Source organism: Papio anubis, chromosome 9, assembly GCF_008728515.1.
Source record: "Papio anubis isolate 15944 chromosome 9, Panubis1.0, whole genome shotgun sequence".
Taxonomy (NCBI): Eukaryota; Metazoa; Chordata; class Mammalia; order Primates; family Cercopithecidae; genus Papio; species Papio anubis.
Window position 1 is genome coordinate 96,959,734 of NC_044984.1, and position 128,731 is coordinate 97,088,464.

The 128,731-nt window shown below is 39.2% G+C and overlaps 2 long non-coding RNA genes across 2 annotated transcripts; both read left to right on the forward strand.

Annotated features, from left to right (window-relative positions):
- The first annotated feature begins 29,832 nt into the window (after positions 1–29,832).
- Positions 29,833–91,999, forward strand: LOC103876015. Its single transcript, XR_002515815.2, has 3 exons — positions 29,833–29,906; positions 89,507–89,650; positions 90,077–91,999. It is a non-coding gene; the product is annotated as an uncharacterized LOC103876015 (long non-coding RNA).
- On the forward strand, positions 31,367–33,844 carry LOC110740749. The gene is made up of 3 exons (XR_002515814.2): positions 31,367–31,884; positions 32,259–32,369; positions 32,998–33,844. It is a non-coding gene; the product is annotated as an uncharacterized LOC110740749 (long non-coding RNA).
- Positions 92,000–128,731: the final 36,732 nt, after the last annotated feature.

Consider the following 128,731-nt stretch of genomic DNA (forward strand, 5'->3'; position numbering starts at 1 on the left):
GTTACTATTATCTCTGTCTCTTAAAAATTACATATATAGAGAGAGATCGAATCCTTAGCTGTGAATCAGACTGCCTGGGTTCAAATCTCACATCCTAGGCCTGAGGGTGGGACAACTCTCTAGAGGATGTTGGTGGGGGAGCTTGAGTGTACCCGGGAGGCCCCTTGCCCTGCTGGATAGAGGTGGGCCCACCCTATGCTCCATTTTCTGGGAACCAATTGAAGTCCAACTGCCGTTGCTTTCCCTGGTTGGCTTAGTTAATTCATCCCACATGTTTCCTCTGCTGACTGGTGAAAGAAAACTCCAGTGTCAGGTTGCGCCTGAGATCAAGTCAGAGCGGCTTCCCCCTGACATCTCTGTGATCCTGGGCAGATGTGCTCCCAGGGCAGGGCAGCATGACCACCGGCCACGGAAAGTCTGTGTGTGTGTCAGGGTGAAGCGTGGTCTGGGGTGAGGGGCCCGGCAAGGGTGGGCAGAGGAGCAAGCACCCCTTGAAGGGCACTCCAGGCACTAAGCCTTCCAGCGTTTGAGGCTGGAGCAGCCCTGTTGTCAGCTACCTGAGGGGGCGCAGGCCTTCCCTCCAGGTTCTGCCTCGCCACTACAAAGGTGGGCTGTGTGATAAGACCTGTCAAGTGCAGCTTTGCATGCTCTCTGCTCTGTTCACACCATCTTGCAAAGTGGGTAATATCCTCACTTTCGTTTCCCCAGTGAGGAAACTGGGATTCAGAGAAGTCAGGTAGCTTGCTTAAAGTCACCAGCAAGGAAGTGGCCGAGTCTGAACTTGAACTCCCTTGTGGTGCCGCCAGTGCCCTTTCCTCCTCCTGAGATGTGGGTTGATTCTGCAGCGCCCATGAGTAGGATGCGGGAGGTGAGGGCCGCAGTGATGTAGGAAGGGCGCCTTGAGCCGGTTCTAATGCCTGCTCTTAGGTAATCCCTTTCTCATCTGGAAAACAAAGGGCTTGGGGGCCCCTTTAAAAACTCTCTGCTACTCTGATCCCTTTTATTTATTTATTTTCCTTGATTATTTTCTCTCCAGTGTAAAGCCATATCTGTTTTGTGTTTCCTTAGGAGATTTCAATCCTCCAAGGGCATTTGTCTCCCTCTCAGCACCAGGCCTAGGCAGGGCTGCCCTTATGACAAGGTGAACAAATGTAGTAGAGCTGAAGGACCCAGGATGACAGTGTAGGATCTTTTCCCAGGCTCTCGCCTTTGCCTAGCATATCAGTACTTAACTGACCATGTACCAAGCACCAAACTTCCATGTAACCTTCAAAGTGATGTCACCATCACTAAGAAGCCTTCCTTACCATAACCCTGTGTGCTAGCCATACCTAAGTAAAATTCATATGGCTGCTACTGTAAATCATACCTCCTTTCATAGCTGGGATGTTTCCGGCGTAGTGCTTGTTTACACATCTATCTTTTCTACAGGCATTGGGTTTCCTGAGTGCAGGAGAATATGTCTTTATCACTTTTGGTTTAATAGTGCCTAGTACCTGTTATACAACAGAAACTCTACCAAGATTTATGGGAGTAAGGAAGGAAGGAAAGAACAAAGAAAGCAATCCAATCTATTTGACTCTTTTCTGTAGTTACAAATTTATAGGAAGTCTGCAAAGTGCATGAGTCAGTCCACAGAACTTCTCCACTGTGTGATTGGGTTTTGCTTGGGTCATCAATCTGCCATTTCCTGACTCTTCCATCACGCATACACACACACACACACACACACACACACACACACACACACACACACAGAGCCACAGCGTCATCTTTGAGCAATGCAGTCAATTTTAATAGGCTTTATTTCCCTTCTCTTTAAAACCTAGAGAAATAGAACAAAGTTCCCTTTAATTTTCTTTCACGAAACTCATGGGTAACATTTTAATTATTCAAGTTCATTTATATGCCTATAACCACCTCTTCTCTCTTTGTTTCCTCTGGAAAGCTTTCCTTTTCATGCACACACACATAGACACAGATGTGTATGTGTATAACATCAAGCAATAATACATTTTTCGAAGCTACTTTTTTTCAACTTTTGGATTCAGAGAGGACATGTACAGGTTGGTTACATGGGTATATTGTGTGATGCTGAGGTTTGGGGTACAGATGATCCCATCACCCAGATAATAAGCGTAGTACCCAATAAGTAGCTTTTCCATCCATGCTCTTCTCCCCCTCTAGTAATCCCAGTGTCCATTGTTCTCATCTTTACATCCATGTATAATCAATGTTTAGCTCCCATTTATAAGTGAGAACACCTGGTATTTGGTTTTCTGTTCTTCTGTTAATTCGCTTAGGATAATGGCCTCCAGCTGCATCCATGTTGCTGCAAAGGATATGACTTTGTGCTTTTTAATGGCTTCATAGTATTCCATGATGTATATGTACCATATTTTCATTGTCCAATCCACCATTGATGAGCACCTAGGTTGATCCCATGTTTTTGCGTTTGTGAATAGTGCTGTGATTAACATACAAGTGCATGTGTCTTTTTGGTAGAATGATTTATTTTCCTTTGTGTATATACCCAGTAATAGAATTGCTGGGTTGAATGCATCTTTGAAACCTATTCTCTGTTACTTGTTTTTCTAAAAATGGAAGCTGTGTCAAAATTACAAAAGAAATAAAATTCATGGATTTAGAAAGTGTTAGCTGTAGGCATAAGTGGTCCTTCCTATAGGTCAGGTCTACACACTTAGATTCCTCAAATGTTTATAGCAATTCTCATGTTGGCATTTGAATCTGTCTCCCCTGAACTAGATAGAGAACATTGCTTAGTCCAAAATCACACAGATTCAACAGTTATTTGACAAATATATATTTAACATCTATTATGTTCTGGGCATTGCTTTTAAGTTCTACTGCTGTGATAAGACAGACATGATCACTGGCTGCATGAAATTTTCATTATGTAGAGGGAGAAAAGAGCAAGAAAAATAAGCAAATAAACAAATATATACAATAATTAGAAAAGGTAGTCTGGGTGTGGTGGCTCACACCTATAATTCCAGCACTTTAGAAAGCTAAGGTGGAAGGATCGCCTGAGCCCAAGAGTTCAAGACCAGCCTGGGCAACATAGTGACACTCCATCTTAATGTTTTTTTTAAAGCTGGGCATGGTGGCATGCTCCTATAGTTCCAACTACTGAGGAGGCTGAGGTGGGAGGATTGTGTGAGTCTGGGAGGTCGAAACTTGAGTGAGCTATGGTTGAACAGACCACAGCCTGGGCAACAGAGTCCATGGAGACCCTGTCTCAAACAAAAAAGAAAAAGAAAAGAAAATGTGGTAAGTCCTGTTGAGGAAATAACTTGGGAGGCAAGACAGAAAATCACTGATGTGGGTGATCTATCTCAGTTAAAGTAGACAGGGAAGGCTGCTCTGATCTGAGACAAGAGGATGAAGAACAAAGAGAAGAGGGTTTAACAGCAGGAACAGCAGGTGTACAGGGCCTAGGGTATAAAAGGGTTTGATGTGTTTTACAACCTGGCAGAACACCAGTAAGGCTGTAACCAAATGAGCAAACCTGAGGAGGTATAAAGTGAGGTGGGAGAAGGAGAGGGGCCAGATCACGACCTTGTGGGCCTTGTGGGCCTTATGGACCAGGTCACAGTGTTCAGGAAACTGAATTTCATTCAAACTTCAGCGAAAAGCCACTGAGGGTTCTAAGTCAAGGAGTGACGTGGCCCACTTTATATGTTAAGAAAGTCTATTACAAGTGGCCCATAGAGGGGTGATCATTGAAGGAGAAGGCTGATTGGAAGGGTGGCATTTGTCTAGGTGAGAAGTGGTGGGCTGGACTAGAATAGTGGCTTGCAGAGAAGAAGAGAATCAGATGCATTTGGATATATTTGGGAGGCAAAAAGAATAGGACTTGCTTATGGTTCAGATGAAGTGGCAAGAATGAAGCAAGCATAAAAAATGCTGCCTGGGTTTCTGGCTCCTGTGGACTGTGAGAACATTCACTGCAAAGGTACCATGCTGGAGGATGAATTAAGAGGTTAGGTGCAGATGCCGGGAGTCATCTCTTCTGCAGCTTTCTAAACACCTCTGCTCGGTGCAATCAGAGCTGGTGCACCAAAGTCAACAGATATGTCCAGCGTTTGGAAAATTCCAATGTTAATGTTGATTGGGATTTCTCAGTTGGTCTTTAGGGCATGATGCATGTGGTAGAGGCAAGAAAAAAAATAAAAATAGTCTAGAACTGAGTCTTTGAGCAACTACTATGTGCCTTGTGTGGTACTAAGTGCTGAGGTGGAGAGGAAGTTTCAAAAATTTTATTAATGAAGGTATGTCAGGTGTCTATGGAGCTTTGGGGGTGGAAACTACTTTCTGCCAGTAAGTGACTGAGGACTCCATAGAGATAGTGACATTTAAATTGAGGCTTGAAATTTGGGTAGAGTTTTTCCAAGTAAAAGCAGAGGGAATTCAATTTTCAGCAGCAGCAGGGGCAGAATATAGCAAGTCAGGGATGTGTGCAAGGATTTATCATGTCTAAGGAGGGACAGTTGTAGTTCAATATGGCTGGGGGTAGAGTGTGGTGGGGAGAGGGCACGTGTGAGGATGGCACAGCCTGTGTGACCTGCTAAGGGGTCAAATCTGTACATTTTGTGGGATGGGAATCAATGAAGGCCTTAACAGGGAATATGCCACAGTCAGATTTGTATATTAGAAAGACAGCTCTGGCTGGGGATGGAGAATGGATTGGAGGGGGAAGTCAGGATAGAAGTTAGGGGGTCTAGTTAGGAGGCTAGAACAATAATTCAGAGGAAAGTTAACAAGAACCTAGAAACACTCATGATAATAATTACAGCTCACAGCTCCATGGTACATCCTCTGTTCTGAATATATTATATACACTGATAAATTCAGTCCTCAAAACACTCCTACAAGGTCAGTTCTATCTACTACTTATTTACAGATTAGAAAACTGTGCTGTAGAGAAGTAAAATAATTTGCCAAGGTCACACTCCACTTAGAAAGTGGTAGAGCAGGGATTTGAACTCAGACAGTCTGATTCACAGCTAAATTATGAAGAGTGACCCAAGAGAGGAGATGATGATAAGCTGCAGGGAGAATCAACCCTATTTGTTGACTCAATATAGAGGTAGGTGGATGATGGTAAAGGAGAGAGAAGAATCAGAGAGACCCTGAAGGCTGTGATTTAGGCGCTGGGGTAGGTGGTGCTGGAGACAGCATCATTTCATCTTTCGTCTGTGCTGCATAAAGGGCAGCAACTTGGAAGAGCCTGCCTTGCCACTTGTGTGGCATTAAGAGAACCCCTGTAATCCTGTTTTTCAGTTTGATCTGGGCAGATGGGAGTTTGCTAGCCAGGGTTGGCATGCATATGAGTAACATGAAGACTTCGCTGGAATGTCACAGGGATTACGATCCTGCCCTTCTGACCTCCCAGGGATACTGTGAGCAACAAATGAGATAATGAGAGGCAGCCCGGCAGAGTGGGAAGCCAGAGGCTTGAGCTCAAGTGCCCTTCCTGTTTCTGAACCCTTGTGGGAATTCAGCTAATGTCACTGAGCCTCAGTTTCCCCACTGGTGAAATAAAAGTCATTCCTCTCCTGATGACCACAGAGGGCTGCTGTGAAAGGAGTTTAGGATGTCATTGGGTGGATGCAGTTTGGAAATGATTGGATACTTCACAAGCAAGCACGGGAGTGGTTACCGTGCTCATAACTACATGCCAGTGGAAAAATGAGCTGTACTGGGAGTGCATGACATCTAGGCAAATCGTTTTCATTGGTAAAACATATCTATAATTATCAAACGAAAGCAATATATTGACCTACATTTTCAAATAATGCTCTGGAATCAGTGAACTTTAAAAAACTTTTGTTTTTTATTGATACGTAGTAGATACACATATTTTTAGGGTACATATGATAATTTAATATGTTCATATAATTTGTAAAGATCAAATCAGTGTAATTGGGCTATCCATCACCTTAAATATTTATCTTTTCTTTACACTACAAACATTCAAATTATTCTCTTCTAGCTGTTTTGAAATACACAATAGATTATCATAAACTATAGTCACCCTACTGACTTATGAAACATCAGGTCTTATTTCTTCTATAAAACATCATTGAACTTTTTACATCCTTGAAGAGACAGGATGTATTAAATGTCTTTAATGTAGTAAATTCATAAAGTATCCTTAATCTACTAAATCTCTTTGTGGTATCCCTAGCCAGGAATCCATTGATTTCACAAGTAAGTTTTAACTCTTGGTGGGGACACAGAAATGAGTAATTCAGAAACACTCCCAAGCTTAATGAGGTTGCATTTCAGTGAGAGAAGTGAGGCAAGAAATGAACAAATAATCAAATATATAAGGTATCTAATTTCAGATTATGTTAAGTACTATGAAGGAAATAGGATGATGAGAAAAAAGCAGCAGCTACTTTACATGGGTGGCCAGAGCAAGAAACTGGAAGCTACGAAGAGAAGCTATGCTCAGTAAGAAAACATTCTGGGCATAGAGATGGCTCGTGCCAAGACCCTTTGCTAGGAACCAAAGTGCCCTATTCAAGAAACAAGAAGGCCAGTGTTGCTGTAGTGCTGTGAGTGAGAGGAGCAGTGACAATAAATGAGTCTTAACGGGGCAGGGGCCAGATCATTTAGGATGTGGTAGAGTTTGATTTATTCTAGGTGCAATAGGAAAGTCATTGGAGGGTTTGAAGCAGGACAGCATCATATGAGTGAAGCTTCTTAAAGCCTCCTTCTGCTACTGGATGGAGACAGGACAGAATGGGGCAAGAGTGAGCAGGGTAGGACCACTTATGAGATGATCATCTGGGACAAAGGAGACAAGAGTGGAGAGAAGTTTGAAATATGTCTGGGGATAGAGCCAAAAGGACTTGCTGATGGATTAGATGTGGGTAATGAGTGAGGGACTGAGAATGGCTCCTGGATTTTGACCACATGAAAGGAAACTCTTGGATCAATTGTACACTCCAGATTCTCATAGGTCAGTGCTCTCTTATGAGACTGAAATCAACAGGGACCTTATATTTGTCCACACTCAGGATAGTTCTGTCATCAAAGGAAGCAAGATCTGCTCAGACCAAGAGTTTTTAAAACATTACAAGCTAGAGATGGACCAAAGAAGTAAGAAAAGTTAAGAAGTAGAAGTAGGAAGAATGTTCTTATTTCTTTCCCACTTGTCTTTTCATTGAGACTACTTAATGCTCTAGTAATTCCTCTTCCTGTTAAAACCAGAAGTTTAAAAAAGCCCTAGAACATTGATTCTTACATCCATTTAAATACTGGCTGTTACGTCTCTTCCCATGTCTTTTCTAAGGCTGTCCAGCTATGCTGGGCCATGGAGGAATCGCGAATGGAAGGAGGGTGAAGAGCCACTTATGGAGATGGGAGAGAAGCCAGGATTTACATTAAAGACTTGGCTTCATCGGCCCCTCTTCCAATCTCATCTCTTGGGGTTGAAGTCCCCTTTATATCCACCATGTGTAACTGACTTGAAAGGCAGAAGTATGCCCAGAAGAAAAGCTTCTATAAGAAGATCGCAGCATTTCATCTCGACAGTCTTCAGCTCTGCCCCAAGTTAATCCTGAAACAAGAAATCAGACTTAGGGGAGCATTTATTTCAAGGTTTCATAATCTCATGACAGCAGCTGGTGGTACAAAGTGTGGAGTCTACTGGATCTGATTATATACCAGATGGTTCTGTTTTCAAATTTACTCCAAATGTTCAGATGCTTTTTCACTAAATTCATATTTCCCATCTGATGTTACCCCCTGGGGCTGAACTTTAATCTGGGTTGTAGTTTGTAAGGTTTTTGTTACTCTTTTTGATCTTCCAATAGAAAGAGAATTCCCAAACACCACCATGCATCCACAGGGTCTGAACAATGACTATACATGAATGAATACAGCAGGATTGTTCTCTGAGGCAGGTCTTGCCTCCATCGTACCTCCTGCCAGAAGTGGACTCGGATATGCCCTATTTGGAGAAGCCTCGAAACCCAGCTCCAATGACCTTGAGATCTGAACAACGTGTTCCTTTCCCCAGGCAGCATATGTTAGCACATCAAAATTCTTAGTAGCAAATTAAAACGTCTTTAGTGGAGAATAAAGGCACTAAGTAACTGTGTTACTGGCCTATTATGTGTCTCTAATTGTGTCACCTCGCTCCTCAGTAGGGTTTTCCGTTCATTATTTCCAGGTCCTTTTCCCACTGCTGAGCACTAATGGTCTTCCTATTCTTCCTCTGCACTCCAGCTGCCTACAGCTGTCAGCCACCCACTCCAGCCTTGCCTTTCTAGTGTTTTCATCTTCCTGCCAGCATTACGAAATTTAACTTATAACAAAAAATGTTCTCTGAGTCTCCTTTTCTTTATGAATTTCTGGTTTCTTTCACCATTTAGAAACGTCTAGTTCTTCAAGCACCTGTTCTGGTTACTTCTTTTGACAATATGGCCTTTTCTGTCCCTAAGTGCGTGATTCTAGTGGGCCCAGGAAAGAAAAGAAAGGCCTGGGCAGGGAGAATGTACCCTGGAGGTTGGCTGGTGCTAGGGGGAGAGGGTGCTTATTTGGCGACCTAGTGCTGAGCCATCATGTGGGTACCTCCAGCCACCATTCACATAGAAAATAAGGTGGGTGGTAACCTGTGAAGCTACAAGACAATGAGGGTGGTGCCCTCTGCAGTTGTACAAAGCAATGGCTCTCCCACCAATGAGCTGTGAGACTGGCATTCACTTCACATCTCTGGAATTCCGTTTTCTCATCTGTTGAAGAAAGTTTGTATGTAACGAATACTAAGATCATTTCTCTAGCTGTTTCTAAGGCCATTATGATGAAAAGACCCATCCCTGTTCTCTGCATGTGTTCCTGTTTTGTAAATACAAGGTACATACACATAGAGCTATGTAATTTGTGGGTGCCAGTGCAAAATGGAAATGTGGGGCAGGGCCCCTTACTCAATGATGATTGGGAATTTTAAGATGTTGACTGCAGAGCATCAAACCAATTATGAGGCCCTTCTGGGCCTGGGACCTTGTGTGACTGCACAGGTTGCACACCCATGAACCTGGCTCTGATGCTGCGGCTGCTATGTAACCATATATAGCCTCCTGAGTAAGGTCATGCCCACATGGGAAGGTATGGTTTTCTCAGAAAGGAGAAGCCATTTCCTGAGTCAACCAAATGATTAATAGATAGGTCCTCAGATAGTAAAAAATAGGTCTTAAGTTTCTTTGTCCTAGTTTCAGGCCCTCGGGTCTAGACATGGAGGAACCTGTGTCTCTGGATAGTTCTGGTTTCAATACGATGCCTAGCATTTGTGAGCAGGCCTGAAACTTGGATAGATTGAGGTCTGTGACCATGGAAGGCAGGTAATATTTGTAAAGTAGGTTCTATAATGTTATATTATTTTCTGGGTTTATTTCTATGCAAAAACAGAAAAGGTATTATTCAGTAGAATTATTCATAGAAATACACTGTACCTAGGTGAAAGAAATTCTTTAGCAAATTTCCGGTGGAGGAGGCTGAGATGCCAAGGGCACATTTAAATAGCAGAAGATGTTTGCTAAACTGCTATGCATGAGGCAAGGAAAGGAGCTTGTATGGATCCAGAAGGTGAGAGGACTGGAAGGACAGAGAGATGAGAGAGAGCTGGGGATCCAGAACATTGGCATTTCTTGGAGAAGGGCAAAAGGAAGAGATGCCCCATGGCCCAAAATGAGAAGAGGATTTTGGGATAACAGATGTTCAAGAAGAGATTTTTCATTTGTTTGATATATGTGATATAAATCCTCACTTCCTCTGGATTCCCATATTAAATTTTTAGTAGAGTCTAGATTATGTGGTACTGTGTTGTGTGTGTGTGTGTGTGTGTGTATGTATGAGCCTTTTTTGGAAGTGTGAATAGATGCTGATTTCTTGTGTACTGTTAGAGTCAACGCAGAAGCAAAGACTGCATCTGTGAACAGGATACTAGGCAGGAGGAACCCAAGGCTGTAGGATCCTGACAAATTTCTGGCTTCCACGGGGGGCCATGGTAATAGTAATTGGTGATGGAGGGGGCAGAACAGGTGGTTTAAATGAATTTTTTTCTAGAACACAGGGATAGGGAGGATTCCCACTTACATCAGCACTTTCTTTCCTTTTGTTATTTCTGAGCGTTTAGAAAGGTCTTGTTTAAACATTTCAGCTTAGTCTCAAGCTGTAGTGCAGACTATTTAGGGAAGGTTCATGTGTCCATACTTGGACCAGAAAGTGAAAGTGGTGGGGGGAAAGGGAGGAATGCCCTCTGGTCTAGCCTAGGCTATCATAGCAGTGGTAGTTGTTCTTAGTGAAAGATGTTCGCGGGATGGTAAATGTGAATTTTTGGAATAAGCACCACGGTTGTAAGATTCAATATCCCTACCCCCACTCCAATAGGAAGATTCTCTCTACATTGCTATTCTTGAAACCTCTAGGGTTTTATGTTATTTTTTTAAAAAGACATATAATGTCCTTTGATCCATCTGTTTTGTATTCATCTATTTCACATGTTTGGAGTTTGGGAACCATAATAAAGGCTATAATTTTGGACAGATATATTTCTGAGCATTCCAAAATTTTATAAATCTTAAATCATACTATGATACATGTCTGTGGAAGCTTCCCCCTAAAATAGAAATGCTGTTATAGATCCTACAGTGTTAATATTTTAAAAAGTTGATAAATGAGTAAAAATGCAATTTAGTCATTAAAATTTTAAAAATTCTGTTCATGCTTCTTATCTCCCCAGTTACATTCCCAGAGCTCATTTTCCTACTGTACTGAACATGCGCTTTATTGATAGCTTCTTCAATCTGTGGAAGATGACATTTCAGGGAACCAAATGAATGGGATCTGTGGTATACAGAAAAGTGCCATCCCTGATAAGTAATTTCTTAAGAATAATGTTTCAGTCAAGGTTCCATGGCTGCAGAGAACAGAAACTCGTTGAAATATAAGGAAAAACGTTATGGACTTCCAAGGGCAGAAAATGAGTAGTTGTCTTACCTGGATATGGGAAGTGGACAGTTAGAAGCTAAGACAAGACCCTCTGAGACAATGTCTTCCATCTCTCACTGGTTTGGGTGAAAAGAACTACCTCTCAAGTTCCTATCTTGATTCATTGATGTTTTTCTCTCAACCTTCTTCTCTCAGATAATATCATGTCCCCATGGTGGTCTGTGGTTGATAACAGCACTGTAGGTCTGAATTATCTGCTGGATGTGTTCTGAGGAGGTCACTGAACTGTGTAGTAATAGCTAGAGTGCACAGATTTGCCTGTGGTGGTTTGATATGGGGAGGGTGTTGGCTGAAGCCCTGTACTTTAGGAGGTAGGGGAACTTTATTGGTTCCTGAGGAAGATAGGCCAGGATTTGCTGAAAGAACCCATATGTCATCTGTCTGAGATTGAGCAGATAAAGAAATTGAAGAGAAAGGAGGTTTTTTTTCCTTCTTCTTTTTTCTTTTTTTTTTTTTGAGACGGAGTCTCTCTGTTGCCCAGGCTGGAGTGCAGTGGCGCGATCTCGGCTCACTGCAAGCTCCGCCTCCCGGGTTCACGCTATTCTCCTGCCTCAGCCTCCTGAGTAGCTGGGACTACAGGCGCCCGCCACCACGCCCGGCTAATTTTTTTTTGTATTTTTAGTGGAGACGGGGTTTCACCGTGTTAGCCAGGATGGTCTCAATCTCCTGACCTCATGATCCGCCGGTCTCGGCCTCCCAAAGTGCTGGGATTACAGGCGTGAGCCACCACACCCAGCCAGAAAGGAGGTTTTTTATTTTATGTATCTAGATTTTTGTACTTTGAGCTTTACAAGGGAACCTTGGGGTTTAACATTTGGGCTTTCATATCACTGGGCATTGATAATTAGAGGGAATTTACATTCCATAACTTCGGGACAGTTTTCATTGTATTAGTTGGTTTCATTGTTATAACCTCTGGCAAGCTCTACTGGATCATGTGACTGGATCTGGTTAGAGATGGGGAATAGAATTGGGAGTGATTCTTTGGCTTATGAGGAAATTGGCCCCGGAACAAAGAAATTCCCCTTTCCAACCCAGATAACTCTAGGGGTAACAGGTGAATGGCTCACTCCAGAGATCCAGGAGAGGATAGCGACAGTGGTAGGTATCCTGAAAGGAGGGTGGGCACCAGTCCCAGATTGCCCAGGACTGAGGGGTTCCAGGGATGTGGGGCTTGCAGTGCTAAAATTGCGAATATTCCAGGTACATCCCTGGCAAATAGGGTGACAATTGGTCACCTTACCCAAAAATGGGGGCAGACTGGCTCTGAAACATGACTGGGCTTTTTCCCCTGAGTGGTGGTGATGAGGAAGAGGAGGGAGAGATGGCCTCCTCTGGTTGTCTACAGGCCCCTGGTTGTTAAGGCTCTTACTTTCTTGTAACCTGGGTCTCAGTGTGGTTGGATTTCTTATATGGTGGCTGATTTTTTTAAAGGGAGAAAACAGAAGTGGCCAGTTCTCCAAGGGTTCCAACATGTGACTTCCACCACATTCTTTTGGTCAAAGCAGACACAAGGCCAGTCTGAATTCAAGGGGGAAAGAAACCGTCCCCTGTTTCTTGCTAGATGGAGCAGCATGCACGTACAGTGAGAGAAGGTCTTGGTGATGGCCATCTTTGGAGACTTTCTGCTACAGATATTGTTTTGTAAATTATGAGGCACATAAGAATGTAAAATATTAATGTCAGAAGAGCCCATTTTGTGGCAAGTTCTCTCTACCCTGAGCTAAGTCAGATAGTTTCTGTTTCTAAGAACTTACATTCTAGAAGAAGAGACAGATGGGCAAGTATCTGCATACTGCAATACAGCATGAAGTATGTGTCTGTGTATACACACATATGTATATATAACATGTAAGTTATATGAATTATTATGAAAGTTAATAGAAAATAGTGATTTTTTTTTTCTCTTTGGGGTTACTAGAAAATGATCAGACTTCACAGATGATCTAAGGGATTTGAGGGATGTATATGAGTTTATGTGGTATACAAGAAGGGTAATAGTATACCAGGAACAGAGAAATTGTGTGTGGAGTTCCAGGAATTTACAAGTACATGATTTGCACTATATGACTGGAATGCGAATTTCAGTACCATATGACTGGAGCTTGAATTTCAGTGGAGTGTGAGTGGAGTGTGAGATTGAATTGAAGGAGCAGGCTGGGAACATAACGAGGAGACCTTGTCTGTCATGTTGTAGACTTGGTTGATTTTAAAATGAGAGAGTGATTTATTATATTTATTTTTTAATATTTGGCAGCAGTAAATAATAATAAAAATACTTAACGAAAATTTACTATTTACTAGGCACTATTGTACATACTGTAAAGCCATTTGATATTATAAAAACCCTATGAGGAAGATTACTGTTGTTATCACCCCCATTTTACAGCCCAGGAAACTGAGGTATAGAGAAGACAAGTCACTTGCTTAATATCACTTGATTGATAAAGACTTGTGCCTTAATTTGAACCCAGGCAGTCTGTCCCCTTAACTACTATGCTATACTGTCGTCTACTTACTTTATGGCAGATTGGTGTAAGAAGAGGCTGAAGATGTTCCTAACACTTAGGAGACCACTGAAATAATTCAGATGGGTGTGGTGATATCCTGAAAACAGGCAGCAGTAGTAGAAAGAAGAGATGCGGGTGAATCCCAAAGCTGTTAAAGGAATATAGATAATAGGATTCAGTGAACAATTACATATGGACGGTAGAGAAAGACAAATTGAGAATGACTTCAAAGTTTCTGGCTTAGATGAGCTGGTGAATGTCAGTACCCTCATCTTGAATAAGAAATAGAAGAGGATAGTTTGATTTGGATGGAAAGACAAAGTTCATTTTGACAGTTTGAAGTGCTCATTGGGCATCTGAGCAGTGGTGTGTGGGAGACAGTTGGAAAGAAGGATAGATTCGATAGAACAGGGAGTTTCAAGGAAGCAGTGGGCCCTAGTGCCAAATGGATTGGGAAGGTCGAGTAAGGTAAGGCGTGTGGAGCTACCACTGGATCTGTAAATGCAGGGTCAGCGTGACCCTGACAAGAACAGAAGAGTCAGTGGAAGGGTGGCTGGCAGCCAGACTGCTGTGGGTGAGGAAAGGAGGAAGTAGAATCAGCAAGGGGTGGCCTGGATTTCCAAGAATTTGCCTGGGAAGGGAGGGAGAGTGGTGGAGCAGGAGCTGCACGGAGATGGAGGACAGAGAGGGGACATTTGTTGATTTATTTGCTTTTTTTTTTTTTTCCTAAGGAATGTGTGGAGGGTTTTGTTTTGTTTTGTTTTGTTTTTTTGTGAGGTGAGAGAATCAGAGAGAGGGAGGCTCAAGATTTAAAAAGAAGGGAAGCACTATTAATGGATCTAAGTGCCTAAGGGCAGCTAAAGAAAGGACAAGTGGAAGGATTGACTTCAGAGGACATTTATTCTTTGAAAATAGCAGGGAAGAAGAAAACAATTTTTAGAAAAATGGGCATATTTGTAGTCATGTATGTGGGGTAGGAAACTGAGAAAATTTCCTAATTATCTCAAAGAAGCACTAGCAAAAATCATTTGCCCAAGGAGAAGAGGGCTAGGAACCTGGAGTGAGATGGTGGAGGTTGGAATACCACTTTGGTAAACAGGGGGTAGAAGGGAAATTACATTCATGGAGAATTCATTACGTGTTAAGCACTGTGCTAGATCCTCATGCATAATAGTACCGGTAATAATAAATGATAGCTGAGGTTAGATCCCTTTGAATTGTTTATAAAAAGTTGGTGCTCCATAAACACTTATTGAGTGATTGCAGTTTGCTTTGTGCACCCAGTTTGCAGGTAGGTCCCTCCTCTGATTCAATCAGAGAATATTAACTGAAAGTCTACTGTGAAAAAAATCCTGATTCTAGAAGCAGGGAGGAGGAATTGTGTATCTTGGGAAGCTTAAGACAGTCCCTGCTCTCTAGGAACTTCCAGGCTAAGTGCTGAGACATCAGTTGCTTTTATCCTTCCTTCTCCAGTGTCTCAAGACCCTGTGGGATATCCAGCATCTAGAACAGAATCTCAGATGACTTTGACCCCAGTTGTACACAGTTCATATAGTAGCTCTGGGTTCTATTACTATGACACCACCTCCCAGCAGTGGCTGTGAAGTTGTTTCAAGAAACATTCCTAATCCTAGACCACTGATTCTCACTGTGCAGCCCCCAACCCAGAGCATCAGTATCTTGTCTGAAATGCAAATTCTCAGGACTCACTCAGGAACTCTGGGGGGTATAGCCGAGCAGTGCGTGTTTTCACAAGCCTTCCCGGTGACTGATGCTCACTCAAGTTTGAGAATCACTTCCATTGACCAGGGCTGTCATGGTCTTGGCTGATCTCACCTCATTATAGGGACCTTTCTTGTGTGTTTGATCCCAGCGCTTAGCATAGACATATAATAAATGTGTCTTGAAATCACTGACCTTGATCAGGGCTGTGCATGTGTGTGTACGGGTGTGAGGAAAGGGTGCAAAGGAGAAGACCAGAGAGGGGAGGGGCATGCAGTTTTTGTCTTCTCCTTTTTCTCAGTGGGAAGGACATTGTGCTGAGAGCAGGTTGGTAACTTGGGGTAGAAAGATAGACAGACTTCTAGAACTCGCATGGAGCTTGGCAATGACCCAGACCAGTGATTCATAACTTCTTTTGGAGTCAAAGATCTTTTGGGGAATAATAGTATTGATAATATTATTATGATTATAGTTATTTATTGAGTGATTGCTATGTACCAGCACCATGTGTTACGAATGTTATCACATTTAATTCTCATCAATAGGCTGTAGTTTATCTTCATTTGCCAATAAAAAAGAAGATGAGCTTAAATAGCTTTCCCAGAGTCACACAACTGGTAAGTGGTAGAGCTGGGATTCAGATTTGAGATTTCTTTGTCTCTAGGCACTGAAACCACCAAGTCAGAATGTCTAATATATAAGGAAGGCTTTAGACTCTCTCTCTCTCTCACACACACAGACACATTTTTTTTTTCCAGAAATTTAAGCATTGACTTAATCAATGTTGATAATCAATGTATCTTACCCATTACCTGTTACCCAAGGTAATTAATGTCTGTTGGCCTTCCTAACTAGAGATTCCTGTCTCTCAGTTCATCTTCCCCTTAAGAAGAAACTCTTTAGTGCAGAAAGCCTGTTTCCCAGAACCCATTCTTCCTACAGCTACTTTCCTCATTTCCAGCAAAGTCATAGGGATCACTGGGAAGCACACGGTGTTCTAAGACAGGGCACAGCGTTCCAGTCACCTCCAATAGGTGTGAGTGTTTTGAACTCTCTCTCCACTTCCCTCCCTCCTTCCTTCCCTTTTTCTCTGCCTCCCTTTCCCTCTTCTTTCCCTTCTGTCTTTGTAAAAAGTTGTCTTACTCAGTTTCTTAAATTAGCCCATCGTGTTTTCTCCTCCATATAGTTACTTTTGCAAGAAGCAAATTACTGAGTATGTAGTATACTGGATAAGTACTGAAGTACTTTCTTTTCCGTAAAGAAAGTGTGCATGTATCAGCTCTGTGACTATATTCTACATCGGCCCTGCTGGAGGGAAGATACTTTCTGGAAAAATCAGTCAACTTATCCCACTCTGGCAGCCTTCCTTTCTCATCAGAGCTGTGGTTGGCTCAGCAAAGCCCAAGGGCTGCTGTTAGCCCTCTCTGCATCTGCGGCCATCGAGGTAACAGAGGAGGCTGAAGTCTGTGGTCAACACCCGAGGCCCACAAACCGATGCTCTGAAGCTACTCTGAAAAGGTGACTGCTGGGGTCACTGGCTGCCTAGAGCTTTCCAGGGCTTTCAGTTCTCTGTTGGGCTGGAAATATATTCAGGGCAAAGGGCTTGGGCATTTTTTCCCCTTGTGGTATTTGGCTATGGTGAGCTCAAATCCTAGCTCAGCCCTGGCAGGGCTGAGGACTGTATAAGTGAAAAATAGTGGAATGAAACCTCAGAACACATATGACCTTCAAGAAGGTTTGGTTTGGATTGGGTTCTAGAAATGGTCTGAGTTTTTTGGTTGTAGGCTTTTTTTTTTTTTTTCAGAATGCATTTTGAACTTCTCCAGAATGCTGTTCATGGCCTGTGGGAGGCATGTGAGGCCCTAGTGGGCCTCACTTGGCCCCTCTCTATGCCCCTACCCCAAACAGTATCACTAGGGATAAAAGAAAGGTATGTTAGAAATTATCATTAGATGAGTGTCACCTAGCAGGAGCTGGACTAAAGAGCTTCAGTACTATCCTTGCATGTAATTTTTACAAGATTCCTGCAAGGAAAGTATTGTTATACTCATTGTAGGATGAGAAAGCAGAAGTTCAGAGTGTCTGCTGCTTGTCCATGATTGCAAGATAGTAGTGTGGGATTTGAACATCCGAAACTTTGGAATATGGGCTCTGAAACACCATGTTGTACTCCCTTTCTTCCTCCTTTCCTATTGTTTTTTTCTTTTCCTATTTCTTCCTACTCTTTTTCTCCTCTCTCCTGAATTTACAAGGGCAATTTAGCTGATGTTTCAAAGTGCTCGCTGTAGGCAAATTGCTGTGCTGGGCCCTCTAGGAGATACAAAGATGAAGAAGACATATCAGTGTCAATTGAGAAGGTCTTGAAAGATTCCTTGAGGAAGTATTGGAGGTGGATCAGTGAGCTGGTTCTTCATTAAGTGGGTCCTTAAACCTAGTCTTGTTTAAGAATATTCCCTCTCTCCTTTGATTTCCAAATAAGATGCTAAAAAACTTCTGATCCTTAGTTAATCAGAGAAAGGAGTGAGGATACCTATTGCAAATTGTTTTTTGTTTTCTTTTTGTGTATGTGTGTAACTTCATGTTTGTGACTGCCACTGTATGTTTAAGTTACATATGGGACGGAAATTGGTCCCATAATTTATTCAGGGATAATTGTATGACCTAAGCCAGACCAATCAGAGGTCTCCCATGGACTTCTATTGGAATTATTAGTAAAGATGCTTTCTGAATTACAGGCACTCTAAGGACACATAGTGGGCCTAGGGCTGCTTATAACCATTTTGCCACCATATGGAGAATATCTGTCTGAAAATGAAGCTGAAGAAGAGGTACCCAGCACTGAGAGGGAGAAAGAGAAGGTTCCTGAAGAAAAACCGGAAGGCTGGATCTAGCCATGCCAGAAGCCACATATTAATTATATCAACCAATAAATTCCCAATTTTGCTTAGGATAGTTTGAATCAGGTTTCAGTCATACACAAGTGAAAGAGTATAAACACATACATGTAGAAGAAGATGCAGAGGGTTGGCCATGCAGGTTGCCTGGTGAAAGATAACAGGAGAGAAGGGTCTGGGCAGTCCAGGAACTGTTCCTGTCTTGCTGGTTGATTAATATTCAGTACCTGAAACAGCACTTGGCACCTAGTAGGCAATCAATAATTATTGACTGAATGAATGAACGATAGAATTAGGGTTGGATCAGGCAACTTGCACATCATATTTTGGTATTTTAAGCTTGGAAAGCTATAGTGATATGTTTAGCCATTTGCTACATTTCTGTATATTTTCTTCTGTTTCCCCTTGGTTCTTAGTAAAGTCCTTTAAAAAAAATTCAAGCTTGTCTCTTAGGCCAAAGGGGCTAAGGAGATATTTATCCAGGCCTAGGCTGGAAGGGGGAAACATAATGCTTCTGGAGGTTGAGTATGGTAGATGAAGTAAGAAAAGGATTTGCATGATGCCACAGTGTGCACAGTAGGATGTAGGAAGAGAGGACCTGAGAGCAAAGGAATGGCTCTTCCTCTCTCTCTCTTCCAAGCTGTTTCTTATCTCTTTAATGGAAGATTTTGTGTTATTTGTAGGGAGTAATTATCTCCCTTAGTCACTGGTACAGTCATCGCTTTCTTTCTCCTCCTCTTTCTTCTTTTCTGCTTCCCTTTTTTCTTTATGCTGTCCCTGCTTTTAATCCAGTAGTTTTTTTTTTCTTTCTCTCTGTTCTCTTTTTAATTTTCTTTCATTTTGCCCAACCATTGTTCACCAGTCATTGTTCTCAAATCCATGTGACTTTCAAAGGCCAGTCCTCCTGGCCACCCCTCCCCGAGTTCATCCCAAGGTGTACACTCCCGCTGTGCCCCACCATTATTCCACACCTTGGGCATGTTATAGAAAACATAGACATGGAGGCACGTGCCAAAGACTAAAAGGACAGAGCTCCTAGAGAGGGGACCAGCATTTGCCAACTCTCCCATGCTACTTAGTTTAGAGCCAAAATGACTCAATCAATCATGGCCAAAGTATTCTGCACAATTTGCCACCAGCTGCCCCAATAAAGGTCACCACTGTCTACTCATTGGGTGATTAGCTGGGGTAATGTGGGAGAACACAAAAGAAGATGCAGTGGATCTCACAGTCTAGGGAAGGGTTGAGACACAGAGAAAGAATGGAGTCCTTGAAGTCCCAGTTTCACACCTCAGTTCTCATCTAAAGAAGACTGGATCTTGGCCAGGTTAACCTTTTTGATTTCTAGTTTATTTGTAAAATATAAGTAATTGTGATATTCACTGCTCAGGTGTTTTGTGAGAATGAGAAGATATACTACATTTAAAGTCCTTACTTAATCATTAATGACTGATCATTTTTGGCCTCCTTTGCTAGCTAGAGAAACAAAGCATAACTTCACAACCCAGATGTTAGCTGGGGTCTCTTGCCTCTTGTCTTCAAAAAGAAGAAATTGTTTGCAACCACAGTCCCCACCACCAACAAATCTATGATTGTTTCTCAGCCTTATGGTAGGGGTAACAAACTTAGAAGCCTATTGGAGCCAGATAGATAATGTAAATGAGGGAAACTAGGTAAGTTCACTCACTTACATAGGGTTATATGGGGTGGTGGGGACTGGCAAATTGGACACTGTGTGCTTCATCTAATATAGCAGTCTTATCCAACTCCTGCCAATTATTTTCTTGTGGACTATGGTCCCAGATTTCCCAGATACTTTACTCTGTTTCAAGAAAAGCTGAATTTCTGGATTTTAAAAAGTGAGACCAGCTGAATTGTACAATGTTGTCAATGTATTCAGAGTGAAAACAACGACAATGACAATAGCAATACAACATGTTGATGGATCAAATTGGTACCTCTGTAGATCAAACAAATTCTGCCTCTAGGCTTTCTCTTTGGCTTATTTTTCAGTAGCTTCTGCATATAGAAACTTCTCCTTCACCAGGTTTCACAAAAAGTCCTGAGCATTTAATCTTACCGAGCATTTAGTGTGACAAGAGGCTTTTCAGGGAAGTTGAAGGTCACAGAAAAGTCATATCACATCATATGTTTCTCTGATCTACACTTTCTTTAAGTTCCTTCTCCCTTTCCCCCTCCATTGTCTCAGGAGCAACTAAATTCTCTTTGTCTTACATGAATTTACTAAGTTTCCTTCTTTGAAGCTTTGATACCAGTTTACATTTATGCCCCATGGGGACTTATCTATCCTAAGATGGCTTCTCAAGACATTTTCTTATCAAGGATGATCCTTTTTCTGAAAAGAATCCTCTGACACCAGCTGTTAAGAGGAGAAAAATAAATTTTCCATCTCATTATGAATGAGCCAATTAGCAAGGGAGGCATGGTTATTAAAGTAGCAAAGGATGTGATCTGTACATTGAATGCTTCACATTATGGAAGAGAAGGGTGCTGAGCCTGCAGGAAAGGTTCTGTCTGCAAGAATCCTTGATGCCCTGTGGCCACCCACAGCAATCCTGAACACTAGCTGAGACAAACTATAGCATGTGGTTTGCCAGGTCTCTGTGTGCAAAGGGGATTGTCTATAAAAGTTCTACAGAAATCAGAATGGCAGACCCAGGAAACAAGATTCAGGGGGATATAGCAAATATGATAGACTACAGTGGTTATGGGCAAAAACTTGGAATCTCATGTCTGTCATGTGCAAGTTTATTGAAGTTATTTAATCTCTTTAAGCCTCAGTTTCCTCATCTACAAATAGGGGCTCATAATACTTATTCCTTGGGGTGTTAAAAGATTTCATGGGAAACCATGTGTGAAGCACCTGTGCATTGTAGACATTGAAAAATGCAAGTCCTTCCTGCCTAATCCCTACTCCTTCTTCAAGGTTCAGTGCTGGCATCACCCCCTCAGGATGCTTTCCTTGCACTTCCCTTAATTCCATCTATGATGGGTTAGGTACTCCACTCTTCTCTGCATCTTAGACTTCCCAGTACACTGTTTGCATCACTCATATTGGGAGTATTGAATGACTTGTTTTTATTTCTGCGTCTTCTTGAAAACTAGGACCATCTCACATTGACCTTTGTCTCTCCAACTCCTGGCATGGTGCTGCATGCATGACAGGAACTCAGTAAATGTCAAACGAGGGGCTCTGAAATGAAGAGGATATTTTCTTACCTAACTTCATAAATGTACAATTTAGAAAAGAAGATTATAAAATATATATTCCTGAAAAGGTTTTATACACACACACACAATTTATTATCACCCATCCTTGGTGCTTGGCCCTGCTGCAGCACTTATGGGGGTTATTAACAAAGACAAGGCCTAGATTTTAACCTAATATCAACCTGAAAGCTGGGTCAAGATCTCAGAGAGAGAGAAAATTGAGCGGGAAGGAGAAAGTCTCTTTTTCTTGTGGAAAGTCTTTGAGGAGTAGCAATTAAAGACCTAGTGTAGTTGCAAGTATCTCTTCCAATCTGAAAATAAATTGAACTTCCTGAACTGCTTTTGCAAAACCAAAGCTTGGAAGATTTTTTGACTTTCATCCTTCCTGCGTCAGCATTTGGAAGAGAAACAGGGAACAATTAACAATTAAAAGAAACCCACTGCATTAACAATCAGTAGATTGGGGGTGGGGGAGACAGAAAGGCTAATGATTCTAACTTTTTAATTGTGTGAAGCCTAAAGAATTATGGAATTACCTAGAACTTAAGCTTCTCATCTTTTTCATTTGATCTCTAGCCAAGTAACTACTGTAGAGTAATTTAATATTCTCTGAGTCGTCAATAATAAGGCTTGCAATGTGATAGTTAAATGCACTTAAAATTTTGATGAGATCATTAATAATATCTCTTGTCAGTGACTTAACTCTAGTTAATAACTTCCTTGTGACTTTCGTCAAATAGATTTTCCTGGGGATATTAATTTCCAAAGGTTTATGGATGTCCTTCAATTGTTAGCCAGTGACAGAAATAGCTTTTCTGCTGTGGCATGTTTTGAGGTTTTGCTCTTACTTCTAAGAAAAAGGCGATAATTGTGTAAACCAACTACTCATCTGCGTTTGGCATCAAGTTTTAACCTAAAACCTGAAGTAATATTTTTTAAAAAGAATAGTTTCATGTAATTTTCACGATAACATCATGCCAACACCAACTATTCTAAAATGGCAGCCTGTTATTTTACAAGTTATATAAGTCTAATAGAGGAGAAAAAATCCTCTTACCGCCTCACTTTGGGAACAATTTCTTAGAATTTTCCTGACTAATATGGGTTCACGTCAGTATGCTCATTCCTCATCTTCTGCAGCTCACGCCACACAACCAATCCAAACCCACTTCTAACCCAGAGCCAACCCGAGTCTTCAAAGTGGGTTGTGTCTTCTCTGCGGTGGGGAGAAAAACTTGGGATGGGGTCAGCAGAGAGTTGCTCATTGTGTTCTAGAACTGCTGAGCAGTTGAGCACCCTTTGGAGTTGGAAGGAGGCATTTGAGGGCAAATAAAGATAATTGCTTTATATATTAACTACGTTCATTCAGAATTTGTCAATCCGCAGAGGGCCCTAGACACCCAGGGCTTGGCACAAGGAGGGGGCTGCACACATATTTTCTGAAAGAATAAATGCTACCAATAAGGTCAAGCAGGGTTTAGATAACCTCACAGATGTTTGATATGTAACTGACTAGGAAGGGGAATTCAATTTCCTTTCAGTTTTAGACCAACTACTTCCTCCTCCTCTTCCTCTTCTAATTGTGTGACTTGCTGGAATGAGAAATTCTTATCCCTGGAATCAGGAGAATCTCTTTTACTATTATGAAAAACATGAACATATGTCTTTGAAATATCTTTTTCTTTTTTAAAGAGAGAATTTTCTACATGATTTCTAAGGTGCCTTAACCCAAAACAAGGCCTCCTCATATATGGAGCAAAAGGCTGAGTTAAAAGATAAATATTTTCTGGGCTTTACAGTCCTGTTGAAAGACAGGACATGTTCAGATGGAGAAATAATGGTATAAATGAGCATATGCTGAAGTCCAAACAATTAGTATGTCTGTGTGCTGCAGTCCCAGGAGACAGGATATCCTTCTACCCATTCAAGGAACACCCTGGCCCTCAGATCAGGCTCTACCGTCTTCTGTGTTTCCAGGCCGTCTTCCACCAACCATCCTTTCTTTATTAACTTCCATACCTTCATCTGTCTTGGACATTTCTCCTTGGCTCAGAAGAGTGCTCCAACCTCTCCTATTCCAAAAAAACAGTAACACTCTCATTTGGGCAAGGTCTTACTCCAGCTATTTTTCTATTTTTCCTCGTTCCATCTCATACAAATATCTACAGTCATTACTTCAACTTTCTCATCTCCCTTTCATTCGTCAGCTCCCTCAACTCTCAGGTTTACGACTTCCTGTCCCTGGAGATGCTCTCTGTAAGATCATCTGTGGCCCTTCACTAGCTGAGATAACCTGCCCAATTTTCTAGGGACTTTCAGTCCTTGTTTTTATTAGATGGACGACTCCTCTTCATTTGACACCACTTTGATGATCAATCGTAATCTTTTTTATATACTTAGCTCTCTTGGTTCTCTGACCTCATTTTCTTCATGCTTTTCTCTTCAGTCTTATCTTCTCCTTTGAAAAATCCTCCTTCCACCAACTTTGTCGTATGTTGGAACTCTTCCCTTCTTTATTCTTTAGTTCTTTTCTCAATTTTTGTTTTCTTGGGGTGTTTAAATTCACTCTTATGGTCTTACCCAGAACTGATCTACTTTTGCTTTGTAAAAATCTACTTTTCCTGATTGTCTATTCAAGTGTCTGTTCACAAGGCCATTTTATGTTAGTCACAATGGGCTAGCTGCCCATATCCTTGAGCTTTTCAAGGGCCTACCAATAACTGTGAGACCTAAATCAAAGAACAATGGACTCCAAAATCAAAAACACCCTGTGACGGCAAACCGAATGCCTATTTAAAACACAATATTATGTCAATTTCATGACAAAAATATATTTGTTATTTTAAAAAGTTCAATCTCCACACAATTGGAAAAACCATAATCAATCAAAAGTTAAATGAATTGTAAAAAAATTTCAAAAATCAAAACTGCAAAAATCTTCTCAAATTTTTATTGCAAAAGTTATATTTAATGAGACGTGGATAAATTTCAATATGTTTGCTATGATGTGGGATGGGGCTTCCAGAAATAAGTGCTGGGCCTTTGAAGGTCCTACAAACAGCCCCGCCTCCTGTATTATCTCCATCTGGATATTCCACAGGCATTTAATTCATCTTCTTCCCTCTCTGGTATTCTCTATTTTAGTTGGCATCACCCAATCACCCAAGCTGGAAGTCATCTTTGGCTACTTTATCTCATCCAAGACTCCTCATATTCCCCCATTCAATCAATTGCTACATCCTATTGGTTTTTCTCCTAATTGTGTATTAAATTTACTAATTTCTTCCCTTTCTGTCACACTGATGTAGCTGATGTCTTAGTCAACCCTCACCTTGATCCTGTAATATTTGTATAAGTGGTCTCCCTGTAGCTGCTCTGTTTGCTGTCTCCTTATTGTTGACTTCAAATTCAAGTAGGACCAGTCACTCCTGCTTAAAATGCTTTGGGGGCTTGCTAGTGATTATGAAAGAAATCTGAGTTTCTTAGCATGACACACAAAGCCCTGACAACCTGCTCTTACCTGTTTCTCCAACCTTATCTCTCATCTCTCCCTGCCTGGCGCTTGGCCATTCATTACACCTGATCCTTGTGCAACACACATGTGTGGGTCCACTTATATACTGATTTTTTTTTCAACCAAACTCAAATTGTATTTGCAGGATGTGAAACCCACATATTACGGAGGGCTGACTTTTCATATATATGGGTTCTGTAGGGCCAACTGTGGAATTTAAGTATGTGCAGATTTGAGTACATCAGAGGGCTGGGGGAAGGCCCTGGAACCTATCCCTGGCATATACCAAGTGATGACTGTACTTCTAGGTGGCACTGTGGCTCTCTTGGCCTCTGATTTGTGTGTAATGACCTCCCTGCATAGAGTGCACTTTGCCCTTTTCTCACTCACCTTCTATTTATGCTTTAAGACTCAGCTCAGGTGTTACCTATTTAAGTAAGCCGTCCAAGAACATATCAAACCTGGACAGAATTCTCACCCCTGTAGGATCCAGCAACTACCTCTATCACAGATTTACCACACTGTATTGTAACCATCCATTCACATGTCCTTTTCTGCCACTCATCAGTGGGTCACTGGATAGCAGGGGTGCCCATTTGTATTTTCAAGTTCCCATTTGTGATGGTTAATATTCAATGTCAACTTGATTGGATTGAAGGATGCAAAGTATTGTTCCTGGGTATGTCTTTGAAGGTGTCACCAAAGGAGATTAACATTTGAGTCAGTGGACCGGGAGAGGCAGACTCACCCTCAGTCCAGGTGGGCACCATCTAGTCAGCTGCCAGCCTGACTAGGATAAAAGCAGGCAGAGGCACGTGGAAAAACTAGACTGGCTGTGTCTTCTGGCCTCCATCTTTCTCCCGTGCTGAAGGCTTCCTGTTCTCAAACTTTGGACTCCCAAGTTCTTTAGCTTTTTTATTCTTGAACTTTTGACCACAGACTGAAGGCTGTACTGTTGGCTTCCCTACTTTTGAGGTTTTGGGTCTCGTACTGGCTTCCTTGCTCCTCAGCTTGCAGATAGCCTATTGTGGCACTTCACCTTGTGATCATGTGAGTTAATACTCCTTAATAAACTCCCCTTCATATATACCTAACCTATTGGTTCTGTCCCTCTAAAGAACCCTGACTAATACCCCATTTCATACTGTAAGACAAGAATCAGGTTCTTAATCAGCCATCTGTTTCCAAATATTCCAAACCTATGCCTTTCCAAATATTAACTGCTCTGAGAACCCAAGTCATGACTGCAGTATTCAGGTAGAACTCAGGCACACACAGCCCAGAAATCTATCTAAAACAGTTCCTGTGAATGGTTCCAATTCTTTAACGAAGATTTAATTGAGAATGAGTGGAATGGAGATCAAAACTAGTTTAAATAATGATTACAGAAACACAATCATATGTGACCTGGGAAACTATACGGCACATAGTAATGTCTAATTGCTTCTCACTAAGCATTTGCTAAAACCCCTTGACCAGTTGTGGTTAGGGAATTATCTTTGTTCAGGTCTGGTTTCGATTAAAAAAAAAATATGTCCACTGAGATCTTATGTTCTTAAAATCTCTGAATATATATATATATTTTTTTGACAGTCTTGTTCTGTTGCCCAGGCTGGAGTGCAATGGCATGACTTCGACTCACTGCAACCTCCATTTCCTGAGTTCAAGCGATTCTCCTGCCTCAGCCTCCCGAGTAGCTGGAATTACAGCTACCTGCCATCATGCCTGGCTAATTTTTGTAGAGACGGGGTTTCACCATGTTGGCCAGGCTGATCTTGAACTCCTGACCCCAGGTGATCTGCCCACCTCGGCCTCCCAAAGTGCTGGGATTACAGGCATGAGCCACTGCACCTGGCCAAATCTCTGATATTTTCACACAAAAGTCTTCTCTCTGAGTGCTAAGATCCTTATTAAAAAGAAGCTTCATTCTCTTTGTACTTGCTTAAGGTCCATATTTAGATTTGAAATGCAGCCTTCGCTGTCTACATTTAAAGGTTGCAGTTCTGAATTCTCTAGAGCCTGTGCTTCTACCTTCCCTGTACCACCGTAGCAGGAAGTAGGCATGGCAGGTAAAGAAAATGAGCAAGGAGACAGATTTGATTTCCAACAGCCTCTCCAGTAAGATGGCTAGATTTAGGAGGGGAAAAAAAGTACAAAATTTCCAGTTAAATTTAAATTTTGGAGAAACAATGATTTTTTAAACTAAAAGTATATTGCCTGTGTAATAATTTGGGACATATTCCCACTAAAAAATCCATTGTTTATTTGAAATTCAAATTCAACTGTATCCCGTATTTTATCTGGCAACTCTACTCTGAAGTTGTATTCTCAGACCCAGACACACTTCGCACCCATACTAAACATGCGCAAATATTTTTGCTTCCACAAGGAAATGCCCTCACTCCCACTTTTCCTAAAGCAAAATGCCCTCTTGGCTCTTGGTCTTCCTTTAATTTCTCTACATTAAACATAGGTCCACAAAATAGTCATTTTCCTCTGAACTGTAGGGTTAGAAAACAGTATCCCAATAAGATGATACCTGGCATCTGGCACCAGACCTGGATTTTAGGGAGTTAGGAGCGATGGGTTCTGTAGGAAACCAGGGAACACGCACTCCATCTGAAGAAGGGCAAGGTTCACTACTCAGATCCACTGTCGCCATTTGGGAGTGCAGGTTCGGTACTTTGGAAGAATCCAAAAAAAAGCCAAGATGTGTGAAAACTGCAGAAATTTAATCATTGATAACTGTTAATTGAAACAAATGCAAGCATACTAAAACAAGCAAACATGCACACACTATGTCTGAGGGCCTCTTCTCAGGGTATCCGACTTGCTGTTGCTGGAGTCCTGCACTTTGGGGCAGAAAGGGAAAGAGAGACCTCTGAAAGAGGCAAATTTGGAAGTTTCTGACAAAAATGACTCCCTAGGTGGACAGAAAGACAGGTGCCATTGTTGTAGCAAGATAATTATTTCTCATTTCATTCCTTCCTCCTGGGTTTCCTCCTCTGCAGTTCCCCAACTGAGCAGGCAGCAGGAGCCTGCTTCCTTGTCTCAGGCAGCTATGTGGCAGGGAACAAAGGATATAAACAATTGTCTTTCCTGGCTTTTGTTTTCAAAATTCCATGCCACTGAGGGTATTTTCTAGGTGCTCTAGTCTAGAGAGTTTGAGGAAAGAGAGGATAGCCCTGAGGAAAAGGTAAAAAGTGGGAGGAAGATTCTCCCAAGCTAAAAAAAGAAAAACAATTCTCAGACAGTAGGAAGGGGACAGAGGTTTGTGGTTTCTGGGAGCAGTGGACAAGGTTCCTACACCATCACTCCCTGGCAGTGCTCCAAGAAGGCGGCCAATCTCAGAGGGGACAGTGGCAGAGGCCACGAATAAACACTGGGCTCCCCAGAGTCATTTTGCAGTCCCACGATCTGAAGGGACCACCCGAAGAGAAAACAGAACTAATGGATCTCTACAGTGCTTGGTGGATAAGGGGGACTCCCTACTTCAGGGTCCTACAGAAGACCCCGGATCTATCTAATGCCAGCCATGAGGGGAGACCCCAAATGACCATTGTAGAACACATGAACTGCACAGTGTAAGGGGGACTTAGATTTGAAATTCACTGATTTTTGAAACACAAAGGAATAGGCACAAACTGTTGGGGCTCAAAATATAATACCTCAAAATGAAGGCCTCAGCAGCAGCCTCAGAAGCAAACATTTCTCTGTCACTTTCTCCTGCCCTCCTGCCCCTCACTCTACCCTGAGGCTTGCTATAGAAATTAGAATCCTTCTTCCCCAAAGTGGGTTGTAGAAAGCAGAACCCCTTTTCCCCAAAGCCGGCCATAAAACCTGAAAATAGTACTCTAACCCCTTTCCCACCTTTCTGTGTAAAAACTAGACTTAAATAAATTATCTGACCTACTCTGCTTGATTGCAGGTCATAAGGTCCTCATTCCAGAGAAGGTCCTGCCCCACATCCAGAAGGAAGGAACGCTGCTCAGAGAGGCCAAGAAGAATCTAGACAGACAGGCCTTGTTGGTTTTCCCCACTTAGTCAGTCTAGTAGCATTAGATCATAGCCTTTCTGTTCCATCATATTTCTACACAGCTGTCCATACTACCTTAACCTTAACACATAAAATGGATAGTTTCCCCTATATCCTTGAGTCTTCATGCTGAAGTTCCACATGTCATACCAAACTATGATTTAATAGACCTGTATGCTTTTCCCCTTATTAATCTGCCTTTGGTCAGTTGATTTTCAGCAAACCCTCAGTGAAGCAGAAGTTTTTCCTTTGGGTCTACATAAAAGAAAAAAAAAAAGGGAACGTCCACCTGACTATATATATTGAAGTTCATTGTTGCCACCCCTTGAGAATTCCTGTACAATTGTGTAATGCACAAATAACATGATTTATTCCTACTCTTATGGCAGCAGCAAAAAGATGGACTAGTTAGACATTACCCCTCATTCCATGGATCAAGCATACTTGGCCAAACCTGGGGTTTTTCACAGACTAAGAGACAGAAACAGAAACTCTTGAATTACTTACAATAATAAAAGCCTGTGTCTTTGCCTAGAAAATCCTAAGTAACTACTACTAGACAACTCCTCACCTAGATGACTACTTGTTAAAATTCTGACCTGAGATGGATGTTCCCCATATCCCTAGGCAGTGTTAGCTATAGTCAGTATGTGCCTGTAGTATAGTATTTACAATTGGTACCTATAACAAAGGTACTAATGATATCATAATTGTAGTTATTACTATATTATATAATAATGATGATTATTCCACAAACAAGGGACTAAGACGTAAAGAGGTTAAATGACTCCTCCAAGGTCTCACAGTTAGTAAGTTCTAGAGCTAAGACTCAAACCTTCTTCAGTCTTCTAGAGGAAGTCTGGCTCCAGGATGTGAGCTTCCAACCAGCTCCCCCATCTGCATCCAGGCCTTTCCATGGGCTCTTCCTGCTGCCTGGATATTCCAGCCTTGACCTGGTCAGTCAGTCCTCCCATTCTATGTTCTTATGGACCATATACCTTTCCTTTATGACATTTACTATTATTTGTAGGGATTTGATTATTTTGTCTCCCTAGATAGATTGTGGATGCATACAGGCAGAGATACTGTGAAGGCTTTTTATGCGGGGCCAAGACAACTAGCCGTCTCTGAAAGCCCATTCTCCTCTTTGTGGGGAGACACAAGGTGGCGGAATTATGCCAGACACATGCTGCCTAGCTACCTCCACTTCTTAGCCTCCCTTGCAGCTATGTGTGGCCACGTGATTAAATTTTGGCATATCAAATGTGGCACAAATGCTGGGTGCCACTTCTATTTCTCCTTTCTATTGTTGACAGCTGGAGCCAACTATGACTCAGTGCCCCCCATACAGAGGCTGGATGACAAAGCCACAGGAGATGGCAGAGGGTGAGGGATGCAGGCCCAAAGGACCAAGTGAAGTAGAGCTACCCACCAACCTGAACACTTACCTCAAATTATTACATGAGGAAGTAATTTACTTCAGTCTTTAAACCACTGGATTATTTTGGTTCTCTTTGTTACAGCAGCCTAACCTCACCCAAACTCACCACTACACTTCTGGAACCTAACAGAGTGTCTAGTATAGACCAGGGGCTTGATATATATTTGCTAAGTAACCAACTGAACAGTTACTTACAGATATGTCTTCCCAACTAGTGTGTGCACAGAACTCCTTATAAGTTGGGACTGTATCTTCTACCTGTTTTCTTCTGCATCAAGCACAGCATTGAACACATAGCAGGAGGCCAAAGGATGAATGAAGAAATGGTAAAAAGAGAAACATTGGGCATGTACATGGCCACGTTTGTACGTCTTTTTACATTTTGCCCGCTACAGAAATGCTTTTCAAATAGTTATAATACAATCTTATATAAACAGCAATTCAGCTGGAAGTTCAGTTATGAGGTATTTGTATGTAAGTTAATTATTATATCAAAATAATTGGAGAAAAGGTAGAGCAATGTATGATGTTTAATAGACTTGTAGTTAGGGAACCTGGCTTCTAGTTTCAGTTCTAGTTCTAGTCATGTCTGTGATCTTGGACAAATCACCTAAATTCTCCTGGTACCAGTTTACACATCTGTTAAATAAAAGGAATAAAAATGTTTCCTATAAGATGGTTTCTTAGCCAGGTGTGGTGGCTCATGCCTGTAATCCCAGCACTTTGGGAGGCTGAGGTGGGCGGATCACAAGGTCAAGAGATTGAGACCATCCTGGACAACATGGTGAAACCACATCTCTACTAAAAATACAAAAATTAGTCGGGCATGGTGACACATGCCTGTAGTCCCAGCTACTCTGGAGGCTGAAGCAGGAGAATCCCTTGAACCCGAGAGATGGAGGTTGCAGTGAGCCGAGATTGCACCACTGCGCTCCAGCCTGGTGACAGAGTGAGATTCCATCTTAAAAAAAAAAAAAAAAAAAAAGTTTCCTTCAAGTTCTAAAACTTAATAATTCTACATACTATACTTTTTTTTCTGGCAACGTATTTATATTCCTTATAGTTCCTCACTCCTTTTCTTAAAGATGACTATCCTCTTCCTGTGTCTTCACATAGCCTTTTCCGTGTGTGTGTGTGTGTGTGCACCTCTCGTATATCTGTTTGTGTGTCCAAATTTTCTCTTCTTATAAGGACACCGGTCAGATTAGATTAGATCCCATCCTAATGGCCTCACTTTAATTTTAATCACTTATTTAAAGGCCAAAATACAGTTACATTGGGAGGAATTAGGGGTTAGGGCTTCAACATATAAATTTTGGGAAGACACAATTTAGCTCATAACATTCAGGTCATAATGGCAATCTAGGAAGGTGGAGTTCTAAAGCTCAGTCATTGGCTGGAAGCTGGTGTGCTCATCTTATTAGAATTTGTAGCCCAGGAAGGCCAAGGTCAACGATTTCAAGTCTCCTCTTTGGATTGGCAGGAAGTGGGATGTGAGCACAGGATGGGGCTCCAATGTGGTTTCTGGGGGTGGGTGGTGGGGATGGGGCACCAGGGCACTGTGTAAGAGAGATGGGACCCTGACCAGACTCCTTGCTGTAATTGCCTGTTTCTGTGTCTGCATCCCCTCTAGACTGTTATTTTCTGGAGGGCAGGGACCACTTCTATCTTGTTGATCTTCAAATTCCCCAGTGCCTGGTGCATAGTTGGCATATTTGTGGAATGAATGATTCACTTCTGCAGCCTCTTCCCTGTGTGAAAGTTATTTTGTGTATCAGGAAAGCAAATTCTTTTTGCATCTAGAAATTTTCAGCCTCCTCTCATCTTGATCTTAAAGAGTTTTTGTCTTATTTTTTCCCTTTGGAAGTGCTTGATGCTCACAGATATAAGGACCATTTACGGAAGGTTTACCACACACCAGGCACAGTGCTCAGAGCCTCATGAGTCTCTCACTTAATCCTCATGACAGCCCTGCCAGGTGGGTGTTCCTTGATTCATTTTATAGGTGCAAAATCCACTATTCAGAGAGGTGAGCTCCCTGGCCCAGGTCACCCAGCTGGTAAGGGATTACCGAACTGGGTTTGAAACACAGGTCTGTCTGGTTCTAAAACACAGGCCCTTAACTACCTACACTTACAGTTTCACAAATGGCATTCCTGCCTCAGATTTGACAATGCCTATAGTTCTTCAGAATCATTTCCAAGAACAGCCAGGTCTCCTAACTACTCGGATCAAGTGACCCTGGAAAAATTGAAGACTTGACTCGTGAATGAACCAAGAGATAATATGCATACCAAAGCTAGATAATAGTAACAGTTTTAATTTTTTATAAAAATCTTTGCGAAGAACCCATGATGCTAGGGAGGAAATCTTCAAATTGCCCCAGGCTTGGTCTTCCCTTCTATTTCTTTCAGCATGTGGTACTCTATGGGGATTGGACAGAGTGTCTAGGCCCACATATTGAGACGAAAAAAAAATCACAAAAGGAGACTGGTTTATATTTTGTCAACTCAACTTGAGTTATGATATTTTTTCTCTTTCTTTTTCTTTTCTTTCTTTTTTTCCTTTTTAAAGCCAATTTGACTTATTATCTTACTATTGTGTAGACACAGCCCTGGTGATACCCTGTGATGAGTTGGAGATTCTTCAAGATCTAAACACAATGAGGGTGACTTAAGGACAGAGTTTCAGCTTTGCTTCTGACTCTTCTTGGTTTTGTGGGTTTAAGTTAATGTTATTTGAAAGTTTTTGTATGTGTGTGGTTGAATATATACTATAACTTGTTCTTTTGTGACAACAAGATTTATACTGGCGGTGTCTCTCATACCACTGGAAACTGGAAGGGAACCTACAATGTGAACCTCCGAGAGTTTTAAAAAGACAGCGGCCATTATTCAGCAGTGATGGCTTCAAGCTGCCCTTGAGCCTAGTTACAGCCTGGTGCTCCATCCTGGCCCACATGTGAAGTCAGCATGCAAATGGCCTGTCAGATATTTAATACTTCACATATGCATTTAGACAAAATCTCTGCCTTCTTCTTAATTAAGATTTCTTCAGTGAGTAGGACTGCAGGGAGAAAGAAAATGATCTGATGGAATTTTATTAAATACCAATTTCCTTCCCAAGTTTCTAACAGATTTTTTTTCACTTAACATGACTTGGCCTGAAAGGCGAAGGCATTTGAACAAGGTATGGAGGCTGGCATTTCATTTTGTATATCATTTTGGCTCCAGTGAACTGCTCCCAGTAAAAATGAGCCTGCGAGATGTAACTGTTTTATGCAAAGGCTAACAATGCTAGTCTTTTATAAATCATAAATCCTCTTAACCTCAAACAATTTGGAGCCACCAACTGTAACTGTAATCTATAAGGTCTCAACTCACAGGGATTTTGTTTCTTCTTGGTGCCTTTCAAGCCATTAGGCAATTTTTTTTTTTTTGAGATGGAGGCTCGCTCTGTTGCCCAGGCTGGAGTGCAGTGGTGCTATCTCGGCTCACAACCTCCACCTCCTGGGTTCAAGCCATCCTCTTGCCTCAGCCTCTTGAGTAGCTGGGACTATAGGTGCACACCATCACACCCAGCTAATTTTTTGTATTTTTTTTTTTTTAGTAGAGACGGGATTTCACCGTGTTAGCCAGGATGGTCTTGATCTCTTGACCTCGGGATCTGCCGGCCTTAGCCTCCCAAAGTGCTGGGATTACAGGTGTGAGCCACTGCGCCCGGCTGCAAATATTTATAAAAGTTCTCACCTATTAAGAGATTCAAAATCATTTTTTTTGTGGAATAGAAACTTTTAGTCTATACCTCCTCAGTTAAATTTTTGATATAGGTTTTATGAATTTCCTTTTGTTGAATACTTTCTATAATACTGACAGCCATTTGATTTAATTTCTTTCAGACCTCATTCTTATTAGACAAACCCAAGATAGGTGATAATTTTGTTTTGATGGAGGAATGGTGAGGTGGACAAATTATCATTGTGTAATTCTTACTTTTGGTGGTATTTTTCTGTGTCATGTGTGTTTATTTTCTTGAAAATAAAAAAGGATCAATGACAATTATTACTTGGTACTCTGTGCACTTAGGATCCTATACCACAAGTAATAGTAAACAGCTCTAGAAAACTTGAGCAGCAAAGGAATTTGCTAGAAGGAGATAGGGTACTTACAATATGTAAGAGATAGCTAGCGAGTTGGAGACTGATAGGTACTGGAATCCGGGCAGGTCAAGGGGGCAAGGCAGCAGGAAATATTGAACTACCCAAACAGGTTGCTACTGTGAAATGAGAAAACCAGTGACTACCAACTGTTGATTCCCCGCCTCATGCCTGTTGCTATCAGTCTGATCAAGATTCACAGTAGTCCTAGAAGCAAAGTTTGATTGGCATAGGTTGATCACACACTCTGTCACTGACTGGTGGAAGATGAGGCTGGTTTTTTAGGATACCCACATTCTCCCAACAATCCATTATAATAGAATCTCCCTGAACAGAAATAAGACACCACTGGGAAGGAAAATCGGATGCTGGACAGACAAAACCAAATGTCCACGCCTTGCTTAATATCACACTTAGGGATATAAGCAAAAAAATGCCCATTTTATTCTCAAATAGAATGCAGGGATTCCAAGAGCTTCAATAAGTCTCCTTGTAAATTAATTGTTACCTTGGTGAGAAGAATCTGATCATCTTAGATTCAATTCAATGAAGCCATTGTGAAATTCTCTGGCTTCAAAGTGGAGTCCTGGGAACAATACCCTTGATTCAATTCCACACTGCAAGTTGGGCAGTTTAGAAGGATGGAATGAATTTTCCTCCAAGCTTTGATGAAAGTTAATGATCCAGAGCTAGGATGCATGTTTTTATATGGTTGCTTATTATGAGCTATTTAACTTTTATAGCTTTATTAAATGTTTTATGGAAATGTGTATTTCATGTTTTATTACAGCTTTGTAGGATGGCCATATTTGGCTGAAAAGCCTGACAAATGAGAACAAATGTTTGCAAATATTGCTGGTAAGCAGTTTCTGTGTAAAGTTGTTTCATTTTAACAATTTGTGGGGGTGGAGTGGGAGGGGTTCTCTTTAGTGAAGTGGAGCAGAGCTGAGTGCTTATGAGGGGAGGTAAGAGGAATGGAGAGAAGAGAAGAAAGGAGAGCATGTCCAACATTCTAACTTTTTAGAAGTAAAGAGTAAAATTAGATACAAAATTTTATGGAGATTCCCTTTTAGTGAACCCTTGAGTTAGGAACAAAAGTGAACATTTAAGTTAGAAACACTCCCACCCTCAAAATACATCTGACTGATATTAAATATATATTATATATAAAGCTAAAAATAATATTTTGCAGTTAGTTATGTCATCCTTATAATAAACCTACGAAATGGGCAAAAATACCACTACTAGGTGTTCTAAGCATTGCTCCAAGCACTTTACATGCAGAGCTCATTTAATCTTTATAATAAGACTACTAGATGGATACTAATATTAAGTTCATTCCATAGATAGGGAAACTGAAGCTTCAATAGGTATCCCAAGCATCTGACTTCAAGTCCAATTTATTTCTCACTGTATCGCAGAGACCTCTGCTTGATAGTCTGATATGGAGGTTATTCAGGTTATTAATTGATCTTTGAGACACTTTTGTTCTCATTTTTCTATAGGCAATTTAAAACTATTGAGGGCAAATATTCTGAACTTATAGTCACACCAGCTAGTTGTTGGCACTCTCAAATTTGCCTTGTCAATACTCATTTCACCTGTGTCTCACTTTAGGTCACTGTCTGGTTAGAAAAGAGCTCAAATCTCCAGATTCCTTGTTCTCATATCTTTTCTGGAAATCAGTTTTTGTTTTTGTTTTTCCTCAAAACTTATACGGTTAAGTAAAAGCATGCAAAGCAGAAATCCCTTCCAGGTACTGAGAAATCAAAGCGTCATACAAAACATTCCTAAATCCTTGACTAGCTTTTTATCAACAATCCAAATTTTGTTTTTGTTTTTTCCTCCCTATGTTGTTAATGTTGTAATGAGGAATTCAACTGAAATATCTATTTTGTAAAAAGTATGCCTTAGACAATTTGGCTTTGTGTAACATCTCCTGTTTAGAGTATAACATAACATGAGTCCTATCATTCATTGAGAGCTTGCTGTGTATCAGAAACTGTGATTGGTAATATATATATGTCATCACATTTCATTTAATCCTCACTATGATATTAAGTCATGAAGATTATCATCTCATTTTTAACACATGAGGAAACTGAGGCTCAGAAAGTTTAAGAAGCTGTTAGTTTGGAAGTGATTTGTCTCTGCCAAAACCCATGATGAAGTTTAATTGCCAACGCAGCAGTTTTGGGAGGTGGGGCCTAGTGGGAGGTGTTTGGGTCATGGGGGTGGATTCCTCAAGAATAGATTAATGCTGTCTCACAGGCCGATGAGTGAGCTCTTCTTCTCTTGGGAATGGATTAGTTCCCAAGAGAGTGGGTTGTTATAAAGCCTGCCCCCACAAATTGCCAAAATGAAATATGGTTTTACCCAGAAACTGCTTACCAGTGATATTTGCAAAGCATTTGTGCTCATTTGTGAGGCTTCTTGGCCTCCTGTTTGGTCCCTTTTTGTACACACCCACTTCTTCCATTTTCTGTTATGAGCAGCCTGAGGCTCTTACCAGATGGGCTGCCTGATTTTGAACTTCCCAGTCTGCAGCATTCTGAGCAAAATAAACTTATTTTCTCTATACATTATCCAGTCTCAGGTATTTCATTATAGCAACAGAAAATGGGCTATGACAGAGGGAGAACTGGGTGTCAAGCTTAGGTCTCTGTCTCCAGTGTCCAGTGGTGTTTCTACTCCTTCATGAGGACTTTTTCTGGGGTGAAGGATTACCTGAGAGTATCCAAGCTCAGCTCACTGGCGAAGGTTTTTGTGAAATATTATGACATCAGAGTGGGGGAGACATTTGTGGATAGGGGCCTTCAACTGGAATGACTTCCTGGCCGTTGACTTTATTAATAGAAAAGTCTCCCATCTGGCATTCCTGCTGTGCTTCCCTCTCCTCCTTACTTCAGAATCTGAAAATCCTCCCTCGGCAGTCTCAATCCCACATGTGAAGCTCAAATTATTCTCCAGGCATATTCAGGACCCAAAAGTTGACATAACTCTTAATCATTGTGAAACTTGACATTTTGAGTGTGAGTACGTGTGTATGTGTATGTTTAGTAAAAAGAGCATGAGGCAGCACAGGGGCAGGAGGTGAGACATTATCCAAATGGATATGCATATGTCTTATATGTCTACATATCTTGCCATTGGAGAAGGGGAATATAATCAAAAGATGTATGTGTATGTGTGTGTTTCAAGTATGTGTGTGTGTAAGGGTGATCATGCAATGCATGTGCATATTTGTGTGTGGTCTGTGTGCTTGTGCAAACACAGATGTGAACGTGTATATTGGGAAGTGCTTGTGCTCAGGTGCAAGGGAAGGAATATGTAAATTCCAGGCTTAACTTTCAATAGAGAGAAATGTACAAATTCAAATAGCTTGAAATACATTTCCTAAAAGATGAACGGTTTAAATTTTCTCTAGACTGATAGTATATGATTTTCCATTTGAATTAGAAACACACCTCCCACTCAACAATAAGCTACTCTGAACAAAACACAACCAGGGATATGGCAGATCCATTTAGACCCTCCCTTAAGAAATCCAAACAAAAGGAATGGCATCATCAGGATGACTGCCACTGAGACAACTCTAGACTGTCTAGACATGAGTTAATTACTTCTATTTATCTTTCCAACTTCCTCCAGAATTAGCTAACACTCTAAGATTTGGTGAACCTTTTAATTATCTCCAAATTCTGACTAACTAGGGGGAATGGATAGAGCAAATAATCAGGAATTAGGTTTGTCACTGACCAACTTCATTTCACCTGAAGAGAATCTCCTAGTCTCAGTGGACCTCAGACTTTTCATCCACTAAATAGGTATAAGAATATTTGTCCAATCTACTTTACAAGGCTGTGGTATGAAGCAAATGAAAGAATGTGAAACCTTCTGTACAGCATATACATTATAAACCAAAATAAATTGTTACTGATATTGTAGTCTTGGAACTAAGCTGTTGAATGTATATGTTACCTGGGTTTTTCTGCTAACTGGTTAAATGAAATGAGTACTTAAGCACTGGAGGTGGAAGATTTGAGTTTGGGGGCTACTTTTTTTACCTTTTGGCAGAATAATCTTTGGGCATATAATTTTACCTTTTGATCCTTACGGTGTCCATATCTGTGAAATAGGTTTATAATTCTCATTCTAATTAACTCACAGGACTGTTTTAAGGATTACATGGGATGTGAGAGTACTTTGTAAGCTTCAAAATAGTATATGAAAGAAGAGAGTATTCATTAGTATTTCCCTTGTGAGCTACCATGAGCTACCACAATGATCCATTCTTCTCTTGGCTCATGTGACAAAAGAGAAAGCTGAAGAACTTTGCCAATAAATACACATTTTATTTACCTCCCGGCTTCTGAGCACATAATTTAAAATGACGTGTTCATGGATGCAGATGTGTTATTAAGAATAAAGACTAAGAGGCTCTATAACTACTCATGCTTCTTGAAAATGAATTCAACATACAATAGTGAACAGTTTGTTAGTTAATGAATCTATATTAATGACTGTGGGTTGTATTACAAACCTGGGTGTTTTTGTTCTTACATTTGCACTTTTAATATTGAAACATTAATTGGTTCATTTATTAAATATTTAAGGAGTTCTCACCTGGTTCCAGGTAGAAGCTAGACATACAGAGATAAAAAATATGTGGTCTCTGTCTCCAAAGAGCATTCAGTGTAGTTAGGAAACAGACAAGTTTAAAAAAAAAAAAAGTGATTCCAACTAGATGCATCAGGTGCATTAATCTCTATTAATATACAGAGATTAATTAATAACACCTGCATATACAGGTGTTAGTACTGTGGGAGCAGAGAGGACTGAAAGTCTGTGTCCAAGTGTCAGAAAGGGTTGCCCCAGATGTTTTATTTATGACAGAGCTGAGGCTGGTAGACTCAGTGAGAGTTTACCTTGCAGAAAGAGGGATAGGGGGACAGAGGACTGAGGCAGAGAGAATGACATAGGCAATACAATGTGGAAGTGTGAGAGTGCATTGTAGATAGCTGAATCGCAAGCAGATGGTTAGAATGCATGTGAGGATATCGCTAGTACTTCTCTCCTTGGGTTGGGAGAACTAGGGGCCAATTTATTAAGGGCTTGAAATTCCAGACAAAGAAACTTGAATTCTTTCTTGCATTCAAGGACATGTTAAAGAATTATAGGCAGGTGGATGAGATGATCAAATTCGCATTTTAGAAAAAAAAATATTCAAACCACTACTAAACATCTACCACATACTGTGTGTGAAACTCTGACAGATTAAAAATAAAATATCTGGCTGGGTGTGGTGGCTCATGCCTGTAATTCCAGCACTCTGGGCGGCCAAGGCAGGGGAATCACTTGAATCCAGGAGTTTGAGACCAGCCTGGGCAACAAAACGAGACCCTATCTCTACAAAAAAATAAAAATAAGAAAGGAGCCGGGCATGGTGGCACGTGCCTGTGGTCCCAGCTATTCTGGAGGCTGAGGTGGGAGAACCTGGAGAACAAGAGGTTGAGGCTGCAGTGAGCCATGATTGTGCCACTGCACTCCAGCCTGGACAACAAAGCAAGACTCTGTCAAAAAAAAAAAAAAAAAAAAGCTAAAATATCTTGAGGATCCAGACATTTATGCATGTTGGGAACCATAGCTTTTTGTCTTTGATTGCTTTAGAGAATAAGAGGGGAGGGAAAATTACTCTCTCACTGTATTAGAGCAGCACCAGATGCAGACCTGGAACATGATGGTATTTGGGCAAGAACTTGTTCACATCAACTCATCCTTCCTCATCCTAGTACTTTAATGGGGGTATTTTTCATAGGTTGGGACAAAGTCACACATCCTATTACCAGCAAACACTTATTACAGATCTCTCCCCCGATATGGCTTAACTGTGTCTCCATTCAAATCTCAACTTGAATTTGTATCTCCCAGAATTCCCACGTGTTGTGGGAGAGACCCGGGGTAGGTAACTGAATCATGGGAGCCAGTCTTTCCTGTGCTATTCTTGTGATAGCAAGTCTTGTGAGATCTAATGGGTTTATCAGGGTTTCCAGTTTTGCTTCCTCCTCATTCTCTCTTGCTGCGGTCATGTAAGAAGTGCCTTTTCCCCTCTGCCATGATTCTGAGGCCTCTCCAGCCATGTGGAACTATGATTCCAATTTAATCTCTTTTTCTTCCCAGTCTCTGGTATGTCTTTATCAGCAGTGTGAATACTAATACACCCCGTTTTTGAAGAATAAAAGGGAAACCTATGGGAGGGATAAAAATACTCTCTGTAAAAGAGAAATTCTCTAGATCTATGAAAAGTTATAGCAGAAAAGAGGAATAAATGTCTTAGGCTTAGAACATGAAGATTATTATCTCCAAAATGATTTTTTAATGGGGACCAGAAGAATTTTTAATAAGTTACAAGCAGACACAGGCTTTTAAAAGATAAGTACAGAGAATCTTGAGAAGAGGACATTCTGAAATGAAAATACACAAGATGAAATGTGAAGACAGCAAGTTGAGCAGAAAAATGAACTTGATGGGATCAAGAAGATGCAGCAGTCAGTTTAGTTAATTTCCCTGCCCACGCTTCTTTGTCAGAGTCAGTTCTCATTTCCCCAATAAGGAAAGGACACATGATTTGCTCTGCTCACAATGAGTAGGACCCAGAATGGACACATGATCTAAACTTGGTCAATCAATTCTTTTTTCTAGAATATGGGACACAGAAGAAAGAATTCTTTCTTCTAGAATATGCAGGCTTAGGTAGGGCTGAAAGAGAGAAGATATGTAGAGATGTCTTGGGGGCTATTTTATTTTCTGTTTATGGGGAAATAGAGATCTGGATTGCAGAGACCGGCAGATCAGAAGATGAAGAAAGAAAAACAGAGACAAGAGACCACAGGATTTGGAAAGAGACACAGAAAGAAAGTAGCTATCCTGGTCCCTGACAACTTTCCAGTTCCTCATTCCAGTCTCTTATGAGGCCTCACTAGACTTCCTGACTTTGGGTTCTATGAATTTACACTTGTATTATTTTAAAAACATTCCACTTTCGCCTTACCCTAATTTGAATGGGATACTATTATTTGCAACCAAATGGTCTTTGACCAATAAAGGAGGATTGCAAGAATACTAAAAACAAAACAAAACAACAAAAACCTCAGTAGTAGTATAGACTTCTGTTTTGCAAGTCAGCTGGAGAACAGCTTCACTGCAGCATTTCTTGATTTCCCACAAAAATACATATAAATTAAAGGATTTAGAAACAACTCACAATAACATTGAAAATTGAGTCGGGTAGTCAATCTAATTCTACAATCAAGAGAGCTGATTTTCAGAACTTATTTGGCTTAACCTCTAAATGGCATTTGTCCCTGTGGAATATTCTCTTTCTTGAGGCATTTTCTTTCTTTGGCTCCCATGACTACATTCTGATAGTTTTCATTCCTCCGTAGCTTTGCCTTTATCTGTTTTTCTTTCCCACTTCTTTCCCACTTGATCTTTTAAATAGTTCCTTAGCATTCATCTAAGCTACCTCCTCTTCCATTCTATTCAAGCAGTTCCACTCATGCCCATGGCTTCTGTTCTTACTCACATACTGATAGTTTTTAAATCTATGTACTCAGTCCATACCTCTTGACTGTATAAACGTCCTTCTACTAGAAATTTCTACTGAGATATTGCAACAGTAGCTCATAAGAAACCAAAATCATCCTCATTCCAGCCAAATCTGTCCCTCTTTAAGGAAATACTATACTTTCTATCTGCCCAGTCATTCAAACTAAAAACTTCGTAATTCTCCTAGCATGCTCCCTCTCTCTCCTCTTTCATATCCAATCAGTTAGCAAGTCGTGTTGTGAAAACTACAGAACAAAAAAACCTAGGACCCCCATTGACGTTTGATTTAGTGTGAGAAATCTCTAAACTTTATCTCCCTCCTGTGTTCCTCACCTCCTGCACAATTCTGATAGGTTCCTACTCCTTCCCAGCACACAGGTCCTGGCAAAGTGTAAAGCCCTTTGTGCATGGGTATGTGCGTGAGTGTGTGTGCGTGCTTGTGCACCTATGGTGGGAAGAGACAGATGCTTACATAAAGAACTCAACAGTGGATAATAGGAAATGAGCTTTAAATAAATACCCAGAGCTCAGAATATCAGAGAACAAGGCAGTGAATGTAGAAGAGGTGTGTTAAGTGAAATTGTGATACAATCTGGAGATTGGGCTGGAATGAAGTGCACTGACCCAACCTCACCTTGCACATCCCACCTCCACAAATTTTATAGTTGAAAAGGGGATTTTTCCATCACATGACATAGAATAAGCCCAACCCACATACTTTCTCTGTGGACAAATTCTATTTGAAAACAGTTTTTCATGCTTAAGAATGATTAAAGATGAAATAAAATCAATATGAGTTGCATAAAAAATTATAGAATAAAGGAAAGTATTGGAATACTCAAAGGAAGACCCTTTTTCTGAAAATGACCTATTATAGTGTATTAATGAAGGTATAAGCAAAATTTCTCAAAAATAAAAGAAAAAAGAAAAAAAAAGATAACCAGCTGGATGTGGTGGTTTACACCTGTAATCCCAACACTTTGGTAGGCTGAGGTGGGTGACTCACCTGAGGTCAGGAGTTTGAGACCAGCCTGGCCAATGTGGTGAAGCCCATCTGTACTAAAGACACAAAAATTCACCAGGTGTAGTGGCATGTGCCTGTAAGCCCAGCTACTTGGGAGGTAGGAGAATCACTTGAATGGGGGAGGCGGAGGTTGCAGTGAGCCGAGATCGAACCACTGCACTCCAGCATGGGCAACAAGAGTGAGACTCTGTCTCAAAAAAAAAAGAAAAAAAAAAGAAAGAAGGAAGGAAAGAAAGAAGGAAAGAAAGAAAGAAAGAAAGGAAGGAAGGAAGGAAGGAAGGAAGGAAAGAAGGAAGGAAGGAGAAAGAAAGAAAGAAAAGAAAGAAAGAAAAAGAAAAGAAAAGAAAAAAAGATAATCAAAAATAAAGTGTTTCAGTAGTTTATTCCTCTTTCATATAATGGTCTAGAGAGAGGGTCATTGGGGCAAAGGGCAAAGATATAAAGGATCTGTTTCCCTTCTATCTTGTTTTTCTGTAATCATCTAGAGCAGTAGTACTCAAATGTGGTCCAGACCAGTGCTGGTCTTGGGACTTCTTGCCACTAATCAGCATGCTCCCTCTCCCTCCTTTAAAGGTGAGACATGTACAGAAATTGAGAGTGTTTATCTGGCCCCATTGTGCACTGATACAGTTTAGAAGTAAGCGTGCTTATCATTGACCAGTAACAAGTAGTTTAAGGATAGTACCTATCTATAGACCACATTTTGAGTAGCACTGCCCTAGGGGGTCATCCTCATCTTTATTCTTTCAACTGGCTGTCACCATACAAAGGGAAATGACAGAAAATTCTTTAGAAAGAGCAGGTAGCAATTAAAATGAACCAATGTGAAATTAACAAAATAGAATGAAATAGAATATGATAAAAAAATTTAAAAAGAAAATAGAATGAGATGAAAAAGGAAATAATAGGATAAAGATGTTGAAATTCACCTTGGAGGCAGTAGAGAGCATGATCAGTGCTGCACAAAACCCCGGAAGTGGAGTAAAAGATAAATCTGAGCTGCTCTAGAATGCAGGGAGGAAAAAAATCAAAGAATTGTAAAAATAGAAAGAGAAAATGACAGATATGGAGGCTAACAACAGAGAACCAAAAAAACAAATAAATCATTCTCCTTAAAAAGGAAAAAGAGGCCGGGCGCGGTGGCTCAAGCCTGTAATCCCAGCACTTTGGGAGGCCGCGACGGGTGGATCACAAGGTCAGGCCATCGAGACCATCCTGGCTAACACGGTGAAACCCTGTCTCTACTAAAAAATACAAAAAAGTAGCCGGGCGAGGTGGCGGGCGCCTGTAGTCCCAGCTACTCGGGAGGCTGAGGCAGGAGAACGGCGTTGAACCCGGGAGGCGGAGCTTGCAGTGAGCTGAGATCCGGCCACTGCACTCAGCCTGGGCAACAAGAGTAAAACTCCGTTTCAAAAAAAAAAAAAAAAAAAAAAAAAAGGAAAAAGAAAACAGCACAAATAGAATCAAATTATTAGTTAAAAATATAAGACAAAACAATCTTAACTGACATGAAGTGAGAGCTATTTAAAGATATAAAGGGCTAACCCCATTCCAGGAGAAAATCAGTGAAAAGAGAATTAAATTTATATTCATCCAGGCATGATTTCTGGAGTAAGAGGATAAAGAAAAATTTAATAAAAATACAGACAGAAAAAACAATAATAAGAAAAATCTAGGCTCAGTCTTCTTCATATTGATAAATTCAATGCTTACAGAGTTTTGAGGTAGAAAAAATAACTAGGAAGCAAGAATTTTATGTGCAACCAAGTTATCTTAGTCTTTCGTGTGGGTGCAGTGGCTCACACCTATAATCCAAGTACTTTGGTAGGCCAAGGTGGGTGGATCACCTGAGGTCAGGAGTTTGACCTCAAATTCCTGGGAAAGTACTAAAACATTATTGAACTGAGTTTTTTTTCTACAAATATAACCATACTTACTCGGTGTCAGGCACTTTAGATACAGTGATAACCAAAACAGACACATATAAACTGAGAAAATAGGTTAATCATGTACCCTTCTTGAAAATTTTTATTTGAAGCCATTCTTTAACCTACTGAAAAATGAAACAAAACAAAATGATCAAGCCTAGTAAAGTAACAGTATAAAAGTTTTGGGTGTAAGAATTGAAGCCAGTGAAAGTAGAAAGTAGAAAAGACCAAATTATCATAAGTATGGTTATAGGTTTTCAATATTTTTCTCAGTTGAAAACAAAATAAACAGTATTATTATAAATTATTTGGATTTAAAATCCAGGATTATATCAACAAAGACCATAAGGAAGGATGGGAGAAAACTAGGGAATTAAGAAGATACTTTCTGATACCTAATCAAGATAAAAGTCACCGAGGTTTAAAAATAATTTTGAAAATCTTATGAGTAGCAATTTATATAATTAGCAACAGGAAAGCTCCAAAACGATATAGTTATAATATAGTACAAGATAACAGATGTTAGTTTTAACTAAAAGCATCCATGGAATCCATTAACATACCTTGAAAGTTTAAAAGCAAAATTATGAACAGTGGTAGATGTTGTGAATTCAATGAGAAAACAGATATGTTAATGTTAACATCAAAGCAATTTTTTCCCTTTAAAAAAAAACTTTTAAGTTTTGAGGTACATGTGCAGGTTTATTATATAGGTAAACTTGTGTAATGAGAGTTTGTTGTGCAGATTATTTCGTCACTCAGGTATTAAGCCTAGTACCCATTAATTACGTTTCCTCATCCTCTGCCTCCTCCCACCCTCTCGCCTTCACTAGGCTTCAGCATGTGTTGTTTTCCTCTATGTGTCCGTGTGTTCTCATCGTTTTAGCTCCCACTTATAAATGAGAATGTGTGGCATTTGGCTTTCTGTTCCTGCGTTAGTTTGCTAAGGATAGTGGCTTCTAGCTCCATCTACGTTCCTGCAAAGGAAATGATCTTGTTCTTTTTTATGGCTGCATAGTATACCATGGTGTATATGTACCACATTTTCTTTATCCAGTCCACCGCTGATAGGCACTTAGGTTGATTCCATGTCTTTGCTTTTGTGAGTAGTTTTGTGATTAATTATGCATGTGTGTATATTTATAATAGAATGACTTATATTCCTGTGAGTATACACCCAGTAATGGGATTGCTGGGTCGAATGGTATTTCTGTCTGTAGGTCTTTGAGGAATCACCACACTGTCTTCCACAGTGGTTAAACTGATTTACACTCCCACCAACAGTGTAAAAGCATTCCATTTTCTCCACAACTTCGCCAGCATCTGTTATTTTTTTGACTTAATAATAGCCAGTCTGACTGGTGTGAGATGGTATCTCATTGTGGTTTTGATTTGCATTTCTTTAATGATCAGTGATGTCGAGCTTTTTTCACATGATTCTTGGCTGCATTTATGTATTCTTTTGCAAAGTGTCTTTTCATGTCCATTGCCCACTTTTGAATGAGGTTGTTTGCTTTTTCTTGTAAATTTGTTTAAGTTCCGTATACATGCTGAATATTAGACCTTTGTCAGATGCATAGTTGGCGACAAATTTCTACCATTTTGTAGGTTGTCTCTTTACTGTGTTGATAGTTTCTTTTGCTGTGCAGAAGCTCTTTAGTTTAATTAGATCGTGTTTGTCAATTTTTGCTTTTGTTGAAATTGCTTTTGGCATCTTTGTCATAAAATCGTTGCCTGTGCCTATGTCCTGAATGGTATTGGCCTAGGTTGTCTCCCAGGTCAGCATCATCCTGATGCCAAAACCTGGCAGAGATGTAACAAGAAAAGAAAACTTGAGGCCAACATCCATGATGCATGGTGATGCAAAAATCCTCAACAAAATACTGGCAAACTGAATCCATCAGCAAGTCAAAAAGCTTGTCCACCATGATCAAACAGGCTTTAAAATTGGTTTAACATATGCAAATCAATAAATGTGATTTATCACATAAACATAATTAATGATAAAAAACACAGGATTATCTCAATAGATGCAGAAAGAAAAGGCTTTTGATAAAATTCAACATCCATTCGTGTTAAAAATTCTCAATAAACTAGGTATTGAAGAAACATACCTCAAGTAATAAGAGCCATACATGACAAAGCCACAGTTAACATCATACTGAATGGGCAAAAGCTGGAAGCATTCCCTTGAAAACCCAGAATGCCCTCTCTCACCACTCCTATTCAACATAGTATTGGAAGTCCTAGCCAGGGCACTCAGGCAAGAGAAAGAAATAGAGCATCCAAATAGGAAGAGAGGAAATCAAACTCTCCCTGGCTGCAGATGACATGACCCTATGTTTAGAAAACCCCATATAGTCTCAGTCCAAAGCTTCTTAAGCTGATAAACACCTTCAGCAAAGTCTCAGGATACAAAATCAATGTACAAAAATTACTAGCGTTCCCATACACCAAAAACAGTAAAGCCCAGAGCTAAATCAGGAACCAACTCCCATTCACTATAGCCACAAAAAAATATAATACATAGGAATACATCTAATTAGGGAGGTGAAAGATCTCTACAAGGAGAACTACAAACCACTGCTCAAAGAAATCAGAGATGACACAAATGCAAAACCATTCCATGCTCATGGATAGAAAGAATCAGTATCATTAAAATGGCCATACTGCCCAAAGCAATTTATAGATTCAATGCTATTTTTATTAAACTACCATTGAGATTCTTCACAGAACTAGAAAAAACTATTTTAAAATTCATATGGAACAAAAAAAGTGCTTGAATAGCCAAGACAATCCTAAGCAAAAAGAACAAAGCAAGTCACACTACCCAACTTCAAACTATACTACAGGGCACAGTAACTAAACCAGCATGGTACTGGTACAAAAACAGACACACAGACCAATGGAACAGAAAAGAGAAATAAGACCACACACCTTCAACCATCTGATCTTGGACAAACCTGACAAATACAAGCAATGGGGAAAGGATTCCCTATTCAATAAATGGTGCTGGGAAGCCAGTTATCTGGATAGCCATATGCAGAAGGTTGAAACTGGACCCCTTCCTTACATCATATACAAAAGTTAACTCAAGATGGATTAAAGACTTAAATGTAAAACTAAAGCAAAATTTAAGAAAAAACATTCAATATAACAAATTATTTTTGAAGCATAATAAAGATACATCTACTGTGAACCTTGTCTTGCTGAATACTATCATATTGAACTAGATAAGGCAATGACAATTAGAAGTACAAGTAAAATTGAATGAGCATATACTGAAATCTTTCCTTCTTGCCCAGGCCCAGGAAAATAAGATAAATGACATATTTAAATACTGAAGTAATAACAATTACATTTTGAAAAAGGAAGATAATTTTTCTTTATTCAAAGGCCAATCCATAGACAAAAATGGAGAGTGGAAATCCCAGAAATAAATCAGGACTGTTTCACAATAAGTCACATAGAGGCAGGGACCTAAAATGGAAAGCCATAAGCCATAAGAAAGACACTATAGCTCAAGACACAGGGATCAGCATTCTGTTGCAGAAGATAAACTCACAAGCAAACATCAGTAAACCCATGAGAAATAACTACACTGCAACAGGGTCACAGCAAAGTCAAGAAGTAGATAACTTCTCACCATAGGAAATAGCATTAGTAAACCAATCAGACAAGGATCTTATTTGTTTAGTTACTTAATACAATCATTAATCTTCACAAAATAGTTTCTAATACTTTGTACCTGTGCTAACAGCATCTTGCACTGTGACTTTCCTATATACACATAAGCGTTTTATCCAAGTGCAAATATTAAAAGCAGGGTAACGTATGCAATCGCCTGTACAAAGGTGAATAAATGGTAGGTTGTTTTTCTTCTTGAATCACTTTTGCTACATAGTAAATAGCAATTACATATAAGTTTAACATTGCTGATCTACAGAGTACACTTTGTACTGTGAGGTATGGCAACTCCCTATAAGAGAGAGCTAATATATAAACCTGAATATTGTGCATGATTTTTTTAGCTTCCATGGACAGGGAAGACAAAAAAAATCCAGCCTTCAAAGACCCTAGAGAGTTACTTTTCTAATCAATAAAAAAATGTTTAGTAATTCTAAGTTATTTCTTCTTGGTTTCTTGTTGGAGCATTGTTGAATGGACAGATAAAGTAAATATTGAAGTGAAGCTATGTTTGTTATGGGATTGTGGATTAAACCAGTTGTTTTAAAAAACCTGCCAGGAAAAAATAACTACTGGGTAAGAGGCTTAGTACCTGGGTGATGAAATAATCTGTACAACAAACCCCCATGACACGAGTTTACCTATTTAACAAACCCACACGTGTACTCCTGAACCTAAAATAAAAGTAAAAAAAAAAAAAAAAAAAAAATCTGCCAGGTAACCTCCTCATTTACTTTACATTAAGTTGAGATCCTGATACACACATCTCAACCTTATAATTCAAGACTACTGTTAAATACTTCTAGTTCACTTGAAGTAGCATAGTATAAGCCAATTAAAATCCTTATATGTTCTTAAAAAGTACATGCTTAACATTTTCTGGCATTACTTCTGAGCTCAGATGAAGCACAAAATCCCCCTAAATGAATATTCTTCTCTATAAGTTAAGTGGTTGAGAGTTGGTAGCAAAAGCTATCATGGTATAACATTTCCAACGTAGAGTAGATACAAATAGAAGAAAGTGCTGTTTAAACATCTAATAGATAAGAAATTAACATGAACCAATTAGCTTAAGTTAGAAGGTAAGAATAGTGCCATTCCAGATTGAATATTTTCAACATTTAAATTTCATACTTTAAAAATGGACAGTAATGTAGTCTGTTTTTATGTCATTCCACTTTAAATTTGGTGCGCAAATTACATATTTAATGTAATAGTGACTGAGTGGTCACTCATACATTATTCAAATACTGTAGAAAATAAATCAGAATTAAATTTATTATAGTTAACCATCACAAAGCATCAGTGAAAATAAATAAATCATAGAAATGGAACCAAATTGAAGTAAGAAAGAATAGGAAGAGGTACCAGAACTAGCTGAACATGAGGTGGACAAATAGATTCAAGAAAAAAACAAAACTTGCAATGTTTTTATATAACAGAAAGAATATAACTCTTGTTTTGTCCACATTAACACTGTACTAAAGATGAGGACATTTCCTTTTTCTAGTGTTTGTGAGAGTCTGTCTTTAATAGACAGTACTGAGCAGGCACTTTAATGACAACATAAAAATTATAGTGGTTATAAAAAGTGGCAAATTACCAGCTATAAATTAATACCAATAACCAAATCTATATTTTTAGCCAGACTGCTAGACAGGATATGTGTATTTATGAAACTAATTTTTAAAAATATTAACTGCTTCATTTAAAAAAATCCAAATTTACTAGTATGAAGACTCATTTAAGCAGAGTTTCTGCTGAATGAAGCAGCATAGATTATTACTAGATTACAATAGAGATCTTTGCTGACCTATCCTATAGTGATCTATATACAGGAAAACTATGTTATTGGTACTTTACCAACTGGAATTTTTGAACACCCAATGCAAATTTTGACTCCACTAGACCACTGTACACCAAATGACCTAATCACACAACAGAATACCAGATCACTATGGGATTAAAAATAGCTGTTTTCAGGGTGGTAAGACAAGAGAATGGAAAGGAAATCAGAAGAGGACACAATCTTGATCAACAGGAATGAACTCTTAATCAACAACAACTTTTCCAGTCTCCCACTATGCTGGATAAAATAGGTTTTACTGTCAGGTGCAGCAGCTCCTGCCTGTAATCCCAGCATTTTGGGAGGCCAACGCGGGCAGATCACTTGAGCTCAGGAGTTCCAGACCAGCCTGGGCAACATGGTGAAACACCGTTTCTAGTAAAAATGGAAAAATTAGCCAGGGGTGTTGGTGCTTATGCGCCTCTAGTCCCAGCTACTCAGGAAGTTGAGGCAGGAGTCTTGCTTGAGCCTGGGAGGTAGAAGTTGTGGTGATCCCAGATCGCACCACTGCACTCCAGACTGAGTGACAGAGCCAGACTCTATCTAAAAAGAAAAACGAAAAACTTTTACTGTGTCATTACATTATAGTGAGGAAAGCCAAGCAAGTAACTTGGTGCAATAGGACCTCTTGGAGCCAAGGGAACATATAGAAATCATTCCCATCAGTAAAGTACCTCAAGAGAGGACTGAGAAAAGTGAGATGCAAAGAAGTTTTGTTTCTATTACCCTGAAGTCATAACTATAGAAAGCTAAAAATACTCCCCTCTTCCCTCATATCATTAGTAAAAATGGCAAAAATATTTTTCCTAGACCGGTTTTTACACATACAAATAATAACATGGAGAAAACAATGACCCATAAAATCACTTTGCTAAAGCAGACTTGGGGAGAACTTTGGGTTAAGTGAATGTAAAAACCGATTTAAATACTAATTTAAAATACAATAGAATCCTACAAATCACTTTCTCCAATAAATGCATCTTCAAAGAAAAGCTTCTGTCTCAGCTGGAACAATCTCACAGAATCATAAGGCAACATAAAATGAAAGAGTAAATATTTCACACTTCAAATAATTTACTAAGGTATTGGGAAGCCTCATACTTTCAGTTTAAACTAATTTGATTTAAAAAGAAAAAAGCCAGGAGCGGTGTCTAATGCCTGTAATGTCAGCACTTTGAGAGGCAGAGGCGAGAGGATCACCTGAGGTCGGGAATTCGAGACCAGCCTGACAAACATGGAGAAACCCTGTCTCTACTAAAAATACAAAAAATTAGCTGGGTGTGGTGGTGGATGCCTGTAATTCCAGCTACTCGGCAGGTTGAGGCTGGAGAATTGCTTGAATCTAGGAGGCAGAGGTTGCGGTGAGCTGAGAACACGCCATTGAACCCCAGCCTGGACAGTAAGAGTGAAACTTCATCTCAAAAATAAATAAATAAATAAAAATAAAAATAAACTACAGAAAATGTTAACTTTTTAATGTTCCACATACTAATTTAGAGGTACTGAGGATTTTTTTTCCTTAATGACTCAAGGCACTTTTTTGAGTTTCATTTAGAATAAAATTGATTCTACACAGATTTATTGTATTCAGTTTAGAACCATTTTGGACAAAGGAAAAAGAGCTGGGCAACTCTGAAAAGAACAAATACAACTTTGACTTTTACAAAAGAAAAATGCAAAAATGAAAGTCACATGAAAATCTAACAGTATCCAGGTTTTTAAGCATCTGGTGCTATAAAGAAAAACATCTTCCCGTTATCATTAAACCCTTGCTGTTTTTATACAATAAATAAATTAGAAAAGTAATAGGAAAGGAAACAATAATTGAACCATAAGTAAATATAGTTGACTAGAGTCATGATTTAAAGGTTATTAAGGGCTCACAAAATTTAAAAATCAAATAATAATAATTAAGCTATTGAATTATCCTAAAAAAGAAATGTCTCAGATTCCTGCATTTTGTTAATGTTTCTATAAAAGGCTTCATCATAAAATTAAACTGTAAAAGTTTTAAAAATATATAATATAGGCCAGGCGTGGTGGCTCATGCCTGTAATCCCAGCACTTTGGGAGGCCAAGGCAGGCAGATCATGAAGTCAGAAGTTCAAGACCAGCCTGGCCAACATAGTGAAACCCCGTCTCTACTAAAAATACAAAAATTAGCCAGGTGTGGTGACGTGTACCTGTAGTCCCACCTTCTCAGGAGGTTGAGGCAGAGAATCGCTTGAACCTGGGAGGTGGAGGCTGTGGTGAGCCGAGATCGTGCCACTGCATTCCAGCCTGCACAACAGAGTGAGATTCCATCTCAAAAAAAAATATATATATATATATATATATATATGGAAAGAGAGAGAGAGAGAAGAGAGGAAAGGACTTTAGGAATTTAAGATCCTTAAAGGGGTAAAATTAAAATTATTGAAATAAGAACAGGAGCTCATAAAACAGAAACAGGTGTAGTAAACAAACAAATAATAACTTATTAACAACCTAGGGTGAAATATGTATGTATGTACATGTATATGTATATGTGTGTACATACATGTGTATATGTACATATGTGCTTGTGTATAAAAATTCATTAGGTATGGTAAACAACATAGTGTACTGGATAGAGTTGAAGAGCAAACCACTGAGCCAAAAACCTAAACAGAATTTTTTTTTTCAAAACACAGCACGAAATATTAATAAAAAAGAGGTAGAAAGGAAGAAAGAAAAGTTAAGAGACATGGAAACTAGATCCAAAAGTTCCAGTACTCACTTAATAGAAGAGTCATAAAGATAGAATAGTTGGCTGGGCGCGGTGGCTCAAGCCTGTAATCCCAGCCCTTCCGGAGGCTGAGACGGGCGGATCACGAGATCAGGAGATCGAGACCATCCTGGCTAACACGGTGAAACTCCGTCTCTACTAAAAAAATACAAAAAATTAGCCGGGCGAGGTGGTGGGCGCCTGTAGTTCCAGCTACTCGGGAGGCTGAGGCAGGAGAATGGCGTAAACCCAGGAGGCAGAGCTTGCAGCGAGCTGAGATCTGGCCACTGCACCCCAGCCGGGGCGACAGAGCCAGACTCCGTCTCAAAAAAAAAAAAAAAAAAAAAAAAAAGAATAGTTAAAATGGAGGAGAGAGAATATTTAAAGAGTGCACCAAACAAAATCTCATATAAACAAACAAACAAAACAACCCTAGACTGTCATACGCCTTTAAAATAGAAAAAGTAGAAAGTTGATTCCTAAAAACGACAAGGGAGAATGATGAGATTATCTCCAAAGGAATGAGTATCAGTTTAATTTTTTTCATTAACAATATTAGAAACAAGAAGATGATAGAAAATATTTTCAGAATACTTGAGGAAAAACTGCCATTAAATCTGGAATTTAATAATCAGGCAAACTTTCATTCAAGTGTAAGGGTAAAGTAAAGGCATTTTCAAACAAACAAGATCACACAGTTTACCAATCAAGGACCCTCTCAGGAGGAGAAGGACAACTATTAGTACTAGGTAATATAGTCTAACCAGAAGAAAACTGAATCTAAGAAAATAGTAGAATATAAGAATCAATGATGAACAGAGGAAACACTCTAAATACTAACTGTATTTAAAAAACCCCATTTCACAAAATTATTAAGTTGTACCTAAGGCTACATTGACAGTTTAGGAATACGTGGGTTAGCTAAAAGCAGTAACTACATGCTAAGCTTCTTGTCATATTTGGGCTGGGGGTGAATAGCAATACTGACTAATTCTACATTATTTTGGAAAGAGAAACAGAATGTATAACTTTAAAGCAGTATAGGGAAAATGGAACAAAAAAATGTGCACAGTGTACCCAAATGCTCAAGGGAACCAAAGAAATAATATGGCAAGAGAAAAACATAAATTAAGATTATAAAAATAAATGTAAAATCTATCAACACTAAAGTATATAGGATCAAATACCAACTAAAGAACTTTAAATTCAATAAACAGGAATAATACAGCTTTTAGTCAGAGACAAGGAACAGGTGCAAAAGGTGATTACATACCATGCCACAAAGGGAGGCCTCATTAAGACTGACATTATATAAACCATGTTCACTGTATGCAGTAACATAAAACTAAAAGTTAAGCATAGAGAAACTAAATGATCAGAATATTTTAAGGAAAATATAAGTTGTCAAAATGGGCCCAACACCATAGGCCAATAAACTAAAAGAAATTGAAACAGAAGCCAGAAATATTTCCTGAGAAAAGGCACAAGGCCCAGATGACTTTATGGGTGAATTCCAGCACAACCTTATGGAATAGATAATTCATATCTGATTCAAATTGTTCCAAACAATATAAAAAGGTGGGAAGCCAGTCAATATATTTTGTAAGGCTAGCTTAACAATGCTATCAAAACCAGAGTATGTTCTAAGTGAAATTTGATCTATAATTTTCTTTCAGTTTTTGTTGCTGATATGAATGGGAATTTTCTTTATATTATTTGTACCAATTGGTTACTGCAGCTTCACATACAATTTTAATGGGGTTTGATAGAAAGGAATTTTGTCCTTGAAGAGATTTACTTGATTTCGTGTTTAGTTTCAATAGTTCTCTCATAACTTCATGTTTATAATAATATATGTAGTGTAGACATACACTCTGATTTATGAGCACTTATGTGAACAACAACAACAACAAAAGATGAGAAATAGTCTCCAGGATTCCAACTATCATACATCAAAATTCTCTTTCATCTTTCTACATTTTACAGATACCTTCCATATGTAAGCCATGGAGAGCTATACAGATGTTAGTCATTACAGAAAGGTCACTCTGCTCCGACAGTCTTGGAAAACAGTTCTGTCTGTAATCCCTAAGAAACATGTTTTCTTTTTGTAGTTCCTTCTTCTTTACTAATGCTTGCTGGGAAGATAACTAATACTTGAGTTGCCACATTTACTGCTCATGAGTTGCTGGAAGATTGAAGTGGCTCTGGCGAGGGGCACACACATTCTCAGAGCCATCACACCTTTTCTTGCTACTTATTGGCATTTACTTTCCTATAGACTTGGCTTTGTAAATGGTGAAGTAGCACTGCACTTCTGTGTAGCACCAGTCCTGGGTCCAAATTTGGACTCAATTGTTTTCTAGTTGTGTGATCTTGGGCAGTTTAATTGACTTCTCTGGACCTTAAACTCCCTATGTGTGAGACGGGGAGTATTACGACTATATCACAGGGTTGTTAGGGAGAATACATTACATAAGATGTGAAAAATTATTTAGCACATCTTCTATTACATGTAATTTGTACTCTGTATATGATGGCTCCCTTTGCCCTAAAAAATGTATAGACAAGCTTGAATACGCATCACCTAATCAGTGTTCTTTTGAAAAATTTGTTTTGCAGCAGACCCGATGCTTTCTCTCAAGACTCCCAGGTTTCAAATTGGTCATATATTGAGGGACAGTTACTTGAACAATGAGGATAAATGGCAGTCAGTAATTATGATCTTGGTTTCTAGGTTGTTAGAGACAAATATTAATCCTCAAAGTGTATGTGAAATGTGTTTATCTGGCTATAATTGTATAGTCTTCTTGAAAGCATTGACCAGTGATGCTAATTTAACACATATTTCCCCAGGGGAGTATTTTTGAGCTAGTGGGGTTGCCAATTTATTAGTTAACCCATGCCACTTTCTTCAGAGCAGAAATAGAAATAGCAAACTCACAAAAAGTTACAGGTATATATTTTCATTTTTTATCAGGTGAACAATTCAGTGTAAAGATAATCAGAGCATGCATTAGTCTTTGAAAAACATAGTGCCTGTGTTGGTTGGCTGGCAAATGATGGTGAATACTGCTCAGTTATGTGAAATTAAAAGCAGAGTGAGATACTAACACTAGGAGATAATAAAGCTGTTTTCAGAAAACAGATTCAATTTGAATAAATACATCAACATGTTATCAGTGAAAAATATCTTTGTGAAAGAATTATTTATCCTACTCTATCAACCTTCAAAATCAAAGGCTAGATTACAGATGCCTTGATTTTTTGTTTTGTTTTGTTTGTTTGTTGTTCAGACAAAATGAGTTTGCAAACCCCAAGAAATTCAAAAGTGGTACATCTTTAGAAACAACTTAAAAGAATCATAAGCCATGCTTAAACTTGCTTTGTAGAATGATTTTTATTGTTCACAATGAAAATTATTTCATTCTTCGTTGTGTTCTTCAGTTGTTTGCTTAATTCATCATAGTTGTTTAATGGACAAAGTCACATGTGCAATTATTATGTATCAATAATATATAAATAATAACAAAAATTTGTTTTGAATTTCAACCAATCAATTAGCAAGTGAATTTTAGAATTATAAACAATGAGAAGTTTGCCATAAAGCACCTACTGAAGCAGGAAATTTTCCCTGACCTCTTCATGGGTGAAACTGGAGTGCCCGGGAACTAGAAATAGACAGCAGCCACTTCAGTGCTGGTAGGGATGGACACCACTCACTTGGTCCTGCTGCATTCCAACCCTCACAGGAAGGGGAAGCACAGTGAGCAGGTGCAGGAGCTGGGGCTAGTGCTTTTGGGTACTGGCAGGAGCAAAACTCTGTGTGGCCCCGTGGCAGTGTCTAGGGGGGTTCTGGTGACCCCTGAAGCCTCAGAAAGATTGTTACAGTCAGTGCTTTTTTAGCTTTGCTATCTGTAGATGGCTGAAGTGTTCACAGATCAGTGGAGGGTCAGTGTGACAGCCTTTTGCACCTGCACCTGAGTTCTTGTCCAGCATCCAGGAGGAATGAGGTTGCATGAACAAATTGGAGATGGTAAATGTGGAGGATTTTATTGCCAATGAAAGTGGCTCTCAGTAGGAAGGGGAGCTGAAAAGGAAATGAAGTGGGAAGATAATCTTCCCCTGGAGTCTAGCCCCAAAGCAACGCTGTCAAGCTGTCCCTCTAAAGTCAAGCTGCTTCTCTCTGATGTCCAACCATAGTCTCCAATGTCCAGATGTTTCTCCTCTCTCTGGTGGCTGAGCCTGGAGTTTTTATAGGTACAGGATGGGGGACCAGGAGGGCCATAGGTGGTTTTGGAAAAGGCAACATTTGGGTGGGAAAACAGGAATGTATGTTCTTACTTTTGGCCACCATTCCAGGCTTGAGGGTGGGGATCCGCCCTCTTCTCCCCAGAATTTCCCTGCCGCCTATCCCTATCATTTCCCCCCTCTGAAGAGGTACATGTAACTGCGATTAGAATACAGATGATATCAGGTGTTAGTTACTTCCTGCTGTCAGAGGGCGTTGTTTTGGGGAGATTGGGAGTCAGATTTCTCCCAGAGGTCTGCCTAAGGGTTCCTGGCAAAAGGGAGCCATCATCCAAGGCTCCAGTTGCCTGACTGTTTAGAGTTTGATGGCTTATCGGTGAGAAGAAACAAGTTTTATAAGGTTAAGTATGCATGGATCAAATGTGTATTATACAAAGAGGAGTTAAAAGGAGAGAATCAAGTGCCAAAGGTTACAGAAATAAGTGATATATACTAACCATTCTGAAAACAACATGGTACCCCATGGTATAGAACAGAAAAAAAGTAAAAACAGCAAGCATAGGCAAGACTATAAGGATATCCATGGAAGGTTAATTATTAAAATTTATCTCTTGTGATTTTTAGCTTGATGTTCCCCATCTATTCACATTGGAACTTTGGGTGCTCTTCTGGGTTGATGGAGATAACGCTGTCAACCTCCCAGGTCTTTATTCGGGTATAATAAATTTAAGAATCTATTCCAGGGACCTACTGTAAAAGACCATGATGACCACTTTGAGGAGGTTCTCTAAAGCACTATCTGGTGCCAGGGCCTTTTTCTGCAGCTTCCTCCTGGTATCAGGGCTTCCTGAGTAACACATTTTTCTTTTAGGATTAGATGTTCCTCAACTGAAGCAGGAGATAGAGAGGTGTGCTTTATGAATGCCTCTTTTATCCTCTCCAGGAAGGCAGTAGGATTCTCATCAAATCCCTGGGCTGTCATGGATAGCTTGGTATAATTGAGAGGCTTAGTTCTAATCCTGTGTAAGCCCTCTATTATGCGCAACTGAAAGTATCTCCTCTTTCATTCTCCCATCTCATCATTGGGATCCTATCCAGGGTCATCCAATGGTACTGCTTCTCTTCCAGTTGGATAAAGTTCAACCCCTTGCCTGACACCATATGTGATACAAAGCTCATCCCTAAATCCCTCTGCTGCTTGTGGAGTGGCCTGCTTCTCAGTGTTAGTCAGGATTTGATTCAAAAGTAACATAACATCTTTCCAGGAGAGTTCAAATACTTGGGTTCGGCTGGGAATTCATGCTCATAATCCCAGCACTTTGGGAGGCCAAGGTGGGCGGATCACCTGAGACCAGGAGTTAGAGACTAGCCTGGCCAACAAGGCAAAAACCTGTCTCCACTAAAAGTGTAAAAAATTAGCCAGGCATGGTAGTGGGTGCCTGTAATCCCAGCTACTCGGGAGGTTGAGGCAGGAGAATTGCTTGAACCTTGGAGGTTGCAGTGAGCCGAGATCACGCCACTGCACTCCAGCCTGGGCCACAGAGCAAGGCTCCGTCTCAAAATAACAGCAGCAGCAACGACAAAAACACAAACCCTTGGGTTAAATTCTGGAAAGCCTTTATATGTCTGTCAGGGTCATCTGACAACTTGCCAAGATCCCCCTTAATTTGCCTTAAGTCCTGTGGAGAGAAAGGGACCTGGACCTTACTGGGACCAAATTCACCACGTATTTGTTGGAGGGGCAAGAATGAGACTGGGGCTTGTCTAGGGTAAAGATTTCCAGAGGGAGCAAGTGAGAGAGAAGTTGGATAGGGAGAACAGGGTAGGCCCAGAGGAGCAGGGCTGGAGTGAACTGGCTCCCCTGCTGGAGGTGCCTCTGGGGTTTATTTCTTTAGTTCCCTGGGATTGCCCCTAGCAGCCTCTCCTGAGAGAGCAAGTAGGAGGGCTGGATCAATGCTACACCATCGGCAAAAGTCTGGATTGCCCTACAAGGTATCGAAAGCCTGCACATATGGGGCCTCAGACTGTTCGCCATCACATTTACAGAAAAGGTCCAACTGCAGGGTAGTATCGAAATGGACGGTTCCTTCCTAAGGCCGAGCCAGTCCTTCCTGCAGATCATAATTTGGCCAAATCTTTGTGCAGAGGGCTATGAGGCATTTTTCCTGCAGAGTCCTCCAGAGGGTCAAGGCAGTCCCAGTGATTCAGAATACACTCCAGAGGAGTATAGACTAAGGATGGTGAAGATAGCTGCTTGCCCATTCTGAAAGACGGAAATAGGCTTCCCTCATTTTCCTTCCTTCTTTCAGTGAAAACTCAGGGTGTGAGGGAGAGAGAAAGCGGGCATCCCCCTTTTCTGTTTTGTTATCCCCAAGATCTGGCAACCTAAGACAGACGCCACCCATGGGTGCCATTGAGGCCTGCACCCATGAAGCAAGGAGGGTATAGAGACTACATATTGTCTGCACTCACCCACGCCTCCATCCCTGCTACTGTCGGCCATGTTTGGGTTCCCTGGACCTTATCTATGCCATGGTTCGTGGCCTCCTTCCATGAAGCAGGAGCTTAATTGGCAGGAATTGGTCCTGCCTATCTATACTGTACCTGTTGCCTCACTTTGTATCCCTCAGATCTGGTTTTCATTTCTAGGGCTTCAACTCAAAGGTTAGAATTGAGTTGGGGACAAAAATGATATCTCAGGAGTTGCATAGATTCATTTGGATTAGGCCCCAGATGGCCCTTGCCAATGTTGCAGTTGTTAGCAAGTGGAAGTTATTCCTCTGTTGCCTCCCTATTACAAGCAGAGTGCTGATGTAGGAAAAGAACCCTCTTGCATAGAAAAGGAAAGAGGGAAAAAATAACTTAAGGGGGAGAACCCCTTGCCATATACAAATAGGTTCCTTTAATCACTGTATCCCTCCCCCACTTCAGACCAAGCTGAACTCCTTGGTCAGGGGAGGGAAGGCTCTATGGGCCCTTGGCAAGAGGGGACAGTGAGCAGAAAACTCTGGCCAGCTGGCCACATGGGGTCCCTGTCCCCCAAGACTTCCCTGGGGCCCTGGTGGCAGCTGTGGTTCTTTTCCATCTGCCGTGGCCATTGGGCGTGGCATGTGCATGCTGCAGATGTGCCCAAGTGCCCCAGCTGGGAGGGGAGAGCATGAAGAGGGGAGCCACTGTGTGCCATGTGTGTCTGCAGCTGTTGGGAGGGGATGGCACCTCCAAGAACAAATGGAAATCACATTGTTCTGAATTGCGTATCTGATTGCTGGGCCCAACACTCATTCTACTTAATATTTCTGCATTTTGCAGCAAACCCCTTAACATTATAAAAGATTAGATAGGAGCCATTTCAACCTGTGAAAGAAGAAAGGAAAGATACCTTTCTTCTTCTAGAAAAGTCTGGGGTTCTTGTCCAATGACTTGATGGGCACTGGGGACTGGATATGGGGGCCTTCTGGCAACACTGAGGAGTAGCCTTGGTCAGATGCCTTCAGTTGCCTCAGGACTTTATTCTGGTCCCATGTGACAGCAAGACTTCCGTGAGAGAAACAGAACCAACATTCCTTTTACCCAAAAGATAGAGATGGCAGGATGGCATCCTGTTCCCTGCAAGTGGCATAGTTCATCGGAAAGTCTGAGGGCAGGAAGAGAGAGATCTACCTTTTTGCATGTACTCACTCTTCTGATGTATTCCAGACAATCCTCCAAAATGAAGCAGGAAATTTTCCCTGACCCCTTTGTGGGCAGGAACTGGAGTGCATGAATGCTAGAACTATCTGGCTGCTTTGGTACCAGCAGGGGCAGCCTCCATTCACTTGGTCCTGCTACATTCCACCCCTCACAGGATGGGGAACACAGGTGAGAGGGTGCAGGAGCCAGGGCGAGCGTTTTTGGGTGCCAGCAGGAGCAAAGCTCCATGCGGCTCTGCAGGAGCATCTAGGGGGCTGCCTGCAACCCTTGAAGCTCCAGAAAGAATGTTACATTTAATGCTGTTTTAGCTTTGCTGTCTATGGATGGCTTAAGTGTTAACAGCTCAGTGGAAGGTCAGTGCAAAAGCTTTTTGCACCCATACCCGAATTCTTGTCCAGCATTCAGGAGGAATAAGGTTGCATAAACAAATTGGAGATGGTAAATCTGGGCGATTTTATTGCTGATTAAAGTGGCTCACAGCAGGAAGGGGAGCTGAAAGGGGACAGAGCACAAAGATCATCTTTCCCCAGAATCTGACCATTCCCAGCTGGACTCCTCTCTGAAGCAATGCCATCAAGATGACTCTCTGAAGTCAAGCTGCTTCTCTCCATGTCCAACCATAGTCTACAACATCCTGCTGCTTCTCCTCTTCACCTCTTCTGCTGGCTGAGCCTGGGGTTTTTATGGGCACAGGATTAGGGGCAGGGTGGGCCATGGGTAGTTTTGGAAATGGCAACATTCGAGCAGGAAAACAGTAATGTATGTTCTCACTTTAGGCCATGATTCCAGGCTTAATGGTGGGGCCCTTGCCAGGGACCTGCTCTCTTCTTCCTAGAATTTTCCTGCCTCCTTTCTCTATCACTACTATCATGGCACTTAAGAAACTGAAAAAAAATTAACTATAGTCACTAACCTACATGTTCTTTTGTGTAAGAGATAAATTGTTACTAATGCATGCTAAATAGTAGACACTCAGATATTTAAAAAATGACTGATTTGTGTGCATGTATTTATTAGCAGAAATAACATGGTTCAACACTCCTAGTTTACAAAGCATATTCACTGCCTCAGTTTTATTTATCTTCACCTTTAATGCCCAGGGAATAAGTTCAGCAAAGTATTATCAACTTGATTTTCCAGTTGAGGAAACTAAGAATGAAAAATTTTCAGTGACTATCTTAAGGTCACAGTTAGAGCTTGGACCTCAAGTTTGCTGACTCTTTTTGCAAAACTTGGTTATTTTTCTCTTGTGTTTTGGGAATGTGTGGGCTAAATAGAATAAGGATAAGAAGGTCAGTTGAGAGTAATTTGGCAGTCTCCTGTAAGAATGGAAATATGCAAACTCCATGACTCTGAAACTCTGCTTCTAGGTATATACCCTAGGGAATCTTCCTAAAAGTGCACAAGGACACAAGAACAAGAATATTTATTACATAGTTATTTGGTAATAGCAAAATTGGAAGTAACTTAATGTCCATCTGTAAGAAAATAAATAAATCAACTCTATTGTCTTCATATGATAAAATGCCACTTAACAGTTTAAATAATAGTTAGATTAGCTTCAGAAATATTATATTGAATGAAAAAAGTAATTTTAGAATGATACACATAGTATGATAGTATTTACATAACATTTTTAAAAAGTGGAATGCTAGATACTGCTTATGAACATATATATTTGTTATAAAATAGAAAAACATCACTTCTAAGAATACATAGTAATTTCAGTATAGTGTTAGCAAGGGAGAGACTGAGAAGGGGAACAAAAGGGAATTCAATTTTGTAACTCTTCCACTCTGTAATGTTCTCATTCCACTTTCTTATGTAAATAATAAGAAACAAATGACAAAATGTTGATGCTTCTTAATTTCTAGTGTTGGTCATATGGATATGTGTGTTTTACTTTCTCTTTTTATGTTTAATTTAGCTTTTTCAAAATTAAAGAGAAAAATATTCATTTAGAATAGAGGAGTACAGCAGAGTGGTTATGAAGATGAGCTTCAAAGATAGACCAGGGTTGAATTCCAATTCTGCCAATTTAAATGCTATTAAAGTGAAGTAGGTCTCCATCCTGCAGGATTTATTAGTGTCTTTAATATGCTGATCTGTGTTGTGAGCCTTTAGGATAAGAATATAACATTCAGAATTTCTCAGACTTATTTGACCAAGGAATGAGCATTCTTTGGGGTAGTATGGTAAAAGGTGCCTTTACAGATAATATGTATTTATATGTATATATATCTTTACATATATATATATATATATATCTTTACAGATAATATGTATAATCTGTACAATTTGAATGATCAATTGTCTTTGGGCTCAAAAAGGTCTCCCTTCAACTCCTTCCTGTTTTATCAGAATTGTATTTCTCTTATTCCTGCTATCCCTAAGCTTTCTTTCTTTACAAAGACAGATAATCCATTCCCCTTTCCTCTACAACTCAACAAAGTGGCTGCTGAGAGGACAGATTCTTCTGAGTAGCATGGTCATAGTTTTCTTTGAGACCAGCATGATTCATTTGATGTGGACAATTTCAAGGTCTTTTGAAAAATTCCATCTATGCTTTGGTAGCATTTGTCACTTCTAGCTTTGGCCAGTATCTATAAGGTGTCTGGGCACCATATTAAATCCAATTCCCTCTCAGTTACTCAGAAATCTATACTTATTTTTTTTTCAGGGATCATGCTTCATGTTAACATGAAGACTTGCTGTCTTAAAGTCCCCTGAAGAGTATCTTATGCTATGGTTTATATCATACCCAAGGTGACTTGTCTATTTCTTAGGAAATTCCAACCAGAGACACCTCAAAGGGTGTCACACATTTCACCTATAGAACATGGTCTCATTCATATCCCATCAGCTAATCAAACTCTATAAGCCAATGGAGTTGGGTTTGAACCCCAATCTGGCCACTTACTAACTAGTTCACCTTGCTCCACTGTAGACTGTTTCTGCAACTGAAAGGAGACATTGATACCTCTCAGATATATATATTATATATATAATAATCCAAGGCAATATATTTATTATATATTTTATATATAATCTAAGACAGTATTATATATATAATATATTTATAAAATATTGTCTTGGATTACCCTAGTTCTTGGATTCTAAGACAGAAATCTTTTTCACATTCAACTTTTTGGAAATTGGGACACATCTTTAATTCTTGACATCCTACAATTCACGATTAGCCATGTTTTTTCTTATTTTAACACCATTGGGAAAAAAATAGATCTTTTGATAACAAGAGCTTCTTAAATTTGATGAAGAACAGTATTTGTTATCAGCCCTATCTTCCCAACCAGCTCCTTGAGACCAAAAGTTCTTCCTTTATACTCCTTCCATCTTGCATGCAGAGGCCCACATCAATCAATGAGAGCAGAGAATATACATTTACTTATTGAAACATGGTGGGTATAAAGAGCAACAGATTCAGAGTCTTGCACTATCTCTTGTTAGCCATTAGAGTTTAAAAATTCTTTAACCTCTTGTGGCCCCAGTATTCTCCATAAAAGGCAGAGATATTTTCCTGTCCTGTGTACTTTACAGAGTGACTATGAAAATCAAATGATATAGTGCATGTGAAAGCAGTATGTATATGACATATGGGTACACAGGGCATTTGAGCATTTCTCAATATCACTGCTGGATTAGCAAGCTGTTTCCCTGTGGAACCCTCTACACATTTCAAAGTGCCTAAAAGTAACCTAAAACCAAATTGTTTGACAATGGGATTTCTATGATTTCAAATAACTTATTGCCTTTTGCTCAAGGCTGACAGATTTCTGATACAATGCTTATTTTAGCCTTGGGTGTAATACTCAGCCTGGGTTTGGAGCAAATTGAAAATTAAGGGTTTTATTTCAGGTCCTGCCTCTGACCTTGGTCTCCATTTGACCTTGGGTAAATTCACGTCTCTTGGAGGGCAAGCTGTCCAGACAGAGAACATTTAGCTATGGTTTACCTTGGATTTGAAACATTTCCCCTGTGATTTGTGTCTCTGACATGGTCTCATTTTATATAACCCCAAATAAAGCCTCATTTGTTTCCCTTGGCTTATTTGAAATCACCAGGGCTACGTACTCCATATATTCAAGTTTTGCAAAATTCCCTGGGATGAATCCCTTTGTATGCACCAAAGCCAGTTCTGCTTTGTCGATTAGCTTGGTAATCTTCTGGGCCTCTTTTGGGATTGCAGAACTTGTGTTCTCATGGTGAAATGTGCCAAAACTGGCAGATAGAAAATACAAATTAGTCTTTATGACTGAGGTTCCTGTACTCATTTCCTAGAAGTTAAGCCCTGAGTTTTAGGTCTTTTTGTAGTGACCTAGGAGTATAGTATGAACTGTACTGAGTGCTCAGAGCTACAGTGACACCCAGCCAAGTGTCTTCTTCATTGAGGATGTGCAATTACCCCAAAAATACCAACTCCTGACTTACAAAAGCTATCATTAAGACTTTTGTCTTTTTAAATTGATGTGTCTGATTGGATTAGCCATAAACCAGAAAACATGTGTTTTTCTTTTAAACGTACCTCTGAGTTCACATACAATTTTCATTGAGCCCATCCCATAACCAATACTTTGCTATGAAAAAGACAAGCAAAGGGAGAATCCCAAACTTTGCCTTCCAGGAAATTTAGTTTGGTTGGAGAAATTTGACCACAGGAGATAAATACATTACCAGTTAATAGCACTGAGGTTTGGTGTGAAGAGAACTGTGGAATTGTCAAGCATGTGAAGGCCGAATCTGGTTGTCTCTATAGATTGTGGATAAAAACATAGTTATACTTTGGTATCATTTATAAGCAAACTTCAAAAGAATTATAACTGTATCATCTGGTGTGTATGTTTGTATATAGTGAGTATATTACTGAGGCATCTTATGTATTGAAAAGGCTTTAGAAAATCAGATAATCTGGACCATCATGATACCTCTCCAGTGCCTCGAAGCTGTTGATAGATGATGCATGTTGTTGATGCTCTGAAATTGTATTTAAATATTTAGGTGGACAAATGACCCAGGGCACTGAGGACAAGGAGAAGAATGATTAACGTCCTGGCATTCATTCTTACAATCTCTGAGATTCAGTCATTGGATTATCTGTTCTCTAAAATTTCAAATTCATTTGTGCTCTGGCTTCTTCAAGAGAAATGCATCTGAAATCCTTCACACACTGTGACGAACCCTGTTATGGCTACCTTCAAAGACTATATCCTTTTCGATCTTGGATGACTTTCTTGCCCTAGACCCAAGTGACCAAATTCATTATTGATGTGTTGGCAGATGTTTGCTCATATTCTTCCGGATTAAATGGGATTTAAATGTGATCATTCAGGTAGGCTGCTTTGAATTTGAAGGAGCATGTTTCTACTCCATAGTGAAGAGGGACTCTGTGCAGGCTTGAGAACGAGAGGAAAAGTTAAAAGCATTTTAGAACACCCTTTTCTTTCTTGTTGATTTTTCTGAAGCTATTAAAGAATTTTTGGACTGCTTTGAGGAGGCCCATTCCTCCCCTCAAATGTCAACCCTTTTTCTCAATTCAGCATTTCTGATATTTTCTTTTGGGACAAATGTAATTCAGAACTGTGTCTATACAATCCAGTGAAGTGGGGAATTCCAGATAACTCAAACAATAAATGATGTTTCCCCTCAATGATCCAAATTTTTTAGATGAATGTGTTAAAAAGATTTTTGTTTGAAATTATCTAGATCAAGAACCCAATTCTCCACATTACTTTGCATAAACATAGGGTGTTTATATCTTTTTAAAAAGGTTCTTAACCATAAAAATCCAGCATTGAACTTTTAATTCATTTTTATTCCAGTTTCCTGTGGAAAGCATTCTGTGTCCCTTCTTTACCCCATTATATTCTCAGAAGCAGCTGCTGTTGCCTTGGCCACAATACAGCATTTATTTGCTGATTTTGGGACATTTATGTCCAAAGTTGGCTGAGCTGTGGGAATGCTGAACTTCTTGGAATACAAGCCTACAAGCAGTGGGTCATGGGCCTGTGAGGCACCTGTGAGCAAAACACCCTTGCTAGTCCGTAAGCACAGACCGCTCAGTTTCCACTAATTATGTCCTAAACCCAGAGCAGGCTCTAGTGGCCTTTAAGCACAACCAAGTTGGGCGGGTTAAGGCCAGGACACACAGCTTCCATGAAGTAAGGGGTCTCCTCTGGACTTGTTCAAAGATCTAGAAACTCACTACACAAGCTCATTTGTCTGTCCAGCTTTTGGGTTTAACTTGGAAAAGAGGAAGGCAATCCAAATGGATATTTCTAAAATTCTCTATTCATGGGAGTTTTGACCCAAACCTAATCAACTACCTAAGACTTCCCACTGGGCACTCATTAGTTCAAGAGCAAACTGTTTCCTATGCTTCCTGCCTTGGGTAACTGCCATAGTTCAATCTTACCCTATCTAGAGAACCTTTCATGGACAGGGGAACTCTGACAGTGAGGCAGTGAAAAGTGCCACTTCTCTGTTTCAGGTCTGTGTTTAAAGCCTTCAGTGGTTCACGATCTAAAAGTTCCTCTGTGATCTAGCCCCTGCTGACCACTCCCATACTATCTTCTGCCACTTCTTACATTGTATTTTATATTCCAGCAATTCCAAACCATTTGAAGTCCCATACTCCAAAGCAAACTCATGTTCTTTCTTGCCTTTATGTTTTTGTTCAGGTGTTCCTTCTGTCTGGAATATCTTCTTCCCAGTGACTGCTCATCATTTTCTTCCTGCACCCTGCTCTGCTCTCTCTTTTATTAAGACCTTGCATTGGCATTATTTCCCCCCAGAAATCCCTCATCTTTGCCAGTGGGTATGCACATACCACATCATTTTATACCTGTCTAGTTGTGTGCCTCTCTCCCCTATTAGACTCTGAGATCCTCTAGAGTAGATACTAGGTCTCTTTTATCTTTATTTTCTCTGATGCCTGACTCAAAGAATGGAGCACAAGTGAGTACTCAAATAAACACCCAATAAATTGAATGGATAAGTAAGGGTTCCTGGGTGGGTAGGGGATGATGCTTTTTGGTCAGGAGTTCTATTCAATGATGGGCAGAGAGTAAACCACATCGCAATAATAATAAAGGTTATGTTCTATCTGAGCATCTATTACCTGAGAAGTATTGTCAATATGTGTAGCCCATGCAATAACACTATGAGGTAGACACTATGATTATCTCTATAAAATGCAAGGGAAAGATTATGATGGTAATTATGATGATTATAATAGAGATAATAAAGAACTTAAAATGTAAAGCAAAGGAAACTCCACAAGACAGAAGCTAAATGATTTTCTTAAGGTCACATATGTTCACAAAAACTAGAGCCTGGTTTTGCTAATTAATGCCAACATAATATGCTTGATCAATGACATATTATTTAGAGGCATGTGTAGAAACTGGCCATGTTGGAGACCAATTGAAATCCCCCCAAATGCAATTGGACTTTGAATTACTCTACTGAGAAAACTCTAAAAACAGTAGAACCAATATATATTTCATTCAATTTTGGGCTGGCAGAGCCTCTGTACATATGGTCTCCAAAGGCAGGAACAGCTTGTTAATCTGGCATTTAACTACCAGAAATTTCTATTAACAATTATTACTGGGAAGAGCAATTGGTGCATAATGATGGCCTACGATATTGCTTGGTCATGAAGTGCCTCCTGAATCATAATAACAATGAGAATTATGTTCAGTCTAAGTTTAGTATTGAGTCTGTTTTACTGTCTTCGAAGTCTTTGGATGTCAGTAATCTCTGAATAACTTATATATACTTAACTGTATTACATATTTTAATAACCAGAAATCCCCCTAAAAAGAAAGTTTATTATACTTTAAACTTGACAATTATTTTAAAATAATGGATGTTGTTGTAATTTCTGAAATGTAAATTCAAGAGAAAATACAAATTTATAATCACATTTGGTTATTATATCCTTATCAATTAAAGGATATAATTTGCCCATGGATCACGAGGTCAGGAGTTCAAGACAAGCCTGGCCAAGATGGTGAAACCTCATCTCTACTAAAAACACAAAAAATTAGCCGGGCATGGTGGCAGGCACCTGTAATCCTGGCTACTTGAGAGACTGAGGCAGGAGAATCTATTGAACTCAGAGGGCAGAGGTTGCAGTGAGCCAAGACCACGCCACTGCACTCCAGCCTGGGTGACAGAGTGAGACTCTATCTCAAAAAAAAAAAAAAAAAAGGAAAAAAAAAAAAAAAGGCACCTACCATGTGGGTAGCTACTGTGTTGGGTATTAGAGTTACAGGAATGGCTAAGACAGACACAGTCCTTACCTTCTATAAGGAAGAAATTCATGAAAGTTTTTGATGCTAAAGAAAGGAATTTTGACTCTCAAAGACTGATGCTATTATGGATAATACTAAGATTCCAACTTTGAGTTAATAAATGCTACAACTGAACTAAAAGCCAACTGATACATACGTAAAAGAAAAACAAGTGATTAGATCTGGGGACTGAAAGGCATGAAAGTGCAGCAATTGCTTGGGATGCATGTGATCCTGTGATGGGAGAAATACTGTGGTCAAACTGTTGGGGATCTAAGAAACTTGGACTCTATTCTGTAGAATGGATGGCATTGCTTTTGGCGTTTTGGTCATTAAGTCTTTGCCCATGCCTATGTCCTGAATGGTATTGCCTGGGTTTTCTTTTATGGTTTTAGGTGTTATGTTTAAGTCTTTAATCTATCATGAGTTAATCTATCTTTTGTGTAAGGTGTAAGGACGGGGGCCAATTTCAGTTTTCTGCATATGACTAGCCAGTTTTCCCAACACCATTTATTAAATAGGGAATCCTTTCCCCATTGCTTGTTTTTGTCAGATGGTTGGATTAGATGGTTGTAGATGAGTGACACTATTTCTGAGGCCCCTGTTCTGTTCCAATTGTCTATATATCTATTTTGGTACAAGTACCATGCTGTTTTGGTTACTGTAGCCTTATAGTATAGTTTGAAGTCAGATAGCATGATGCCTCCAGCTTTGTTCCTTTTGTTTAGGATTATCTTGGCTATATGGGCTCTTTTTTGGTTCCATATGAAATTTAAAGCAGTTTTTTCTAATTCTGTGAAGAAAGTCAATGATAACTTCATGGGGATAACATTGAATCCATAAGTTACTTTGGGCAGTATGGCCATTTTCACGATATTGATTCTTCCTATCCATGAGCATGGAATGTTTTTCCATTTGCTTGTGTCCTCTTTGATTTCCTTGAGCAGTGGTTTGTAGTTCTCCTTGAAGAGGTCCTTCATATCCCTTGTAAGTTGTATTCCTAGGTATTTTATTCTCTTTGTAGCAATTGTGAATGGGAGTTCACTCATGATTTGGCTCTGTTTGTCTATTATTGGTGTATAGGAATGCTTGTGATTTTCGCACATTGATTTTGTATCCTGAGACTTTGCTGAAGTTGTTTATCAGCTTAAGGAGATTTTGGGCTGAGACAGTGGAGTTTTTTAAATATACAATAATGTCATCTGCGAACAGAGACAATTTGAGTTCCTCTCTTTCTATTTGAATACTCTTTATTTCTTTCTCTTGCCTGATTGCCCTGGCCAGAACTTCCAATACTATGTTGAAGAGGAATGGTGAGAGAGGGCATCATTGTCTTGTGCCTGTTTTCAAAGGGAATGCTTCCAGCTTTTGCCCATTCAGTATGATATTGGCTGTAGGTTTGTCATAATTAGCTCTTATTATTTTGATATACATTCTATCAATACTTAGCTTATTGAGAGTTTTTAGCATGAAGATGTGTTGAATTTTATCAAAGGCCTTTTCTGAATCTATTGAGATAATCATGTGGTTTTTGTCATTGGTTTTGTTTATGTGATGGATTACGTTTATTGATTTGTGTATGTTGAACCAGCCTTGCATCCCAGGGATGAAGTTGACTTGATCGTGGTGGATAAGCTTTTTGATGTGCTGCTGGATTTGGGTTACCAGTATTTTATTGAGGATTTTTGCACTGATGTTCATCAGGGATATTGGCCTGAAATTTTGTGTGTGTGTGTGTCTCTGCCAGGTTTTGGTATCAGGATGATTCTGGCCTCGTAAAATGAGTTAGGGAGGAGTCCCTATTTTTCTGTTGTTTGGAATAGTTTCAGAAGGAATGGTACCAGTTCATTTTTGTACCTCTAGTAGAATTTGGCTGTGAATCCATCTGGTCCTGGGCTTTATTTCATTGGTAGGCTATTAATTACTGCCTCAATTTCATTACTCATCATTGCTGTATTCATGGATTCAACTTTTTCCTGGTTTAGTCTTGGGAGGGTGTATGTGTCCAGGAATTTATCCATTTCTTCTAGATTTTCTAGTTTATTTGCATAGAGGTGATTATAGTATTCTCTGATGATACTTTGTATTTCTGTGGGATCAGTGGTGCTATCCCCTTTTTCGTTTTTATTGTGTCTATTTGATTCTTCTCTCTTTTCTTCTTTATTTGGTGGGCTAGCTGTCTATCTATTTTGTTAATCTTTTCATTAAAAAAAGCTCCTGGATTCATTGATTTTTTTGAAGGGTTTTTTGTGTCTCTATCTCCTTCAGTTCTTCTCTGATGTTGGTTATTTCTGTCTTCTGCTAGTTTTTGAATTTGTTTGCTCTTGCTTCTCTAGTTCTTTTAATTGTAATATTAGGGTGTTGATTTTAGATCTTTCCCACTTACTCCTGTGGGCATTTAGTGCTATAAATTTTCCTCTAAACACTGCTTTAGCTGTGTCCCAGAGATTCTGGTACATTGTGTCTTTGTTCTCACTGGTTTCAACGAACTTACTTATTTCTGCCTTAATTTTGTTATTTACCCAGTAGTCATTCAGGAGCAGGTTTTCCAGTTTGCATGTAGTTGTGCAGTTTTGAGTGAGTTTTTAAATCCTGAGTTCTAATTTGAATGCACCTTGGTCTGATAGACTGTTTGTTATGATTTCCATTCTTTTGCATTTGCTGAGAAGTGATTTGCTGAGGAGTGTTTTACTTCCAATTATGTGGTTGATTTTAGAATAAGTATGATGTGGTGCTGAGAAAAGTGTATATTCTGTTGATTTTGGGTGGAGAGTTCTGTACATGTCTATTAAGTCTGCCTTGTCCAGAGCTGACTTCGAGTCCTGAATATCCATCTCAGTTTTCTGTGTCCTTGATCTGTCTAATATTGACAGTAGGGTGTTAAAATCTCCCACTATTATTGTGTGGGAATCTAAGCCTCTTTGTAGGTGTCTAAGAACTTGCTTTATGAATCTGGGTGCTCCTGTATTGGGTGCATATATATTTAGGATAGTTAGCTCTTCTTGTTGCATTGATCCCTTTACCACTACGTAATGCCTTTCTTTGTCTTTTTTGACCTTTGTTGGTTTAAAGTCTGTTTTATCACAGACTAGGATTGCACCCCCTGCTTTTATTTGCTTTCCTTTTGCTTGGTAAATCTTCCTCCATCCCTTTATTTTGAGCCTATGTATGTCTTTGCATGTGAGATGGGTCTCATGAATACAGCACACCAATGAGTCTTGACTCTTTATCCAATTTGCCAATCTGTGTCTTTTAATTGGGGCATTTAGCCCATTTACATTTAATGTTAATATTGTTATGTGTGAATTTGATCCTGTCATTATGATGCTAGCTGGTTATTTTGCCCATTAGTTGATGCAGTTTCTTCGTAGCGTCAATTGTCTTTACAGTTTGGTATGTTTTTTGCAGTGGCTGGTACCAGTTTTTGCTTTCCATATTTAGTGCTTCCTTCAGGAGTTCTTGTAAGGCAGGCAACAAAATCCAAAATTGACAAATGGGATCTAATTAAACTAAAGAGCTTCTGCACAGCAAAAGAAACTCTCATCAGAATCAACAGGCAACCTACAGAATGGGAGAAAGTTTTTGCAATCTATCCATCTGACAAAGAGCTAACATTCAGAATCTACAAGGTACTTACATTTACAAGAATAAAACCCCATCAAAAAGTGGGCAAAGGATATAAACAGACACTTCTCAAAAGAATACATTTATGCAGCCAACAAACATATGAACAAAAGCTCATTATTACTGGTCATTAGAGAAATGCAAATCAAAATCATAACCAGATACAATCTTACACCAGTTAGAATGGCAATCATTAAAAAGTCAGCAAGCAGATGCTGGAGAGGATGTGGAGAAATAAGAATGCTTTCACATTGTTGGTGGGAGTGTAAATTAGTTCATTGTGGAAGACAGTGTGGTGATTCCTCAAGGATCTAGAACTAGAAATACCATTCACCTCAGCAATCCCAATACTGGGTATATACCCAAAGGATTATAAATCATTCTACTATATAGATGCATGCCCATGTATGTTTATTGCAGCACTATTCACAATAGCAGAGACTTGGGACCAACCCAAATGCCCATAAATGATAGACTGGATAAAGAAAATGTGGCACATATACAACATGGAATACTACACAGCCATAAAAAAGCATGAGTTCATGTCCTTTGCAGGGATATGGATGAAACTGGAAACTATCATTCTCAGCAAACTAACACAGGAACAGACAACCAAACACCACATGTTCTCACTCATAAGTGGGAGTTGAACAATGAGAACACAAGGACACAGGGAGGGCAACATCACACACTGGCGCCTGTCAGGGGTTTGGGGGCTAGGGGAGGGATAGCATTAGGAGAAATATCTAATGTAGATGACAGGTTAATGGGTGCAGCAAACCACTATGGCACGTGTATACCTATAAAACAACCTTCTCGTTCTACACATGTATCCCAAAACTTAAAGTATAAAAAAACAAAAAAGAATAGATGGCAAATAGACGTTCTCCTGTGTGCCAATACATTGGTAATGTCATCTTGGGGCACTATTTGGGGAGCATTTGGAGATCCCTTCTGCACTTCAAAAAAAGTGCTGTGACCAATTTTTGATATCCACTGACATAGTATTAGAGGAGGAATGGCAATTTCAATGCAATGAATGCATTTGCCACTCCATCTCTGGAAAAGTATCAATGGAAAAACATTAATCAATCAATCCATATTTATTGATAATCTTCTATCATTTGGATGAAATATTGCCCACAACTGGGATTGGCACTATGGAAATATAAAGAGGATTATTAGACATTGTCCTTGCAATATAACTAAAAATAAGTACACTATATCCATGACATAGATTGCAGTACAGACTCAAGAAAAAATGAAATCCTCACTTTTATTTTTGGACGAGGTTTTGACGTATGAAAATGTTTGTTTCCTGCAGGACAATTAGATGGAGAGCTAGAGAGAGCTCTTGCATAATCTCTCAAATGTCCTGGTGACCAGACACGATCAGGGATTTGGGGAGGGAGGTCAACAGACTGAAACTATCAACCAAGCAGGTCCCAAATAAAGTGCTGGCCAAACAAAGTGCACATGGAGAGGTGTGGGTTATGAATTAAGGTTTTAGGTCTCCAATTCCCATTCCACTAAGAGCCTTCAAGTTAAGGATCCAAAGCTTGAATTGGCTCTGACTGTGGATTGGCAGTTCACTTAGACCACTGGAGAGCTGGGATTTGTTTGCTTTAAAGTTTCCTCCAAGACATATTTAATAGGCAGATGTAAACCTATATGTTCTCCTTCCAACAATTCTTGGATCTTCGTGTTCCTTGATGCCTGCACTCTTTTCCCAGGGTGTCTTTAGCAACATAATCTTTACTTTGCTAAAGGAGAAGGGCCTTTGGCTTGCATGCTTTCCCACCACCCTGTCAGTTATTACGTCTGTTTTCTTGAAATGGCTCACTCCAGCTTGTTTATTTATGATGGGTCTTGTGGTCAGCTGCAAATTTAGTTTGCAGTTTTTTGGGTAACATTTATTGTTTTCATCTGATTAGAGAATAATGCATGCCAATGGTTGAAAAATTGAAAAATACAGTGAAGTATAAAAATGAAAATTCAAATCACTTGTAATTCCATCACCCAGAGCTAATCACTGCTAAAGTTTTGAAATATTTTCTTTTAGGCTTTTTGTCTGTGCATATATATGGTGATTGATCATGTCTCCATGTCTCACTAAACAAAAACTTAAGGTCTATATAATTTCAGTTGATTCTGACTTTTTAAAACCATTTTTAACTAATGTAGGCACCTAAATCTTTGTTCACATTTTTCATTATTTCTGTAGGAATAGATTCTTGTAAAAGAAATTATGGTTTCAAGTCTATGAATATTTTTAATGACTTAATAAAAATATACCAATTTAAATCTTCATGAGCATGATAATGCTAGCATCATTTCACTATATCCTTGCTAAATTAATAATTCTGTATTATTAATTTCAATTTAATAATTTAATTAACAATTTCAATTTAATAATTTAGTAGGCTAAAAATTTTCCATTATTATTTTACATTCAACTTTTTGGACTACTTACTAGTGAGTGTTATAACCTTTGATAGAGAATTGAGTCCAGAAATCCTGGCCCTTATTTGTCTGCATTTAACCCTCATTTATTTACCACTGATATTGAGTTCTTGGCTCCACTAAGTAGGGTCTATGCACTGCTTTTGATCCATAAAACATGTTAACCTGTACATATTTTCTCTTCACTTAACAATCATGCATTCACGAATATTTATTGAAAAGCTACCATATTTTAGGCTTCTGAATCTAGAGATGGATGAATGAAAATTGAAGATATTTAACCTACAGAAATTCATAGTATAGAGGCAACATACCGATAAGATGGGAAATAAAATACAGTATTTTGATGTCACACAGTTAATAAATAGTTACTGATTGTCATTTATGTACCATAAATTATGCTAAGCAATAAGGATACCAAGAACGAACAAGATTGACATAGTTTTGTTTTTTCTTTACAAAGCCTAGATCATTGTTGGCTATACAGAACTATATAAAGATTATTATAATACAGTGGGGTAACTTAGAAGCCACTTAAAATAGTGGTTAAAGACCTGGCTCTGAATCCAGTCCGTCTGGGTCAAATCCTGGCTCACCCACTAATTAGCTGTACTCTGTGATTATGGGCAGGTAAATTAGCCATTCTGTTCTTCAGTTTCCTCACTGAGAAAATAGAAGCAATAACAGGGTTGTTTCAAAGATTCATGCAAAGCAGTTAGTACAAGACCTAGTATATAGTAAGTGCTCATACATGTTTTATTTTATTTTAGAACTATGATATGGAAAGCACAGTTTGTGTTATTAGAGTATGTAGGAGGAGCACTTGATTTAGACTCATTGAGCAGGGAGCATCAAAGAAGCTCCTTTAGGAGGAAGAAACAGCCTGAAACCTGAAAGACGAGGAGGAAATATGGTACATTTGAAAGAGTGCCATAGATGTGTGCTATGGATGTAAGGGTGTAGCTCGCATGCAGAGAGAATATGTGTGAAACCTCAGAAGAAAGACAGTGAATGGCTTTCAAAAAACTAAAAGAGGTTCAGTGTGACCAGAATACAGAGTCTGAGGACCTTTCAGTTATCTATTGTTACCCAACAACACACGTCAAAATGCAGTGGCTTTGAAATACAAAAGGCTGAATAACAACTATTCAAATAACTGATGGTTTTGCATCAGAAAGCACAAAGACTAGAAGATAGTGGAATGACATCCTTAAAGCACTGAAAGAAAAAACAAACTATCAACCCAGAATTTAGTATCCATCAAAAATATCCTTCAGGAATGAAAACAAAATGAAATCTTTCTCAGATGAAAGAAAATGGAGAGAATTTGTCACTAGCGGACCTGCTCTAAAATAAATGCTAAAAGAAGTTATTCAGGATGGAAGAAAATTATATCAGATACTAAAAACTTCAGGAATGAAGAAAGAGCAACAGAAATGGCAAATAGCTGGGTAAATATCATCAACTTTTTCTCATCTTAAAATTCTTTATAAATTGGCCGAGCACGGTGGCTCACGCCTGTAATCCCAGCACTTTGGGAGGCCGAGGCGGGCGGATCACAAGGTCAGGAGATCGAGACCACAGTGAAACCCCGTCTCTACTAAAAATACAAAAAATTAGCCGGGCGCGGTGGCGGGCGCCTGTAGTCCCAGCTACTCGGGAGGCTGAGGCAGGAGAATGGCGTGAACCCAGGAGGCGGAGCTTGCAGTGAGCCGAGATTGCGCCACTGCACTCCAACCTGGGCGACAGCGTGAGACTCCGTCTCAAAAAAAAAAAAAAATTCTTTATAAATGTATATGACTATTGAAAGAAAAAATTCTAACATTGTCTGATGGGATTTTCAGTCTATGTAGATGCATACATGTGACAACTATAACATAAAGGGGGAGAGTAAAGGAAGCTATTTGGTTGCAAGGGATCTATATTTTATGTGAAGTAGTAAAATATTAACTCTAACCATAGTGTGAAAGGTTAGGCATCAATATTCTCATCTCTAGAGTAGCCACTAAAACAATAATACAAAAAGATATATCCAGAAAGCCAACAGAGAAATTAAAATGAAATTATTGAACAGTATTCAAATAATTAAAAAGGCAGGAAAGGGGGAACAGAGGAACAGAAAAACAGAGAGGACAAATAGAAAAAAATAATAATAAAATGGTAGGCATAAATCTAACCATATCAACAATGTCATTATATATGTAGATAGTTAAATACAATAATTAAGGGACAGAGATAGATTTTTTGTTGTTGTTAAAAAAGACAGAACTATATGTTATCTATAAGAAATCCACTTTAAATATAATATATATATTATAGATTGGTTAAAAGTAAAAGGATATAAAATATATGCAAATACTAATTAAAAGAGAACTAGAGTGAATATATTAATATTGGACAAAGTAGACTTCATAAAAAATTACCAGGGATAAAGAAGAAAATTGCATAATGAAAAAAAGGTTAATTTACTGAGAAAACATAAGAGTTCTAAAGGTATATATACCAAAAACAGAGCTTCAAAATACATGAAACAAAAACTAATAGAACTAAAAGGAGAAATAGACAAATCCATAAGTATAGGAAGCTTCAACAGTTCTTCATCAGTAATTGATAAAGGATTAGGAAGGAAATTGACAAAAATATAGTAGACTTGAACACAACCAATGAACTTTATCTGATTCACATTTATAGAACACAAGAACAAAAAATACGTTTTTTTCAACTCTTTATGAACGCTCTCCAAAATAGACCATATCCTGGACCACAGTGAAGAATAAAACAATCAACAACTTAACAAATTTAAAAACCTTTAAATTATACAGCATATGTTATCTGATCATAAAATAATTAAAATTAAAATGAATAACACAAAGATATATGGAAATTTTACAAATATTTGGAAATTAAACAACATACTTCTAAATAACCTGTGAGTGAAGAGGAAGTCTAAAGAGAAATTAGAAAACATTTTTGAGTTTAATAAAAATGAAAGTTCAATATATCAAAATTTGTAAGATGCAACTAAAGTAGTGCTTCAAGAGCCATTTATAGTATTAAATACTTATTTTAGCATTTAGTATTAGTATAGTATTAAATATGTATATTAGAAAAGAACAACAAACAATCAAAGCCTCTACCTAAAGGGACAGTAAATAGAAGAGTGAATTTAACTCAAAGAAAGCAAAAAAAAAAAAAAAAAAAAAAGAAATGATAAAGAGCATACTTTGCAATGAAATGGAAAATAAAGACAATAGAAAAAAATGAAGCGATTATATATTTTAAAAGAGATTAATAAAAAGCTCTATCTAAATGACCAGGAAAACCCTTTTTAAAAACAGAGAGACATAAATTACCAATATCAGGAATAAAGGGGAATATCACTACAGAATCTTCCTACATTAAAAGGATAATAACAACCCTATGCTCATAAATTTGACAACTTAGATGAAATAGACCAATGCATTGAAAAACACAAACTGCCAAAACTCACACAAAAACTACCACTTTCCTTGGCTGCTGTTATTCTTTCTGGACCAGAAATTCCTTAAGGATTTTGACTGTGTCTCATTTATTTTTCTTATACCCAATGATTATAGAACACATGACACAAAAGAGGTATCCAATAAATGTACATTGGAAGAATTGATGAATTGAACACTCTAATGAATTTTTCTTTGCTCAGGAGTTGATTTACAATCAGCTCTAACCTTGGGATTTTGGAGGAGGTAAGGAGTATCATTGCTACTTTTTCATTATCATCTCTTTTTCAATATCATCAAAAGAGATGAAATCATTATCTCTTTTCATCATCCTCTTTGTGTGTTTGTGTTGCTTCTTTGGGAGCAGCTTCGAAAGCGCAGATGAGAAATTGTATGCAAGCCTATCTATGCCTGAATGTAAAAAGCTCGTTGCTGTGGTTGTGTGCTGCCAAACTAGTAGTAGACATGAAATCATTTCTTTGGCAGGAAAGAGAAGGAATATAATAGTTCTATCTGACTGCCAGCCTACCAAGATGCTAGGCACCTCATAAATGCCAAGTTAGGAAAGAAGTAGGCTGAACTGGCCAAGAGTTGGAAACATATTTTTAAAAAATGTTTTTATTTTTTAATTTTTTTGTCTCACTTCGTTGTCAAGGCTGGTCTTGAACTCCTGGCTTCAAGTGATTCTCCTGCCTTAGCCTCCTAAAGTGTTGGAATTACAGGCATGAACCATTATGCCTGGCTGAGTTACAAACATTTGCAGTGTTTTTGTTTTTTATGTTTTTTAAGGGGAAGAAATTGGGGGATGAAGAACTTTTCTGAAGTACTTAGGCTAGGTAGGTTTCATCTTTGTGAGGGTTTTGTTTGTTCTTTTTTTGTTTGTTGGTTTTGAGACAGGATTGTCCTCTGTTGTCCAGGCTGGAGTGAAATGGTGTAATCATTGTTCACTGTAGCCTTGACCTCCCAGACTCAAGTGATCCTCCCACCTTGGCCTCCCAAAGTGCTGGAATTACAGGCATAACCATTGCATTATCCTTGTATTATTACCTTCAAAATCAGACGTCTAAAGATATCGTCAAATGACGACACACACACGCAAACATACACACATTTTAATACTTTTAATTATTCTCTTCATTCAAAGATAACCTTGAAAACAACTCTTTCCAGTTGTAAAGGAAAACATCATTTTATCCATGACAAATCAAAAGTATGTTAATGACATAAGAACATATTTTGAACATAAAATTCAGTCCGAATTTTTAAAACTCAAGTCCATAGATTCTGAGAATCCTGTAACAAGTCCATTGGTATCAGAGAGAATTTTTTTCTTAAAAGAGAAATCTGCAAACTATGGTCCACAGGCCAAGTCCAATTCGCCACCTGCTTTTGTAAAAACGTTTTGTTTTGTTTTGTTTTGTTTTTTGAGATGGAGTTTCGCTCGTTTCCCAGGCTGGAGTGTAATGGCGCAATCTCACCTCACTGAAACCTCCGCCTCCCGGGTTCAAACGATTCTCCTGCCTCAGCCTCCCGAGTAGCTGGGATTACAGGCGCCCGCCATCATGCCCGGCTAATTTTTTTTATTTTTAGTAGAGACGGGGTTTCGCCATGTTGGCCAGGCTGGTCTCGAATTCCTGAACTCAGGTAATCTGCCCACTTCGGCCTCCCAAAGTGCTGGGATTACAGGAGCTACTGAGCCCAGCCAAATACAATTTTATTGGAGCTCAGCCGCACCCATTTGTTTATATATTGTCTCTGGTTACTTTCAGGCTACAAAAATGAGTATGTTATGCATTGTCATGGTCATCTCCCCCAAACTAAGTGGTGATGTCTCCTAAGAAAATAGAAAAGGTTGCAGGGAAAGTTGGTGAACCTAAAGTGCTGTGTAAAGTCCATTCATCGAAAGAAAATTTGGAAGATATAAAGCATACTAAGCAAATGACTGCATACAAGTGTGTGTTTATTATAATTTTGTTCTCATATGCCATGTATACAATTTTTTTCTACACGTGAGACAATAGAAAAATTATTAAAGTATGTTGGTTTATATTATGGACAAATCCTTAATGGATTGCAATACTACTTCTTTGTGACATATCAGAACACTGAGGTTTTAGGAAGGACTGCTAATGTATTATTATTATTCTATTTTAGAATAAGGGACTCCTATAGGCTCCAATTATCTGAACATTTGCTATTTAACAGGTTTTTAGAAATAGGTTAAATTCAGATCAAGAGCTATGCCTATACTATCTATCCCCTTGGAAATTGGACTCCTATCTTGTTCCTGTGTATCAGCCTCTCCATTGCTAAACTGCCCACTGCTGCAGGCCTTGCATTGTTTTGTCAGCTCCCTCACAAGAACTACAGTCCTCATCTCTGGTGGGTGAACCTCTGCTCCCCAGGTGCCAGCTCCTTCTGCCTTTTTGCCTGGATTCCCTGGCATAGCCTACTCTTTTATTCTGCTAATTCTTCTCTCTTCCTGCTCCAAATGTGTCTTCTTTGAAGCAGTGCATGCCTAGGCAGAAGTCCCATTCTTTAGACTAAAGTTCAAATATGCATGCTGCCTGTTCTCAACATTTCCTTTCAATATGGTTCTTGCATGGGCCAGGACATGCTGTGTCTTGCCTTGGATATTTCTGATGCCCACTGCTTTACTGACCACCACCATCTGTTGTTTGTTGCCATTCCATCGTGGTGCTATTCTGCACATGAGACTGAACTTGCAGCTCCTACAGCTGTCCTCCTACCTTCATTCTTCCCAGGTGATAGCTCTGATTCTGGATCCCTCCATTTCCAGCCAATCTGTGCCACCAGTTGCAATGAATAGAGCATTGCCTAATCAGGTTCAGATACATACCAGGCTGCCCTTTGGGACTTGTTTACTTCTGCTGTTCTTTGTTGGTTCCTTTTAACCCGATCTGTCCAGTATAAAATTTTGGGTCCAGAAACAAGGATAACATGTGGGTAATATGATGAGATGTGACTTGAGACTACATTTCTATAGTAACAGGCAATATGCATTGAACTTCAGTAAAGCTGACCCCAGTTATAGAGCCCAATCATACAAAACATCTATGGCAGAGGAGTCTGGAGATCTCTTCTAGCTTTCTCTTCCTGCTCACTAGATGTGTGACCGCTCTGAGCCTCAGTTTCTTCTTCCATAAAGTGAGGGAGGTAACACCCACCTCAAAGGTTGTTAGGAAGATGTAAAGAACCCAACAGAGTGCTTGGACTTAATGATTGTACAATGCAAAGTAACCATGTCTATGCATTTTCCTGGCTCTAGAATTTTCTTTTGCAGCCATTACTTCTCACAACTGCATCGGGACCCAGGTGTCTAAAGGCCCCCCATTGTTCCAACTTGGAGTTCCAGAAATGAGACTTTGTAGTACAAAAATGTGTATGAATTAAAGCTTTTTCATATGTAGGGAAAGACTAGCCGTGTCTAACTTCATTTTGATTCCTTTATCCAAGGAGAATATTTTCTCTCTTCTCTTCTCCCTACTGGCCCCTCTCTTGTCTCAATGTTGAATTGTCACATGGCTTGAAGCAAACACTTTATTCTAGACTTAGCTTTGCAATGTCTTCCTAACTGTCCTCTGCTTGGCCATCTTACCTTCTCAGCAAGAAAGAACTTATTTATTGTCCTTCTACATAGGAAAAAAAAATCATGGGCTTATGAAAAAAAATCAGAATTAAAGTCAGAAAATCTAGTCCACCCAGGATCTCTTCCTTATCAGTCACATGGTCCTTTAAAGGAAATTTGCTTCTCTGTATGTCATTTTCCTCAATTTCCTGATCTTTGAGAATTGAAAAACACTATACAACCCCCAATAACTAAGAGACAGTCCTCTTAATTTGCTTTAGGATATTGCATGGTCCTAGAAAAAGGATAAAAACTCAAATATTATTTTTAGATGAATTGAAGAAAACCTATGATATTCTAATCTATCTGAAGTAAGTCAACTTGAATTTCCCAAATTAATAGATTGACTGGAGATTAAAGATAAGGCCTGAGAAACATGTCAAATTCAAGGAGCCCTTCTATTCATCTCAAAAATAGTCCTGACTCCCTTCCTTCTTGTCTGCACATACCATCTTAAACATGAGGGAAGCCTTTGGAAGTTTTGTTCTTCTCTTCTTATGATAGCTGTTCACCACTTGGTGTTTTTGCACCCTGCAGATTGAGGGGCTAGGGATGGCATGAACCAAGTAAGCCTTTTCAGTGAACTCAATGTGTGAAAATCCCATACGCCTTTTATCCTGGCCTGAAAGAGTCTCCAAGTGACTGACCTTTCAAGAGAGGCCACATCACTCTCCTGAAACCCACGTCATTGTTCTCTAGCTTACAGCGCATTCTGCGTCCATTCTGCCTCCTTCCTCGTCAATTCCTCCAATCTTTCTCCACTTACTGCACCACTGGTGGTCTGGGGTGTGCAGCCCAGATGTTTTCCCCAAGTGACCAGAAGATTACTTTTCAAGTGGCTTCACAGAGCAGATGTTCCCTTTCACCTCCCCCCTCAACCCTAGTCCCCAATTGCTGAAACCTTTCCCTTCTTGGGAGAGCACATCGTGTTGCTGCTGTGTGTTTGATCAGGAGAGTACAAGCAGGAACAAGAGAATCCCACACTGACAACTGTTTGGCAGGCAAGCTCCTGGGCTTAAGTGTGTTCCTCCTCCCTTTGCTCCCATTACAGTTGTGAGCAGATGTTCTTGACTGTCCAACTGGCTGCTCTTTCTCTGGCCCCCTCGCACCAAGGCTTTTTCTCACTCCCCTGCTTCATGCTAACCACAACTTACCCAAGACTCTAGTATTTCTCTTTGCCTAGATACAACCATCACCTTTACTTCATCCAGAGCTTTGCTTGCTAAGTCTGGAAAAATCTGTTCGATACAAGACTATGCCCTTAAACCTGTCCTTTATTTACAGGTTGCTCCCTACTATTCACTTCATTTGTCTATTACTTTTTCTACCCCTTGCTTCACTCCCTATCCCGCTTCTCACCCCAGCTCCAGGCCCTCTGCACTATTGCAGAGGTGTTCTCTCTCACCACTAAGACTTCTTGCGTGACTTTTCTTCTTTCTAGAGCATTCTCCTTTCTCCCATTCCCCCTTTCCTGGCTAATTCCTGCTGATCCTTGAAATTTCTAGCTACATATGACTTTCTCTCTGACCTCTACCTGCCAATCATTGGTTCCCATAAAGCTTGACCCCAATTCAGCTCTTATTTCTCTGTATCGTAATCATCTTTTTACTTGTCTCTCCATTTTTCCATTAACTTAATTTTAAAATCTGAGCAAAAGATTGTATGGCCAAGATATCAGTATCTTGTTTGATTTTACCAGTATTAAACAAGGGTGCTAGAATAGATTCCAGGATCCTAGCTCTCCACCTTCTTCTGACAGTGCTCATTGAGCATCCATCTACTCTGTGTTAAATACTCAGTTAGATCTTGGAGTCATAAAGATGAGGAAAGATTTTCTGCTGTCCTCAACTAAATGAAGTTTCATACACAGACTTTCAAAGTATCCAAAATATTAGGGAAAGGTGACACTTAGATAATTAAAGTAACCAACCTTGAAGTGATAGAATATGGCAAAGGAATATGGCAAAGTGATGGAATATAGCAAAGGATTATGGGAAAGTCAGGTTAGTATTGAACATAAATTGGAAGTAAGAAATGGTTTAGTGTAGGGACTGACAAACTGCCCACTAGCCAAATCTTGCCTGTTGCCTATTTTATAAATAAAGCTTTATTGGAACACAGCCATGCCTATTCATTTACATATTGTGTGTGACTTCTTTCATGTTATAATGGCAGAGGTGAGTAGTTGTGACGAACTGTATGCTACAGATGTATGAAATATTTACTATTTGGCTTTCTACAGAGAAGGTATTCTGACCTCAGGTTTAGTGCATGAAAAATAAAAGTGGCCAAGAACATTTTGGAAAATAATTAGAAAAGGGTGACAACTTCAAGCAGATTTTTAGATATATTATACAGTTATATAATCAAAATAGTATGATATTGATTTGGCAAAAGGCAAATAGCTCACTAGGAAGGTAATAGGAAGTCCAAAATAAATTGTCTATATAGGAATTTAACATAAGATGAAGATGACATAATTTATTTAATAAAGAGTGCTATAAAAGCTATTCACCTAGAAGAATATATTTCCATTAGATTTTTAACATTCTTCACCCACCCTTATGCTCTCTCAAATTAACAACATATCCCCTTTTTTTGCAGTCAATATTTCTTTCTTTACCATTGTTTATTTTTCATTCTTTCAGGGTTAAATTTCTTGTTTCATTATAGCCTTTACTAAATCTTTCTGTTAAGGTAGGTGAATAGTAAATTTTCTGTTTTTGCATATGTAAATGTTTTCATTTTACCTATACTCTTGAATAATAGTTTAGCTAAATATAGAGCTCTGCCCTCACATATCACTTCCCCCCTCACTTCAAAGACATTATTTCATTGTCTTCTGACAAATTTTGGTGCTGATAAGGTGTTTCTATAGACCTAATTATAAAACTCATTCATCTGTAGAAAATCAATTTTTTTGGTTTTTGTAATTTTAAATTTAGTTTCTTTTTCTCTGACACTCCCATTGTATATTAAGATGGATTTTAAAAAATACTTTTTTCCAATTGTAGAAAATTCTTAGCCATTATTACATTATTACTTTGATGGTTACCTCTTGCCTATTTCCCACCTTCTCTTTTTCCTGAGCTCTTGTTAGATATTTGTTTGAACTTCTCACCCTTTGTTTCATGTATTTTAATAGCATTTACATGTTTTCCAACTCTGGGTGATTTGCTCAGACCTGACTTCTAATTTTCTAGTACTGTTTTCAGCTATGTCTACTATGGCTTTATTGTTTAACCATCCATAGGTCTGTGTGTGTTTTTCACATTTCAATGACATTTTCTATTATAAAAATTTATGTCTTTCAAGAGAATGAGAAGACAAGCCACAGATTTGGAGAAAATATTCTCAAAAGACATATCAGATAAAGGATTATTATCCAAAATATATAAAGAATTTTTAAAACTCAACAATAAAAAAACTAATAACCTGATTTTCAAATAGGTGAAATACCTGCACAGGTATCTCACTGAGGAAGATATATAATAAGTACATGATAGTAAACAAGCATATGAAAAGATGCACAACACCATATGTCATTGGGAAATGTAAACTAAAACAATAATGAGACACCATTACACAATTATTAGAATGGCCAAAATCCAGATCACTGACAACACTAAATGTTTAGGAGGTTGTATGGAGCAACAGGAACTCCCATTGGCTGCTGGTGAGAATGCACATGATACAGTCACTTTGGAAGATGCTTGAGAAATTTTTATAGAAGTAAACATACTCTTACTATACGATCTATCTATTGCATTTTTTGTATTTACACAAATGAGTTGAAAACTTACGCCCACATGAAAACCTGCACATGGATGTTTATAGAAGCTTTATTCATATGCCAAACTTGAAAGCCACCCTGAAAAGCTTTAATAGGTAAATAGATGAATAAATTGTAGTACATCCCAACAATGGAATATTATTCAGTACTAAAAATAAATGAAGGATTAAGTCATGAAAAGACATAGAGGAATCTTTAATGCATATTACAAAGTGGAGGAAGCCAGTCTGAAAATATTAATACTATATGATTTCAACTATATGACATTTTGGAAAAGGCAAAATTATGGAGAAGTAAAAGGATGAGTAGTTGCCGGGGCTAAGTAGGGAAGTGGGAATTAATGGGCAAAATATAAAGGATTTTTCAGGCAGTAAACCTACTGTGTATGACATTATAATGGTGGATACATGTCATTTTACATTTGTCAAAACCCATGAATATACAACATTAGGAGTGAGTCCTAATGTAATTTACACATTTTGGGTGAGAACGATGTGTCAATGTAAGTTCATTGATTGTAACAAAGGTACCACTCTGATGTGAGATATTGGTAGTGAAAGAGGTTGTTCATTTGTGTGAGCAGGGGATATATAGAATCTCTAACTCTGCCAAATGTTGCTGTGAACCTAAAAGTGCTCTAAAATATAAGGTCTATTCAGAAGGGGAAAATGTTCTACATGGTTTCTTTTCAAACTTGATTCTTCTTTAAAAAAGTTTTATTTTGCCTTTTAGTTTCCATTCTTTTTTTTCTCTTTGAACATTTAAATTAGGCATATGTTAATATATCTTTCATGTACATTTTTGAGCTGGGGATTCCATTCTTTTTTCAATTCTGGAAAATATTGCTTTTCTGCTATTGTTCTTTGCTTATTCCAGAATTCCTTGTAAAAGTGTATTGGGCATCTCCATCTCTGCCTTCTGCCTCCTAATTACTCTTTTATTAACATTTATCTTCTTATACTTTTTAAAAGTAATTCTTTCAAAACCTTTGTCAGAATTTATATACAAACATTTTCCTCTTTAATCAACTTATGTTTATATAGTTAATTTTGTTAGCTCTTGTATTGGCTAGGGATAATGCAAATATACCTCAGATAAACAGCAAAACCTCATTAAGTCTAGCTTTCACCAATAGGAATTTTTGTTTCACATAAGAGATTTCAAAGTAGACAGTATAGGACTGTGCAACTATTCAAGAATATCACCAATGATCCAGCTCCTTTATGCCTTTATGCTCCATAATATTTTATTCTCAGTTTCACAAGCTGGGTGTATGCCTCTAAGCATAGTATGTACATTCTAGACATGAAAAAGGGTGAAGATCAAAAGGACTTTATCACAGTAGGGCTCTGTCTTTTTTTTTTTTTCCAGGAAAAAATATGTCTTCCTAGGCACTTCTGCTTTTATTTCATCATTCATGACTATGTCATATGGCCGTCCATAACTGCAAGGGAAGCTGAAATAATGAGTATTTCCTTTTCTAGCTTCTATAGTACAGAAAGATAAGTAAAAGGGAGATTGGGAATAGACATTAAGCCAATCTACCATATTTTCCACAACACTCTTGCCCTTCATTAGATTTCTTTGAGTGTTTTGTCTTTCTCTGTGTATTCATCCTTCCATGCTGATGGCCTCAATCTGTCTCTTAACTCCCAATTAAAAGAAGCAGGTCTGCTAGTGACTGTGTAAATTTTTTGTGCTGTGGTGCTCTTGGAGTCTTCAGCTATCCAGACACCAAGTTTGAATGGCTTTTAAAATTTCTGGTAGTAAAGCTACATCTATGTCCTTCTTCTTCCCTTGGACCTCAATGTCTTACAAACTTAGAGCAGTAGGCACCAGTTGCTAGCAATTCTTTTCCAGACAATTCTTATTAGTGGAAGACTAATTGCAGGTACTCATCTCACATGCAGCCTTTTACTCATTAGCCCACAGGAGCCAAACTTCTGGCCCGTTACCAGTTTCTAGACCCATAGCCCGGTATAATTGTTTATTACTTAGCATTTTCTGTTCCACTTCAAGTGCACGCAAATATTATTAAAAATGTAGTTCAGCTATGTCTTTTTGGTTTTCTCTTCTTATATTTTGACTAACATGTCTATGAACCAGTGCAGTGTGTCAGTGTGTGAACTAACCAAGCTATCTATGACTTTTAGTTCTTGAACTCTTTTGTGTTGTTCCACATTTGTTTTCTCGTATAATTACTCATAATACATTTGTGAGATTCTTAAAGGCAGAGATAATGTACTTTTATATTCCCCAAATGGCTTGATAGATGCAAAGATCTTCTATAGATGCATGGAGGTACCAATCACTGGAGTTCTGGCTTATAGACCAGGCACATGAGTTGTTCTTGTATATATTGAATGGGAAATTAAAGGACAGGATTTAAGAGTCTAAACATTCATTGTAACTCGGTTGGGTATTTTAGAGAATTTCTAAGATATCCCAATAGTCACCTGGCCTAGTGATTTAAAGAAGCAGCTCTGGAATCAGACCTGACTTTAAAGTATAGTTTTGTTACTATTAGCTAGTATAAACTTGTTCAAGTCGCTTAAATTCTCTAAATCTCTGATCCCTTACCTGAAAAAAAGATGGATAGAATAATAGTACTGACCTCACACAGTTGTGGCAAAAATAAATGAGACAATGCATGTAAAGCTCTTTGCATGCAGCAAACCTCATGTAGAGATTATCTATTATCATCTGTTAATTTTCTGGACATCTGGACATCCATGATAAAGGCTCATTTTCTTCTTTTTTTCCCAGAAGGCATTGAGATCCAGCATAACTAAGGTAAACATGGCTAACTCAAGGTAACCAATGAGCCAATTTTTAATTGTTGCTTTGTAATTTCAGCCTACAATGTGTGTCTTCTCTGTACCTTCCACTGTTTACATTGTCCTAGGATTTTCTGAGAACTGCTGTCCAGCTAAGGTCAAATTCTAACCAGTGTTGTGCAACTGAGAAGTCCTACTTGCCAATGCTCACCAAATGAGGAAGGTCAGATTTAATTTCTTTTAGTCTGTCAATCATAGACTCTCCTTCTCCACCCCCATCTTTGCCAATTCTCTGATTTCTATCACTTCCTATTCTGTGTCATACACTGAAAACTACTGTCTCCCTAATAGGGCAAAACAAGTCTTCACTGAGTAGAAAATGGAAATTGCAATGAAGCTGAAGACTAAAGTATTGCTTCCACACTTTGCGTCTCCTCCAAAGAGTTCAAAACTCTAAATAATAGCTTCATATGCACTTCATACACTTTGACCAAAAGATATACAGTAGGCAACAGGACTTTATTCAGTCCTGAAATCAGCACTAAGTAACTTAAAGGAGCATTATCATGTAATTTTCTTCCTAGATATTTCAGTAACAATTTACTCAGAAACATAAATAACCATATGATTTTTTTTCTTTTCATTTTAGTAGCTGCCTTCAAGGAATGAAGTTAGTTATGGAATAATGAAAAAGTTATTTCTGCCATGCATGAAGAGTGAATAGGCAAAGAAAAATGAATTATTCAAGGGAACTGTTTGAGTTTGTTTGTGCTACTATAATGCAATACCTGAGGCTGGTTTATTTATAGCAAATAGAAATTCATTTCTCACAGTTCTGAAAGCTGGAAAGACCAAGATGGAGGGGCCAGTGTCACATGGCAGAAGATAGAAGGGAAAAAGAGAGGAACTCTGTCTTCACATGGCAGTAGAGCAGAAGACAGTGAACACACTCCTGCAAGCCCGTTTTGTACTGGAATTAATTCATTCATGAAGACGGATGAATTACCTAAACACCTCCCATTAGGCCCCACTACCCAACACTATTACATTGGGGATTAAATTTCCAACACATGAATTTCAGGGAACACATTTATACCATAGCAGGGGCTTTTAAATGTTTTGCAGTTAGGTTATATGAAATTGATGTTCACCATAAAAAAAAATTCTAGCTAGGCATACAGGAAGGAATAAAATTATTTTACTTTTTTGGATACTAGTTTCTATACACTGACTTGATTTGATACTTTTTATTATATTATTCAGTTAGATCAGAAAATCTCATCATTCCTATTCTATCCACATTCATTTATGCCCCTACCAAACTATGTGGTGATTGTCCACATACAGACTAGACTTTTTGAAATGATACTATAGCCTGCCATATTCTCTGTTTCATGGAATCAGATGTAAATTTAACTTTCAACCTGTATTACATGTTCAAATGAATTTGGATTTGGAGGTTTTATTTAACAGAATGTTGCAATTATTGTTTGATAATTTTTTTATTAGTCTACAAATAAATCGCAAAAATTTTAATGCATCTCAAAATCTCCCAAGACACTTATTAAAAATGAATATTCCTGTATCCAGCCCTGGAATTTCTCATTCAGCAAACCTGAAGCATCTCTGAGTGAAACTAATGCCTATCACCTTAGGCAACACTTTGAGAAAAACTGTCTTACTTTTCTCACTGTTAACATTTTTGCAAAGGTATTTTCAATCATTTAGATATTGTCAATGGCTGCTTTCTTTATTTTTTCAATTTTTAATTAATACATAATAATTGTATCTATGGGATACACGTGATATTTTGATACATGTATGCACTGTTTTTCATGATGTCTACCATGAGATTAGATTATAGTTTTTCTTTTCTGTTTTCTAAGTTTTTTTTTTTCAGTAATGAATAAAAAAAGAGAGTGCATGTGAATTTGACTCCGCTCCCTTCCCTTTCTTGAGGCTTCTTTCTGAGCAAAAGCACACAAGGAAGTTGTACTTGATTTGGGTCCATATCACAAGCATCCCACATCTTCCTGATTATGAGGCCTCCACTATTATTGTCTAGTGGGAGACTCAGGACTGCCCTGCAGCCCTCATAGGAGCCTGCTTCCTTACCAATCTTGGTAAGATTCTCAGCAGGCTCAGCAGCTACAGCCTAATTGGAGCACTTATGCTGCCATTCCACATGTACTCTCTATACTGTCAACATACCTGTGACCACACACTTCATGACTGGGAATTTTTTTCTGTAAAGGACCGGGTAGTAAATCTTTTATGCTTTGTAGGGCATTAAACCCAATTCTACTGCTGTATTAAGAAAACAGCCATTGACATGGAACATTATTTAACCATTAAAAAAAGAATAAAATCCTGTCATTTGCAGGAAGTTGGGTGGAACTGAAGGTCATTACGTTAGATGAAATAAGCCAGGCACAGAAAGACAATTATCACCTGTTCTTTCTCACAAGTGGGAGATAAAAGAAGTTGATCCCTTGGAGGTAAAGAGTAGAATGATGGTTATCAAAGGCTGGGAAGGTGGGAAGGGTAAAGGGGAAGAAAAGAGAGGCTGATTAATGGGTATGAAAATACAGTTAAATAGAAAGAATAAGTTCTAGTGTCTGATAGCACAGTAGGGTGTCTGTAGTTAACAATAGGTTATTGTGTATTTCAAAATAGAAAATATTTGGAATTTTCCCCATACAGAGAAATGATAACTGTTTGATGTGATACACTAATTATCCTGATTAGATCATTATACATGGTATACTTTATCAAAATATCACATGTATCCTATAAATAGATATAATTATTATGTATCAATTAAAAATTGAAAAAACAAAGTAGCCATTGACAATACATAAATGATTGAAATCACCTTTGCAAAAATTATAACATGAGAAAAGTAGGACAGTGAAAGAGATCTGATCTAATCAACTTCATCTTACCTTTAACCTCCAAACTGCCCTTGATCATTTCTGGGCATTAGTCAAGCTAATTTTGGGATAAATTTAGTTTATAGTTGAAATGATAATAGCCTTTCCCAAAACTAAACTGCCTTTGTAAAATTAATGAAAGGCCACCAAGTTAGGAGGATGAGAGGGGCCTGAATTCTGCTAAAATGTAGGCATAGTTAAGTGATTACCAGCCATTATTCTAGAGGTCACAAGATTTACAACTTCCCCAATTACTCCTGTAATTAACAACACTATTGTAGAACCTAAGATGTCTTTTCAGGCTTTGGCATTTCTGACAACTGAATAGCCCCACCTGGACCCACAACTCTCAGCTCGACTAGTCTTGTGGCCCCCACCTAGAAGAGGACTAGGTACATGACAACCATTTTCTACACCCCTATGATTGCATCCCCAACCAATCAGTAGTACCCCTGCCCACCAAACTATCTTTGAAAAACTCTAGCCTCCAAATTTTCAAGGAGGCTGACTTGAGTAATAATAAAACTCTGATCTGTTTAGCTGGCTCTACATGTTAAAATATTTCTCTATTACAATTCCTCTGTCTTGATAAATTGGCAGTATCTTGGCAGTGGACAATATGAACCTATAAGTCAAGAGAACCCTGACTAATATGGTCAGTTACATGAATTGGCATGGCTGTGTGCTGATAAAACTTAATACATACTGAAATCTGAATTTCATATAACTTTCATGTTCCTGAAAAATTTTTTTACTATTTTTCAACCATATGAAAATATAGTGACTATTTTTAGCTCTAGAATCTGTACAATTGTTAGAATATGTAGTTAGGCAGACATGAGCAGGGCAGGAAAGGGGTCCCTTTCCACCAAGAATGTCAGGGGACCATCAGGTGATTGTCAGGCAGTTGTTAAACCTTCTCTCTAAAATAATAATTGGTCACAGCTGGTGCCAGGGAACGGCAGTCTCCCAACATGTAGAAAACACCTGAAGCTGATGATCAGCAGCTTCCCAATAAGATCTCAGGAGCTGGGCAAGTGGGCCCACACATACACACTTAGAGATAAAATGGCAGAGTTTAACTGGTACATGAGCTTCTTCTAGGAATGCTCCTAGAAGGGGAAAATGCCTCAAATGAGCACGAGCACAACATCAGCAAACCCACTGTGCATGCAGCCTCTCCCAGGTGCTGGCAGGCCACTGTTAATGCAGACAACCCACCCCAATGGAAGAATCAAGGGAGAAGAGATGCAAGACCCTGGAAGCATGCCAACATATAAAATGCCAAGTCAAAGGTCAAACAAGGCAGTTGGATCTCTCAAGTTGCACTCTTGGCCCTTTTTACATTACTTCCTTTCATTCATGCTCTAAAGCTTTTTAATAAACTTTCACTCCTGCTCTAAAACTTACCTTGGTCTCTCCCTCTGCCTTTCACCCCTCCACTAAATTCTTTCTTCTGAGGAGGCAAAGATCGAGTTGCTGCAGACCCTTACAAATTTACTGCTGCTAACACAATCACAGGCAACTAACTGATTTGGCCTTTGGGGCGCAGCTTGTTAGTTCCCATTCTAGAAAGCCAGGGTGTCCTCCTCCTATTCAAAGTTGATCCTTTCACTCTGTCCCATGATCTTACTTCCTGCTCCTTTGAGGCCTCACTCATTCTATATATATCTTTCCTTTCCTTTCCTTCCTTTTTCTTCCTGTCCTCCTTACTACAGGCTTCTCAGAGTATAAACATGTTCAAACCTATCTCCTTACAAATTAAAGCTTTCTTGGCCCTTGTGATATATAACTGTATGTACCAACTTGGCTGGGCTACGATGCCCAATTGTTTGGTAAAAACATTAGCCTAAATGTTGCTGTGAAGATATTTTTCAGATGGCATTAACATTTAAATCAGTAGACTTTAAGTAAAAGATATTACCCTCCATAAGATGAGTGGGCATCATTCAATTAGTTGAAGGTCTTAAAAGCGAAGACAGACTTTGTGAAAAACAATGAATTCTCCCCAAGTGTGCAACATAGAAAGCTTGCCTGTGTTTCCATTTTGCTGCTCTGTGGGATTCTGACTCAAGACTGAAAGATCAACTCTTGCCTGAATTTTCAGCCTCCTGGCCTGCTCTACGCATTTTGGACTTGTCAGCCCTCACAATCACATGAAACAATGAAATAAGTATTTCTCCCCAGTATCCCATGTAGACAGATAGATAGATATATAGAGATAGAGATACATAGATATATGTAAATTCCATCATTCTATTTCTCTGTAGAACCCTGACTAAAACAGCAGCATATTATTCTTTTAGCTACTTCTCACCCTCTGTCTCCCCTTTTCATCTAACTTTGGAAGAACAATGTTGAGAACCAGGACTTGCATTTGGAAACCTGCTGGCTGAGTCTAGCCTCAGGTTTACTATTTGATCAGCACGGTGTTTTGGATCACATTATTTAAAAAACAAGATTGGAATTGAATGACATCACTTAGAAATGGGAAGATTTTATTTAAGAATCCAGATTTCTACTTTTGTTAGAATTGTGATATTAAGTAGAGCTGACTAGCTGTTGTTGATCAGCAACTGTCCTCTTTAAGTTAGATAAATGCTCTCCACTCTGCCACAGTCCCCACCACTTCCTATTATCATCATCATGATTCATTCTTATGCTTGACCTTTGGCTTTCTGAACAGTTGGCTTCCAATATGCACTTTATCATGGTCTTTACTGTGGCCAACTAGCCTGAGTCAAGTTGGCTTCTGTCTAGCTCTCCTACCCTATCTCCTGACATGCTTCTCTTTGCTAACAGTTTTCAGCCATACTGACTTCTTTATTAGGAATATATAGATGCTCATTCCTGCTTCAGAGTCTTCACATTTACTATTTTCTCTTGGTCTATAATATGCTTTCCCAAAATATTCACATGGCTGACTTCTTATTAAGGAATTCATTGAAATGTCATCTCCTCAAAGAAATCTTTCCTTACTTCCCCTCATTCACTTGGAATTTGCTCTTTGCTTCATTTCCCTGTCTTATTTTCTTCATTTTTAAAGAATTCTGAAACTACAGTTTTTCTTACTTTTTCTGTCTCCTCTCACATCACTACTGAAAACTCAAGTGCCTATTATAGTACATGACTCATGTAGGCCTGGACACATATTATTTATTGAAGTTAGTTTACCCATTTACCCCATCTATCTGGCCCCTGTGAGTATTTGAATATCTGACCCCTAGTCTTTACTCAATGCCACTGCCTCTTCACCTCCCATTCATTCCTTGACTCATCTCACGTTTGTTTCTAGCCCCACAATTTGACAGCATAGCTCTTGCTAAGGTCATCCATAACCTCCAACTTGCTGTATCTCTCAGTCCTTTTTTTAAACTTGGACTATTTGGTGCAAATTGACCCTCTCTTGGTTTATTTTACTTCCTTTTCCTCCTTTTTGTGGTTTTCCTCATATTCTATTCTCAGCATACTACTCTTGCTACTCTGCACATTTTCACTGAGTAATCTTGTCTAATTCTTGTAGTTTCAATATGCAAAATTACAATATCTCTGCTTGAGTATCCTGCAATCACCTCAACCCAAACTGAGTTTATCATCTGTCTTAAATTGTTTTTCCTGGATAACAGATTCTTAAAAGAAGATATGCATGCAGGAAGTTTTTTTGGGAAGTGCTATTAGCAACAGGACTCATGAGAGGGAGTGAAGGAAGCAGGATAGGGCAGAAGGAGAATTTGATGTCATGAAGATCTCACATTGGAGACCAAACACTCTTTATGCTTCCTGATAGTAGTGTTGGCTAAGGCTCTGTGGGCAGGAAAGGTAAACCCATAAGTGGAATATCTGTCAATTCTAGTGAAAATGAATTATTTTCCTAATTAAGATGAAAATAGTTCAATTCAGTTGACTTGCCACCAAGTGACTGGTTATGGTCTTCATGGGATTGTTTCATATTGGGTTTTCAGTGTTGTGTCTCTGTTGTTGGAAGAGTGGACATTTGGCAATGGTGGTAGCTAGATTAGCCAAAAGAATGAGGACCCATACTGTTAGCCCATGCATAGCTTCTATACTCACCACCATGGCTACTCTATTCAAATGCTTATTGTGCCATCACCAGATTAACCAATAACTGATGTCAACTGGCTGAATTATTTTGTGTACTTGATTATTTATGATTCTTCCATTTTGGACACTCATCTGTGGGCCCTAATATATCATTACTCACACTTTGTACTTGCTCTCATAGACCAATCCATATGCCTCTTCTCCAGATCCTCTTGCTTATGATATTCCAGATTTTCTTCTTCCAGGCCTTGAACCAATCAACTAGCCGTTCACCACTACCTGTGAATCCATAAATAACCTTTTCTCAAGCCACCTCTCTTTCCACATCAAGTAGATAATCATATGTACAACCTTAAGCTCTACTCATTGGCGGGATTTTTTTTTCTCACCACCATCTTTTAGAGCTACCTCTGAGTAGAGCTACATTGCAGCAGCAATCTTTTTGGCTTGTACCTACAGACTGAGTTAACCCATCTATGCTCCTAGTTTGGCATTTTTCTTTCTCCATTACTTGGTCAAAAGGAACTCTCATGAAGGCATAGGTGTGAGTTGAAGGAAAGACACCAGGGCAGTTGCTGACGGCCACTCCTAGAGAGAGTCTTTGTTATTAGCCATCAGCAGTCACACACCCAGTAACTGGGGAAATACGAGTCTAAATCTTGGGCAGTGCGTCATAGCATTCATTATACTATCATCCCACCAAATTTGCTTCTCCTGCATTATGTTTCTTTTGATAGTACCACCACCCATTATTCAATGAGGTTGTAAGTGTGTAAATTATTCCTGACTCCTTCTTCTTCATAACTTTTACTTCCTCATCCTAGATGACTGGTTGTTGATTGCTACATGTCTAAATATTTCTAGACTCTGTCCCCTCCTCCTCATCTCTGGTTTAAGTAGTAGAATTAGGAATGACCAAATCTAAATTTCAGAAAAATCACTTCAGTGTCAGCATGGAGAATGGATTGATGGAGGCAGGACTGGCAATAGGAAAAATTTAGGAGGTTAATGTAAAGAGATTCATAGTAGAAGCTTAAAAGTTGTTTTAGATTGGAATGTAGAGAAGTGGCTAAATTCTAGAAATATTAATAAGGCAGACCTGACAACTTGGGAATGAATGGCAGAGAAATGCAGAATGACTTCTAGGTATTAACTTAAACAAGGTGTAGAAGAAAAATAACATTTATTGAATCATAGGCTCTGTGCTAATTATTTATATCTGTGATCATGTGGAGCCCAGAAGGCCTCTATTTTCTGTTTTACTTATATTAGGACTTAACTGATTTGACCTTTTCTATGATTTAAATGTATCTCTCAAAAAGCATATGTTGGAAACTTAATTCCCAATGCAAGAGTATTGGGAGGTAGAGCCCAATGAGGATGATTAGGTTGTGAGGGTGGAATTAATGGATTCATGTCATGATTGCAGAAGTGAGTTTGTTATAAAAGGGGGAATTTGGCCCCTTTTCACTTTCTCTCTGTCTCCCTGCATTTCTCCCTCCCTTCCCCCTTACTTTTTGAGACCCTTTGCCATGGGATGACTTGGAAAGAAGGCCCTCACCAGACGCTGACCTCTCTCTCTTGGACTTCCCATTCTTCAGAACGGAATAGTAAATTTCTTTCCATTATTAATTACCCAGTCTCACATATTCTGTTATAGCCACACAAAACACACAAAGACAGTCTCATATGTCTACATCTAGTTGTCTTTGTCTGAGAAAAAATAAGTCCAACTTAGCTGCGAAGAAGTTATCAATCTGCTGGGTGTGGTGGCTCATGTGTGTAACCCCAGCACTTTGGGAGGTTGAGGTGAGTGAATCACCTGAGGTAAGGAGTTCAAGACCAGCATGACCAACATAGTAAAACCCCATTTCTACTAGAAATACAAAAATTAGCCGGGCGTGGTGGTACGCACCTGTAATCCCAGCTACTCAGAAGACTGAGGCAGGAGAATCGCTTGAACCCAGGAGGTGGAGGTTGTAGTGAGCCGAGATCGTGGCCACTGCACTCCAGCCTGGGTATCACAGCGAGACTCCATCTAAATAAATAAATAAATAAATAAATAAATAAATAAATAAATAAGATGTTATCAATCTTATAGATAGCATTTTGTAGTTACAACAGATTTTGACTTTTCTCATTTATCTCTGTATCTGTAGAGTCTAATCAGTACCTGGCACACAGAAGGCATGCAACAATTATTTGCTGAATTGAATTAAACTTTTTTGAATTAACTAAGTTTTAAACTATCAAATAACTATTTGCTAACTGAAACCATGGGCCTCCATGACCCACACACAGGCTGTTAGGAAGTAGAGTGGGGCAAAGTGGCCAAGGAAGCATTTGGTTCATAGCTATCTCCACCTCCCACCATGTTTTCTGGGTTGGAATAAACTATTAAAGTCTAAGATGAAATCTTAATAATGGCAAGACCATCACTTAGCTTGCTTGGAAATCAGCCTGGATAATTCATCTGTGTGGAGGACATGGTCAGGACAGGCAAAGAGAAATAGGATTCGGTTCCAGCATTTCCTAATAATCTTCCTTAACAGCAATGCTTTATAGAGCCATGAAATGTTAGAACTGCAAAAGGCCTCAGAGACCATAAAATCCAACCTCTTCCTTTTACAAATGAGGACAGTGAGGCCTGGTAGAGCTAAGAAAAGTTACCCAATGTTTCACAGCTAATCAGTGATAGAGTAGGACCCAGAAGCCAGAGCTCTGTCTTCTGAACCAGGTCAAGTCAGGAAGCATAATTTGGATGACTAATTTACTTCAGGCAATTTGCTAATTTCTGATGCTGCAGAAATCAGTCCCCTGGACGTTAGTTCCCTATCTTATGGGAGACAGACACAAAATCATATTTTATCAACATGAATTAAATGGCATGATATAAATATAATGTAATCATAGCTAACTGCCACCATTTGTTGAGAACTCACAGAACATTTTACTGATCACTTTCTGTAGCTTAGTTCATTCAATCTTTTCATGAACTGCTTTATCAATTCCTTTTCAACCCCAAGCAGTGAATAAAATTGGAAATACACACTGAGAACGTTTCTTCAAACCAAAATCTATGTTTAAGTTGTACCCCTTCACCCAAAGTCTGAAGATATTCACCACCCAGATTGTGGGTGAGCACCAGACCCTACTCAACTATGACTGGTGGCATAAAGGATTAATAAACAGCTCTGGGAACCTTACAGGAACCAGTGCTAGTGGAAAACTCTGTGATAATCTTAGTAGATGGAAATAAAGCTTGCCATGTTTATGATTTCTTTGGGGATTATATAGGAGCGTTATAAGACCCATAAGGTCATATTTAAAGCTGGTGAAAGGCCTTTTTTTTTTTTTTTGAGACGGAGTCTCGCGCTGTCGCCCAGGCTGGAGTGCAGTGGCCGGATCTCAGCTCACTGCAAGCTCCGCCTCCCGGGTTCACGCCATTCTCCGGCCTCAGCCTCCCGAGTAGCTGGGACTACAGGCGCTGCCACCTCGCCCGGCTATTTTTTGTATTTCTTAGTAGAGACGGGGTTTCACCGTGTTAGCCAGGATGGTCTCGATCTCCTGACCTCGTGATCCGCCCATCTCGGCCTCCCTAAGTGCTGGGATTACAGGCTTGAGCCACCGCGCCCGGCCGGTGAAAGGCCTTTTAAGGTTTACAAGGCACACACCAGAATATTGGTTGGAGTTTCTGACAGTTAAGTTTCTGAACACTGCTTTTACTGCTTCATAGGGACTGACTGCTGAAAACCTATTACAACATCAATTTACATTTTGACAGTTCCGTAAGTACATCATACCCATGTCCTAAAATGCTTTACAGAAAGGCTGGGCAATTGGCTGTTAAAATCAAAGAACTTCAGTGAAAACAGAATTAAAGAGCCAAGATTTACTTTGAGATTTTTTACTGATCCACATGGGAAAAATGTGGTCCCTACATCCTCAATCATTCCAGTGAGCTGATGTCATCTGAACCAAGAAAAGTTTAAGAGGTTGCTACATAACAGTTTGCATATTTTTAGTGTTTCTCTCCCTAAAATTTTTGATAACAACAAAACTAATTTATTGTGTAATTAGAAAATAAAAGCAGAGTATTTAAGAACTCTTACAGTAACCTCCTACATTGTCTTCATTTACTCATTTGTTATTGAATGTTTATTATCTGCTAAACACTGTTCTAGGCCCTGGAAAATCAGTGAAAAAAAATAGAGTCCCTGACTTCAGAGAGTTTATGTTTTAATTACGAAGATGAATGAATGTAGAAAATAAATAAATAAATAATATGATTTTGTTACTGAGTAAAGTAATGAATAACGTAAAACAGGATCATGAAGAAGAGAGTAAGTTAGTGTGTATGTGTATGGTGCAGATGGGAGGAGTGTGGTATTTTAGCTAAGATAATTGGGGCAGACGTCTCAGTAATTGACATCCTAATGAAGAGAAGGCCTCAGCTCTCCAGAGATCTAGGACAGGGCAGCCTCAGTAGAAGGAACAAGTGCAAAGTGCAAAGACAAGAAGGAGGGCAGCATTCTTTGACATTTAATTTCATGGTGTTGGATTGTTTTCCACAATAAATATTTTGAAGGCCTAAAAATTTACTTTGGCACAAATGTGATATTCAGAAAGAACTCACATGTAAACATAAAGAAGACCAGAGTAGCTGGAGTATAGAGATGGAGGTTGGTGGAGGTGAAACTGGAGTACAATGAGGAGAGAGGCAGTCAAGACCTAGATCATGTAAGGTCTTGAAGACTATCTAAAAGTTTTGGATTTCATTTTAATTTCACTGAGAAGCCACTGGAGGGCTTGATGAAAGAAGGTGCAGTCTGAATTGTGCAAAGCTCACATTGTTGCTATGTGGGTGGGTGGGCAGGAAGCATGAACAGGTCAGCGAGGCCAGGGAGAAGGTGAGTGATGGTCTCAGGTAAGAGATAATGGGTGAAATTATTCTTCCTTTTCGAGGACCAATTTAAAAGTTCCTTTCTCTGTGAACGTTTCCTGACACAGTCTCTCCTTCTCTACAAGAAGATACAACTGGTCCCTTCTCAGTGTTCCTATAGTATTTTGCATACGTCTCTCTTGAGAGCTTATTAGTTGGGGCCTGATGAGTCCAATGTTTGCTTGCATGTCTCTATGTAAATACATGAGTTGTTACAAAAATTATGTTGTTACAAAGATTATACCTTATCCATCTGACTCTCTCAGAACTTAGTAGTGGGCTTGATTCATAATAAGTACTCAATGAAGTACTTAGTAATAAATGTGTGAATGAATGAATGAAGTGGCACTGAGCTTGGTATTCTACAGTTGTGACTCTATACCTACTTTTAATTCACATGCTTTGTGGATTGTACCAGATCACTTAGGGAAGTATTTTATTAATTAATTAATTTAATTCAAGCAGAATGAGAAAGTGGCTTATGTAGGTAAATGGGTATGCAAGTTTCCTGAAGATATTTTGACTGAGGAATCATTTGGCAAGCTGAATTTTGTATTTTATGGGGTAACTATCAAATCGTAAATAATCAAAGCAGAACACACTAATTTAACTAGGTGCTCTCCTGTTGCCATCAGTCAGTTTGGAGATGTTGCAACAATGCTGCTGGGGACTCTCAGATAAAGAGAGAGCCCAGTGATCACAGTAGGTGGGACTCAAGACTAAAGCTCAGAATTTTAAAAAACTCTTTAATGTGTGTAACTGAATTATTTTTTAAAATAACGATGCTGGTCAATTTCATGCTTTAGTGGAAAGGCATTGTGCTTGAAATTGAGGCACTTGGCTTGGTTCAAAGCTGCTAACCAGCTCTGAAACTGAGTAAATCACTACCAATTTGGGTTTATTTCCTCATTTGTAAAAAGAAGTATATTGGAATGGCTGATCTCTTAGGCCTCTTTGATTTCAACAACTGTCTGCTTTTATGATCAGTATCTCGACAGGGTCTAACAGAGTCAGCCAACTAAATGAAATTTCATCAGTAGTTATTACCATTTACTTGATGATATTCGCCACTAAAGAATTTCCTTAAGAATCAAAAAGTAACAGAAACAACAGCAAAAACAACATGTCCATTTTTTTACTGATCATTAAAGTTGTAATTATGCAAAGTGATGTTTTCTCTTGAAGTTAGGCAGATCTGTAGACAAAAACATAGTTATACATGATTTGAGGTCACACTAAGATTGGGTTAGAGCTATTTTATGATTATACTATGTGTCCCAATTGCTGACACCACATGAATGACATTGAGAACATCTAAGACCTGGGTGAATCTTTGAAATCCAGCTATGGTTCATTCAGATGCCAAGTCATTGAGCTGATGGTGGTTTTAAAAATTACTAAGATTAGAATTAGTAAGTGAATTCAACAAGGCCACTAGATACAAGATCAAGATATAGAATTAATTGTTATTCTATATTCTAGAAACAAACTGGAGAAGAAAACAAATTAAAATGATATTATTTACAATAGCATCAAATAGCATCACATATCTAGAAATAAAATCTTACGAAAGAAATGTGAAACTTCAATAGAGAAAATTACAAAATATTTTTAAGGGAAATTAAAGAAGATCTAATTAGAGGGATGAGGTACTATGTTTATGAATAGATAACTAGAAAAGTAAAAAAAATAGAGGCTCCAAAAAATGACCCGCATGTATATGGCCACAATATTAGACAAATGTAATGCTTCAAGCAAAGGAAAAGATAGTCTTTTCAATAAATGTTGCTGGGTCAATTGGCTCTCTATATGGGAAAAATAAATCTTGACTCTTCCACCTCACACTGTACATAAAAACCAATTCCAGGTGCAATGTATGTGTAATTGTGAAGGATAAAATAATAAAACTTGTAGAAGGCAACATAAGAGTATATTTTCATAACACTGGAGTAGATGAACATGTCAGTTTTTTCTTTCAACTTTTATTTTAGATTTGGGGAGTACGTGTTTTCTACATGGATAAATTACATGTTGCTGAGGTTTGGTATATGAATGATCCCTTCATCCAGGTATTGAGCATAGTATCCAATAGGTAGTTTTCAATCCTTGCCTCCCCATTCCTCCCTACCTATAGTAGTCTCCAGTGTCTATTGTTCCCATCTTTATGTCCATGTATACTAAATATTAGCCCCCACTTATAAGTGAGACCATGCAGTATTTGGTTCCTGCAATAGTTTGTTAGGAAAATTGTCTCCAGCTACATACATGCTGCTACAAAGAACATGATTTTGTTCCTTTTTATGGCTGTGTAGTATACCATGGTATGTATATATCACATTTTCTTTATCTAGTTCATTGTTGGTGGGGATCTAGGTTGATTCCATGTCTTTGCTCTTGTGAATGGTGCTGCAATGAACATACGAGTACATATGTCTTTTTTGTAGAATGACTTATTTTCCTTTGGGTATATACCCAGTAATTGAATTTCTGGGTTGAATGGGAATTTTGTTTTAAGTTATTTGAGAAATCTACAAAGTGGTTTTCTACAGTGGCTGAACTAATTTACATTCCCACCAACAGTGTATACATGAATGAACATTTCTTAAACAGGACACAAAAAGTTAACCATAAAGGAAAAGATTGATAAATCAGACTATGTTTAAGATAGAAATTTCTATCATAAAAAGATAACCTTAAGAGAATAAAGAGTCAAACCAAAGAGTGGGAGAAGATACATATAATATACATGTATTAGATAAAGTGTTCATATCCAGAATATATGAAGAACCTCGATAGCAGGCACCCAATAGAAAAATGAGCAAGTGGGAATCTAAATGGCAAGTAAATCAATACACAAAAGATATTGAACCTCATTTGTCACTAGGGAAATTTGAATAAATCTATACAGACCTACCCTATACTAGAATTGCTAAAATTAAAAAGGCTGACATTACCAAGTGTTGTGACAAAATAGATCTTTCATATATTGCTTTAAGTAGTATAACGAACAACTATATCTTGTATAAATTGCTTGAGGCAGTATAGATTAGTATAACATCTTTGTAACCCTGTTTGGCAGTATCTAAAAAGCTAAAGATATGCATGCTACTATGACTCAGCAATTCTATTTCCATATATCATGTCACATATCAAAGCACTGATGTAAGGATCTTCATAGAAGCACTATCCATAGTGATTGCAAACAGGAAACAATCAAAATACATGTCAGTAATAGAATGGATAAATTCATTGTCATATTAATATAACAAAGTATAGAACAAAAATGAAAATAAGCAAACTACTGTTAAGTGCAACATGAATGAATCTTGTAAACATACTGTTAAGGTAAATTCCAACACTAAAGAGTATATAAAGTCCTAACCAGAGCAGTTAGGCAAGAGAAAGAAATAATAGGCATCCAAATAGGAAAGACAGGAGATCAAACTATCTCTCTTCACAGACTATATGATTCTGTACCTAGAAAACCCCATAGTCTCTGCCCAAAGCCAGAACTGATAAACAACTTAAGTAAAGTTTCAGAATACAGAATCACTGTACAAAAATTAGTAGCATTTCTATACAACAATAATGTCTAAGCTGAGAGCCAAATCAAGAATGTAATCCCATTCACAGTAGCCACAAACAGAATAAAATACCTAGGAATACAGCCAATAAGGGAAGTGAAAGATCTCTACAATGAGAATTACAAAACACTGCTGAAAGAAATCAGAGATGACACAAACAAATTGAAAAATATTCAATGTTCATGGATAGGAAGAATTGATAAGGTTAAAATGCCCATACTGCCCAAAGAAATTATAGATTCAATGCTATTCCTATCAAACTACCAGTTACATTCTTCACAGAATTATAAAAAATTATTCTGAAATTCATGTGGAAGCAAAAAATAGCCCGAATAACTGAAGCAATCCTAAGCAAAAAGATCAAAACTGGAGGTATCACACTACCCAATTTCAAACTATATTACAAGGCTACTGTAACTAAAAAAGCATGGTACTGGTACAGAAACAGACACATAGACCAATGGAACAGGTTGGACAACCCAGAAATAAAGGCCCACACCTACAAAGCCATCTGATCTTTGACAAAGTTTATAATAGCAAGAAACAGGGAAAGAATTCTCTATTCAATAAATCATGCTAGGATAACTGGCTAGCCATATGCAGAAGATTGAAACTGGATCCCTTCCTTTTACCACATACCAAACTCAACTCAATATAGATTAAAGACTTAAACATGAAACCTAAAACTATAAAAACCCTATATGAAAATCTAGGAGATACAATTCCAGACATAGGCCTTGGCAAAGATTTCATGTCAAAGACTCCAAAAGCAATTGCAACAAAAAGAAAAAGTAACAAGTGGGACCTAATTAAACAAAAGAGCTTCAGCACAGCAAAAGACACCATCAGCAGATTAAATAGACAGCCTACAGAATGAGAGAAAACAATTGCAAACTATGCATTCAACAAAGGTCTAATAGCCAGGTTCTACAAGGATTTTTTAAAAAATCAACAATCAGCCAGATGCAGTGGCTCACGCCTATAATCCCAGAACTTTCAGAGGCCAAGGTGGCTGGATCATCTGAGGTCTGGAGTTTGAGGCCAGCCTGACCAACATGGTGAAACCCCGTCTTCACTAAAAATACAAAAATTAGCTGGGTGTGTTGGCACACACCTGTAGTCCCAGCTACCAGGGAAGCTGAGCCAGGACTGCTCGAATCCAGGAAGCGGAGGTTGCAGTGAGCCAAGATCATGCCACTTCACCCCAGCCTGGATGACAGAGCAAGACTCTGTCTCAAAAAAAAGAAAAGAAAAGAAAAGAAAAGAAAAGAAAAGAAAATCAACAAGCAAAAAATGGCAACCCTGCTAAAAAGTGGGCAATGGATATGAACAGACATTTCTCCAAAGAAGACATATATGTGACCCATAACATATGAGAAAATGCTCAACATTACTAATCATTAGAGAGATGCAAATCAAAACCACAATGAAATACCATCTCACACCGGTCAGAATGGCTATGATTAATAAGTCAAAAATGACAGATGTTTGTGAGGGTACAGAGGAAAGGGAACATTTATATGCCGCTGATGGGAATGCAAATTAATTAAGCCACTGCAGAGAGCAGTTTGGTGACTTCTCAAAGAACTCAGGACTACCATTAAACCCAGCAATCCCATTACTGGGTATATACCCAAAGGAATATAAATTGTTCTATCCTAAAGACACATGCATGTGTATGTTCATTGCAGCACTTTTCACAATAGCAAAGACATGGAATCCACCTAGATGTTTATCAGTGGTGGACTAGATAAAGAAAATGTGGTAAATGCCATGGAATACTATGCAGCCATGAAAAAAAAAAATGTCCTTTGTAGCAACCTGTATGCAGCTGGAGGTGGAGGCCATTATCCTAAGTGAATTAACACAGGAACAGAAAACTAAACACTGTGTGTTCTCCCTTTTAAGTGGGAGCTAAATGTTGAGTGTACATGGACAGAAGAGGACACAAGAGGAGGTTCTGGGGTGCTGGTAATGTTCTGTTTCCTGATCTGGGCGGTGGTGTTTCCATGGGTGCATTCACTTTGTGACATGTCATCAAAATGAACTCCTATCATTTGTGTACCTTTCTATGTGTGTGTGATGTTTCAGTTAAAAATATACTTAAACTACTGGAAAAAAAAAAAGCTACTTTTTTTCAGGGAAGCTCACATATTACCTTATCAAAACAATTTATAGTTTAAATGAATCTTAGAGATTAGCTATTCCAGGGATCAGCAAACTACAGCTCTGTTTTTGTACAGAACATGAGCTAAGAATAATTTTATATTTTAAAGGGCTGTAAAAGAAGAAAGAGGAGAAGCAAGAGGAGGAGCATATACTGCAAAAACCATACATCATCTTCAAAAGTTAAAATATTTGCTCTTTCCCTTTAGAGAAAAAAAATTGCTAAACTCTTATGGTCCATCACTCTCTCATTGTACAGATGATGAAACTGAGGCCAGAAAGACATGACATGTCCAAAATCATCCAGCTAGTAGGGAGCAAAACTAAGACAAGAAGTTAACTTTTTTGGCTCACATGTTACTGTTCTTTCCACCAGTGAATGTGCTTAATCTGTACCATCAACCCAGAGCCCTCACTAGACCTGCGTACCCATCTTCATATTGCCCACAGACAACTCCTCATTTTTCCATTTCTACTTGCCACACCAAGCCTACTCTTAATCCTTCATACTTATCTTAGCACCCACCCTTCTGTCCAGTCAGGATCCAATGAGACAGTTTTAGCTTCTCCTTTATTCTCCATAGCTCATGTTTAATTGATTACCAAGATCTGTCGCTATGGTTTGCTGTTTGTCCCCTCCAAACCCCAATTTGATCCCCAATGTTGGAGGTATTTGGGCCGTAGGGCAGATCCCTTATGAAAAGATGTCCTCCTTTGGAGGTCAGTGAGTCCTTACTCTGTTAGTTCCCAGGAGAGCTGGTTGTTAAAAAGAACCTGGCATACCCGAACCATTTTTGTTTCCTCTCTCACCATGTCATCTCTGCACATGCCAACTCACCTCAGCTTTCCATCATGAGCGGAAGCAGCTGGAGGCCTTCACCAGATGCAGATACCCAATCTTGAACTTTCCAATAATCAGAATCGTCAGCCAAATAAACATCTTTTCTTAATAAATTATCAAGCCTCACATATTCTTTACAGCAACACTAAGTGGACAAAGACACCTGTCAATTCTCTTTCCTAACATACCTCAAAACTATCCTTCTATTTCAACCATTACTACCTTAGATCAGAACTTTATCTTGTCTTTTCAGGACTATTGATTAGTCTCTAACAGGCTTTCCTGTCTTGCTTTCTTTCAATTCATCCACAACCAGACTAATCTTGTTAAACAGAAGAGTTGATATTCCATTTGTCTATTTAAATACTTAATTCAATTTCTAGCTCCTAGATGAAAGACACTAGCCAGATGTGGCTATATAAATTTAAATTGATTAAAATTAGAGGAAATAAACAATTCAGTGCCTCAGTTAGAGTAGCCACACTTCAAGTACTCAGTAGCCACATATGGAAAGTGGATATCACAAGGGCAGCACAGCTTTAGAGCATGCCTATCAGTGCAGAATGTTCTCTTGAGCAGTGCTATCAACATCTATGGAAGAATATTTGAGCTCCTTAATATGGCACAAAACATGTATTATTGTCTGATCCCTGCTTTGTTCTTTCATCATCTCTTGCCATTCCCTTCTAGAGCTCTGTATGTCTGTGATAGTGAAATGCTTAAAATTCCCTCAAACACAATGCCATCAGACTGCAGAACATGCAATACCCACTGCATAGAAAACCTGTTCCTATGGCCAACTTCTGTCTATTAAAAAACGACTCAAAATGTTACCTCTTCTAGGAAACCTTCCGTGATCCTTACCATTCATTCCTCTTATAGTAATTTCTATACTGAAGACAGATTTTTGTTGGTAAATTTACATAATATTGCATTGAAATTTATTTTTATCTTTCTTTTCCTGTACACTGTGAAAAATCCTTGAGGGTAGGAGCTATGCCTAGACCAGAGGTTGGCAAACTTTTTCTAAAAAGGGTTACGTAATAAATATCTTTTACTCTGGCAGCCTGTAGTCTCAAATACAACTATTCAACACTGTTGATGGAATGTGAAAGCAGCCACAGACCATATGTAGGTGAATGAGTGTAGATAGCATTAGCTAGTTGGCATCATTTTTTGACCCCAGGTTAGAAATGATCATGATGTCTGCTGCTATAAAGACACATGCACACGTATGCTTACTGCAGCACTATTCACAATAGCAAAGACTTGGAACCAACCCAAATGTCCATCAGTGACAGACTGGATTAAGAAAATGTGGCACAGATACACCATGGAATACTATGCAGCCATTAAAAAGGATGAGTTCATGTCCTTTGTAGGGACATGGATGAAGCTGGAAACTATCATTCTCAGCAAACTATTGCAAGAACAAAAAACCAAACACTGCATGTTCTCACTCATAGGTGGGAATTGAACAATGAGAACACTTGGACGTAGGAAGGAGAACATCACACACTGGGACCTGTTGTGGGGTGGGAGGAGGGGAGAGGGATAGCATTAGGAGATATACCTAATGTAAATGACAAGTTAATGGGTGCAGCACACCAACATGGCACATGTATACATATGTAGCAAACCTGTATGTTGTGCACACGTACCCTAGAACTTAAAGTATAATAAAATAATAATAATAATTTTTAAAAAAATGATCATGATGTCTTGCTCAGTATATGTTACTGAGTGGAATGAATGAATGAGTGTGGAAGAACAAAACTATGTATCATTAGGAAAGTGAAATGATTAGAATTTCACCACAAAGAAAAAATGCTGGGTGTAATTATGCATGTTGAGATTATTTTGTATAATCTTGAAACACCTAGTTTAAATTAAAAAGGGGGAGGAAGATTTTGTTATTTAATTCAGTATTATATAAGCCCACGACAAATTTGATTTTTCAAAGACCTGATAATTACTTTAACGTAATGGACTTTCTTTGTAATCTTATGCACTTTATTTTAAGCATGTAAACACATTGTTCTCAGAAGGGATTTAGGCTTCATCAGATGGCCAAAGGGTACAAACAGGACCTCTGCTTGTGCCTGGGCTCTGTCTGTGAGTCCTGGTTTTCCTGGAGCACATCCAGGGAGGCACTGCACTCAGTTTGTCTAGACCGAAGGAGATCATGGTACGTACAGCTGTAGTTAGGGAGCCCCAGCTCAGCCAGAGGAGTTCTGCATGGTGCATGAGCAATTACTAAGCTAAGAAGCTGCCTGCTGGAACCCTCCCCACCAAAGAATGCTTGGCCGCTTTCTAGGTGTCTGTCTGGATTTGGATTCCCCAAGGGTTGGAAAACCTGCCATTCCAAACACTTTCCCCTGCTTTTGCCACAGAGTGAGCTAATAGGACCAGGACTCTACCTGAAAGCTCTTTTGAGTTCCACTGTTGTCTGAGCCAGTGGGAGGCATGGAGAAGAGGGAGAAGCTGTGAACCCTGGGGTTGTGTACATTGGCTAGGGCGAGATATGCATTGATTAATACCAGGGTAAAAAACTGTGGCCTGAGTCTATGGCTGAGTGGATGATAATCATATTTTTTTCTCACATCTTGCCTCAGGCAAGGGCTGAGGCTGCCGAGTTTAAGTGTGGGCTGGAGAACTTTTTCTTGTTGTTATTGTTTTCAAAAAGATTTGCATATTCTAATTCTTTATAACACAATTGAATGCACGTTAGGTGAGTTAAATAAACAAGGGTCTCTGGTCACAGATTAATCTCCAGAAATTCACAGTTGCCTAATCAGTTCCCTTTTGAGAACAAAGGTTTAAATACCTGATCAGAGAAGACAGACCTCCATGCACACAAGTCTAGAAATGCCAACCTTTCAAGTTATCTAGACTGTGCCAATGACTCAGCAATCGGATTGTGTTAGGAGTCAGGCCAGCTTGGGTTTAAATCCAAGCTCTGCTAGATGTGTGACTCTGAAATAGACATTTGATCTCTGTAAGCTTCTGTTCCTTGTGTGTAAAGTAAATTCAGTAATACCTACCTCATATTCCAAATGAGAAGGGAGAGTATAGACTTGCAATTTCTTTGTGTTGGGATGTCTTCATTTTGCTAATTGAGGCCCACATGCTCTTGTTGGGCAGGCACAATGCAGGATTGTGCCTTCCTTCTCCTTAGAGCATCTGACCTATAGTGGGGCCACCTCACAGTAGGCACACAAGGTCTCCTTGATAAAGATTATTTTTCAGTCTTCCTTTGGCTATTGGATTTATCATGTTCATTTGGGCCTTGGGCCAGGATATGAATCTTGTAGCAAAAAGTTCCTCCTTGTGTCTCTTATACTTGTATACCACACTAATTATCTACTAATTTTTTTGCTCTGATTAATTTTATCACCTTAGGGCATCCTTTCTCTCTTCTACCCTCACCTCACCTTTTCTGGAGAAATTCTGAAGATGCAGGTCTCCTTTGGGCAGAGTAGCTTTGAGTGCCAATTACTACCTTCCCAACTACAGATGGTCCCTGACTTATGATGGCTCAACTTAATGATTTTTCCACTTTATGATGGTGCAAAAGTAATACTCAATTGGTAGAAACTGTACTTTGATTTTTGAAGTTTGATCTTTTTTCCAGGATAATGTTATGTGGTACAATATGCTCTCCTGATGCTGGGCAGCAGTGGCAAGCACAGCCACAGTCCACCATGCGATCTGAGGGTAAACAACCCATACTGTACTTACAGTGTATTGTATTCAATAAATTATATGAGATATTCAACGCTTTTTATAAAACAGGCTTTGTGTTCGATGATTTTGCTCAGCTGTAGGCTACTGTAAGTGCTTAAGTAGACTAGGCTAAGCTATGATGTTTGGTAGGTTAGGTGTGTTAAATGCATTTTTTACTTAGGATATGTTCAATTTACAATGGGTTTACTGGGACATAACCCCACTGTAAGTCAAGAAACATCTGTATTTGGTGTTTCTCTTCACTAGAGTCATCATCCCCTATCACATACAGTGACATAAGTATCTCAGCCCCTGACTGATCCAGGAGACTCCAAGTTGAAGATGTTCTTGAGGATTCTGTGGGGTTTTTTTCTTATGATTGAGGGAGACTGAAGTGCTTAGATAAATTTCTGGGATCCAACAGCCTCTCCTGAGAGAAGGCTTCAAATGTGAAATCATGGACATGTTTGAGAATGGATCTATAAGTTCACTCATTTAGCAAATAGTTATTACAATGTCAATCCACCTGGCCTGCTGCAATGTAAGCATCCTGAGGACAGGGTTAATATGGTTGGCTTATTGCTCTCTGGCTCGAGAAATTTTTGTTGAATCAATAAATGAGAGCCTTGTAAAGCCAGATCTAGATGTACAAATAAGTATGAAAGAAATGGAAGCAAGGAAGAAAGAAGGCATGGGGAGTCATGAAGACTTTATCTAGCATGGGGGAGTCATGAAGACTTCATTAAAGAGGTGCATTTGAGCTGAGACTTGAAGGATGCTCAAGAGTCTTCAAGTGGACAAATGATAAAATTCCACAGAGAGAAACTAGTGTGTACAAGGGTGACAAAGAAATAAGGTAGCATGGTATGTTATAGGATTTACAAAAAGTTTGGGATGGCTGTTTTGGGTAAGGAATGATGGGGTAAATTGACAGAAAAGAGATCATGAATTACTTACTGTGATCTGATAAAGAGCATGGGCTTTATCCTGCAGACAATAGGTGAGCCATCAAAGAGTTGTAAGCAGAAAAGTGACAAAATGTATTTTAGAGAGACCACTCTGGAGGAGAGATTCAAGAGGGTAAGACGGGCAGAATCAACTTGAAGCCAGGAGGCAGAGGTTGCAATGAGCCGAGATCACACCAGTGCATTCCAGCCTGACGACAGAGTGAGACTTTTGTCCCAAAGGAAAAAAAAAAAAAAAAAAAAAAAGACTGAGGCCAGGAGACATAGGAGGACATTGTAGTGACTTAGTGAATGAGAGAGGAGGGGTGCCTTAGGCAGAGAAGTGCAGTGGAATGGTGAAGGGGTGGTCTTGAAATAGTCTTAAGAGGTAAAATTTATATAACTTGGGTGCAATGGAGAAGGAAGTGTTGAGATTTGAGTACTGATTTTAGCACCTGGATCAATGAGAAGAAAGTGGTTTTCTGGTAAGAAAATGAGGAAGTTAATTTTAGGTGTCTGTGGAACATCTGCAAGGAGATATTTGAGAAGCAGTTGGATACCCAAGTTGGAGTTGAGGAGTGAGCTCTGGAATGGAAGTGTTGACTGGGGAGTGATCAGCAGTTCTATAAACAGAACCCTGGGGAACACCAAGATTTAAGGGCCAAACAGAAAGAGAAAAGAAAAACAGGAAAGAAAAGGGCCTAGACCAAGAGAGAAGACAGGTTCAAGAATGAGGAGGCCCTCAACAATGCCAAGTGAAGATAAAGACCACTGGATTAGGAACTAAGAAACTGTGGAGAACATGAAAAGAACTATTTTGGTAGTAAAGTGGGGGCACAGGATAGGTTCCAGTGGGTTACAGAGGAAATAAGAGGTTAAAAAGTGAAGACAGCAAGTGTAGATACTTATTTCTAGATACTCAGTTAGCCAAGGGCAAAGCCAAAAGTCGGATGGAACTAAGAGCAATAGATAGGCTTTAAGAAGATTTTTATTTGCTTTTTGTTGTTATGTTTTCTGTTTTGTTGTTAAAGATAGAACAGATCTGAGCATATTTATGGAGGATGGAAAAATAATTAGGAGACACAGAGAATGATGATACAGGCAAGAGGGGTTTCTTTTGATGGAACTAAGTGACGAGTTTAAAGAGAGAGAGAGAATAGTTGTGGATAGAAGGAGAGACCTTTCTTCTTTGTACATGAGGTAATGATAGAACCTGACACAGATAAGCAACCTAACCAGAATTTAAAACAGCCAATTGGCCTTACAGTAGATGGTCTTTCAGACACTATCCAGAAAAAAAGAGAAAGGATCCTAGGAACTACAGAGTCCTGGGTATCTCATTGTCATCTTTTTGACTCAGCCTGGAAAGGATGAGTGAAAGCACAGCCTTTGGAACTAGACTCTTTGAATTTACATGACAGCTATTCTACTTATTACTGCCCGTGTAAACTTGGGTAACTTCATTTACATCTAGATGCAGATTGCTTCATCTGTAAAATGGTTGTGTTAACACTACATCCTATATAGAGTTGGGTGGAGATTACATAATATATAGGTAAAACACTCAGAACAGTACCTGTACCTAATAGGCACAGAATAAATGCAGGATCATCAGACACTGAAAACAAACACAACTCAAAGGGAGAAAAATAGCAAGATTTATAATGTAGAAAGGAAACTTCTCAGTTTTATAAGAATAAGGCAACGGTATACAATATAACCCATTTATATTTTCAAGAAAAAATGTTTTATAGATTATAAACCAAAAGGCAAACTTTCAATCAATACTACAACTTGTATTTATGAAATAAAATCTGGAACACAAAAGTCACTCTGAATTGCTTGAAGATACTATCCCGTTGTGTTGCTAAAATCCCCAACACTAAGAGAATTCTAGATGTTATCAGGAGTGAATATAGAAACTCCTGGGAAAACTTTGTGTTTCCCTTGTACAAAATGGGTGTGTTCACATCTGTAATATAATGTATAGTTTGGGATGTGTGTATTAGTTCTCACACTGCTAAAAAGACACCTGAGTCTGGGTTATTTATTTATTTATTTGTTTTCAGACAGTCTTGCTCTGTCGCCAAGGCTGGAGTGCAGTGGTGCGATCTCAGCTCACTGCAAGCTCTGCCTCCCGGGTTCACGCCATTCTCCTGCCTCAGCCTCCAGAGTAGCTGGGACTACAGGTGCACGCCACAACACCTGTATAATTTTTTGTATTTTTTCATGGAGACAGGGTTTCACCATGTTAGCCAGGATGGTCTCGATCTCCTGACCTGATGATCCTCCCGCCTCAGCCTCCCAAAGTGCTGGGATTACAGGCATGAGCCACCACGCCCGGCCTAGTCTGGGTAATTTGTTAAAAACAAAGAGGCTTACAGTACTGTGGGCCATATAGGATTCTGCATCTAGGGATGCCTCAGGAAACTTACAATCATGGCAGAAGGTGAAGGGGAAGCAGGCACATCTTCATATGGCCCGCAAGAGAGAGAGAGAGAGAGAGGGGAGAGAGAGAGAGAGAGAGAGAGAGAGAGAGAGAGAGAGAGAGAAAGTGGGAGGTGCTACATACTTTCAAAGAACCAGATCTTGTGAGGACTCTATCATGAGACAGCACAAGGGAACGGCACTAAACCATTAGAAACCACCCCCATGATTCAATCACCTCTCACCAGGCCCCACCTCCAACACTAGGAATTACAATTCTACATGAGATTTGGGTGGGGACATAAATCCAAGCCATATCAATGTGAGAACTCAAAACTAAAAAGAGAGAAGGAAAGATATATTCAGGCATATCTGAGTAGTGAATGAACAAACATTTAACTCATGTAAGGCTCACAAATGAGGTGTGTAAGCACTTCAAACAGAAATCACATTTATAAATTTATGAATATGGATATTTAATTTGTCAGTTTATAATTAAGGAAATTAAAGCTCTGAGAGTTTATATTATTTACTCACAGTTTATATATGCAGCGCTGCAAGTGGCAGAACTGAGATTCCTAGGACTGCAAGTGGAAGAACTGGGATTCCTAGAATCCGTAGTTCTTTCCATACACTATGTGGCAAGCAGATGACAAAATCTTCCAGAAATTGGAGGAAAAAAGGTCAGGAAGCTTCTGTGTGACTACACTTAGACAAGTGGTTATATGATCAAAACTGAAGATGGTGATGGAAAAATATAGATTGGAAATTGAAATTGGTAGACATTATTTACTTGGAAAACATTTTTCAACACCTCACATAAGTCACATATCTGATAAGTATTTTCTTATTCCCCCTATGCTTTTCTGCCATAGCATTCATCACTGTTTTTGATTATATATTTACTTTTGTAATTATTTCATGAATGTTTGTTTCTTCCTCAGTTTCTTTAAGAAATATGAGAATGAGGATGGTATGTAATTTGTGTATGTAATAAGAGTATGCCCAAGACATAATATAGTATATGACAAACAGTAGATGCTCAATAAATAATTGACAAATAAATAAATGAACACACCCACACCCATTAAGACTTGCAGACATAAACAGAAGACAAATAAAAATAAGAGCCAGCAGTAAATGTTCCTGTGAATAAATTTAAAATATAGGCTGGGTGAGGTGGCTCACACCTGTAACCCCAGCACTTTGGGAGGCTGAGGCGGACAGATCACCTGAGGTCAGGAGTTCGAGACCAGCCTGGCTAACATGGTGAAGCCCCGTTTCCACTAAAAGTACAAAAAATTAGCCGGACGTGGTGGCGCACACCTGTAATCCCAGCTACTCGGGAGGCTGAGGTAAGAGAATCCCTTGAACCCGGGAAACAGAGGTTGCAGTGAGCCGAGATCATGCCATTGCACTCCAGCCTGGGCAACAAGAGCAAAAACCCTGTCCCAAAAAAAAAAAAAAAAATCAAAGAAATGTAACTACTGAGAGTGCCAAATCAGGGTAAAGGAATAGAGAGTGTTGCAAGGGAGAGTTTACTTTTATATAGCATTGTCACTGACTCTAAGGGACTCTATTTTAGATAAGGTACCAAATGAAATTAACAAATAAGGTGTGAAAATGTCTGAGAGAAGGGTGATTCTGGTCTAGAAACAGAAAAGAATGTGGTATATTGAAGATACATCAAGTAGACCAATGTGGGCATAGAGGAATATGGAGGAAGTGAGGTTACAGTGATGACTGGGCCTGATCACACAGAGCTCATAGGTCAGTGGAAGAATCTTAGACATTATTTATGGCAGGAAGATGCTTAAGGGTTTTAAGCAAAGTCTTGACATGCCTGCTTTATATTTACCAGGATCACTCTTGGTGCTGCAGAGAGAATGGAATTTAGAGGTTCAAGAGTAGAAGCCAGGAGACCACTGAGGAGATTTGACAGCAGTCCAGGAGAGAGAAGATAGTGGCTTGAACTATGTAAAGGGTGAAAGGAGTGAAAAGTGTGCAGATGAATGTTGGATGCAGGACCAACATGATGGATTTAATGTGAGGTATGACACAAAAGGAGGAATCATAAATGATTTCCAGGTTTTTTGCTAGAGTGGATGATGATGTTATTTACCAAAATGAGGTGGAGAGGTAGGGATGACAGGAATAGCAGGAATTTGGACTGGAGTGGGAAGATGGTGTGGAAACAACAAGGTATGTTAAGTGTGAGATTCCTGTTGGATATCCACATAGATGTCAGGTAGGCAAGTACCCATGTCTGGAGTTCAAGACAGAGGCCAGTGCTAAGGATTCAACTACGCACCCTTCAGAGTATGGGTGATATTTAGAGCCCAGGGAAAAAACCTGAGGACAAAACCCTGAGATGCTCTTAGCAGAAAGAAAAAAGGAACTTTTTTTCTTTCTGAGCAACCAGTGAGGCAGGAGACAAACCAGAAATGTGTGGCTGCCAGAAACCAAGTAAAGGAAATGAGTTTTCTAAAGGAAGGTGAAATTACCTGCATGAAGTGCTGCTTCCAACGTCAGTCAGGATGAAGACAGAATTGTCTACAGAGCTGGCAAATGGAAAATACCAGTGACCTTGAAAATAAACTTTTTGGTTCAGTGGCAGAAATAAAACCCTGGTGAAAGGTAAAGAGGTGGGAATGATAAATATGGATATCTCTTTTACAGAGTTTAACTAGATAGGATGAAATGGAGGGATTTTGTTTGTGTTTTTGCTATATTTTTAAATGTCTGGAGATAATACAGCATGTTTTATGTTAGTTATGACTTAGCCATCAGGAGGATAAATGCTGATTCTGGGGAGAGATGATGTAGAGCAGCACCCTGAGAGGTGAGAGGGGTACAGACCAAGAGGGCGATACAAGAAGTTGCCTTGGAGAGGACAGTCCATTTACTGGAAGGAAGGAAGTGAAGATTATTGAACACCTGCTTTCTCTACATGAATCAACTCATATAATCTTCACTCCAAGCTGTTGAGATAGATATAAGTATTTTCTCCATTTTACAGCTGAGCGTATAGCCTTTCAGGCATTTCTCTAAGATCTGAGATGGGGCAGAGGCAGCATCTGAACCTAGGCAGTCTGGCTCCAAAGCACATGCTCTTAACTACCACACTCTGCAGAGAAAATGATTGCAGATGTAGGGCACATATATATTTGACAATGGGAAAATCTGGTATCCTCCTCTGATTGCATCAGTTTTCTCCATGCAACAGAAACCAACACCATTAGCCAGGAGTAGGGATTAGGGAGAGTGCTGGAGATAAAGAAGGGTGGAGAAGACATGGTGTGAAATAACTGTCTTGAGAAGGAGAGAGTGAATTGACTGGGGAAATGTAGGAGTATCGCCAGGCAACACTGAAGACCGATGTGAACTTGGTGGCCATGAATTTGAAGGAAAACCAGTAAGCAGAGTTTTGTGTTTTTCTCCTTCCAGTTTTGGCTGCTCAGGTACAGGTCTCAGTTAGGGAGAGAACTGGTTTTAATTCAGTTTGAGCTTTTCCCAGGTAGGTAAAATGGCAGAAAATAAGGGTGAGGTGATTGAGAATATATGCAAGGAAGTTTGGGAGATTGTAATCATGGACTATGAGACCTGAATTGTCTGGTGAAAAAGATGACACAAAACAGTGTTAGAGAAAAAAAATTGCTTGAGTTGGAGAAATAAGAAAAAGTGAACGACTGTCTCCAGTGATTTTGAAGGCATCAAAAATGATGACAAGTGTAATGGCGCAGAGAAAGACTGTGAGCTAGACGCTAAAATATTCACAGAAGTTGTGGAGTAGTTGCAAAAAGGAGAGGCAGTGAGGGATGCAATTGTATGACAGATACTTAGGGGAATTTCTTTTCAAGCAAGGAAGGGATGTTGAAAAGGTAAAGATATCCACATTTCAGGAGAATCTGAGGCATAAAGGATGTAGAAAGAAAAAAAAATCTGGGGAGAAAGCTGTGTCTTCAGGAGAAAGTTACTTTTGAGCTAAAACGAGAAGGAAAGGAAAGGTTCTACGAAGGAACTGAGGATTTATATTTAGTCAATTATAGTCCATGAGTTTTTCAAGTTGAGAAGAGGTGGAAGATTGGATTAGATTCAGGGCTTTATTGAGCCATGTCAGAACAAAATTCCGGCTGATGAGTCTTGGACTTGGGACTGCCGATGGTGTCTCAAGTAAACAGAAATGTGAGTCACAGTAGATTTGGTCCTGACAGTTCCATGGGAGAAGGTGTGTTATCAGTTTTATTCATGGCTTACTTCTTGGTATGTCTGATCTTTAAGGTAGATGAGCTTACTTTGTGCTGGTAGTAAGGTAAGATTTTTCACATTCATTGATTTTCTTGTCTAATGCTAACACCAATTCATTAGCCCAGTTTTACAGAAAACAAAACTGAGACTTACTATGTGGCAGAACTAGCACTGAAACTCATGCACATCTGATAGTAGAACTTGTTTCCCTAATCGTGGCATATATTGAGGTGGTTCTTGGTTTCTTGAGTGAAAAATGCTTATTATAAGCCATAGCTTCTCATTTCCCATATATTACTCAGTATATAATAACTTAATATAGGGTGGGTTATTTTGATGTGTATGATGCTTAATTTTGTACCATCTTGATTGGGCCACAGGGTACCCAGATATTTAGCCAAACATTATTCACTGGATTTCTGTGAGGCTGTATTTAGATGAGATTAACATTCAAACTGGTAGATTAAGTAAAGCAGATTGCCCTCACTAGGGTGGATGGCCCTCACCCAATCAGTTGAAAGCCCAGTAGAACAGAAAGTCTGCCTGTCTCTTAAGTGAGATAATTATTCCTGGCTGAATGCCTTTGAACTGGGACATTGAATTTTTTTCTTGCCTTTATATTCAAACTGAAGCTTTGGCTCTTCCTGGGTCTGGAGGCTGCCAGCCTTCAGACAAGAACTATACAATATGCATTTTTGGTTCTCTGGCCTTTGGACTCTGACTAAAACTAAATCATCTGCTCTTGCAGGTCTCCAGCTTCTTGGCTCACCCCGCAGATCTGGGGACTTGCTTGCCTCCACAATCGCATGAGCCAATTATAATAAATCTCTTTCTCTCTATGTATATACATTCTGTTGATTCCATTTGTCTGGAGAGCCCTGACTGATATAGATTTTGGAACTGAGAGTGGTTTTACAGGAACAGAATTTTAAGAATAGGTTTTTCTGAATTGGTTTTATAGCTGCTGTAATTGGCTCTCCAATCTGATTAGATTTAAAATGTTGATGACTTTATTTCCGGTAGTAAAGAGAATACTGATAATCATGGTGTGCTCTGGTAGTAGATATACAGAAAATATGACCACTGGATACTCCTAATTGACCACTTTTGAGAAGCAAGGATTTGAGTAATTACATCCATAATACTTTTGAACATTTTAGTCAAACGAATGAGTAAAATGAAGTGAACTGGTTGCTGCTAATGTTGCTGGACAAAGTGGGGAGAGAAAAGGATGAGCTCAGGATTCAAATTCCCAGCCAAAAGGCTGCATAAATGTCCTGAAAGTTTCTGTCTTCCTTGAAGGAAACCTTCATCTCCTGCAACTGCAGAGCCAGGTTTGCTGAGTGATAAAATAAATCCAGAGTCTCATCCTGCAAGTGGCTGGATTACAATGCAAGTTGAACTCCTGACCTCAAAGGATGTCTACTGTTAAAGTGAGGTCATTGGTTGAAAAGAAATAGGGTCCTGAAAGTTGGAATATATGGGATGACCTTGATGAAACTGGGGACATTAAAGTCTTAAATCCTAAGCCTTCTTTGTCTCTCCACCCCTAGTGGAAGTGGTCTACCCTCCTCTCCCCTGTCTTAGGGAATTAACCGTTTATTGCTTGAGGAAACTGAATGTCCTACCCTGAGACAATTGCCTTGCAAGACAATGATTATTCTCCTCAGAACCCACTCCCACAATACCTCATTGCTTTTAGACAAATAACTAGACTCAATTTCTAGCAGGCCCCTAAAGGTGAGGTATAGAGCATGACACATGAAGAGGAGTAACACATTCCAAAATAACTATTTGAGTTTTTAAAATTAATACAAACAAATATCTGAGAATATGTAGGGTTATAGATATTAAAAGTGTGGGATAGTGGTGGTGGAAAAATTAAGTTGAATCATACTGATTGATGTGGGCTCACTAAGCAGAAATTTAGCATTTACTGTTGCAGCTCAGGGAGTTAGAAAGAGCTCTAACAGTTTGATGAGTAATCTCAAACATAGACCAAAAGGTGACCCATGTTGAGCAAGTTAGAAATGCCAGGCTTGCTTTGGCCTAATGTAGAGGAAGGGATTCCGGGGCTAAGGGACATTGGGAGACTTACTCACCCACCCTGAAAGGGTCCAGAGAACACACCTTTCATCATGTCTAAGAAATAAAATTGTCAGAGGAGTCCCACATCCAAGAGCTGTGTGATTGCCCTTTTCTGCAATCACAGAGACCTTACAGTGGGAATGGCAATCCCTGAATTGGTAAACCTAAATGCAAGGAAAGTAATTGGATCCTAGAGTGGCAGGGACCAAGTGGCAGCACTGAAGCACCAAAGGCAAGGTGGACGTGGTTACTGTAATGGACAGATGAGTGAAAGCAGCAATCTGAATAGTCTGACTCATGCAGTCCTGTGGCATTGGCTGGTTGATCATGGTGTCCTTGGGAGTGAAATGGATAAAAAACTTACTAAGTTTTCACTTGATTTGATAAGAATCAAAAACATTCTAGGTCAAGTGAATCAATGTCTAACCTGAATAATAAAAACAAAGAATCACAACCCCACAACCAATTTGATACCTTGATCCAGTTTACAGACCCAGTATCACTACAGTATAGAGGAGGCCAGGTTTCTTGAGGAAGAACCCTGGTACACTGCTAAGTTTATAATATTAATATGTTCTTCCACTCTTCTCCAAAGGTACCTATAGCTTTTTACTAGGGTAACTGCACTGGGGAAAAGAAAACAATCAGATCTTTCAGGAATTTGGAGACACTGGCTCTGAACTGAAGTGAATTCCAGAAGACCAAAAAGGTCACTATGGTACACCAGTTGAGTAGGGGCTTACAGATCAGGTGCTTTCATGGAGTTTTAGCTTAGGTCTGTCTCACAATGGGCCCAATGGATCTGAAACAATCCTGTAGTTATTTCCCCAGTTCTGAAATGCATAATTGGAATAGACATACTAAGCAGTTGGCAGAATCTGTACATTGGTTCCCTGACCTGTGGAGTGAGGAATATTATGGTGGGAAACACCAAGTGGAAGGCATTGAAACTGCCTTTACCTAGGAAAATTGTAATTCACAGGTAACACCACATTGCTGGAGAGATTGCAGAGATTAGTGCCACCATAAAAGAACTTGAAAGATGCAGGAATCGTGATTCCCAATATATCCCCATTTAACTCACTTATTTGGTCTGTGCAGGCAGATGAATCTTGGGAGAGTGACAAATATGTTTAACCAGGTGGTGACTCTGATTGCAGCTGTTATACCAGATGTGGTTTTATTGCTTTATCAAATTAATACATACTTTGGTACCTGGTATGCAAATATTGATTTGGCAAATGCCTGTTTCTCCATATATGTCAATTAAGGACCACAAGAAGCAGTTTGCCTTTAGCTGGCACAGCCAGTGATATACCTTCATTGTCCTATCTCTGGGGTATCTCTCCCCACTTATATCATAATAACAACTTATTATGTTATTATTATATATTATACAAATATCAACTCTCTGGCTTATATCATAATTTAGTTCACAGGGATATTGATCACCTTGCCATTCTTTGGGCCATTACATGCTGGACCTTCCACAAGACATTACACTGGTCAATGGCATGCTGATTAGACCTAGTGAGCAAGAACTAGCAACTACTCTAGACTTATTATTAATACATTTGCATGTCAGAGGATGGAAAATAAATCAGATGAAAATTTAGGGGTCTTCTACCTCAGTGAAATTTCTAAGGGTCCAGTGGTGTGGGGGCATGATGAGATATCCCTTCTAATGTAAATGATAAGTTGTTACATCTGGCTTCTCCTACAACCAAAAAAGAGGCACGATGCCTATGGAGCATCTTTGAAGTTTAGAGGCAAATAATCCTCATCTGAGTGAGTTACTTCAACCTGATATGGTTTGACTCTGTGTCCTCACCCAAATCTCACCTTGAATTGTAATAATCCCCACATGTCAAGCGTCAGGTCAAGTGGAGGTAATTGAATCATGGGGGTGGTTTCCCCCATGCTGTTCTCATGATAGTGAGTTCTCACGACATATGGTGATTTTATAAGGGGCTTCCCCCTTTGCTCAGCACTCATTCTCTCTCTCTTGCTGTCCTGTGAAGAGGTGCCTTCTGCCATTATTGTAAGTTTCCTGAGGCCTCCCCAGCAATGGAGAACTGTGAGTCAATTAAACCTCTTTCCTTTTAAAATTTCCCAGTCTCAGGCAGTTCTTTATAGCAGCATGAGAATTGACTAATACAAGTCCATTTACCAAGTGACCCAAAAATATGCTAGTCTTGAGTGGGACACTGAAGAGAAGAAGGTTCTGCAACAGGTCAAGGCTGCTGTGTGAGCTACTCTGCTACTCAGACCATATGATCTAGCAGATCCAATGGTCTGTGAAGTGTCTGTGGCAGATAGTGATGCTGTTTGGAGCCTCTGCCAAGCCCCTATAAGTGAATTTCAGCATGGTTCCTTAAGATTTTGGAACAAAACCTCTCCATCCTCTGCAGATAACTACCCTCTTTTTGAGAAACAGCTCTTGGCCTCCTACTGCACTCTAGGAGATGCTGAATGCTTAACCATGGATCACCAAGTACAAGGCAACCTGAGCTGCCCTTCATAAACTGGGTGTTATCTAACCCACCAAGCCATAAAATTGGGTGTGCAATGGGGGTACAGGCATTGGGTAAATACAGTTGTTCTAAATGGGAGAAATTGGCCAAAGTAAAGGGGCTATAGGCCCCATGCAAGTCTGAAATCCAGCTGGGTAGCCAAATCTCAAAGTTCTAAGATTATCTCCTTTGACTCCATGTCTCACATCCAGGACACACTGATGCAAGAGGTGAGTTCCCATGGTCTTGGGCAGCTCCGCCCCTGTGACTTTGCAGGGTACAGGCTCCCTCTTGGCTGCTTTCTTGGGCTGGCGATGAGTGTGGCTTTTCCAGGTACATGGTACAAGCTGTTGGTGGATCTACCATTCTGGGGTCTGGAGGATGGTGGTCCTCTTCTCACAGCTCCCCTAGTTGGTACCCCAGTAGGGACTCTGTGTGTGGGCTCCAACCCCACATTTCCCTTCTGAACTGCCCTAGCAGAGGTTCTCCATGAGGGCCCCACCCTTGAAACACACTTCTGCCTGGACATTCAGGCATTTCCATACATCCTGTGAAATCTAGGTGGAGGCTCCCAAACCTCAATTCTTGACTTCTGTGCACCCTCAGGCTCAACACCACATGGAAATTGCAAAGGCTTGACCCAAGCTCTATGCTGGACCCTTTCAGCCACCACTGGAACCCTTGGTACACAGGGCAGCAAGTCCCTAGGCTGTACACAGCATGAGGACTCTGGGCCTGGCCCACAAAACCATTTTCTCCTAGGCCTCCGGGCCTGTGATGAGATGGGCTGCCATGAAGACCTCTGACATGCCTTTGAGACATTTTCTCCATTGTCTTGGTGATTAACATTAGGCCCCTTGTTACTTATGCAAATTTCTGCAGCCAGCTTGAAATTCTGCAGCTTGAAATTCCCCTCAGAAAATGGGTTTTTCTTTTCTGTCACATTGTCAGGCTGCAAATTTTCCAAACTTTTATGCTCTGCCTCCCTTATATAACTGAATGCCTTTAACAGCATCTAAGTCACATCTTTAATGATTTGCTACTTAGAAATTTCTTCCACCAGATACCCTAAATTATGTCTCTCAAGTTCAAAGTTCTACAACTCTCTAGGACACGGGCAAAATGTTGCCAGTCTCTTTGCTAAAACACAACAAGAGTCACCTTTGCTCCAGTTCCCAACAAGTTCCTCATCTCCATCTGAGACCACCTCAGCCTGCATCATATTGTTTATACCACTATCAGCATTTTTGTCAAAGCCATTCAACAAGTCTCTAGGAAGTTCCAAACTTTCCCACATTTTCCTGTCTTCTTCTGAGCCCTCCAAAGTGTTCCAACCTCTGCCTGTTACCCAGTTTCAAAGTTGCTTCCACATTTTTGGGTATCTTTTCAGCAGTGTCCCACTCTACTGGTACCAATTTACTGTATTAGTCCATTTTCACACTGCTGATAAAGACATACCCAAGACTGGGCAATTTACAAAAGAAAGAGGTTTATTGGACTTACAGATCCACATGGCTGGAGAGTCCTCACAGTCCTGGTGGAAGGTGAAAGGCACGTCTCACATGGTGACAGAAAAGAGAAGAGAGCTTGTGCAGGGCAACTCCCCTTTTTAAAACCATCAGATCTTGTGAGACTTATTCACTATCATGAAAGCAGCATGGGACAGACCTGCCCCTAGGATTCAGTTACCTCCCACTGGGTCCATCCCACAACACATGGGAATTTAAGATGCAATTTGGGTGGGGGCACAGCTAAACCATATCAGTTGGCCAGCACAGAGACCAACAATAAGTCTTCAATATGGTACCATTCCTAAGGGGTGATCGGCCAGCTATCTGTTAGCAAGTTGATTATTTTAGACCACTCTCATCATGAAAGGGGCAGAGTTTTGTTCATACTGGAATAGACACTTATTTTGGATACATATTTTTGCCTTCCCTACATGTGATGCCTCTGCCAATACTACCATCTGTGGAATTACAGAGTGCCTTATCCACAGTTACGGTATTTCACACAGCATTGCTTCCGATCAAGGAACTCAATTCAGAGCAAAAACAAATTAAACAAAAAAATGTGTGGCATTAAACACATATGCATGGAATTCCCTGATCTTACCATGTTCCCCACCATTCTGAAGCAGTCGTCTTGTTAGAATGATATAGTGACCTTTTGAAGACTCAGTTACAGTGCCAGTTAGGTGGCAGTATTTTGCAGGGCCGGGGCAAGTTTTCTAGATGGTTATGTGTGCTCTGAATCAGTGTGCAATATGTGATGTTTCTCCTGTAGCCAGGATTCTTGAGGCCAGGAATCAAGGGGGAAATGGAAGTAGCATAACTCACTATTACCCCTATTGACATATTCACAAAATTTTTCTTCCTGTTCCCACAACCTTATGCTTTGCTGGCCTAGCAGACAGCTCCAAAGGGAGGAAGGCTCCCACCAAGAGATATAGCAATAATTTTGCTGAACTGTCATCCAGCCACTTTGGATTCCTCATGCCTCTGAATCAACAGGCAAAGAAGAGAGTTACTGTGTTGACTGGGACTATTGATCCTGACTACCAAGAGGAAATTGGATAACTACTTGTCAATGGAAGCAAGATAGAGCATGTCTGAAATACAAAAGATCTCTTAGCTTGTCTCTCAGTACTACCATGGCCTATGACTAAAGTTACCAGAAAATACAGCAAGCCAGTCCAAGCAGGATTACTAATGACCCAGACCCCTCAGTAATGAAGATTTGGATCAGCCCACTAGGTAAAAAAAAAAAACCACCAGCAGCCAAGATGCCTACTTAAAGTAAAGGGAACATAGGAATGGGTAGGTATAAATACTACCCATCCCTTCCAAGAAGGCAGTTACAAATATGAGTTGTAACCACATGACCAGTTACAGAAATGAGAACTGTAATTGTCATGAGTATTTCCTCCCTATTTTGCTATGAATATGTGTGTGGGTATCACAAACATCTGCAAATATCTTTGTTTTCTTCCCTCTTTATCCTTTTATAATATAATACAGGATGTACTGACTTCATATCATAGTACTGAAATATTTTTAACTTTACATCATGGTACTTAAGTTATGGAATATCAAGAAGAAGGGTAAACATTATTCAAAGACTTTACTTCCTCAACTGGGGAAGGAGTTAATGCATTTTTAGTTGCATGTGGGATAGTTGTATCAAGTTTGGCAGAATTATAGCCATGTTATTTTATATTTATTGGAAGGTTAAATTTGAGTTAAGGAGTTGTATATGGGTGCCACATTGACGTGGAGTGAGCTTGTAATGGTCAATTTTATGTATCAACTTGACTGGGCCATGGGGAACCCAGGTATTTGGTCAAGCATTATTCTGAGTGTTTCTGTGAGGCTGTTTTTGGACAGGATTAAATTTAAATCAGTAGACTGAGTAAAGCAGATTGCCCTTTCTAATGTGGGTGGGCCCCATCCAATCAGTTTGAATGCCTAAATAGAACAAAAAGACTGACCCTTCCCTAAATAAGAGAAAATTCTTGGCTGACTGATTTTGACTGGGACATTGGTGTTTTCCCCCCTGCCTTTGGTCTTGAACTGAAACGTTGGCTGTTCCTGGATCTCTAGCCTGCCAGAATTTGGACAGGAACTATACCATTGGCTCTTGTGGTTCTCAGGCCTTTGGACCCAGATTGGAACTAAACCATCAACACATGAATCAATTCCTTATTATAAGACTTTCTCTTTCTTTTATTACATACATACCAAGTATGTATAATATAGTATATTTTATGCATATGCACTCCATTAGTCTGGTTCTCTGAAAAACCCTGACTAATACAATGTGTTTCCAGATTTTACAGATTTATGTTTAGAATAATGATGATAATGGTAATGATTAGAAGAATAATAGGTAATACTAACTGAGCACTTATGTGTTAGGGACACACTAAGTGGTTTATAAAGATTAATTTAATACAACAATATTATGAGGAAACTGAGGCATAGAGATGTTAAGTGACTCGCTCAAGGTTTTATATCTGAAAAAAGGCAGAGCCAGGATTTGAACCCAGGCATTTTGACTATAGAGTTCTTGGCCTCCAGAAACCTATAATCTCATTCATTTTTCTACATGTTTCACTACCAAACATAATCTCTCTCTCCCTCAACACCCCACACCTTATATAAATCCATGAAATAGCATGTCCTTAGGATTTGTATAGCCATATTAATTTGGAATTTCATTATAGTCAATAAGACCAGTCTATATATGTTTTCTGGCCATCCTGGACCTTCACTAACTCTACCCCTTCCTTTCTTGAACCAATTAGGGCACCAACCCAGAGACTTGTAAATCGTCTTTTATCTGCATCAACTTTACTTTTTTCTCTCTCACACCCTACCTTGTTTGAGCTCTGTCTCTCCCTATTATGCATCAATGGCTTCAGGCTAGCCTTCATGGGAATGTATTCAGAACATAAAACATCCAGCAGACTTCCTTGTCAGCAAGGCAGCAAGGGCTTGTCCAAATGTATGCAGGGGTTTCCCAACCACTAGACACCTTGTCCTCACAACACCCATTCAGTTGTTGGCTAGCTATACCTTACAGACTCTGCTTTTGACCCATTCCCAGATGCTTCTGACCAGTTCTTTTCATTTTATTTGTATATTTGTATAATGCAGTGAAGCACATCCTTGCTGGGATGCAGAGCAAATTGGTGGCAGGCCTTCTAAGAGTTCCAAGGTTGTCATGGGCATCATAGCAATACCCTACTCTAACTAAAAGTCAGTTCTAAACTCCTCAGGGAGCTCCTGAGGATGCATGTTCTTCATTCTTTTGGATACACAGCAGACA